Genomic DNA, 144,179 nt, shown 5'->3' with positions numbered 1-144,179 from the left:
GGAAATAAAAATAAAAATGGTTTCCCTTTAAAACATACCTGTAATGCATTTAAAAATTGTAATTTGGTAAGTAGCAATAAAATATTAGAAAATAGGGAATTGCTTCCACAAAAAGTATGAATAATACCTTTATTATTACAACTAAAACTGATAAATTGATTAACACTAATGAAATCCAATAACTTATACAAGAATATCCTAAAATCCTCCTGGTCTTGCCCTTTGAAAGCGTTTATGTTTATTTTATACATAATTTTATGTACAATATATATTTATCAAAAAAACAATTTTTATTAACTGTATTTCAGAATTCTTACGATAATAACAACTAACATTAAATTATGTCACAATCCATCTCTCATCGCAATAATAAGCCTTGGATTACTAAGCAGAATTTCTATAGTAATATCCAAAAAAGGTGCTTCCTTTAACAGATGTAAAAATTCCCCTTCAAATAATGTTTATAAAACTGACTATAATAAAAACAGGAATAGATTTACTAAAACCTTATTCCTGAAAAAAGATCGTAAAATTTACTACTTTAAAAATGAAATTAGAAAATCTAATAACGATCGCAAAAAAACTTTGTCAGTTCATTAATCTTTTAAGCGGGTAGACTAAGATTAATCTAGAATCTAGATGATAGCATGTTAAAACAAGTGCAATTTCGGAACTGAGAAAGATATCGCTAGTAGATTTGCTAAATCTTTCGCCTCAGAGATTGAAAATGTACTCGTAATTCCAAAGTGCTGAGTTAATGTTCAGAATCATGTTGATAATGAAATTAATGTAAATTTTCGTGTTCCTCTAGCAACCACTCGTTATTTTATAAACATAATACTAGACTACAGACATCAAAATCTCAAGACTTTGATAACCTTAGAGTCAGAGAACTAAAACTACTAAATAAAATACTCGATCAACCGATTGATGATTTAATAAATTTTTCCATAAAACAGATCTTTTCCTGATCTAATGAAGTTTGCTAATAGGACCCATATTTAAACAGGATGATCGAAGTTAAGTAAATAATTATTGGGCTGCAGCTACTCTCTCGATAACTGAAAACGTTTTTGAAAAATAACGATAATAATTATAAAACCATAATATATTTTGTAAAAAACAATTTGGTTTTCAGAGAAGAAAAGATGTTAGAGATTAATTTGTTGAATTGTAGACTTTATAAAAATAAATTAAATGCAAACTCACGTTCTTACGGTTTTTATACATTCCAAGCTTTTGATACTCTCAATCATGAAATCCTGTTTATTTGTTTAAAACGAATAGGAATTGTAGGCCATTTCCTTGACTGGGTTCAAAGTTATTTAAAAGATAGACAGTGTATTGTTAAAATACACTGTATCTTTTAAATAGCAGTAGTTTTAACGATCCCATGAATTGTAATTTTGGGGTCATCTACACCGGATTTTATATCTAATTTATGTTAATGAAATTTTAAACAATCTATCCCGTAGTTTAGCTTTTATGTATGCTGATGGTAGTGTACTTTTAGTTGAACACAAAGACCTTCATGCAGCAGAATCTCTACTGCAGGATAATTTTAATAAACTTTTAAAACGGTCGCGTAGTAACCAACTAGTTATAAACAAAAAAAAACTGTTTGCAAATTTTAAATCTGCTCTTATAAAACGTGTGCAATTGTCCGTTCAGATTCAGTATGAATAATAACGGACCGTGCACTTGTGATAGATTGACAGTAACCTATGAGGTTAAACACCTGGGTTAAATAGTTCCTTAGTTATTTATAGTCGACAATAAATTTAAATGGGATTGTCACTTAAAAAAATTTCTTGCAAAATTTGAGCTTGTCTGAACAGATTTTATTATCTAAAAATTGTCCTTCCACGTAAAACTCTTTTACTTATGTATAAAGCCCTAATAGAATCTTTAATAAGATTTAGTATGGAGGTGTGGGGTTTAGCAGCTGACTCGCATTTAAAAATTATAACTAAACTTCAAAAAAGAGCGCTTAAAGTGGTTTCAGACTTTTCGTCAAAGGACCGGAATTAAATCTTTATAAGTACTGTAATACGTTGACCCATCCAGGTTACCATTATTTCTCACTTTGTAAATTATTTTTCCAAAATAATAAATTAAATACTTAGTAAAACGCAATGTACAGTACCCCTTTTTTTGCGACACAAGAGAATGTACACAGTAGCAAGTAATTTTAATCTATATGGCAAGAAGATTTAAAAATCCAAATTGCATTCCTTTTTTTATAAATTGCCTTCAGATATTTTAGAAGCAGATAAAAAAATATATTTAAAAACCGAAGTGTTTAATTATTTATTAGCGGGAATTGCTTAGTAGTTTTTTTTTCCTTTTGATATAAAATACTTTTTGTACTATGTATTAATTTTCTTTTTGTATATTATAATCGTTATTTTCATTTTTAGTATAAAATGTACGATCAATTTATTATTTTATTTTTTATTATCTATTTATTTATTTAATTATTATTATTATTTTATTTATTTATTTTTTTTATTTATATTATTTTATTTTATTCTGTAATGTGTAATCTTACTGTTTAATTGAGTATTTTTAACTATTGTCTAAGTGTATAATTATATTTTTCATTGTATTTTTGTGTTATCATAATATAATATTAATACAATATTTAATTATATTAATTAATATTACATTAATATAACATAATATTATATTAATATGTTATGAAAATGTTAATATGTTTTCTGAAGGATTAATTATTTTTCCTGTGCCAAATATTATCTTGCCAAGTTTGTCCTAATAGAAATAGTATATCTGATAGTTCCAAATCAGATATTAGAATATGCCAAAATATACGTGTAACTATAAAGAAAATAAAATACGATAGATAAATTAAAGATATATATATATATACAAACGTATATTCCATACATTCCAATATATAAAAAGTATTGAAGCAGAAATCCAGAGGTATACAACAATAACTACCATCTATTCAATTTACACTTTGGATTTTCCTGTCACTCAGTCTTCAACAACAGCAACTTATTTCAAACGGCCATTAAATTGCAATAGCTGACACCATCATAACATTGCAAAATCATTCTATAAAGATACCCATGTTAAACCTATCGCTTGCTTTTTGTGGATAGATGGCTTGAAGAGTGAAGGATGAAGATTAACCCAGAAAACTGTAAATTTACTTTTACCTTGCACAGTGATATAATTCGATAATTATTTTTCATTATTTTATACAATACAGCTAATTAATCAGCTATTATTCATTATCTCGGGCTTCATCTGGATCAATGGCTTACACAAAATTACTAACACCAAATGTCTTTTGAACTCAAGTGTGAAGAAATTGTACAAATTTGCTTATTGTACTTCACCCGTTGAATTAAACAAAAACTTATTGCGATACAAATACCTATTTAAATTTATTTGGATGTATGGTTTTATACTTTGGTTGTGCTGTAAAAGATAATCTAAAATTCATAATTGTAAATAATTTTGATCTCCTGGTCAAAATTTCTCCCTATGATAATAAATTCTTCATATTACTTATCTAATAATACATTATATTCTGATAAAAAGTTCTTGTTGAAGCTCATAAAAGAATTATGCTCGACATTTTACTTCAAATTACTCATAACAATTAACTGGCATTAGACAAATTCATCAAATTTTATCAAAAGGTTGAAAAGAGACTGGAGAGATTTTTCTTTATTGACAAATAAATTCTTACATTTTCAAACGCCTTAATAAATAATTTATTTTTATTTTATTTCTTTTCAAAATCTTATCCGTACAAAAATATTTGTGAATTTTATTTTTATTATGGTCATTTGATGTTCATAAAATAAAGTGATTGGAAATAACATGATCATCACGTCCTCTGAACTACAGTACTAGAGTGATAATAAAGGCCACTAAGAAGTAGATCCTAAGTTGAGTTTGGATACTCGAGCAGTTCGGACGATGTGTTTATAGCTCCGCGTTCTACTGTGAATTTGGTTGGTTTTTACGGAATTTTTAATCGGAAAAGTACATAGGATTATAGTGGAAAAGATAACGGACAAGTGTTTAAAATTTTGTGAGATTTGGTCAACGGATTACACTTTTATTAAGATTTTTTGGTTACGAAGGCTTATAGAAGAATATAAGTACTGGAAAAGTGTTTTTTGGACAGCTAATTTTTGGTGCCAGGTTCTGGAAGTTAATAAGTTTTCAAGAGGAAGGGTTCAAGAAACGGTACGTAAAGTTTCATGAGATTTGGTAAACTGGAAAATTATGTATAAATATTTAAAATAATTTATAGGTTAAACATTGGGAGCTGTAAGATATACAGCTGAAAATTTCTAAGTCGATTGGCAGGACAATACAAGCCTGTCAATAGAAGTAAACAACGACTTAGAAAATATTTCGTTGTTTGCTGTGAGACAAGAGTGAAAAAGGTTTTGCAAGTCAAACTGCTCAGTTATTAGGGAAACTTTAAACCTTAATAACTTTTGAACGGGTGCGTTTAGAACGAAATCCTTTCAGATCTAGGCGAATGACGAGTTTGTGCATCTTTTGGCGTCCCAAAAAAATTTTCCCAAATTGGGAAATATTTTCTAAGTCAAACCACCTAGTAATTGGGGAAGTTTGATCCCCCATAACTTTTGACTGGGTGGCCCTAGAGGAAAATCCTCCCGGTTCTGGACGAACCATAAGATTGTACATCTTTTGGTGCCCCAAAAAATCTTTGCCCAATTTTGGGCCCCCAAATTTGAAACTTTTGACCCTCCCTTGTAGGGTCTTAATGTAATAGGAATTGGGCGGAAAGCCCAAATACACCAAAATAGTTGATATCCATCAACCCCATGGAGGAGGGGAAGGAGGTAAGTGCCTCAGAGTCTTCAAGGACCCAGGGAAAGAAAACTTAGAGGATTACGGAGACAAAGAGCGTTAAACGGGCCAGGGCGGGCTCATCCGAGGAGGAGGATGCCCCGCTAACCCTTAAGAATATTGCATGTAGACAGGGACACGCCCTACTACAATTACGCCAAGGCCTAAGTAAATCCAGCCCGGCTTTTATGAAAGCGCATGAGCGGGAGTTATCTGAAATTTACAAGGAGCTTCAACTGGTAGAGGAGGAAGCGGTTGGTGTTGACACAAATAGTGTTGTTGGTGTTGCAGGGGACACAAACAGATAGACCCCACAGGGAGGGCGATATTCTAGAACAAGACCTTACTGATTACCAACTATTAGAGAGACTGCCAAGCAGATGGTCAACCTGGGCGATGAACAGGCTTACCCAGGTGACCAACTTAACGCCTGGGGAGGACAGCTGCCACTATGTTAACCTGACCAAGACGAGACCTGGCAGCCAGTTTCATGGCACCAAACCAGGGGCCATGATCATCCAGGACTCCACCGTGTTGGAGGATAACTGTGTTACCACGAGGGGTGCAAGGTGCACGGTGGTGTAAAGCACCGAAGAAGGAGAAAAGACAGCCGCAGCGCAAGTGATTAAGGCTATGAGGAGGGTCATCGGTAAACGGTAAACCCGAGGTGGTATTCGTCATACCGCCTGGACCGGAGAGTATATTTATAAGGAAAATAGTTATTTACCTGTCACGGGAGAAAAAATCGCCTCCAAAAATGAGCCTTCCTAATTTGGGGGATCAAACACGAGCCATATGGCGATGGGCTTCTGTGCGTAGGGCCGCCCCACCGGTGACGGAGAGTAAGACAGTGGTGGTGATGGTGAGAGCACCTAAGAAGTCGTATGCTGACCTCTTAAAAACAGTGAAGGACAGTCTCCAGGGAGGAAGCAGGAAAAGTCCTCTCAATTAGAAAGGGCCGCAACCAGGAAATGGAGGTCCGAATCCAAGGAACCAAAAAGGCCGGCGAATTTACTAATATGTTAAGAGACCAAGAGGCAGATCTACAGGTGGATCTTCGTACGAGAGGCGACAGAAGAACCGTGGTGCATATTAAAGATCTGGAGTATGACACCACGGAAAACGAAATAAAGAGGCGCTAGACAGGGTTCTTGGCAAAGAGGAAAGCTACAGAATAACATCTCTAAGAGGTGCGTATGGAGAAACAAAAAATGCTACGGTCATCACTACTCACAGAGGGGCGACCAAGCTGGTTGCCTCTAGGCTTCAGGTGGGGTGGGTCCACTGTCGGACGTATATCAGAACAGAAAATGAGCGCTGCTATCGATGTTGGGCTACTGGGCACGGTAGCAGAAATTGCAAGGGTCCTGACCGTGTTAGCTTATGCTACAACTGTGGCGGTGCGGGGCACCTTATTCGAGAATGTCGAGAGGCCACTAGGTGCCTAGACTGTAAGAGCTCGACGCACAGGACCGGCAGCCCCGATTGTTGTAAGACATGTTAAGGATCCTGTTATCGAATCACAACCGCAGTCTCCTCGCCAATTATCTGGTAGAGAAGATTGCCAACCGTGGGTGTTTTGATTTTATTGTGGCTACCGAGCCAAATGTCCTCGCGGCCGCTCACTCGCAGTGGGTGTCTGATATGGCGGGGGACGCCGCGGTGAAGCGAGCAACAGGGAGTAGGGACTTTAATCTGTATCACAGAGCGCAGGGTGTGGTAGTCGTGGAACTGGAAGAGCATATTATGTACGGTGTCTACATTAGCCCTAATGTGTCCGTTGAAGAGTACCAACACCGGATGACACAGTTGCAACGCTTGGTTATGCAGTCCCCCAAGAACGCTATTATTTTGGAGGACTTCAACTGTAAGACTGTGGTGGCGGGCGCTGGGATCACGAATAACAGAGGACTTTCTTGCAGCTACCGGTACCACATGCCTGAACGACGGAACTCCGACTTATCGAGCGAGGGGCCATGAATCCATCCTCGATCTGGTGATCGTGGATGGGAGAATGGTCACTGATAGAACCGAATTCCGAGTTTTGGAAGAGGAGACCGGGAGTGATCACCTTGCGGTCTCCTTGATAATACACGTCTGTTCGGCGACCCCTGCTGTACGGAACCCGGCAAGAAGACTCACTAGCAGACAGGTGAACATAATTGTGGAGAGAGCGGCACGCAAAATCTCCGACGGCAGAAGGTTGGATCCGGAGCTCCTCCAAGAAATAATCTCAAACGAAATTTCCAGCATACCGGAAACGGAGCATAGATACCACCCTGTGTACTGGTGGAACCAGGAGATCGCCGAACAAAGAATCACACTTAAGCGAAATAAACGAACGGCCCAAAGATTAAGAGCTAGACAGGGTTCTGAGGCTCAGATTGAACAAACTATGGGGCCTATAGGACGGCTCGGAAAACGTTGAACTACCTAATTAAGAACGCCAAGAGATCTAAGTGGAGGGAACTGTGTGGTGAGCTCGATGCTGACCCGTGCCGGCGAGCCTTCCAAATAGTAATAAAGCGATTGGGGAGGCGAGTGCCTACGCTGAATGGGGACGAAGCGGCGCGCCAGATGTCCGTACTTTTCCCACGGGAGAAGGAGATAAGACGGGAGGCAGTCTTGTGCGAACTTGACAGGTTCGCACAGGATGGGGTGATTGCCGCAATTAACAAGTTAAATAACAAGAAGAGTCCGGGCCCAGATGGAGTCCCGGCAGCGGTCATTAAAGGCCTGGCTAGAATAAGTACCGTGGGAGATGACGGACATTTTGAGTTATGGGCTGCAACATCCCACTTTCCCTCAATGCTGTAAGGAGGCCAGAACAGTTTTTCTTCCCAAACCGAATACAAGCCCAGGCGTTTGCGAGTACCGTCCTATCAGCCTCATAAATAATATGGGTAAGGCTGCTGAGAAGCTTCTTGCTACCAGAATCCAAGAGGAGCTGGACCTAAGCGGAAGCCTACATTTGGATCAATATGGATTCCGTAAGGGCCGCTCGACGCTGGATGTGATAAACAGGGTGGTTAGCTGGGCGGCGTTGGTACGGAGTGGTACTTGGAGGACCAGAAGGATCCCATTGATGGTCCAGTTAGACATCAAAATTTGGATCGGTACCGTGGACGGCCATTGTAGCGGCGCTCAGAGAAATGAATGTTAGCGACCACGTGCTAAACCAGGTTCACTGCTACCTGTCTGATAGATTGACGGAGGTTCGCACTTTGGAGGGGGTGGTGAGATTTCCGGTCTTAGAAGGAGTTCCGCAGGGGTCTGTGTTAGGCCCCTTGCTATGAACATCTTTTACGACCGGGTGCTCCGGTTGCCTTATCCGGAAGGAGTCAGCTTAGTCACTTACGCTGACGACATTGCACTATTGGTGGAAGATAAGGAAATTGGTGATGCAAAGGATAAAACAAATCGCTCCCTCCAACTCATAGACAACTGGCTAATAAACAACACATGAAGGTGTCCCCAGCAAAAAGCAATTGTACCCTCTTCACGGGTAGGAGAAGACTGCGAGGCGTTCGGGTCGCGATCCGTAGAGAGGTTATAACTGAGGTCAAGGATACAAAATACCTAGGGGTGACAATAGATAAAAATCTCAAGTTTGGTGGGCATATAGAAAATGTGTCAAAAAAGTAGGGCTCACCATAAAAGCCATCAGGAGATTATTCGTGGAACACACAGTACCGGGGGCCTCCAAACGGAAACTGATTGCGTCGGCGGCGGTGTCTGCGGCGTTATACGCGACGCCGGTTTGAGATGATGCAATCAGGATACAAAGAAACAAGGATAAACTGCGAAGAATGCACAGAACGGCATTGTTGGGAGTGGTGGCAGGGTATCTTACCCTGTCGTATGAAGCTATATATGTGCTTGCGTCGGTCCCGCCGATAGAACTTCAGATCAAGAGCAGGAAAGCGAGAGCGGAAGGGTATAGTAGAGCTGAGACCGAGGCGATGACCCGACAGTGGTGGAAGGAAGTATGGGCAGAGACTAACGCTGCGGCCTGGACCAGAAGGTTAATAAGTAATTTGGACGCATGGCTGGATCGCCAACACGGCGAGGTGAACTTTTACATAACACAGTGATGTCGGGTCATGGATGTTTTGGTTACTATTTAAAAAGATTCGGCAAGAGAGACACACCCAACTGCGACTACTGCCAGGAGGTGGACGACGCAGACCATACGATGTTCGAATGCCGGAGATGGGCACAATACAGACAATTCATAGCAGTCAATAACCTGAACGCGAATAACATAGTAGAGTGGTCGCTAAGGAGGGAGCAGAACTGGAACGTTTTTACCAATTTCGCCGGTATAGGTCTTCGCACTAAGGAAGAGGAGGTGCGACAAAGGATAGGTTCAATCATAAATAGGGATAGGTGGACAGCTCCGTCCCTGAGAACCTGTAAGCCTGGCGTGCAGGTTTCGGTGAGAGGACGGGGACTCCCCTCACAGTGACGGGGAGATTTCGCGGGGATAAAATTAAAAGACCTAGACCCGGCCGGTGTGGCTGGTTTTGGGGGTGCGTGCACTCCTTGTGCTGGTCGCACCGGTTTGAGGCAAATGCCATAAAGACCGAGACCCGGTTTCTGTCGGCGGGGGTGGGGAACGGCATAACCAGGCTTTACCCTCGTCAGCGGGAATTAGAGGCAGGCAAGAAAAGCCTAGTACCGAGGCGGTTGACCTGCCGTGCCGGGTGTAAAACCTGGTGGGCGGGAAGACCGCCTTAGAGTCAAAAGACACGTCCCTGGCCCGAGTATACTTAATTGGATGTCCGGCCCAGGGATGTAGGGAAAACAAAAACAAAAAAAAAAAAGTAGATCCTGTAAACTGTTTAACACAGACAAATTATTTTTTTATCTTTTATTTCAGACTCACTAAAAAACTGTCAAAAACAGATTTTAATGGATAGATTGCATTACATGAAAACAGATCTAATCTACATTGTTATTTAATTTTTAGACCCACTTAAAGTTAGTTTGTGATTATTCTAAACTATTTTGTATGATATAAAACTATTCTGAATCATATCTTTTAGGGTATATAATTGTTTTTTATTATTGAATTATTATTCCAGTTAATAGAATGTAAAAATAGATACTGTCAAAACTATAGAGTGATCAGAAGGTCATACCAGAAAATTAAATCATAACAGTTTTGTTATTTATGATGAACTCAGTACCATTCAAGGTAAGAGAACAATAGCTTACTGCGCAATTTCACTGAATTCCATACACCTGTCTGAAATCCTAATGCCAACAAAACAAACACATTAACCCAATTCAATTATAACACTTGTATATGATGGACAAGTTGTTACAGAGAACCAGCTTCAATTTATCAAATGCAAGTTACATTAGCAGAAACGATTTTAGTTTATGGTCCATATTACATTGTTCAAGAGCAATTCTTGTTAAAAGAATTGCTCTTGAACAATTATATAATGTATTACAATTATATAGCAAATATATGTATTACAATTATATGTATATATGTATTACAATTATATAAAAATTATATAATGTATTTCATGAAATACATTATATAATGTATTTCATGAAAGAGAACCAAATTATTTCCAACTGAAATTCATGCTGATAAATATCTGACCAGTCAGTCATTCATTTCATTAGATTTACTGAATAAAAACATAGGATGCTATATATTTTTTTTTTGTTTTCCACTGCTTAAAAAATACGTAAGTAATTTGGAAATATTATGATACATTCACGCTGCCCTTAAAGATTAGAACATACTTAACTGAAATCAAATGTGACCTTGCCTTTTAATGATAATATCAAGAAACTACTCATTGGAAACAATTATATAAATTATAACGATAAATAAAATGTAATTTTAGAACTAGGTTGATTCTGGATTTCTAGGTTTACAAGCAAAACAAAATTCTACCAGATTTTCTTTATTTCCTTACTAATAGAAGGAAAATATGTTTGAACTAGGATTAACTGTGGATTTTGGTAGATGAAAAATGATTTTTTTTTTTAAATTAAGTTTCCTAAACTTTTTGCATTATGAGGCCAAGATCATAGAAGTTTTTCCCATTCTTACAAAATATTCAATAGTATCTATCCTGAAGGATAAGTTGTTTTTTGTTGAAAGTATCATACCTGAAAAATTCACCATGTTAATAGTTGACTTAAGTAATAGTTACTTTTCCATTATAGACTGCCCTAGCATTTACATAGTATTTTGTGTATTGTTGAATTAACAAAAGAATTAACTCTGACAACCCAGACATAAATATTTGTGGATTTGCAAAAAGAAGTGTAAAATTTTGAATCTAAAGATTATCTTTCAATATAATCAGAATGACTGACTTTTAGTTAATAAAAATATAAACACATTTGTATATTTACAAGAGTTAGTTTCTCCAAGTACCAGATCCTATCTCTTATCTGGGAGGGAATTTCGATCAAAATTCGCTGTTGAAATGTTCTACATGATAGGTTTTAATAGTTTTACTTGTCATTAATCCTTTCCATGACAGTGATAAAAAAAATCTATCCTCAGTGAATAAATTACAACAAATTTTATCAAAAGAGCAGAATGGAGAACTGTATTAAAATTACAAAAAAAAAAATTATATGATATTGTTTCAAAACCGTATTTGTTTAAATTTAATCCTTGGTTTATTTAAATTTAATCCAATGAAAACTATTTATTCAGATGCATTATTAGCATGTAAACAATCAAAGAAATTGTCAAGAGTGTAAAGTTCTCCATCAACTGTCAATAGTGTACTTGTAATAAAAGTTAAAATAAAATACCCTTAAGAAAAATATTATATATCAATCTGTTTTTTTTTTATTTTGTTAAGTGCATGCTCTGATATAATTACCAGGATTAAAAATGTTCTACTAGAACATTTTTAAAGTTTCTTTTAAAGTTCTATAAATGCATTTCCTGAAGCTATCTAATAAGCATGTGGCATAACCAGTGACTAACAATACAAATAAATAAAAAATTATGGTGGGAACTAAGATACTCTACTCAGTTATAATGATATCGCCAACTGTGCAGTTTTTAGTGATAAATATTTGCATAACTTTTAACCTAAATAACAAAAAACAACAATTTTTTTGAAAAGTATTTTAAAGTTTTCCACAAAAGAAACAGCAGTAATAGCTCTACTAGAGAATTTAAAACAGTTTGATTTTATGAATTACAATTGCTTCTTATGAAAAAAAATTGTCCTCACCTAGCTTGAAAAATGAAACAATAAAATTTTTTAACAAATGACATCACAAAAACAGATTCCTCAATTCAGATACATAATACAATAAAAAGAAAATTAAATTTATTTCCTACTTTTACTCACCTTAATCACCTTATTGTCTCCAGCACAGTATGATTTCATAGTATAAAATATTACTACATGAAAAACAACCTATGAAATACAATTTGCTCTGTCATTACTGAACTACTCAACAAGTAATGTAATTATGTAAGTAAAACTACCCTAATAAAGTTAAACTTGTACATTGATAGAAGAATTTTATTTATACAAAGATATATATTACAGTTGTATGATTAACAGCAAGAAAATATAACTATTGTTTAAAAACCTACCCGATATACTATATTTTTCAACATTTTGAGTTCCTCTGAGGCCATAAGTGCTGTAACTTAGATTACAGAATTTTTAATATAATCATTGAATTTTAAGTATTGTCATCTAGCAGAACTTTAATCTTAGTAATATTTTAAACTGCAATCAACAGTAGAATCTGGAATCATTGAAAGCTGATTTAGTAGCTTTGAATGATAGCAGATTATGGAATCATTCCCTTATCATTAGGGAATGATTCCATAATCTTCTATCTATGTTTTATCTGTAACCTGTTAGCCGTATTAGGAGGTATGAGATAAGTTTTTCAGTGGACTACCCCAAATATTAAAGGAGTATATGTGAAAGGGCTTTATGGAAATTTTATTATTAAATTTGTTTTTAGTTTATAAAGAAATAAACTACTGAAAATAATTTTTTTAAGTAATAATAATTAAGATACCTCATCTCTAAAAATGTTAATTCCACATTAATGTGAAGTATTTGGACACTATACTCTCTTTCGATCTCTTACCTTGAAGGTTTTACATTAATTTTCCTTACATGAGGTGCTGTCAGGGTGGAAAGTTTTTCAAATGTTACCAGGTCATTAAAGAGTAATATACTGCATCATTAAAAATTTGTGAATAATAAATTTCGCTATCTTTTTGCTGTTTCAACTTATTGATTTAAATATCTCTCTTTGTTTTTATTAAATGAGGTTTGTCAAATTAAGAATAGTTATCAGTTTTTACCTTCGGAAAAGGGGATGAAATTAAAATTTCACACAGTTTTATTTAAAATTTTTTCCATCTAATCTAAATTATCAGACAAAACCATTTTTCTTGGATGGGAGTTTGAGAAATACTGTTACTGAGTGAATACTATTTCATGATTATAATTGCATAAATTTGTTATCAGCTTTTATGTAACTCTTAATGGTTATTAGGTAATGAAAGTACCAAACTAATGATTTTAACAGGGACGATCTAAGTATGTCAAATTTTAACATTCAAAAACTTCAGAAATTACAAAAGAAGATTTTATTTGGTGATTAACACTTAAACCCATTTTTCCTTCAACTTACTTAGAATTTATTATAAAATGTTCATCAAAATGAATAATAGCTGAGAATGCAGCTATTCATTCTCAAATTTATGATTTGAAAATGGCAGAATGAACATTATGCTGACAATCTCTTCAACCCTTTATTTTACTATTCAGGGATTGGATTAAAATAAAAATTTTTTAACGGTTATTGAAGGCCTAACTAGTACCATCTGAAAATCTCGGTTTCGAGCTACAAAGAGTTCGAATGATAAAATGGGAATGAGTGAATGATGTTTCACTTTAATCTGACTAAATGTAGTAGTAATTGTGCGGTTTGATATTGCTGTTTGTTAACTCATTAACTATTTTATTAATTACATTTTCAATACATCATATATATTAGATGATAGTATTTCATAAATATTTGACGTGCCAACAATTTTATCCTTCGCAAAGAGGCATGAAAATTAAATTTAACGAGGAAAGAAAAATGCAGGAAACGATGGAACATAATGCTACTTTTAAAATAAATTGTGCTGTTCTTTAAGGTTCGATGAAACTCCGTTAGAATGCAGCACAGATCTTCAAAGAGTATTATGCTTCTTTGAAGTGTCAAATCTTTTCACTCTGTTGTATGTCGTATTCATTCTTTCGAACACAAAGCGTTTCTGCTATCCGATCGCAAAGAATTTCTTACCATGACTGTGTAACGTAAGGAAAGGCGCATGCACCTTCTTTCTTTTTCTTTTTAACCTCCGGAACCACCGTTAGGTATTACTTCAGAGGATGAATGACAATGATATGTATGAATGTATATATATAAATACAGTATAGTCTTCTTCAGCCTCAGTTCGACCATTCCTGAGATGTGTGATTAATTAAAACTAACCACCAAAGAATACCGGTATCCAGGATCTAGTATTCAAATCCGTATAAAACTAACTGCCTTTACTAGGATTTGAACCTTAGAACTCTCGACTTTGAAGTCAGCTGATTTGCGATGACGAGTTAAACACTAGACCAGCCCGGCGGGTTACTATCTAGTATCCTAACTCCTCTTACCTCCATGCGATCACCTCTGAACAAGATTAGTTACCTATGTTATAGTGTCGTATTATTCTTTAAACACAAAAGCGTTTAAAATATGTTTACCTTTGACACTAAATTTTATTTTTTTGGAAAATAGTTTTCTAAAGTAATCTGTTTATATAGAATATCAATACATATTTCTTGTGTTTTTTCTGCGATATTACATTTCATTAAGCATATAATATAAGCTCAAAGCAGAAATATTTAAGATATCAATATTCTGAAAATAAGATTTTATTTCCGGGAAAAAAAATAGCTTCAGTGATTCAGCTTGATTTTAATCGCGGTTTTGACCTGGTTTAAATAATATGATATTAATAGTGCTGGTACTTTCCTTTCTAGCCCAAAATAATCCATTTTATGATGCCTTTCTTTTCTGTGTACTGAAAGAATGGACGTGGTTGTTAAACTCAAGATAAAATTTCAATTTACAAATCTTAAGATGGATAATTTCCATCTAACACAATATCCATATGTTACGCTAAGACCACGTGAAAGAAAGAAATACCTGTTTTCCATGTGATGATTTTTTAAATTCCCTTCATCGTATGGAAACAATAAGTGAATGGTCCCTTTCTTCCACATAATTTTAACGATCTCTTTTCATTTTATTAATATTTCTTCAGGAAGAACTGACGATTTGGATTTCCTTAGAGTTGAGTACTTCTTTTTATTTTTCTACAATTTGTAATGACTTTGGTTATTCTCTTTTGTTCTCTTATTTTTTATAACTATTCTGTTTTTTCGGTACCTTTTTTCTCAGTAATGTTTTTTAAATAAGCTACTTTTAAGAAATATTGAATGAAAAATGGAAAATGCTTTATAACTAAAAAAAAGGAAGACTTAAAAAATATAATAATTTTGGCTGTTCATAGTTACACATTTATTGATAGGCGTACACGATTATATAGTCTGTTTATACCAGAAACGATAAACTGAATGCACACTATAACGTACCAGGTCATTAAAAAGAAAGAACAAAAAGCAAACAAACATTAAATTGTTTGTTTAATTTCCTTCCCCCTGTATCAGGTTGCTCTTTAAACGTGTTTGTAAAAGTATATGAGGTGATGGCACATTCTCTGCGAAAACAAATTAATTAAATGTAACAGCCGGTCAAGCATCGCCGAGTGACAACTCCCGGTTAAAAAAATTATATTTTTTCACTCCTTATACCCATAATATATTTCTTACACTTTAGAATTTAGAGTTACGCTTCCTTTTACCTCTGCGAAATGTAGATTTTTTTAAAAAAATCATTTGTATAAGATTTATCTCAACACAAAATCTTAAATCATTATACAACATTTAAACATTATCTAAAAAATTATGCTTTATTTCAGGTAAAGATTACTTTAAATAGGAAAAGATAATCAATTTGTGTATCTGTATGATTGCTTACAATATATGATAAGATATATGATCATATATGATATGCTTACAATATATGATCAAATTTTAATCCTACGAGTATAACAAATCTAATCTCTTAATCTAAAAAATCTAAATCTTATTCTAATCTCTTTTAATCTTAAAAGGTTTTATAAACCTTTATATTTATAGATTCTGTCCTATATTTACTTTTAGAAAAAGTTAAGTAATTTAATTACAGCTTTGGCATATTACCATATCCATACCTGCTCAAACTTACATCGGCTCTAGTGACCAAAAAAATCTAATATTAAAGGTACACCTTAGTCTTTCAACCAGCGAAAATAAATATGAATCAGAAAATAACAAATAGATATTTACAGCATCTAAATAAACATTAATAAATAAATAATATGTAACAATAATAATTTATAATAATATAAATTAATAAATAAAGATTAATTACTGTAATTAATTTAAAATCGTACTTCCAAACGAAAAAGAAGAATTATATTTTATGAGAAAGTTTAAGAAGAATCAATTATTTTATTTTATAAGAATTTATAATGTAATAAAAATATAGAATACTCCTATCATAACCATCAATATGACATATTGATGGTGGAATTTATCAGTAGTTTGGATAATTGAAAATAAGCGAAGAATAAATTTTATTTTACTCAATATTGAATATTGAATATTTTATTCAAAATTTCTAGTAATAAATGCTCCGTACTTATATTATAATTTCTAAGTATTTTATAATGAGTATGTTAGAACTCGCTTACTAGTCGTGTAACGAAAGACGATATAATTGTTGCTTTAGTTTCTGTTTGTAAGCCCTAGGAAAATCCAAGATTGAACAGCGTTTTGAGGCAGGCTTGTTTTTGTATATTGTGATACGTGTATAAAAGGGAAAGGGCGAAAGAGAAGGGGGTCTCTAGAACAAGAACATTGACAAATAGGGCGCACAGTATGAGACAAGAACATGGCTCAACATGTCACTAATTGCTAACCACCACTTCCCCCTAAAAACCACACCTCTCTTCCAGACTTCTATTCAACCCAATAGTTCACAAACACATCTCAAAACCTTTAATGTAATATAACAATAAAATACACACAATGAGAAACACTTATTTTGATGACAAAGTTTTACTTTTTTTTATCCCTTAGAAATTTGTTAGCCTATACCAGTTTGTAACAAGTACAGCAATTTGAATTAAAATCATAAATTGTATAGATATGTACATTATAATTTATAAATAAAATAATGAAAATTAATTTTATTTAGTAATTATATTTCAATAGAGATCATTAAACTTATCTTAAAAAAATTATACATCAGTTTTTCTTTCTCCTTTTTATAGAAAAAAAAATCGTTAAGTATCTGTATGATGCTAATGACTTCGTTTGACACATTGTTAATGAGCAAGCAAAGAACAACCGAAAGCTATTTCCAGTCATGAAACACTTCATTCTAAAAAGTTTCTTACAGTAAATTTTATAAAAAGACTGTGTCGACTAAAACCTACTTATCAGGTAAGAAAAATTGTAATTATTGAGTTTGCTGTTCTTTCTCCTAAAATTTCATACGAGTATAGATGTTGTATTATTAAGTAACGGTGCTAATCCATGTATGTATTCAAATAAATATTGTTTTATAGGCAGTATTTATTTACTTATATAACTAAACAAAGAGATACATTAAAACACAGCAAAAAAATCATTAGTTATGACTGAATTAACAAAATGAGGTTTGTATGATCTAATTTAAATAAAAAACACAGTAAATAGAAATCAAAACTAAGCTCTATAAATAATCAATAAGTAAATCGAATTTTTATATAGGCAGCTTTTTAGATAAAATTACCTATATTAATAGAACCGATTTAAAAATAAAACCTAAAACGTTAAAACAATACTTGGTAAATTTTTATGTTATGAATTTACATACCGATGAAGGGTTTATAAATTAGTTGTTTTCTAATACACGGCTTCAAAGTAAAAATTCAAAGAATTATAATTTATTTTTTTTACTCTTTAGAGTGCTATTTTTTAAGTCGGTATTATTTTATCAACTCATTTTTTAATGTATCTTTTTAATTACCAGACACGTTTTTAAGATATATGATAGGTACAAGGATACGAGTACAATAAACAATGTCGAATATTAGTTATTAAAAAAAAATTTCAGTTATTGAAAGGTTTTCAACATTGAAAAAGTTTTCATTGTCTAAGAAACTATTTAACTCGTTTTGGTTACCAATTTTTAAAAGCACATACATAAGTAGAAAAAAAATATTTTGAAAGGAAACCAAAACACAGATTTTTTCAGATGCCCTTAATATAGATTAATATTTTATTAATTATAAATCTAATTTATTATGCGAGTATAAGTACATCCTTAAATGAAATTAACCATTTCAATTACGAAAGAATCTTGTCTTTAAATATTTAAAACGTGTGTACAAATTTCATTTACACCAAATTGGTAGTACTGAAGTTTTGCAGGAACGAGAACATAAGTTTATCCACGTACATAGACTTCATGTAAACTAGTCTGAAATGAATGAGAAATGAGTAAAATCATATAAATTAATTAAAATATGCTACTGAGTTAAAAATTAAGTTTCCTCCCAAAAAACATGTGAGTACTTCTCCAATTATCTATAGCTACAAATATTTTTACTATTTACTTCTTTTTTTTAATTTTATTTTTATCCTCTGCTTTGTTTGTATCTTTCACACTATTTTTATATCACTCTCAACAAATAAAGAATTTCCATCTTATTACAGGATTTTTTTTTTGAGAGTTTATCTCAAATAAATAACCCTTTTTTCTAAGAATTACGATCACTTACCAGAAAAGAATGGCAATTTTAAGCTTTATCGAAATGAGTCTTGTTTCATAAATTTATTGTGTACAAACTTCATTCAAACCAAATTGGTAGTTCTGAAGCTTTACAGAAACGAAAACATTCTTTTATCCACTTAACAGACTTCATGTAAAGTAAGCTGAGATGAATGAAAAATTAGTAAAATCATTGAAATGAATGAAAATAAGCTACTGAGTTAAAAGTTAACTTTCCTCTTAGAAAAACATGTGAATTAAACAAATAAAAGAGTTGATGTTGATAACAAAATTAAATTTTAATTTACAAAAAATCTTATTCATTGTCATTACAGCCAAAACATCTTTGGAACTAAAAAAAAAAAAAAACCACAATTAATCTAAAAAAAAATGTATCGTTAATACAATAATAAGCTGCTATAACTGTACGAAATTAAAACAACAAAAAACATAAATACAACCACTTAACCCTAATACAAAACATTAAAAGTAATTTATTTTTTAGCCGCTCTTACAAGGACATGAAGACAACCCAATAACTCACTTATTTTCTGTTTAACTAATTTTAAATTAGAATAAATAGTTTTTCAAATTTTGGCTGAGTACATTTTTCAAATCCATTTCGCATCATTCTTTTTTTTGTTTAATATAGGCTTTAAAATATATTCCTAATGCTCTACGTTTAAATTTAAAACAGTTTAGCAACATTTCCTCCAACAACCCCCCCAAAAAACTTGGACGTACGATTTTGGATAGAAAAATAATTTCTAAAATTATTTAAAAAAAACTACTGCAAGAAAAATTATTATTTAGCTTAATAATGATTGGGATATTAAAAATTTTTAATCTTTATTACCCTTACAAAGTTAAGCCATCTTAACTTTGTAACTTAAAGGGACTTATTGACCACACAGTACAATGAAATTTGTAGTGTGCAATATGAAAACAGATAACATAAACTTCAGGATAATCTACAAAATGGAGTTACATGAAGGAATAAACAGTGTCTTGTGATATCAATATTACTTGAATTAAGTTAAGAATGCGTAATTAGGCATCAGATTTAAAGAAAATTAACATAATTTTACAAAAAAAGAAAATGTAATTACTTGATTACAGGTGTTATATGATTTTGCATTTTCCATAACGAGCAAAAAAAAAATTCCAAGCTGTTCTGTGATGAAAACCTCATTATACTTTTCTGCAGTTTTCGTGTTTTTGCTAATTTACACCAGTGATGGTTTACGAGTTCGTCGTCTAATAAAACCTAAAATAAGAAACAACAACAAATTTTTCGTAAGTAGCTACTTTAAGCTTTAATACTTTAGATTTTCCTAAAAGAAAAAAGGGTACCTTAGAGTTCAGTACATATATTAATCAATGTTCTCTCTTAAAACTTGAAACGTTAATTAAGAAACATTTTTTATTAGATATACAATTTAATAACGTTTATTACACAAAAATATGCTTTGAAAAGTGATAAAAAGGGAGGTGCATGAAATCTAACATAATTAACCAAAAATTATCACTAAAAATTTAATTGCAATTAATTATATTTATTTTATGAAGCTTTTTTCCGCTGTAAACTAAAATGTTCTGTGTTTTTTTTTTTTTTTTATATTACTATTCTTTTTTTTCATATGCTTATATTTACCACTAGGATAAATTGCAGTTAATTAGTATTAGCATACCTAAAATTGTTCGCAACACTACGAAGAGATATATACATATTATTAACCATTGTCAAGATAGTTTAATTCTTAATAAGAAGGCAGGATGTTTCGAGTATTAACAGAGATTTTGGAGTTTTAATCAGCAAATTTGGTTAGAGTTTTACCCAAATTTGTTGATGAAAGAAGTGGAGAGGCTTCAAATTATTCGACTGTAAGTTTATTAATTTATTTTAATGCTTACAAAATAAGGGGAGGTACTACATAGGTGTTGGGTTCAATTTTTAATCAATGTTTGTCTTAATCTTTTTTCCTAGTCTGAGTTAACTATCTATTAAACACATACATATATACCATATATACTCACTCGTGTGTATATATATATATATGAGTGTGTGTATAATACTTACGTGTATATATACACACAATTATTGTGTGTGAGTGTGTGTGTGTGTGTGTGTGTGTGTGTGTGTGTGTGTGTGTGTGTGTGTGTGTGTGTGTGTGTGTGTGTGTGTGTGTGTGTGTGTGTGTGTGTGTGTGTGTGTGTGTGTGTGTGTGTGAGTGGGGGGGAGGTGTTGTGCATTATGTATACATTTATACATACGAATGGTATTACCTGGAAATTAGATTATGGTATGTGTTTCTAGAAGTTGTTTGTGGTTTTCAGAAAAATCGGTATGAATCTTTTTGGCTTTATCTGAATCCCCCTTTGACCCCCTGCTAACTGCGATGGTTTTTGATCAATGATGTATTTTTATCTTTTAAAATCAAGAAAAGCATATTGAAGTCAATATAATTATTCATAGAATGTATCAAAATAAAAATTAGCTTTTTTTAATTTTTTCCTTTTAATTAAAACGTATGTCTCTACCTCTTAAGATGAACTAGAGACATTTTAAATGAGCATTACATGCTCTTTGCATGTAGGACTAGTTGGTCGAATAATTTTAGAAAGTGAAAATAATTACAACTAAAACTTTGACTATTAAAAATATGAAGTAAACTTTATCTGAGACATAATTTACATAAGCGATTAATGTATGACGATAAAAACTGTTGAAACGGGGTTTATTTTTGAGGAGCAGTTATTCCCCAGTATCGCAGTGCGATACACGGTACATGTAACACATGCCTAACCGTGGATGGATTTACGAGGTTATGCGCCACCCGTAAGTCCTGATTGAAATACCACAATCATCAGCCTAATTTTTTGATCACTCGCACCCTAAACAGTAACAAACCTGACTTATGCATTGTAAGCTGTCATATTGGTAGGCCACAGACTACCCATCTACTACTCATGTATTCCATAGCTCCTTGCCACAAAAAAAGACAGCGCAGCGCTGTCCACTTGTCATTTGAGCTACAAAACAGAGTTCAGCACGCATTCAGTGAGCAGAAACTACTACTGACGTCCCATTGTTACAGGTAAAGTAAGAAAATGATTTTTTTTGGACACAAATATCTTAACTCATAAAAAGTTAAAACTTTTTTATTTTGAAAAAATGCACAATTTAAGGTGAACTTCTATTTAAATAAACCTTTTAACATATATCTTGCATCAAAAAAAAAAATGTATATCTTTCCAGTTATTACATGCAATGTAGGATCATATGAAATGAAGAGAACCAGTTTTCAGATTAATCCGGATCAACATTTTAATTCAGAGCTTTACAATTACTGATACATACAATTATTTGCCTGACTTGGAAGTATTTTGATTGAAAATAAAAGGGTTTATCATTAGTTTGGCACATAAAAGCAATTCGTTTTTTAAAACAACAGTTGTTTAAATACATTATTTTCTTAACTCAAGGTTAGTTGTTTATCTTTATTGTTTATTTAGGTATTTCGTTATTATATTTTTTTAAGAAATAAATCAACAGCTATGTACCAATAATAAATGAGATGGTGTTAATAATGTAGATGTTTAAACCATCATTCAAATGTTCATAACGGCTAATTCTGAATTACTCATTTATTACAACTATAAAGAATACTTTGTTGTTAACAATTCTTCTTCTCGTATTAGTCTTTTTTTTTATAGTACAATTTACAAATGAAATCCCATTTTTAAAAATACTTCGGAACACTACAAATACTTTGGTATTTTGTTTCAAATCGAATAAATCGGGAATTTTGTGACTGATGAGACTGATGGAAATATTTCTTAGCCAGTATACAAAGCAAAAATAGTCATGTATTTTATTACATATATTTTTAGATTAATTATCTCTTCCGTTCATGACCTACCTTATTTTGTTTATCCTCCAGAACCATCGTACTTCAGAGGATGAATGAGGATGGCATGTATAAATATAAATGAATTGTAGTCTTGTGTAGTCTCAGGTCGACCAATCCTGAGATGTGTGTGATTAATTGAAACCCAACCAACAAAGAACAACGGTATCCACGATCTAGTATTCAAATCCGTATAAAATTAACTGCCTACTAGGATTTGAACCTTAGAACTCTCGAGTTCGAAATCAGCTGATTTGTTATGACGAGTTCACCACTAGACCAAGCCGATGGGTTTTCGTATATGCCTTTTCTAAAGCCTCTTTCACTTTCGCCTATTTGCCGTTCTAGTTGTTTCCCCAACCGGTTAAGGATCATTTTGAATAAGAGCTTGTACGTCAATGATAATATATAAATACTTTTGTAGTTATTGGCGTCTCTTTTGCCACCTTTTTCAAGTAGTGGCTGTATTAGGACTAGTTTCTACTCTTCTAGGAGTTTTTCTTTTTCTCATATCTTCTGATTTCCCGTAGTTCTTGAATTGCGGTACCGTCTGCAGCTTTCCACATTTCTGCCACTATCGAGTCTTCCCCGCATGCTTATGTTTTTGAATTATCCAGTTTCACTTTGATCTCTTCTAGGTTTGGTGTATCCAAGTTAGATTTGTGTTTGTTATTATTGATTTCAAGGAATCTTTCTTTGAGTTCTTCAATTTGAGCAGGTTTTCAGAAAACATGTCTAAGCCCCAAATTCTGTTTGCTGATGGTTATTATATCCCCAATTTCTCATTTAAACCATAAGCTCGGTGTGATATATTTGATTAATTTCTGTTTAAATACTCGCTAGTATTCTCTAGAGTTGTTCTTTTGAAATTATGAAGTTATCTGATCTAGAAGATTGTTTTCAAGATTTACTGTTTCTTGAGTATTTTGTGAGGTTGCTATCTTTGTATGTTGAATTTTTTTGTGTTAAATATCTAAGATTACGAGATCAACAGAGACTTGTACACAGATATGAGTCACTAAATAGTTTGATATTTGTAATCAAACAGTGATAAGACCTGCTCCAAGATTTTTGACAACTCTGTTTACAATAACTCATAATTTATAAATATAAATCATATACAAAATATATTTGTATATTTTATTATTTAAAAAATATATTTATTACTCATATTTTATAAATGTTCGTAGACCGTTACCATTCATTTGGCCTGATTTATTTATAACAAATATCCGTCACAGTTAAAAACTTTTCAATTACCCATGTTTCGGTTAAAATCTTTTATCCCATGTGCCACACGCACCCATGTAAGACGTTCATCCAGATCTGGAAAATTGAAAAAAGTAAAAAGAATATTGTTACTTTTTATTAAATTTTGTTAATTTTTTATATTGAATATTCTCCTTAATTACTATCATCGGTGATCTAGTTTCCGTCATCCATAGAATTGTTATTATCTTCGTAATCACTTAACCAATAATCGTTTTCAGTACCTTCGAGAGCATTCGTAATACAACATTTCTTGAACGATTTTTAATCAAAAAATCCTGTCCAAGCCGCAATAATCCATTCTTAAATTTGTATCAAAGATTATTAATTTTACCATATGACGTAATCTCGTGTGTATTGTTGGAATATCCAGTTTGTGTAGTGTTAAAAATTGTGAATTTAAATGATCGGTTTATACAGATATCTAGAGGTTGAAAAAATATGCCTGATCACACTTTCCAGCAATTAGTCTCCGCTTTACATTATTCGTCATACATGACCCCTAAAACGTTTCATTAGAAGTATGGAAAGTTTTCATAATAAAGCACTTGGTCGAATTTCTCACACATTTAATCCAGTCCACTACTAATTCATAATCCATCCATCCCTTTGCAACAACAATATCAGGGGGAAATTTTTCCCCTTTCGGTAGATATTTTCATTTAAAAATGACATACGAGGTAGTTTTTTCCCTCCAAAAGTACTGTCAGTATCATTCAGCAATGTTATTTTTCGTAACTGGCAGGTGGGTCTGAACACTCTATACATCTAAACAAACAACTGTTGTTGCCAAAGGCATTTGGATAGTCACCGGGTGTCTGGTTGCACTCTCAACTTGATCTAAAGAATAATTGTTCCTTTTTCATAGATTTATGACATATCTTTGAAACGTTGTCAATTTATCTTCATATGCTTCTGGTAGGCATTCTGCTATTGCTCTTCTTCGAATAGAAAAAAATTGTTGACAAAGAAATCGGCTTACCCAGTCAAGACTAGTTTTACATTCATCCTTACCGCTTATCAAATCATCGGCGATTTGTGGAAGGGTTTTCATACGATACATTGCTATAGAAATTGCGGGTCTAAACTAACGTACATTCCGTATATTCATTGCAAGTTTCTTTTCTATTTCCGGATATTTTGTGAGCTTCGGATTAAATCCTCTTTTGTATTTACTGACTACGAAAAATTCGTTTCCTTTCTTTGCCACTCACGATTGCAGGACTCTGCTTATCAGATTTTCTTCCTTAGCAGGATCTCCATGCTCCTTTGTGTAAATTCTTCAGATTTCCAGTCTTTGTTCTGTTTTATTTAACCTTTACATCAATGATATTGATCGTAATATTAGCTGAAACAATTATTATTTTCTAATTTATTAAACCTGGCCATAATCATTAGCTTATGGCCAGTTTAATAAATTTTATGAATAAGAAAAATTTGAAAAACAGTAATTGTATGATATTCTAGAAAAAAACCCTGATAATGAAATATATATGCAGATTTGGTACAAACTCCATCCAAGATGATGTATGTACTTCTGAGCTAGGAGTTATTTTCGATTTAAAATTTTTTTTAATGAACCGATTTCTGAGATAGTCTAAAAAAGCATAAGACCTATTTGTTTTTATCATTGATAAATTTTTTGATACGTTCACCTTTTAGGTACGTTAATTCTTATTGTTTAGTTATTATTTTTTAATGATTTATTTAATTTGTTAAATATTAGCTTTGAATTAGTTTAATAGTTTTTATATATTATGTAATGTAGCTTTATGTATTAGTCTACGGCAGTACTGTTTTAGGTTTTTATGTATCGTAAATTTATAGTTTTCATAACGATCCCGCTCTCATGTAGTTAACGCTTAATATATAAAGAGAGGTTATATTGTTCTATGAATGTGCTTCATATTCTTAGCGGGAGCGGATCTTTCCGCTTCCCTGATTAGAGAGGTATATTCACGGAGGTGAGGATGACTGAAAAGGGTGATCTGGATGATATAAAAAAGTATATTATTGCTACAAGCAACAAGCAAGTTGCCATAAGCATTTTACTTTGATATCAATCTCATGGGAGTTTTTTAAGAGATCTGTATGATTTTTTTTTACTTCGAAAATTCATCCGTCATTTACATCAATATCGTTGTAAGCGTTTTAAAACCGTATTGTATAGATGGACTATAAATGCAGTGAGAAATATCTTTTGTTAAGATCATAATTTTTACTTATTGTTACAGGTGAGACTGACATTAAAAAATAATATATTCCCTACATCCATATTACTTGCCTACGGGGCCGGATATAGAATCAACTGGGACACGGCTCCTATGTTCAAGGAAAGGTCATCCACCAGTCGACAACAATTTCACAGCTTAATACAATACATCATGCAACGGTTGGCTTACTTTTCCTTTTATTTTTGTCTTTCGAGAATATTTTGCATCATAATGACAAAAAAATGTTTATATTGCATTCGTTAATTGTATTCTTTTAAATATTAACGATTCCTTCAACAAAAGATTTGCCATCATCCATGTTTCCCAAAGTGTTGGTTTGGTCTCTTGTAGGAGATGACTGAAGACCTTATTTAATTTAGAATAAATACACAAACAAATTAAAGATAGTTGTCGGTGAATAAAGAGTTTATAATTACAATTAAATTTTATAATTAAATTTGCCTTAAAATATTTTGAACCAAATAAATCATAGTACTAATAAATATTCAAACTTTACCGCTTAAAAAAGTACGATATTAGTTAAAACGTAAACACGTACGAGTAAGGAAAATATATACCATAAAATAACCCACAAGCTAATACCAAAATAGCTAAAATATTTAGCTATTACCATTATCATTTATTTACCTTACCATTAACTACTACCATTTAGCTAATAGCCAAAATACCATAAGCTACTACTAACCCACCATTTTTGTTTTTAGGTTGGCCGACTTATAATGAATGAAGGAATTAAAGAATTTTCTTAACATGATATTCTGATATTTGTTCCTAACGCTCTAAACATTTTCCAGAACCATTAGAAGCACTAAGAATAAAATTTTTACAGTACATTAAGAAGGTTAATTAACCTTCGCCTCAGCTTTTCACACAGAAATGTAACCCAGTATGTTTGGATATGACATTGTGGGATTCTCTTATTAACAATAACAATAATTAGACTAAACCACAAATTGGAAAACAATTTTCGGAACAGAACACCAATAAGTGAATTTTAGTCTTGTTTGTGCGCTAATCTGGAAATGAAGTCAGTTTTTCTTTATCACCCATTAAATTTTTGTTATACTAAATTGCTAAATAACATGAAATTTTGAAAGTATTCTTTTTTATGGGTAAAATAATTTTTTTTATGTATTATACGTATTTTCGTTACTCATATTTTATTTTGCTTATTAAATTTAAAAAAAAAATTATAGAATTTAATCATAACAGATAAAACTTATCTAAACCTTTTGATAACAGGAGTCGTTGAAATAACAAACTACGTCTTCCTTTTGTACATGGTACGTTCACTTTTTGTAGAAACCAACAGTAGTCACTCATCATCGATTCGTTCCATCTTCCTTCGTAAGGCTGTTTCAGTTGCAATATATCCTGGTGGAAGCGTTCTTACCTGCCTATCACTTACAACAGCGTAATTTGGTGGGAAAAGGTCAAAATGCGAATGCAGAAAATGAATTTTTAATGACATCCGCCAACCTAAATTTTTATATTTTAACGAAGAAATATTTTGAACTAAAATATCAGTAATCTCTGCTTTGTTATTTCTAAAAACAACCACGGTCTATATCCTAAAAAACTTTCTTGCCGCTAGCTCTATGTCATTCAGCTTTATGTTAAAAATTTTATTATCGAGTAATTTTTTAATTTAATTTTTAATTTGACTTCACTTATCTTAGGAAACACTTGTCTTAAATATTTAAATCCGTCTTTTTCTTTATACTCCTTTACAAAAATTCTTCATCAATTCAAATTTTATACTTTCATATCTCTCTTTCATTCCAACAGAATGCAAGAGCTTGTAGTGAACTAACCAAAGACCTAACAAAAAATATCTGGAGAATTTTTACACGAACGCATTTGCCAGCTCATTATGTAAATATAAACTGACATGAAATTAAAGTAAGACGATTAATACGTAAGACACTATTTCGACATTGATTAATTTATGAAAATAAACTGAAATTGATTGACTGAGAAAACGTACGGACACCTAATTCAACAGGCAAATCTTAATACGAATTACCGCACGCAGGTTTAACCACCAGTGGATTTAGCTGCACTCAAAAATTGAATGTTTTCAAAGAGCTCTATCTTTGTTATTATTATTTCAGATATTATTCCAGAATGACAAGAATATCAAACATTATTCCAGGTGACTCGTATGTTCCGAAAATGATGAAGATCAATGTTTGTAATTAATCCGCAATTCAAAGTTAATAAGAAATTTTATTCGAAACACACATCATACCTACTTTATGGAAATTCTAGTTGAAATGTGCGAAATATAAAAATAGGGGTTGTGAACTCATAAAATTAGCTGTTTTTATATAAAAATTCAGATTTTTACAAGCTGACAAAACGAGTTTCGCTAGTAAAACTTTGTGAATATTATTTTTATATCTTCTAAATCCTACTCATAAAACATCCTACATTTTCTAAACTCCTCTCGTAAATTTATAATAAAATTATTTTTATTATATATAGATTATTTTTGTAGATCGCAGCCACAAAATAACCTCTGATCACAAAAAAATTACAGTATAGTCAGATTAGTGTATCAGTACTGGCTTATCTTATCCTATGAGTTATTTCTGAAGTTATCTGAGAGACATCAAAATCAACAAGTTCACCGTTCAGAGTCAATTTTGTAGTTCGGTGGCTAGTCTTACTCTTTTACCCAGATGGGTACTACTCGATCGATCGGCAACAATACCAGGTTCTCAATTCATAAATTTCTGAAAGGTTAAGTCTCGTATCCTTACAATATCCATTGGCATAAATTACATTACTGACATTTTTTTAAACTTCCGCTTTAAAAATTATTACAATAATAATGTAGACAACGCATGCTGTGAACAGACAAATTAATAGTTTCTCGACATGCATGCACATCTGGAGATATAAATTGGATGAGCGACAACAGATAGACCAGTTTTCAAGGTGAAACAACTTCCTTCTTGCACTTAACGTTACAAAAATATTCGCAAAACAAAACAAAGGCTTGGTCTAAAAAAACGTGTTTATTCATATATCTACGGTATGTACAGAATTACCTAATGAATGTTATATAACTAATGTCACATAAAAGTACGAATTAATTCGTTTTGTAAGGTTTTACTTTCGAATAAATTAAAAAATTCAACAATCAAAAATAAATTATAAATTGTAATACGACAAAGATTAAGATCTCATTGTTCGTGCAGAATTCTTTCCAACAAATTACGCCAAATACTAAAACCAAAAATATTGGGATTTCAGTTTTAGGGAGAAAGGGGATTGTGTTCCTTTGGGATGTACTAAAACACTAATATATTTTGAGTACAAGATGTAAAACATAAATATATTTAATAACTACCTCTATTGAATGGCACTGTGCAGAATGAGTTTTTCTCAGAGAAATGAATACGTTCTTTTTTTCTATACACAATCTGCCATAATCTTTCTCATGGCTGTGATATATATAAATGGATGTATTAAATGAATTTTCATCAACTTAAGTCTATTTACTAATACGAGTACATCCACAAAATACATAAATCACACCTTACTAATCATGAAACATCTTCTAACTAATTCCATTACATTACTAACCGCGGAATACTTTGCAAACTAAAGCCAATAATTAACTACGTTTTCTTTCATTTTTATTTATCCCTGAAGTTCTAAATTTTAGCGTAATATTTAGTTATCAGATTTACGTTTTCTTTTGTTGTCGTTAGCATGGTAAAGAAAAATACTTAGGCCGACCATTAAACGTAAAACCAGATAAACGGTTATCCGGTTTTTCTACTGTCAAGTTCAAAAATATTATTAATTTTTATTCTCAGCATGTTCCACCTTACTGTATGAATAACAGTAAAAAAAAAAAAAACTGTAGATTATAGCCTTATAATGTGTTTTAATATTTTTAAATACCTAACTATTAATGTTTTTGCAGTATTACACAAAATGAAAACGAGATTAATAATACTGTAATAATTATTATCTTTGTAATAGTATAAAATTTTTAAAAAATCAATAATTATAATTTAAAATAGTTAATTTCAATTTTTCTCAGACAACAGCTAGAGAATTACAAACTGGTGAATTAGGATTAATTAAATTTTCAATTTGCATAAATTATTGAACTCCAAATTTAATCAATAATTTAACTTATAAGAAAAAGGATAATTTGTCCTTTCTAATCTACCAACTGGATCAACCAAAAATTTATTTTATCACTACGCAGTTTATTTTCAAATATGTGTAATGTAATTTTAATAAATTCTTTTTAAATGATTGTGATAATTGAACAACAGTTAGTTGAATGTTTTAACAAATCAACGTAATCTTATGTAAGATAGATGTTAAATACCACTGATATTGAATTTGCATAATACGTTACATTTGAAATATCTTATCTATGTAATTCTACTACAGCTAACTAATTTAATAAAAATAATAATTTCCCACTCTATTCAAGGTTATTTCCAAGTGGTTTTTATTTTTTATTTTATTTAATTTAATTTTTGTCTCATTATTAGTGTAACTTGAATTTAAAATGTATTTTAACGAAAAGTTTTTTTGTAAGCTCTTTGCTTACTAAATTACTACTTATACTTTAAAGGTCGACAAGTTTTTATTTTTCATAAATTTTCAATCTTAATTAAAAACGTATAACTCTATGTTAACAAAGCTATAATTTTTATTCCAAATAATTATTTATTATTCCTGACAAAATGTTGGATGTATCAATTTGTTCTTAAACGTTACAACGAAATTTTAAACGAATGAAAGAATCAGGGTGCTTTTGTTAAAATTAAATTAAATTTATTATAATAAAGTGACTTTTATCACTGTCAAACAATATCCGCCTTGGTGCAGTACCTGGTTAGGAATAATTATTCTTGTATATATCACTGCTTTACATACACTAAATAAATATTAACATTGTTCACTTTGTATTTATATATGATCCTTTAATGTTTTAATGAATGATACAAACGATTATGTCAGTATACATGACTATATAAATGCTTTATTTGTATATTACATTGTTGAATAATATATATGATTTACTGTATGTATATATTAAAATAATGAAGTGTGTCCTTTTACTAAACAATATAACAATTAGTGATTCTCTAATTTCAGCTGGTTAATTAGGCCAACTGAATTGTAAAAACCTTATACATTACGTGAATAAGCAGGAGAGACAGTTAGTTTTTTATTTATAATTAATGAGGAGGAAATTATATATGAGTCTGAACATACTGCCCGCCAAAAATCATATGATGATTTTTCCGTTGTTAATATTGCAATGACACGTTAGAGTTATTATATGGAAGTAATATCAACAATGCTTGATTTGTAATCTTAATAAGTTATATAACAATATAATTATAAATGAATGTATGATACAAGGTAGACAACAAATAAATTATGTAATATTGTATACAAAGCTGCATATATTACGCCATATTACAGAGCAAGAAACAAAGTTTAAATGTGCATATTTATTAAATATATATATATATATATATATATATACTTATGACTAATATACTTATTTATAATACTTATGTCTATATACTTACATAATGCTAATGCTTACATATATATACATATATATACTAAAATGCTTAAAATGTTAAAAGTATTAAAAGTATAACGTATAAAAGTAAAATGTATTAAAAGTATTAAAATGTTTAAAGACTAATTACTATTAATTAGTTTTTAACAGTCTAATAGTGAAAGAGTAACATGAATGTGAAAACAAATTAACATAATATAAATACACAAATTAAGTTATAAACATTGATACAATATTCATGAACAAAATAAGAATCACATTTTTGAAAAAAAAAATCAATGAAATTACAATAACAATAAGTAAATAAATACCTACTCAATCATATTATGAAATACAAATTAAATGTAATTGTAATAACAATAAAGTACGCAAATAATAAACTCAAATTAAATGATTTTAGTAACAAAAAAGGATGCAAGTAATAAACTCAATCATTACAAACTGGTAATATGCATAATTTATGCACACGTCTTCGTAACTGACGATTAGCTGCATTTAGATCAAAAAACCTAACTAGGAAGGTGCATTGGAAGCACGAAAAATCCATGCTTCCAATGCATGGTGCGGAACTTTCGTTGGTAATTAATACTTTTTTTTGTAGAGGTGGGGAATCCATTTTACAGACGCCGAAGCAGTGTCGGGGTCGCTATCAGGTCCCACTAGGTTTTAGGAAGAGCGTATATATACCTGCTCACTACGGATTAAACCTCCACCCCTAGCTATTCGCCCTCCATGGCATAGCTAATAACGCATTCCATGACGTATGGGTATACGGAAGATGTCATACCAGAAGCGCAACCCACAGAAGCTGTACACAGCTGTTACTTGTTTCACAGGTACAGTACACACCTAAAATACCAAGCCACCCAGGCTGCTATCCAACACCTGTGCGAAGTGCCCGCAGCTTCATTGCGCCAAGGCGATCCTCACGCGCCCGGGGGGCCCCCTAGGCGCTCGGCCGAGGGCCTGTCTGCCCACGTGTCCTCCGATGCTTAGCTCTTATGTGGGTCTCCTCCCAGATAATCAGGTCCCGCAAGACTATCCTGGTGTAGTCAGTAACAGCCTTCCAGTTCGTCTCTGAGTGCAATAATACATCTTGCACTTCTTCTGATGTGAACATATCCTCTTTATGTAAAACATCTAATAGATCTTTTCTGTCACGATCGTATTTTGCGCACATAAAAAAACACATGGCGGTTTCCTCCTCGTGGCAGACAAGGCATTCATCAGACTGGTCCAGGCAGAACCTGAACAAGTAGGAACTAAACCTTCCATGGCCCGTCAGGAAATGCGTTATGTAATACCCTAGCGAGCCGTGGTGTCTGCCGCTCCATCGCTTGACATCAACAAGCATTCGATGTGTCCACCGTCCCTTCTCGTACCGGTCCCATCTCCGCTGCCATATGTTTTTCATCTCGACCGTTATTATATTATTTTACTGCCTTCTCTCTGCTGGTGGGAGAGCCCTAATCTCCCACATCCTTCTCCGTTGTTCAACCACCAGATTGATAGGAAGAAGTCCCGCTGGAACCTCTGCAGCCGTTCCTGAGACAGTCCGGTATCCGGATATGACCCGTAGACAACACCTTCTGTGATATGTCACCAATATTCCCCTGTATTTGGCGTATACCATGGCTCCCGCCCACACTTCTGCACTGTACAGTAGTGTGGAAGTGGCCCATTCCACTTCTTAGGATTTTTCTTCGGTGTTGCTTTGGTCCGTTGCAGTTAGGCAGCAGGGAGGTAACTAGCCCCATGACCCTGTCCGCCTTCTTGCTTGCCTCTACCGCATGCGTCCCCAATCGCAGCCCGGTATCAATCCAGATGCCTAAATATTTTACGGCCAGCCTGGATGTGATGCGTTGTCCTTCGATGGTGATTTTTAGCTGCTGTCCTGGGTCACTTTTTAGCTGCTGATATCATAACCGCCTCTGTTTTCTCGGGTGCCATTTGCAATCCGACTCCTTGCATCCATTCTTTAATGCTTTCATAGCCGTTATGTATCTTCCCCACCGCCTCTCTTTTGGTAACTGCATCAACCACCATGACGAGGTCATCCGCATACCTCGTTAGAGCAACTCCCGGGGACAGCTGCAGGCGGAAGACTCCGTTATATGCAAGGTTCCAGAGGGTTGGTCCAAGGACCGCTCCCTGCGGTACTCCCCTATCCATTGCAAGTTCCACTACGCCATTCTCCACTTCGCAGATTAATTTACGCCCAGTTAAATATGTAATTATTATCCTGGTAATGTATCAAGGTATCCCACAGGATATTAAGGAATACCTAATAGCTGCGCGAGTGATGCTATTAAAAGCATTCCTAACATCTACGGTGACCAGTATACACATCCTGCCTGTGGGCCGGCCTCCGTCATCGCGTGTAATTCTGCGAGCCATCTCGCATACTGCAGTTACCGATTTGATAGCGGACCTACCTCTCCGGAAACCATATAGTTTCGACGAGAGTCCGCCCATCCCTTCAACAGCCTCAATAAGCCTGTGCTGTATCATTCTCTCTAAGAAGAGAATGGATGCAATTTGACAATTGCATCCATCTATCATTGCGAGTGGCCTGTACGAAGTGGGAAGCTCCGGATCTTTTCCTGGTTTGTGCACTAGTACGAGCCTTTGTCTCTTCCATAATTCCGGAACACTCCTTCTACCAGACTGGTGTTAAACACGTCCAGGAACGTTTCCGGTTCGGCGCCAGCCACCACTTTAATAACTAAGTTAGGCAGGAGGTCTGGCCCAGGTGACTTATCTGCTGGCATCCGTACTACAGCAGCAGCCAGCTCCTCTTTGGTGAAGGGCGGTGGGGCGTCATCGTCGCCTTGTTCTTCCATAGTGATCATATCCCCACGGGGAAATAGATCTTCGATGATATGTGTGATGTTGTTACGTTCCCTTGTAATGGGTTTCCTGGGTCTCAGAGCCCTTTTTACTATCAGTCTATGTCTATTTCCGCCAGTAGTCGCCGCCAGGACGATTTCTGGGAGTCTCTAATCATCGCTCTCAGTTGCCTCCTGTGTTCTTTAAGTTGGGCCTTGTATAATTCTCTCAGCGAATCCAGGTGCGTCCGCGTTGTCAGCCTCAGCCTTCTGTATTTCTGGCACTCTTTTCTTTTCTCTCCTATTTCTGGAGTCCACCAGTGCAAGGTGGATGGCCCCTGCAAGGATATCTTCTTGGAAGTGTGTTATTACACACTTCTCTGAGTGAATTGATCAGGTGTCTTGCTTTCCTTTAACATACGGTAATGTCCCGTATGTTAAGTATCCCAGTAAATGCCCCCTTGTCCAGCGACCTGGTACTCCAGCCAGTTGTCGTTGTCCTACCTTGCCTACGTCTGTCACCGTCAGTGACCGTCATGATTATAGGCTGGTGGTCACCGGCGGAGTACCCCTCCCATACTCTCAAACCATGAACCCGAGCGGGGTGGTAAATGTACGTCGACTATAGAAACCGTCGACAATCTTCTGAATGTCTATGCAGCACCATTATTGAGGCATACCAAATCCAGGGACACGACAGTCTCCATCATGATTCTTCCTCTAGAATCAGTCCTTGTAGACCCCCATGCCGTGGACCAGGTGTTAAAGTCACCGGCCATCATTGCAGTTGGTATGCCTGAAGGTCTCTCGTGATCGTTGTCAATATCAATGTATACCTCTCATCACTTACGTTGGGTGAGATGTAACAAGCACAGTAGTAGTCCTACTCTTGCCCTGACGAATCCCATTCCTTGGTATATGTTTCTAACAGATATTAGTCTGTTCATCCATATAGCCGCCGTTCTACCTTCAGACATTATCCACCCCGTGCGGGGACGAGTGACATACGGCTCGGAGATGAGTTCTATATCTACGCCCATCTGCGATGCGTATCTGATCATCATGTCATTGGCGCGTTCCGCATGATTCAGGTTGGCTTGTATTATCTGAACGTTCATTTCTTTTCCGTAGTTTGTCCGGTCCTCCCTCGGTTAATACTAGTGTTCATCTTGCCAGCCCCCTGGGACACAAGAAGAAGCCGGTGCAGTGCCCCTCCGTGTCAGAAGTTAAGCATTTTGATATCGCAGCGCAATCCGCCACTCTGTTGTCTACGCTACCACAATTAAAACAGGCTCTAGACCTGTCAGCGCCGCTACAGTTCCTGGCGGTGTGGCCCGTCTCGTGTGGCAGCGGAAGCACCGCAGAGGCTGCTCTCTAATGTCCACCCTGCATGATACCAGGCTAATTCTCACTCTGCCTTTCCTCACGATTAACTCTGCCATTGGCGCTGGTAGCCGATAGAAGGCAACTTATTCTCGCCATAGCTAGTTCTTATTGTATAGTGTACATTACCGGGGAGCTCAGAGCCTCCCTCAGACCATCTGTTATGTCTACGCCTTGTGTGCCACATACAAGGTCCCGTATGCGCATTGCAGTAGTTCTGATTTTTGCCGTCACCTTCCCATTCTTTATTGTATTAGTGACCGTTTGTTTAAACTCTCCGGTATTTTTTCGATCTTCTCTGACTTTTATTTCCATACGGTCTCCGGTCCTCCGTATGGAAAGGATCTCCGTGGTTGGGGACACCGTGACCGTGCTCCGTACTATTTTCAATAGATCCACGTACGTCGCGGTAGGCTTTACGACAAGTGTTTCAACCATGTGCGTGGACTCGGCCAGTATTTCATCGTTTCGTGCGTAGGGAAGTTTGCCTCCTTGGTTTTTGCAAAAAATCCAAAATATTTTGCTAATTAATACTAAACATCCAACACTAAGTAATTAGGGAAGGAAAGCACAATTTATTGCGTTGTTGGAAGTTATGTAGGTAGTCTTTAAACCATCGTAAATGGATTGCATAAATTTTTTGAGTACTTTCTAGCGGCCTAAGCGATCAATTTCAATCTTTTGGTAGTTGTATTCAGGCAAAGAGCTGAGTGTGCAACCAGTAAGAAAGTGTAATTGAGTACTGGATTTCCATGATCTGTTGAAATAGCAAAAATAGGATCAGAGTTGAGGCAAGCTTCAATTTGAGTTAAAACTGTACATAACTCTTCAACGTTAAGGATTGTCGTATTACTCGACGCATATGGTATTTGACGCTCTTGATTATCTTCTCCATAAGGCGCCATAATGGGGAGAAGAGGGAGGAATAAATGACCAATTTATTCCTTGTGTGATTGAAAATTCATGAATCTTTGATTTTAATCTGATTTAAAAAATTGTTACAAATGATAAAGAATATTTTAGCGCAACGAAATCTGGAACAGTTGTCAGACAAGACTTGAGTAGGGATACTCCTACGTGATATAAATCTTTTCAAAGCTATAATAAATGATTGTGAAGTCAGGTCTCATACTAATTCTAAATGTATAGCTTTTGTAGCATGACAGATGAAAAGCGCAATATATTCTTTACTTAAGGACTTGGATCTCTTCCCGACATGACGTATTATAATTGGACCGCCGTAATCTACCGCGCAAGTAGAGAATGGTCGGGATGGAATTACTGTGGAAGATGGTAGCTGACCAAGCTGTTGAAGTTGGATTTTTGCGATAAATCGAAAGCATGTTATACTTACGAATGATAGAAAAAATAATTTTCTTTCAGTTTATGATCCAATATTTCTGACGTAATGAATGATGGGTTGATTGAACAACAGTATGTAAAGTCACAAGTCTTTAGCATTAGTGATTTGTTTCGATGTGAAATAATAGGAGGTTTAACATGGTAATGTTATCATGCTATTAGTACTCAGCTTTCGTTTTTCTTGATAAAATTAAAGTCACGTAATAGTTTTTCTGAAAATAACAATATATATGATTTTGTCTGTTATATTAGCAAACGACTTCTACTGAATACATTTCTGTATATTACAAATAAAACTTAATCCCCAAAAAGTAATTAAGTTTTATTATAAAATGAAGGATCGCTTCATCGTTAGAATTAAATTAACTAGGAGGTAATGGGAACCCACCGGGTTGGTCTAGTGGTTAACGCGTCTTCTCAAATCAGCTGATTTGGAAGTCGAGAGTTACAGCGTTCAAGTCCTAGTAAACCCAGTTATTTTTACACGGATTTGAATACTAGATCGTGGATACCGGTGTTCTTTGGTGGTTGAGTTTCAATTAACCACACATCTCAGGAATGGTCGAACTGAGAATGTACAAGACTACACTTCATTTACACTCATACATATCATCCTCATTCATCCTCTGAAGAATTATCTAAACGGTAGTTACCGGAGGCTAAACAGGAAAAAGAAAGGAGGTAATGAGAAACTACAAACGTTCTAGAACTAGGAAGTAACAGATTAAACAGTGTGGTTAGATACACAGTAGAATTGTCTATACAAAGCATATCATTCACTCGCTATCACCCGACAAATGCTGCTGCACGAGTTCTGCACTGCCTGACTTTAATACACGGTACAACATAAATAAGTTAAAGAATAAACCGGTTTAATTAATAAGTTAAACCGTAAACAGTTTTAATTACTGTTACGATATAAATTAATGATTTTCTTTTAAGTGGATCTTTTATTTTTAAGGCTATTCTTTCATGCGGAAAATGTCATGTAATATGATAATTTAAAACTCAGAATATTTTACAATATCAGAAAGATGTTTCTGAATTTTATGTTATTAAAATTGGATATTTATGAAAAAACGATTACTAGTATAGACAAATAAAATTTAATAAAATTTTTAGGTACGGTTTGGATGGCGAAGCTTGTTTGAGGAGAGCGGCGTGTGAATTAACGAAGAAGATTCATACAGACACACTAGATAAAATTATTCATATCTTATTCAGGTAAATAAAAATAAAGAAATGTATGATGAAAATTATTTCTAACAGAAGTCAATTGACTATTGCTAAAATGTGTAAAAGAACTAAGAATATATACAGTAATATTATAGTATGCTGAATTTCTGTATACCATAGAATAAGCATATCAACAGCGGAATGGTTTTCTTTCATTCAGAAAATTTTCTCCTCCCGAGTAACGTTGTCTTCCTAGGGATAATTATAAAGAAATCTTTTTCAAGGAACATAAGTATCAAATAGTTTCGTAAAAAACTCAGTAGAACTACATTCATATTGACGAAAAATTAAACAAAATAACTAATCTGAATATCGTCTTGAATGTATATCATTTTTATTATTATCATCTGTGCTAAATGCAACACAGTAATTTGTCAAGCCAATTAAAAACATGTCCAAACTGATTCATTTTTTAAAAAACTGCGATTTTAAGTAGAAATTTCATATTTCGTGCCGATGTTACTTTCGTCAACGTAACCTTATGACTGTAGCAGTCTTTTATATTTCTTAGAATTATTATAAAATAGTTCAACCATATTTAACGAAAAGTTATACAATTTTTTATTCATGCTTGGATCCGTGAATTAGAAATGTATCACTCACAAAGACTAAACCTGTATCAAAATAGACAATAGCCTACTGTACGCGTGCTACTGTAATTCGTGCTTCCAATTCACATTCTTTTGAACTAAGACTTGAACTGACAGTAAATTATTTGAAAAATATTTCTAAGACAAAAATTAATACCCGAATTCCCTTAAAGCCTCGAAGAGCATTTCAGTATTTAGGTAAATATAGGAGTTTTGCCCTTGATCTATAATTTAAATATCTTACTGACCGCTATTTTTTTCTTATTTTTTTACTGTCTTTTTAATTTATAAACAATTTGTTTAATTTGTTTATTATTTTTTAATTGCTCTGATTTCTGTACCATAAACATTGTTGCCACGCACTGTTTTATTGACTTTATGCGTAATACACAATTGACTTAGTAACAGTACATTAGAACCGTATTTTTAAGTTGTTTGTATTATTACTTTGACTTTCATGCGTTACCAAATTGCGTATTTCTGACACCTGCACCGTAAATTTGGCAATAAATTATTATTATTATTTTTTTTTTGAGGTTTTTAGGGGAATCGACTACTTTGGTCATTAGCCCATCCCACGTCAAAAAAAAATAAATAAAAAGTTCGATAATTCATATTTTCATGGAAAAATGTTCATAATTTCACATTCTTCTAATTTCAAATCCAGCAAATTACCGCCTGGGCTTTCCTTTCGGCCATCCTTTCTTGCGTTTTTCCATTCTACGAACGGCCTCAACTTCCGATGACAGTGTGTCTGAGGGTTCGGACATGGCATCTTCTTCTCTTTCTGATGCCAATGACGTTCGCCGGCTTACATGAGGTGATGAAAGCTTCAATGGTGCTGTGAGCATCGTTGCAATTGAATCTAAACTCGCAAGCGATGCACTTTCGGCGGCTGATGAACTTGATTCAATGTCTAAGGCTTTAACTTCCTGAATGGCTGTTTCTAATTTGTATACTGGGCAGTTTCTAGATCGACAGTTGTGGTGCCCTTTACAATTAATGCAGACTGGAGGGTCTTTACATGGATCACCCTCATGTATCTTCAATCCGCAAATTTCCTGCGCTTCACATCTAGCTGCAGTGTGTCCGAAACGTTGACACTTAAAACATCTCATCGGCTGCGGAATAAATGCCCGTACATCAAGCCGATGGATGCCAGCTCGCACCTTTTTAGGAAGATTTGGCGTATTGAATGTCAAAACATGCGAGGTCGAAGGAAGAATCTCACCATTTCGTCTCATAGTAAGTCTGCGACAATGTGTCACTCCCTGACTAGACATTTCCTGCACTATTTCTTCTTCAGTACAGTTAAGAAGATCACGGCAAACAACAACTCCTCTAGATGTATCAAGTGTACTATGCGATTGGACAGTAACCGCAAATTCACCGATCTTCTTCAGCGCCTGGACTTTCTAGCTTTGCATGTCGTTGATAATTTCGACATGTAATCCATTAAACGTCTTACGGATTTCCTTGACAGGACGACCAGCACAATTAGTAATCTCTCTAGCAATTAAGAATGGACTTACCTTTTGGAAGTTACCATTCTCTTTCGTAATGACCAAAAATCTTGGTTTGGGAACATTGTTTCCAAACGAAGCTCTTCTTAAATCCTTACTGATTTTATCAGCATCTTTTCTCATCTTATCACTCTCCTTACTTTTTTCGCTTTGGCGAATCGGGGGTTTCTAAACGAGGGTGTTTACGTGCACCCTCTGCCACGTTAGTTTGTTCAGGAATATTCATGAACATTTATCCCTTCTGTAGCAAGGCTAGCCGCCGGGGTACACCCCCACTCCGGACTACTAACCTTGGAGGTCCGATCTGGTACTCCCGTGGAATCGGCATATGTCCTGGCAGAGAGCGGATGCACAGTCTCTGCACTGACTCCAGGCTCCTACTCACCGAAGCTTTCAGAGCTCCCATGCACCGACATACATGGGCACCATTGCTACATGCTTGCCATCGCAGGGGGCATGTGGACAACGGAAGGGTCTCCGTTACACCTGCTGCCATTGACCCTGGCCGCCACATCGCCAACTCTAAATTTGGTATGTGTCCGCCTCCTAATCATTTAATTGTTCATATCCTGCAGGTAGCCAAAGAGCCCCATACATCCGGTAACCTGAAGATGGAAACAGCGCAAAAGAGCAATATATCCGAAGAATTTACTCAGAGCCCCGTTAGCCAGCTATAAGTATTGTACATAAGTACAGCTGTTACCGCCCTGGACGTGGAACATAGATGTTGTGTTCCGGACGTGGGGATTACCTACCTCAGGGCATTATTATTATTGTTATTATTTTATTTTTAATTTTTACGGGCATCGACTACTAAGGTCATTAGCCCTCGTCATATTCTTTAAAAGAGATTAGTATCACCATCAGGATCGTCATATGTAAGGGTGTAAAGGGCCCTTACATTTTATTTAAAATCACAAACTACACAAAACATTAAGACACAAAAGACAAGTACAACACACAACACTTACGGGGTGTAAAGGGCCCCGATATTAAAATTTGAGATAAGGTTCTCAAAAGACCATGAAATTAAAAATTCAACTTATCAATACCATATCTTTCTTTCTTTCTTCTACGAGTCTCGTTTATAGTTTGTTTAAGCACCCTCGGGGCGACCAGAACCGCCGTTGAGCAATATATCAGTCGCGCCAGGGTGCCGTGGCAGTTTACTCCTTCTTATAAACAGGCTACAGGCATGCACCACGCACACCCATAGCCTCGCGCCATCAATCCACCCTTGAGGGTCCCCCATGCCATCATCCGACACACCCCGACTCACTGCTCTTGAATGCAGGTGAGCCAAAATGGCCTAGATTATTATTATTATTATTATTATTAAAAGGAATAAATTTGTTTCCTGTTGTTACGCAAATTTTTTCCATGTTATAGTAATATTTTATATCATGTCACTAATATACAAGACTTAATTCTTTTTTTTTTCTATATAGAAAATATTTTTCAGATTGTTGGCTTGCCAGTTGGCATCTTGTTCATTCATTATTAGTTACTGATTTTTTTATAGAAACTGATCAGTTAACTGCTAACAGCCCATTTATAAAAATTAAAAAAAATTTGGAGCTTTGTAAAAAGTTGGAGTGTAAGAGATAAAATTGTGTAGGAATGAAATTTTCTTTTCCGCTATAGCGATATATGCTGTTGTAGAGCCTGTGTATGCGAAATATGCGTTGTGTATAGAGCCCTTGGACATAAGCTCAGGAAAGATGTCCTCTTGTCAGCCTTGTCAATCCGTAAGGGTGTGGGAATTGATAAGAACCGTATCCTTAACATTTTGCTGAATTGTTTGCTCCCGGATGACACTATGGTGGGTGAGATTTCATACAACCGGCGTGTCAGGCGGGAAGTCGCGATTTTCGAGACCGACTTACAATCTTCTGAGATCACTGAGGCGGAAATGCGCCAGGTAATCTGTAGTATGGCGCGGCACAAGGCCCATGGATATGATTGTATTACAGTGGAGCTTCTCGTCCTAGCGCTTCCAGTAGTCCTTGGTCCTCTAACTAGAATGTATAAAAGGTTGCTCTTCGCTGGCTACTTTCCGGCGTGTTGGAAGCATGAAGACTTCGTGTTGTTTTTCAAAGGTGGCGACAAAGATCCTACTGTTAGTTCTTCTTACCGTCCACTAACGCTCTTGACAATGATTGGCAAGGTTTTTGAGAAGGTCCTATATTTGGGTATTAATGTTAGATTGACCACTGATCATTTGCTAATGGACAACCAGTATGGTTTCCAACCGGGCAAGAGCACTGAGGATGTCATATAAACGTGATAGATATAGCTTCCTCTAGTCCATATAAATATGTATAAGGGATTTTTCTGGATATATCCGGGGCATTTAACAACTTATGGTGGCCCTCTACGCTGTTTCAGATGCACAAGCGTAAATGTACGCGAAATTAATTAGCAGTGCTCTGAAGTTATTTCAGCCATCGAACCGTATCCCTGCGTGACGGCGGCTCGGAGATTTGTAAGACCTTAACTAAAGGATGCCCTCAGGGCAGTGTTCTGAGTCCTCTTCTTTGGATCATAGAATTCGATTCCATGTTGCGTTTAAGGTTGCCATGTGATTATCATGTCGTCGCTTATGCTGACGACGCGTTGCTACTGATTGAAGGGTATTCGCGTAAAGAGGTAGAGTTCCAAGCTGCTGGTGCTTGTGAGACACTCCGACTGTGGAGTTTCCAATATCAGATGATTTTCAGCCCACAGAAACGACAATGACGTTGCCTAAGGGCCGATTGGCTGCTACCCGACGAATCCGGATTCGGATGCCTGGTCTCCCGATTCGGTACGTTACCATCAAAATTACCTGTGTATTATTCTTGATGAGAATTTTAGGTTCAAGGAACATTTACAGTATGTAGCAAAAAAGGTCGTTGATGCTTTTTATGGAATCCGTAGAGTCATTCAACCCGATTGAGGGGTTGAATTACCGTACCATGCGTATTCTTTACTAAGGTGTCAGCGAAGCTATTATGCTGTATGCCGTGCCTGTCTGGGCTCACCGCATGGCTTTTAGGTATTGCGCGAACATTTTGCTGCGGGACCAGCGACTCCTCTTGCTGGCTGTTGTATGCGGTTATAGAACAGTCTCGCGGGAAGCAGTCTTAGTTATAGCCTTGGTCAAACCAATAGCTATCTTGGCTAATGAGTGTAAAGAACGCTACATTTCCAAGGTAAATAACCTATTGACGTCGGAACGAAAGCAGGAGATTGAAGACCGGGGCCATGCGTCTTGGCAGGTCAGGTGGGACGAATCCCCCACAGGTCGTTACAAGCATGGTATATTTCCTATAATGTATAATTTAGGTGCGATTAGACGGGTTTCCCCCAATCGGTATATCACACAGTTTCTGTCCGGGCATGGTGCCTTTCGGAAGAGTTTGGCTAGGTTTTGTTTGGTGAATTCGAATCAATGCCCGGATTGCGGGACTGATGATACAATGGACCACGTCCTCTACGTCTATCCCCGACACGAGGTCGAACGTTCACGAGCTGTAAGGGAACTTGAGAGGATACATTCCTTTATGGATCTCCGTATTAACTGGATGATCCACGAAGAGTGGTCTATATTGGCTGGTTTCCTTCGCGCCCTTGCGGTGTGTAGGTCTGCAGAGGGAGTTTAATCGTGGTAGGACCCCAGATGGCTAAGTTTCCGACTTAGGCATTGGATTGGTTGGAGGTAGGCGCACTGGCATCGTGCCACGGTTATATTGGTATTATTTGTGATTCGATTTGGGGCTCCCGCTGGTGAAGGTGGCCGCGCCGCCGTGGTATGTTAACCCGTGCAACCGGGGGTGTGGCTTCCTTCCACACCCCCGGTGGCGGTCCTGATCGTGACTTGGTAATGCCACGCGAGACACCATGATGGGACCGGGTAGGGGTACGTGGTGTTTCCCCGGCTCCTGCGCGGACCGGAATGAGGTTGCGTTCCCTTGTTAGATGACCTAAATTGTTCAACTTAAATAAGTCGACCAATTTAGACCTACACCCAAAAAAAAAGGGAATTCAAACCTACAACCAACTAGTTGTAGGTCTGAATTTCTATGTTGTATAAGACATAATTCTGATTGTTATGAGTATGTACTGATTTTACTTTAAACTCGTTCGTTTTCTGAGGCATTCACAGTCAAGAACGGGGCCGTCAAATCTGGACTAGGCACGGGGTTCGTGCTTCCGCAGTTTCGGTCAATTAGTTTGAGGGAATCATGTTAGGTCGGATGTGAAGATGTCCGTTTGAGGGCTACGTGAAGGCGAAATTTGATATGTATTTTACTGATGCAAATATCTGCCGAGGCATTTACATCGGTGGCATCCCGACCGAGGCCTGGCTGATTAATGTGAGATGTAATCAATTAGAGGGTCTAAAGACGACCTCCGGTAAAGCCCCTCAGGGCTTGGAACGGAGGGGGTGGTGTGGCGACCGGTAAAGTCACAAGGTGGGTGTCTTCCCCCTATGGGGTTGGGATACTATAGAAGTTATAGCTATAACGGGAAAATACGTGATTTGTAAAAAAAATAATCGTTTTTTAAGTTTTGTGCCTTAAAAGTAAAGTTTCAAATTTTCACAACTCACTTCAGCAAAAACTCTTTTTACAAAATAGCAAAAAATGTTATTAATATTCACCTCCTTCCCACAAATAACATATATAATTTTTTTTAGCTAAATCTTGCTTTAGAGAAAGAATTAAAGGAATTTTCTGCATCTATCTTTTCTAAACCCGAAGGTCGTCAAACCATTATATTTTTTTCTCATTCCACTCCAGTATCCTGCGTAACAAAAAATATTTAATTTAAAAAAATGTGTTTTTTTTTAATTACTCAAATTAAATCCATCTTCCAAGTTCCCCATTACATTTAGAATATAAATTATTAATCTTATGATAGCTCTTACTCTTAGTATTTCTTAAAAAACATGAGCCAAAACTTTTCAGCCCCTTTCTAGAACATTACAACTTTATTTAGAATTATGTCTGTATTTACCTCTGTATTTTTTAAAAATCAAAAATTCTTCTTTAGATTTATTACCATGATTTAGAGACTATTTTCTAAAAAAATAATTTTATCCGAATGCTTTCCCTTCAGTATGAGAACCCCCAAAATGTAAAATAAGATTCATGCAATTTTAAATTTTTAATGCTCAAAATGTATTTTGTTAAACAATAGTCACTAAAACAACTTAATACTTCCTCCTGATGGAGGAGCTTCCAAATGAAAAATTTTTTTTTTTTTTAAATCTCAATTTAAATTTAATTAAAATCAATTTTAGTGAATATTTTAATAATTACAAAAAGCTCTCTGTTGCATGAGCCCCAAATTTTCAAAAAGTCGAAATCATATTTGCAGAAATTGTGTTGCTAATATACAAATAATACAAATTGTGTATATTGCTTTACGTTGTTAAGCATGTTGGCTTCAAAAATTAAAAGATTTAAATATAATCAAACATGTAATTTTTATTTAATTTTTAAAAAAGATTAATTAATAATATGAAAACTGACAAATATTTTCTTTTAATAATATATCGTTGAAGAAATAAGAGAAGTTAATAATTGAACATTTTATATATATATATAAATATATTTTTACGTTTTTCGTATTTTTATTTTTTTTTTATTTTTCGTAATTTCTTCTTCTCCCGGGTAATGAAGTTTATATATTCTTGAGCGTTTTGGATATTGAACTTTGTGTCGAATATTTTTCAAGAATTTTCAAAACGAATGTTGTTTTTCTGATTCTTCATAACGTTACTCTTTCGGTTTTTTCCAAAACACGTAGACCTCATAAAAACCTAAACATGTATCGAAAATAAGCATTATAGTTACATGTTAAACATTGTAGATACAATAAGCATTGTAAGCATTGGTTTAACTTTGAACTTTGTGAAATGTTGTTTTCATATGTCTCCTTAAAATTCGGATAAAAATTTTAAATCAGTTAGTTTTCTTAAGGCAAAATTGATTCTGTCAAATGCATGAAGTATTTCATCAACATAATATGAATAAAAATAACAGATTCACAAAAATTAAAATTAATAAACGTTTTTCGAAATGAACTGCATAACTTGAAGTAAAGCCAGAAAAGTTGTTCAATTCGTTGCCGGCTTTGCGTTATGTTTATTGTTTGCTCAAAACTATTGCAAAAATCTATTACAGCTAACTAATCGTTTAATGATTGCTAATATATGAGGAATTTTCAAATCTAAATCATAGTTTGGTACCAATCTAAAATAATTTGGTAATTTGGTACCAATCTAAAACAATAAAATAAAAGACAAAGTTGGTCGTACTTTCTGATGGGCGGAAAAAAACACTAGACTAGATTCAAGCAGCACGCGGCTGTTATATGCAATTTATTTACCAGTATGGGTAAAAAATATGTGTGTCCCAGCGTGGAACACGTATTATTATAAAATTCCTTACGAAAGAAAATGTGAAACTGTCAGAAATTCGTGAAAGACTTAAAGACAGTTTGGTGAGGAAACGTCGACAAACATAAGCATCTATAAAAGGATTAAATCTTTTAAAGGCAGTTGAGAACGTGTAGAAAATGAATCGCACTCCCGCCGTGCGAAATGCGAACTGCGAATTTCAAAATTATCGTCAAATTACAATACAAAATTTTGTTTCTACACTTAATCACAGTGTCGACAGTAGTTTCTGTATTAGAAATCAACATAATTACAGAAAAGTATGCAAACGTTGGATTTCACGAATACTAACGAAAGAATACAATTCTAGACACGTCATTGTTAGCACAATATGACAAAAAGGATGATGAGTTACACTCTTCTGTCACTACTGATGAAACTTGAGTACTTCGTTTTACCTTAAAAAGCAAAATAGCATTGTTGCAATGGTCACATCCTTCATCTCCAGAACCGAAAAAAGCAAAAAGCTTATTCAGCAGGAAAAATTGTGTTTTTGTTCTTTTGGGATATGCAAGGTATTCTATTCGTCGATTTCCTAACAGAGTAGCGCCCTACAATCGAGGAGTATCACTCAAATTTATTGAAGCATCTAGTAAAACAACGACCCGAAACTAAAGGGAAAAAGTTAACATTTTGTCTGTGTTTTACAGATAATGCACATGAGGCTCACGTGACCGCTCATTCGATGACTACAATCCGTGACTAAAATGAACTGCTCTATAGCATTTAACTATATCTGTACTTATATGTGCTTCAACGTGTTCGAACTTTTAACAGAAGCTCTAGGCAGTAAAAAGTATTTTTTCAATAAAGAATTCATTGAAAGAGAATGGGTCCTAAACAGCTTCAGGAACTTTTTTCTGAAAGAAAACGGAAGATATCTGAAAGATAGCGCCTGTGCACTGTAAAGGATGGGGACTGCGTTGAAAATTAGTGTGTAATTTACTTATTTTATGTTTACGTTTTGTAGAAAAAATAAATTGTAATTTAAATTTGAACGCTCCTGTTAGTTACTTAGAATAGAAAGGTATAATAAAAATGATACAAAGGAATAGGAAGTTGCTTAGAATAGAAAGGAACAAATAAATCTGAATTTATTTTTAAAATCGGATTCTAAAAGAAAGCGACACTGATTGATACCTCTCGTTGCTCGGAGGATTTACATGCCTCACAGCATTAAAAAACCGTTGGATAAATAGAGAAAAGCAAAAATTAACTTACTTTTTATCGTGAAAAAAAAATTACATATAGACTATTCAGTAAATTTATTCAAAATTCCTAACCTTTTATAACAAAATATTGCAACTTTATTTTTAATGTTATTAAATTTACAATTATTTATTTAATTTATATTTCAGGGATGATGTTGAAGAAAGAAACTGTTATAAAGGAAATTCATCATCGGATTACAACTGTTCTTTCTCACTAGTGGGATTAACTTCGTACATTCTAGAGAAAATCTTTTTTACAACATAACATTTAATGAAAGCTTTAAAATAGTTTTACCCATAGTACTGTTATAGGTTTAAATATTATCAGAGTATACTTTCTACAACAAATCAAAATTTAATGTTTACACTAATAATGAGTTGTGTAAAATTCAATATGCATGACAAATAATAAAAAAAGACATCTTTTTTTTATGCGTGAAATCTAATGTAGAATTGTCTAATTACAGTACATATATTTTTTTTAAATTTTCGTTGACTACTCTACGAAAAATCCTAGGTAGCATTTTGCAACACATTCTTATTGGAAGGAGATAATCTACACAGTTACTCCGAAATTATTGTATAAAATTATTTCATTATCTTAATAAAATATTCAATAACTTATTTCATTATCGAAATAAATTTTTTTTTAATAAAAAATTTAAGTTTATAACAAGTAACCTTAAATTCAGTTTTCCTTCGATTTTATGTAGTTCCCAAAAAAGGGGATAAACCATCATAAAATTCCTCTGATAAAATCTAACTCGAAAAATTTAAGATTTCTTGAAACCAAGGCTATAATAAATTGATTTCTAAATTTCATGAAATTGAAATTTGGTTTTAATTGATTTTTTTAATGCTAGCGAGGCCAAATAAGTTCACTGACTTACATATATAAATAAGTTGATTTACACCAAGTTATAATAAATACCGTATAATAACTATGCAAATTAAAGTAATTAAATGTGTAAACCCATCATACACAAATATGCGCGCGTGCACACACACACACACACACACACACGTTAGTTTTTAAATGATTAGTAGCAATTAGCCTTTTGTAGGTTTTGTATTTGCTCATAGACTGGCCTTTTTTAGATAAAATATAAATTTATTTTTCATCAACACCTGTTAAATAATGTTTTAATAAATTACTACAGCAACACTGTGAATGTCACTTCATATTCAATCATTTTGAAATCAATATTTTAATTGTTTTATCAACCGCAGTATGAATTATGATTTAAACTCTTTCAGATACAAATTACTGAACACAATAATTTGGGGTCCTATATTCTACCATCCCTTTGTTTGTTAAAAGGTGTTAAACCTTTTAACATTTTATATGAGTAAAACGTTTAATCAAATTTAATTTGCGAATACTACCTCTTTTATAACAGTTATACCTGTTTTTCATTACTGAAAAAATGTTCCTTTACAGCTTTAAACAGAATGAACATAGTAGAATTTTTCTAAACGTTTCTCGCTGAAATAGCCCTAACATGAAAAAGGACAACATTTATTCAAATAAAAACCGCCTAGCTGCAGTACCTCAGTTATGTGTATTTATTCTATATATTAACTTTATATTAACCGGTTCATAATTCTGATAAATAAAAGTCATTGTTCAATTGATGATTAAATGTGTATTTTAATAATTCATAATGATCATTATATGTCTAAGATTTAATTTAATTTTTATATTTTTGAAAAAGATATACGTTAATGAACGTATATGCTGACAGAACGATAAGTAAATTTAGACTGAACAAGAACTTAATAATAAGAAATTAATTATAAAATATCAGCTGATAAAACAGGTTAGCTGAATATACAAATTTATTTACTTTTACCAAAGAGTAAGAAGAACGGAGACAATTTATGTATTTATAAATTAATAAGAAGAAAAGAGAGTGAGTCTTAGCATAACTGTCCACCAAATATATCAGATTATGTTTTTTTTTTTTGCTCATATACAAACAAGGAGAATAATAATAATAATAATCATTGATTTTTAATCACAATAAGTTATATAAATGATCATGTAATTAACAATATAATTATAAATAAATCATAAAAATAATATAACCTACAATGTATCAACACATAATAATAAACCATTATGCAAATCACTTAAATAATTGAATTGAGTACTCAATTATACCATCATTTATTCAAATATTATATTATATTACATAAAATTATAAAAGTGTTATTTAATTATACAAGTATTACATAATAATTTGAAACTCTATTCACATTTATTTTTCACATAATGATCATACAATTATGTAATGAACAATAGTCACAAAGCTCATAGTCATCTTATCTTGGTTTACCATGCATATTTTATATGTATATTTATAAGTGAATGTATAAATTGATCAAAATCAATGATCTGAATTGTACCTACAATCATGTAAATTAGGACTTCTTCTAATGTGTTTTTCGTGCGTCTACCGCGTAGATGTATCCAGTGGCAGGTATATAATTCATGCCACTGACAATTTACGTTACGTGTACTTAATTTTTTTTCCGTTGGAGAAGGGAAAATCTACTGTCAGATGCCCAGCAGCCCGTACAGTGGGTGTGTGAAGTTTCCCGCCAAAAATTCACTAATCGGAGACTCACTAAAAAAAGTCTCCCCTTAAAAAACAATACTCCCCGTTACTCGCCATAAAGGAATTATCTGAGACATGCTTCCGAGAATGAAAGTACCGAATGAACGACAACCCCCAAGTGTGGACTGCCACCGGCTCCGCGGTCGAGCGGTCCACCAACTTACGCCCTGACGCCTTGCGACTGATAATTTTTCTCAGAAGGCGAGAGATGATATTCCATGTCCGCTCATCCCCTACGATCCTCGAAATGGCGTTCTCAGGAGTCAAGAAACCGAACCAAGCGTAGTACCTCCGCATGTCTTCTCATCTATGGCAGTGGAACACCACATGCTCTGCATCATCCAGTTCCAAGTATCATCCATAATGGGCACACGCAGTCGTCTGCTTTTTTGCAGAGAAACAAGTACTCCCGGAAGCAGCCATGGCCCGTCAACTTCGTAGTTGAGCTCGCCTGGCCTTCTGGTGATCAAGGGCCTACTCCCGGAATCGATTGTTGAGTCCAACTGCCCGTCGAGCTGTGTTCCATCGTGCCTGCCACCTTTCCAATAGGACATCATATGCAGACTGCCTGTCTGTTCCTGCGTATATTTTACACCTCATCTGCACTAGCAACCCAATAGTTGGCGTCCCACCGACAACGAAGGCCGCTTCAGCGGAGACGGTCCTGTACGCAGCGCAGATCCTTAACGCCATCTGCCTCTTTAGCAGCCGCCGATTTTTTGTTGTATTTATGGCCTTGCACCGTACCGGCAATCCATACAGTAGAACAGTGGACACGACGTGGGAGTATATCCTATGCTTGGAGGATCTGGGGCCTGCGACATTGCCAAGCAGTCTGCTCGGACTCCTAACAGTCCTCTCAGCCCGCTGTGCAAGAGATACCCCTTTCATCGAGTGCTCTAAGTATAGATGTCCAATTCACAGTGTTAAATGAGTTTTTAACATCAAACAGTACCACAGCAGGGATACTCCTGGAACGCCAAGTGCCGTTACCTGCTCTTTCCGTCAAACGTATCACATAGTCGACTGCGTTAATCGTAGAGTGACCCTTCAAAGCCCAAACTGTCGGTGACTCATGCCAGCCCCAGCATCCAACTCACGTTGTAGTTGATGCACCAGTAGCCTTTCGAATAACTTGCAAAAGTTATTTGACAGACACAGTAGGCGGTATGCAGAAGCATCTCCAGGGGCTCCAGGCTTCTGGATGAAAACAAGCCGGAAAATCTTCCAGTCTGCAGGGATCTAATCATGCGAGCTTGACGACAATCTTGACAACCTCAACCGGGATCCCATCCGGTCTAGAGCATTTGTGTGGTGTCATCCGACGCACCGCTGCATGTAGTTCACCTTTCTTTCTTTTTCCTGTTTAGCCTCCGGTAACTACCGCGTAGATAATACTTCAGAGGATGAATGACAATGATATGTATGAGTGTAAATGAAATGTAGTCTTGTACATTCTCAGTTCGACCAATCCTGAGGTGTGTGGTTAATTGAAACCCAAACACCAAAGAACACCGGTATCCACGATCTAGCATTCAAATCCGTGTAAAAATAACTGGCTTTACTAGGACTTGAACGCTGGAACTCTCGGCTTACATGTAGTTCACCTATCTCAAAGAAATGAAGGTCGTCCGCAACAATTTCCATACCCGGTGGGGGGTTTCAGCTCCCCTTGGCATCAGATTAGTGACGAGATCCTCGACTTCAGCGGCGGTAAGAGCGGGGAGACGACACCCAAAACGCCCCATAACAATCTAGAAGCCGTTACCACACATCTCGGTCAATCTCTTCGCAGAGCAACCTCCAAGATTGCCTCTTAATCACTTGTTTAATGGCAAATTATAATCACGACGGCATGATAGATACTCCCCTTGTGCGAGGTCGCGCTGGGATCGATCATCAAGACTGGCAGCTCGATGTAGCTGTGGCGGCCACCAGTATGTGCACTGCCGTGTAGAGTCAAAAGAGAACATGACACCTGCTCTCTTGCAATCTTGTGTCAGAACGTCCATAAGAGCCAACGGAGTAGAGACCTGACCAAGGCTTTCCGCCACGACCCTTCAAGCCTGGCACAACCAGCTGTAAAGACTCTCTTCAGATGTTGTTGGCGCCTAACCGCGCTAGCTATCTCAAGTAGGATAAGTAGGTGGTCGCTTAAACTCTCAATATCCAGGACCCGCCACGAGACAACAGAATCCACGTAGGGAGAACTCACAAAACTCACGTCGATGCAAGATGTCGAGTCAACGTTATAGAAGGTTTGTACATGATCACTGACACACACCAAGTCAGTCGTGTCGACGAAGTCGCCCAGAAAAAATCCGCGAGCCTTCCGTTGCAGTCCTGCAAAATCGGGAGACTTGGCATTGAAGTCGCTCAGAACGAAAAGCTTCCGTTTAGGAAACCTAGCGACATCACCGAAGAGACAATCCAAGAAGACGATTTAGGTGTGTCCAGATCAGTGTTTGGAGAGTGATAGTAAGCCATTGGCGAGTATATACCTCACACTAATGAAAAATTACTTGTGCCTAAAATCATATAGATCTAGGATTTCTTCTGTGTTGTTCGTTGTTCTACTGGTAAGATGTATCCAATGGTTGGTATACAACTCATTTCATTGACAATTTATGTGTACTTAATCCATTGGCGAGTATATAACTCACACCAATGACAAATTACTTGTACCTACAATCATATAGATCTAAGATGTCCTTTGTGTTGTTTGTAGTTTTATAGATCAACTGGTAAATTGTATCCAATAGCGAGCAACTCATTCCATTGGCATTTAACTTGTTTATAAATCTCACATCAAAATATTCAATAATAAATAAATCTTGAATAATCTATGCCTCAAATAAACCATTGATAAATAATCTTTTGTGTCTTATTGCATCTTAATAATAAATCAATAAATAAAACTTATAATGTACATTTATGTGTTGTATGTATATGTTGTATGCATGTGTGTGTGTGTGTGTGTGTATGCATGTGTGTGTGTGTGTGTGTGTGTGTGTGTGTGTGTGTGTGTGTGTGTGTGTGTGTGTGTGTGTGTGTGTGTGTGTTTATGTATGAAGTATAGTAATTAGTCTATATATATTAGGAGTGAAAGAGTAATATGAAGGACGTCACAAATAAATTAAAATAGATATGCATATTAGATTATAAATAATAAAAATACAATATTTATGTGCATAATAAAAATCATACTATGTGAAAACAAATCAAATGAAATTATAATGATAAAAATAATAAAGTTTATAAACAATTAACTCATTGGAAATGAGTAAACTCATCATTGGAAATTTTTAATAGGCATAATTTTTGCATAGGTCTTATTAATTGACCATTAACTGAATGTACATCAATAACCGTACTAGGTTGTCAGAACCCGGATAAACCTGGATGACAATTCCATGTTTCCAATGCATAGGTGCAGAAGTTTCTTTGATAATTAATACTAAGTCTCCAACACAAAGGTTACGAGAAGGAAAACACCATTTATTACGTTGCTGAAGATAATGTAAATAGTCCTTTGACCATAGTTTCCGAATAGATTGTACAAATTTTTGGAAAAGTGGCCAGCAGCCTAAGCGGGTAATTTCAATTTTTGGTAATTGGGTTCAGGCACAGAAGTGAGTGGGCATCTAATGAGAAAGTGTCCCAATGATAGAGATTCTGGATATCTATGGTCTGTAGAAATAGCAAAAATAGAACGGGAATTGTGAGCAGCTTCAAATTGGGTTAAAATCGTATATAATTCTTCATAAAGGATATTTTTGATGCAACATAAGCTGGAACGGTTGTTGGAAAAGATTTAAGAAGAGACACCTCTACTCAATATGACTTTTGAAGGTTGCGATGAACGACTATGAAGTCAGGTCAGAAAATAATTCTTCTAAGAGAATAACCTTAAAGTGAGACATATAAAGAAAGAGTGCTATATAAGATTTAGTCAAGGGTTTAGACCTCTGCCCACCATGACGAATCATAATTGGACTGCTGTAGTCTACTGGGCAGGCAGAGAATGGTCAGGAAGGAATTATTCTAGAAGGTGCCAGCATAAGTAAAGACTTGTTAGTCTTGATTGTATGGGCACAAGAATTAAAGGCAGGAATTCTTCTCTTTCTTCCAGCAGGAATTCAAAATGTAATACTAATAATGATTATACCACTATGACAATGCATCAGAAGTAATACATTTTAGAAAAACCTCTCCACATTAGAATTCAAATGGAAATGAAAACTTCTCAGTATAGATTGTTAAATTTATAGTGAAAGATGTAATAGAAAGGGGGTTCAAATATACATAAATTACAATAATCTAAAATTTCCACCTAAGTATTAAGCAGATCTACTTAAGAGTACTAATTAAACAATCACAAAAAAACAAAACAGTAACAAGAATTACACAATTCAGTTAAAATATAATAAATTAATTCCATAATTGCATATTTAATGCATTTCTTAGATATTCCGTAAATTTCAGATTTTTTAATGCAAGTTTAAAGAACTTCAAGAAACCCAGTGAGAATTATTTAATATTTTTTAATAACTTTGCATTATTGATATAGTAGAATTTTAACAAAGTAAAATTTTAGGTACTTATAAATTATTAACTATTAAAATATTGATCATTCATATTAATATTATTTTTTTATTTTTTTTTGTTTTTGGTAGTAACGCATTAAAAATTACTGCAGTTTTGATACAATGAATTTAAAGACTGTAGCAACTAACATTAAATTGTTATATAAGTTGCTAAGTTATTCAGACCAGCTTACAATGAATGACATTCAGCCAGAGACCCTTTGACACAACAAGCATCCAAAGATGATGGCATTAAAAATCTTTCCTAGAAAGATATTTTACTTCTTATATTCAATGGAGCTTTATGAGGCTTGCAATTACAAACTCGCTCCAAAAGTATTCTCTTCATACATGTATAAACCAATAATGAAAAGAGTTTTATTAATTTATACCTAATCTTTGAAGAAAACACTTATTTTTAAGAATCTTGACAACACTACTTTATTTTGTGGCTTATTTTATGTTCCTTTGTGTCTTTTTGTTTATCATTTGAAATATGCTACTAAAATGTTCATAGCCTTAAACATTTTTCACTTTCATTAAAATGAAGCCTGATATATTAATGATTGCTTTTCCATCAACTTACTTTAGAATAAATTAATTTGCATGAATTTAACAAAGGTGCAACATGAGGAACTGGTGATATTTTCACATTTGACCAGTTTTGGTATCTTTCCTCACCACTTGGGTTTATGGACTTTCGTTTTACACGTTCTTTCACCACCTTCCATTTTTACAGATATTCTTCTGCTGACTCAAATGAATCAGCCTTATTCTGTGTCTTAGTGAGGGAAATTCTAATTTTCTTTTATGGTTCAGAAAAGTTATCTTGAAGTGGATCAGAAATTTTAGAGTTTACCTTTGAATGTTTTATGGTTATACGCCACCAAGGAGTGCTGCAGCAGGTGTGTTTCTCTAAAACGGCTAGGCCGATTTTGATGTAGTTTTTTGCATTACATAGGTATCAGCTCAAGCAGCTTCTTAGATTAGTTTTACAATTATAAACCGCCAGGGGGCGCTGCCATAGATATATTTATACGGCTTTTGAATATTTCAAGTCTTTCAATTAATATTTTTTTGCTTAAAATTTATTTCGTTGTGGGTTTTTAAACATTTTTAATTTTATTTTACTTGTTCATTATAATTTGTTCCTCCTTTCTCACAAGTATAAATTCGAGCTAGATTAAAAATTATTTTACAATTTGTGCTCTGTTTAGCTTTTCTTCAGGTTTTGAAGAGAAAAAAAACATGAAATCTTATTTCATAGATTAAGAGAAAAGATAGAGGGGAATAAAATACGGTACAAATAATTGCGACTCGTTTTATTAACCTAACTCATCGGTGCAAATAATTAATTGGTTTTCTACTTTGGACTTCATTGCGCTTGTTGAGATTATTTATTTGTTTATTTTAATTTTTTTTTAATTTAAAGTTATCATAATTTATAATTTTAGTTCATATCTTAATTATTTTTTTCATACTTCAAAACCAAAAAAGAAAAAATACAATACAAAAATTAGTGAAGGTTAAATAAATTGAGGTACTTGACTTAAAAAAAGGCATCAGAATTATAATTAAAAAAATCTTACTTCGCCAGTCTAATCCGTTTCATTATGTTAAGTGTATAATTATGCCGAATAATATGCATAAAAGAGTTGTAAATGAAACTTAAACCGGATTTAATTTTTTCTGTTTACGGGTTTGAAAGTATTTATTTAATTTTGTTACGTGATGTTTTATTTTTGCTTTTATAACAAAAACCTGCTTTGTATATTCTAATTAAAAATTTTATAAGATTAACTACGCGTAAAATATTTTTTTCAGATGTAGCTTTAAGGAAATCATTTAATCATTTCCTTTAATATTTTATAATTATATAATATATTGAAGAGATATCTTATTCGAGTATCTTATGATTTTTTTTTAATCATGATGAATGTATTTACAAAAGTTACTTGTCTACTGCTGTGAATGGCTGATGAATTCATCTGAGAAAAACAAGATTTAATTACACATTTTCGTGCTTATAGCAGGGAATTGCAGCACATCGCATTCCATAAGGAGTTCGCAAAAGTGAATTTTTGACGCTGAAACATTTACTTGTTTTAGAGCATCAAAGTTTGTCGGATATAATGAGGACCTGCTACGTTTGGTAATGTTCCGTGTTTGAGGAAAATTTTCCTAAAATTTGGCATTTGAAATAAGATTTATGATTTCTTTTGATAATTTGTCACTAAGAAAATGAAAATAGTTCATTTTTATTTAACTGAGGTATTTTTATACTTAAATAGAATTTTGTAACCATTAATTAATGATTTAAAAGGATGAAAAGAAATGTCTTACGTTATTATTGTTTCGTGACAAAATAATTTTCGGATGAAAGTTTGGGAATTTTACTTTCCAAAGATATGTAAAAAAAGTAACAAAGTTTTACGTAATTCAGTCTGCTTTAAGATTAACGAATGATTTATAACGAATGATTAACGAATGCTTTAGCGAGTGATTTCGTATGAAGTCGAGTTTTAACAGCTCGTAGATTTGATGCCACCCATTCAGAAGCTGAAATTGCATAATCAAAAAATGAACTGTGAAAAATAAATCCTGCTGTATACAGAAATATCATCTTTTGCATTCATAATAATCTAAATATTAACAGAAAGTAGTTGGGACAGAAGGATTAACAAACTCTGATTTTCTATTGTTACTTTTTTTTGCGTCGGAGGAGGGAAAATCTGCAACCAGACTCCCAGCAAGCAGCCCTTACTGCTGTGTGTGTGCGGTTTTCTGCACAAGGTTGGATCCCACTAAAAACCCTCCCTGTCACACAACGCGGTGATTGAACCACCAATAAGGTAAAATCTCATCACCGCGTGTGTCGACGGGTACTCCAGTGCCGCCTTCGGGTAACAACCTCCAGCGTCGCCGACGGCACCCAGCAACGACAATCCTGTTGGACCCCCGAGGGCTGGCCTTCCTCCATCACCCTCAGATCGAACACTCTCACCACGTATTGCTCCTCTTCAATCATCTTCGTACGCAAAATACTCCGAAACCACTGTACACATCGACTCCAGTCCTCCCTGGAGGCGAGCATAATGCCCATAATCTTCTCAGGGGAGATTCCTCCCCCGAACGGCCCATCTTAGCCTACCTAGGGCATTGCAGAAAGATATTTTCAGCATAGTCTCTCAGACCACAATACTGGCCTGCCGGAGTCTTTGCCATGAATCTACAAACTGACGAGGTCACCCTCTGCGCCTTCTTGACTATTTCTTCCAAATGTCTCGTGATTTGCCTCGAATTATCCTGCCAGATACCAAGATATCTTCCTCTCCTTGAGGGGGCCACCACGGTGCCCTCCAGGCTTACAGAGAATTGCAGTCGTGACCATCCGGCCCCGGACTTTTATGATGCCTGAGTTTTGAGATAGCAAACCCAAGCTCCTCCTCCGTAAATCTGGGATCTCCTTTATTACCAGTTCTCGGCGTCGCCAATTCTCCCCAGGTGGAAAAAGCTCCTTCAAGGTTTCAAACTGCTTGCTCTATAATTATTTTTAGCACATTTACTTCAATTTAGAGATTAAACTTGAACAAAAATTCTTGTATTATATATAAATTTCAAAATATTATATTTCATGTAATTTTATGGATAAAACATTAATTGATATTATGAAATATTATATTTCATGTAATTGTATGGATAAAACATTAATTGATATTATGAAATATTTTTTAATTATATATTTGTATTTATCCACAAATTAATAATTATACAGTCACTAACAGGTAGAAGGGAAAAATTGTGTAGGCAGGCCACGTTTGGAATATGTAAAACAAATTGTTAGGGATGTAGGAAGTAGAGGGTATACTGAAATGAAACGACTAGCACTAGATAGGGAATCTTGGAGAGCTGCATCAAACCAGTCAAATGACTGAAGACAAAAAAAAAACAAAAAAAAAACAGTCACTAAATTAATACCGATATCTGTTGATCATTCAATTTAAAACAGAACGGTAAAATTGCAATATTCTAAGATTTTTATAAATGTATAATTTGTTCAAAAAATAAAGCTCTTAAGACGAAAATAAAGATTTTTTTTTTAAATAACCAAATGCCATACCTCAAAACAGTGAGGCAAGTCCATAATACCGGTCTCAGGTAGCCAATGAAAGGATCATCTTTTACTTAATTAAATTTTAGTCGTGAAGAAGACTCACATTAAAGACATGATGTTAGTATTTAATATGCCAGTATTTAATATGGAACGAAAAATGTAAATAACTGTTTAATCTTAAGAATAGTATCATTATAAAGAAATAGTTTACTTCCAGTTGTCCACTGCCATTGACGTGATGGTAAAATAATGGACAAATAAAATACAAATGTACCGATTGAACGGATACTGGTAGAATTATCATGAACTTCCTAATTATAATATTATAAAGAAATATCTTGACTGTTGAAACAATTATTTTTTCAATATGCCACAGAAATCTGAAGTAATATACATAGACAAGTTGGTAGAACACTGTCATATTAAGATGTGTCATATATATATATATACAAAATAGTGATAAATATTTCACTGAAATACATCAAAGCTGCAAAATAAGTTTAATATACTTTAATTAAAAAAGTTTTTCGTTGTATTACTTAAGACTCGGAACTCAAAACCAGTAAATCAATTTTATTATATTAGTTTACACGCAATAATTACCAAATCTTGATGGTTTTTACAGGTTAATGGTAGTAAATAGTTAGGTTAAGGTAATATAGCAAATGAATAAAAAATAAATAATATTTTTAAATTATTAAGTTGACCAAGGTTACTTGCTATATGAAACCTTATTACAAAACACACCTTAATTTAAATACAATATTTGATTTTAAGAATCAAATTCCTGTTTAATAAAAGTGTATCAGAAGATGCAATGATAAAGCAGTGTCATTGAAATTATTTGTATCATTAAAACAAGTTTTAGTAACACATCCCAATAAGTTGCTCAGACAATAAAACATGTACGTACTAACTAAACCATAGTTTAATACAAATAAAATATTTACTTTACTTCATTATCATTTTTATAAACATTGAAATTCATTGCTATAAATGAAAAACAATCCGTTACACAATATACATAAATATGTGCAAACATCAAAGTATTTCAGCGAATCAATAAGCCTTATATGAGAGAAATATTTACATTTTTCATTATCATCTCTTTGAACATTGAAATTCATTGTTACACATGAAAAACTATTCGTTACATAATATAAATATGTGCAAGCATCAGATATTGTGTAGTTGACAAAAAAAAAAAAAATGTTAAGAGTGACTTTAATTCTTGCCCAGAAAGACAAAGCAGGGTAAACGCGATGATCTCAATTACCATTTAATGCGATTGTCCTACAAACAAAAATGTGTTGACTTTTGTGTGCTATCGAAAATAATTGATAGAAATTATTTGGATCAACTGAAATATTTTTATCATATTAATTAAAGTAAAATATTTTTCAAGAACTATTCTGGAAACGTTAAACGGAGTTGGTTTCATGGAAAACACCGTAGCAAATCACTTCGACCAGAAGTCTTTCACTAATTATAATTACGCGTACAAATTTTACTCTTTGTGTTTTCAGGTTATTGAGATAATAAATTATTAAAAATTTAATTTGTACTATCGTATAAAAAGTTAGAATTTTTTGTTAGAGGGCCTACAAACATAGTAGAGGATGGGACCCTGTACGCTCCGAGAATTTACGACGAGAGTATCTAACGGCCAGGGCGGCTCTCAGATATGCCATTAAACAGGCAAAGAGGAGGTGTTGGAGGGAACTTTGAAACAGTGTAGACGGAGACCCGTGAGGCCGAGGATACCGGGTTGCGACTGGGAAGGTCTGGCGAATCGCTGCCGGTTCTGACGGAGGAGCAGGTGCGGGCCAGTGTGAGAGCGCTGTTCTTGAATGGTGAAGACCTCCTGCGGAAAGAGATAGTGGTTGACGACATTCCGTCCTTTCGGGTCGAGGAGCTAGTCTGGGCCAGTAGACCATGAGCTGCACAAGAGTTCTGGCAAGGACGGCATACCGGTCGAAGTAGTCCGCATCTTAGTGAAGGAGGCACTGGCGGAGGTCCTCCGAGTATTTAATAACATGCTGTGCCGTGGTTCCTTTCCGGAAGATTGAAAGAGGTCGAGGTTGATCTTGGTGAAGAAACCTGGTACGGTGGAGGCGCCCACGTCGTATAGGCTCATCTGCCTTATTAATAATCTCACGTAGCTTATCGAGAGGATGCTCGATGCCAGGCTACATGAGGAGATTATGGTAAACGTATGGCTGCATGTAAGGCAATATGGCTTTCCATCAGGATGGTCGACGGTCGATGTAGTTGACGCGGTGATGAAGATTGTGGACATAGCAGCGGTAGGCACTTGGAGGACACGCAGGATTTCGGTGGTGATACTCCTTGACGTCGAAACTCCCTCAGCTGGGACTCCATCTTCCTGGCGCTGAGGGGGTGGGGTGTGAGCGGCTATCTTAGGAGAATATTGGAAGACGACTATCTTAACAATAGGAAGCTGGTATACACGCTTGGTGACGCTGATCTCTGATTCCGGTCCATGTATGGGGTGCCCCAGGACTCTGTTTTGGGTCCCCACCTATGGAATATCGTGTACGATTAAGTCCTCCGGTTGCGATACCCGTGGGGTGTTACCCCTATCGCCTACGCAGATGATTTGGTCCTAATGGTGGTGGCAAAGACCGAAGAGGAGGTGACAGGTGCTGCAAATTCCGCTATCGGGATGGTCGGTGAGTGGATGGCCGTGTAGAACTCCATCTGTGCTGCGATAAATCTCTGTTTGTCCCAGTGGCGGGAAGGCGGTAATTGGTGCCTTTCCCGATTTCGATGGAGGGAGGGATGGTCCAATCACTAGAGGCCACCAAGTATCTTGGAGTGTAGTTGGAACATAGGCGGTTATTCACTCGTCACGTTCAGGTGGTAAGCAAGAAAGCTGGGCAGACTGTCAAGAACTTGGTTAAGTTACGAACGTTGGAGAGCCTCGTCGGTTGAAGAGGAGGCTGTATGCGCATGCGGCGACCTCAAATCTTCTTTATGGCGCCTCAGTATAGAAGAGAGCTATGGCGGTAGAGAGTAGCAGAAGACTGTTGGAGGGAGTACAGCGCCGTATGTCTCTTAAGGTGGCATCGGAATACGCCTCTGTCTCGACTGAGGCGGTGCTGATGGTCATTGGGATACCGCCACTTCAGCAGCTGGTGGCGGCTCGTGCGCAAGTTTATCTGTGTGTGATGCCAACGCAACTGTCTACAGCGATTGGAAAGCCAGGTGAGATGCATCCACGAAAGGGAGGTGGACGCATCGTTTGATCGCGCACATTGAGCCGTGGGCCAGGAGGAAGTTTGGTGAACTGGGATTCTGGCTGACACAATTCCTGACCGGTCATGGGGTCTTTCGTTCATACATATCTGGACGAAGAAGAGCTGAAGACCCCTTCTGCTCCTACTTTCAGTAGTTAAACACGCCAGAACACGTGATATTCCAGTGGCCGCGGTGGGACGAGGAACGCCGCGACTGTACTGTCATAACTGGGCATCTCGAGGTGGGGACCATGGTTAGAACGATGTTACGCAGTTCGGTGGACTTCGACACTGTGACGGGGTTTGTGTCGGGAGTATTGCAAATGAAATATCGGGAAGCGAGGTGGTGAGGGACTGCTCGGTACGGAGCTGTCGTTCGCCCGTGCTTGCACGCTTCGTGATGAAGTGCGAAGACTCTCGAGCCCCTGAGATAAAAGACTGAGTCCCGGCGGGGCCGGCCCTCCAGGGGTGCCCCCGTTAGAGGCGAAGCACAAAGGACCGGTTGCTGAGTGATGGTGACCGGGAACGGCATAGTTGGGCCTGGCGTTTCCTTCGTCTGGCAACTAAAGGCAAAGGCACCTCCCGGAACCGTGTTCATGCTTAATTGGAGGTCTGGTTCCGGGAGGCAGGAGAAAAAAAATTTCATTCTTTTACCACATGTTGACGCGCTTCGGAACCACTCTACCGTAAAAACTTATTGTACTGTACGGAGTAAAATATGAGTACCGAGTATAATACTGGTAATGAGTACGAGTACAATAAGTTTTGATAATGGAGTGGTTCCGAAACTCAATATGTGATAAAATAATGAAGCTAAGAAAGATAATCAGTACCAAATTTAGTAATTATGAAGCATTAATTGATTACTTTAATGAAGATAAAGATGATGTAATTTTAAAATTCTGTTTAAAGGAATTATAAAATATTTAATTTCAGAGTAATCTATAATTTTTAAACACAATTTTAGAAGAACTAAATACATATGTCAAATTTTTCAGCGCCCAGAACTAAAGCCACTCGATGCTTTTCAATTTGCTCGTGCAAAAATAAGTAAAATAAAAGAAATATATCTTATTGGCAACATTACCTGGAGCTGCAAAATGAGAACGTTTTTCCAAATAGTATCTGACCAGAATATTGTAGTAAATTCAAGTGATATGTTAAAATTTATTAATTTACTATTCGAAAATCTATAAGAATGATTTCAAAAAAATGAGGTAATGGATTGGATATCCTTTGATGTAACAGCTCCATCATCATGCGATTTTGGTTATAGATTATCAGGCATTGAAAACCTGTATTTATAATATAAGACTTTTGTTGTAGATAATTTGTAATATCAGAACAAATAAAGACTTTAAAAATATGTTGTGCGCGAAAAAGTTAAATTGAGACAAATAATATTCTGCGCACTCGGTAATGTTTTTTTTAAAAATAATAATGAACAATTTAACGAATTGTCAAAATTATTAGATATGGGAGGAATTTTATGGTCAGTAGTGCAGATTGCAAGCAGGGCTTTATGTTTCGTTTTAATGAAATCAGTCTCTATGTTTCGTTTTAATGAAATCAGTCTCTATGTTTCGTTTTAATGAAACTCATTAAAACTAGAGACTGATTAAAAGAATTTCATTTAGATATGTTGATAAGAGTAAAATTTTATGTAAATGATGAAAATAATATTAGTTTACAGCATTGATTCCCAAAGTGATCCAGGTGGACCCTCAGGAGTCCACGGGAGACTCGATGGGGGTCTACGTTGGCGTGACAAAAAAATGGGGGTTCACAATTCGTAAGCGGGGGTCCACGAAAATTCATCTGGTTTCGATGGTGAAGAACTAAAATGTTGGCTTGACTTTGAATCAATCTAGGCAGATAATGTTTTGAGAAGTTCAGCGACTGTTACTTGTAAAAACTTGCATATTCAATATTCAGTACAACGAACGTGTCGAGACTTGCAAAGCGCCACCGCCGCCGTCCGCAACGCTTGTTCAGACGTGCAAAGGGACGAAATACGACTTGTGGTGAGTGTGCTAGCAATCTTGCATGAACTTGTTTGATTCTTCACTAATATAAATACGATTGCCAAGGATAAACGTTACTCATTTGTTTCCGGAATTTCGAAAAGAAAAGTAAAGTGAGTAGATGTTAGCGTTTGCCAGTGTCGGAAAAAGTAGTAAGTACTTACCTTCTTTTTTTGTTATACTTACTTTTATTTTATTTATTGTTTATTTATTTATTTGACAATTTATTGCACACGTCAGTAAACAAAAAATGCACAAATTACAAAAAATACGTAGGTACAAAAGGCGAGGCTTATTCCTAAAAGAAATCTCTTCCGTTTAAGGATTTATTAATTTTTGGTCTAAATTTTTTTTCAGATATATAAAAAAAAACTATTGGAATCGACTTAAAAACTGATCCTGAACATTCCATTTCCCGGTTGTAACCCTTATTCTGTAACACGTTGTATATTTTCATAAATTGTACCTGTCTTTACATACTCGTAACGTGCATCAAATTAATAAATAAATGATTAAAATCACAGAGTTGTGATATCAAAATATTGGTTATTTAAAAGTATTTTCTATAGAATTTACAGAAATATAAAAAAAATATAATTAATGAAAAAATGTTTACATCACATTAAAATCGGTTCAGACATTTTCATAAAACTTTATTATGGATCTTACCGATTTATTGCTTTTAATAATTAGAATCAGTTTGCCGCTGGTACTTTATTTCATTGCAATAATTAATTAATCCTATTCTATTAAAATAGTCTTATCCTGTTAAGTAAGACCGCCTTGAGATTACTAAAACAAAGTTTTTTTTTTATGTACCGGTAGGTAACTGATACGAAACATGGCTGAATCTAAGAAGAAATGTCGACTGTACAGTGTTGATTATTTAAAATGTGGATTTCTTCCATCAAACGCAGACAAGTGATTGCCTATATGCCTTTTGTGCAGCAAAATTTTGAGTAGTGACTCTATGAAACCATCGAAGCACGAAGATCATCTAAGAAGGTGTCATCCTGATAAAATAGGTAAAGATTTGAAATATTTTCAAACATTGAAGGAAAAATATGAAAAGAGACCTACCGTGCACAGTATGTTCGCTTCAACGTCTGAAAGTAACGATGATGGCTTGCGGGCATCGTACAATATTTCATTACTTATAGCGAAATCTGCAAAACCGCACACCATTGGAGAACAGTTAATTTTACCCGCTGTTGAAGAGATTTTAAGAACTGTTCTGCACAAATCTCCATTTGACATACTCAAAAGAATTCCTTTGAGTAACAACACTGTACAAAGACGTATTGATGAAATGAGCTCTGATATTGAAAGTTTCTTGTGTAATTCTCTGCAAAAAACTCATTTTTCTATTCAACTGGACGAGTCAACTTTACCTGGTAATGAAGCATTATTATTGGCATATGTTCGATTTGTTATGGACGAAGAAATTCATGAAGAGCTACTATTCGCGAAAACTTTGGAGACGGACACTAAAGGTGAATCAATATTTAATGTCCTGAGTGATTTTTTTAACGAAAAATCAATTCCATTCACAAACGTCATTTCGGTGGCAACAGATGGAGCTCCTGCCATGATCGGGCGATATCGTGGGTTTATAAGCCATCTTAAAAGATTATACCAGAGGTAACTGCAATTCACTGTGTCATCCACCGACAAAACCTAGTAGCGAAAAATCTGAGTGATAGATTGCACCAATCGCTTCAACTTGTAATTAATGCTGTTAACAAGATAAACGCGTATTCAATGCATTGAATACGCGTTTATTTGCCCAATTGTGCGATGAAAATGATGAAGACTTCCAACGATTGCTCTTACATACTGAAATACGCTAGTTGTCGAAAGGTGCATGTTTAACAAGATTTTACTCACTTTTTGAATCAGTTTTAGAGTTTCTGGAAGGTAAAGATATGATTTAAAAGAAAACCTGATCACTTTGAAAGCTAACATCGCGTATTTGACAAATTTGTTCAAAAATTTAATGACATTAACTTACAATTACAAGGGGACAGTCTCAATAATAAAAACAAAGGGTGTAATTTCAACTTTTCTTGGAAAATTGAAATTTATGAAGCAAAATATTAGTCAGCGCGTATTTTCCCAGTTTTCAAACTTGTCACAGACAGAATGCCTTGATGAGGATATTCAAACATAGGTTCAACATTTAATTGCCCTGCATGATGACTTCAAAATCAGATTTGAAGATATTCTGACGATGGAAATACCACCATGGATCATAAATCCATTTGATGAAACGGAAGTGGAGAATGTGATATTACAAGAGGAGCTACTCGAGTTTAGCACTAATGAGGAGCTGAAGGTGAAATTTAAAAGAGGGTATCAAACATTTTGGCTGCAGGCAGAAATATCAGAAAAATATCCTGGACTGTGGGGAATTGCAAGAAAGCTTTTGATAGCGTTTCCCTCGTCATATCTTGTCGAAAAAAGTTTTAGTGTCGTTACAAACCTTTTATCAAAAAAAAAGGAGCAGATTCAATATCACAGAACGGGGAGATTTGCGCTTATTCCTAACAAAACTGAAGCCAAATATTGATAATTTGCTGCCAATCCATCAAGTACATCCCTCCCATTAAAATTGTAACTATTTTGTGATTGTCATTGTAGAAGCTACATTACGTTATTAATGTTTAATTTTAATTATATTACGACAATTTTATTATATTACATTGCAATATGATAACAATAATAATTAATAGTGTAATGATTACATATTTGAATAAATGCAACATAAAAAAATATACTATTTTTCTTTTGCTTTTTACCACTCTGAATGAGAAATTTTCTAAATAAAATAAGTGAGAATTGATTGTTTTCTTGTGCTGTGAGTAGATGTCAAAAATGTAAAGTTGGATGGAAGCAGTTTTTTTTTTTTGGCCAACTTTACTTTTTTGACATCCACTCACAGCACAGTCAATCAAAAATTAACCAATCAATTCTCACTTTTTTTCGGAAGCTGTTAGTTCGTGGAACTCAGCCATAACGCAAATTTTCATAGTTAGATCTAATCTTCACATTTTCCGTCGACTGGAAATATGGTAGAAATGTAGCTGCAGGGGGTCCACCGGAACCAGCTAAATTTTGAAAGTGGTCTATGAGAAAAATAAGTTTGGGAACCTCTGGTTTAGATCAAGTTTATTCAGAATGGTTAAAAATAAAAGACAAAAAGACAGGAGAGAAAAGTTGTAAAATTAATAGCCTTCAATAGAGTGTTTAAAACTTATATTAAATATCTTTATTTATCTAATTATTCACGGGATTTTTATTTTCAAAAATTGTAGAATAATATTAATAATAAACAATTGTGAGTTAAGTACCTGAAGTCGAAAAAAGTTAGTACCAGTTTTATGTTTTTACAAGGTAAGTTATTAAAATTTTCCTATTTTTTTCATTCGAATGTCTTAACCACTTGCTTAATACTGATTCTAAATGTAATTGTAATTTCATCTAATTTACCTGTGGACGCCACAGAGCTGTGCTTTAAGTGATTAATTACGTTGGTATTTATTGCTTAGTAGTATTAGACTAGAATTGTTATATCTTTTTTTTATGTCGTATGCAAAAACATTTTTAATTGCTGCACAAAGATTTTTTTTTATTTTTGTAAAACTGCACACACAAAAAAAAATGTGCCAAAAATTAGAGGGAACACTGCAGATAAGTATACTAATATATACCAAATATGTACCCAATAAAAAAATAAATTGAATTTCATAAATAAATTATTATACAATAGCAAACGCATGCTATCGAAGTCATAGGAATTAAAATTTAAAAAGTGGATGGGCGATGGAGTAATCTACCAATTCTAACAGGCACATTTTCATCACTCTCTAAATCTCTCTCACCCTCTCCCTTTCACTCCCTCTCTCTAACTCAGATCTCCCTTTATCTTTTTTCTCAAGTTGCATGAATGGACAGAACTCGAGTCCCTTTACAAATATATATGTGCATTTACTATTCCTATACGCATTTTCGGTGTTAAATAATACGCCGTTTTAAACTTCGACTCCCTATGGAGGGCACCCTGTAGTTTTAATCAAAATTTCCCAAAAGACGTCCCTCCCTAATATTTCTTGGAGTACCCGAATCAAGTCTCAAAACCAGGACAGCGAATAGTCTAGTTTCACTAGAACTGAATTGGTAAATTTACTGGCATTAAACATGTTTTTGTCAATATCGAAATTATCCTAAAATGCACCATGTCGCACGTCTACAAATCTTGTCAAAATAATTAACTTAATTTAAGGAAGATTAGTGTGATTATGATTTCCATTCTAACATTGACGAGCTTTTACTTCTTACAACATAAAATATGTCAGTTAATCTGATGCCCTAGTTAACCTAAGTAGTTGTAGATGAGTCGAAGATTTTTAGACGAGAATATTTGAAATATTCTTAATTCGTTCTGCAATAAAAACAAAATGCAGCTAAGTTTATTATCCTACCACATGATTTGGATTAGATGCTTTTCTGAGAATTAAATTGATAAAATTTACCCACATAACTTGTAACATGATTCTGAATACAGCACAGACTTAATCCTTCTTTACTAACTACTTACCCTAGAATATATCTCCTTGAAATCTTTATTGCTTATCCGATACTGGCGTAACAAAAGAATCTTTTTTAATAATTTGAAAGCTGTGCTATAGAAAACATATTTTAAAACCTGCATCAAAAATTAGATTTACTGACCTGAAATGTCTGTTCAAGACACATGCCTCACCCACGTTTAAAAAGAAAATATTATCTCTAATGAAAGTAGCTAACTATACATCAGCTTAAATATTCTGATTATGGAAAGTAAAGTTAATCTTAGTTCATACAATTGGTTTCAAAATTATTGTATTTGTTTACGCTAATGCGTAAAGCAGTTATAAGTTGATTCAACTTGTTTGGTATTTAACAGTATTTCGATATAATTAATATTTTAATTATAAATAAGAAATTTTTCATACACTGAAATTTATGCGTTCCATTCAACATACATATAAATATATGCTCAGCTGATTTTTATTTATGCCTTTTGTATTGATTATTTATTAAGATTTAACTCTGTATTATTTCATGTTTATAATGTTTAAAAAATAAATAAATAAAATAATAATAATAAATAAACATACGTAAACATGTTGCGTGAACTCGGCTCCTGGTGGTTCACTCGGCTCCATCTACACTATATAAGCCGGCTCCCCACTAGATTCAGTCAGTAGGTTACTCAAGAGAAGAGTTAGCCAAGGTCTACGGCTTCGCAGTGAGGTCCCACCAAAGGAAGACAGGCGGACACACTACCAAAATTCCGCTCCCACTTCCATATTTTTCCGGCAGCACGACTGCCGTAACCCGTCACCACCACATTCCACGGTGATGAAAGAGCAATCTTTCTCACCCCTTCAACAGTTCAATCCTCTGTGCGCTTGGGCTTTTTCTTTTTCAGGTGAAACTCCAAGTACTACTAGGACAGCTAGAAGAAAGCGTGTTTGGCCACACACCACCAGACCTCCCAAACCCTCCGCGGACCATTATATTTTGTAGGGCTAGACCAGCAGCTGCATCAAGTCCAAATTTATATATAATAGGGGGGCGTCTTATTAAAAATTGTCACCACCCCGGCGCACGGGCGCTCGAAAAACAACCTGCGTTATGTATATCTCTCCTGCCTGCCCTTACGGCGGGCAGACATCTAACACTTAATAGAGGTATACCGCGCTCAGACTAGTAAATCCCAATCTATTTTCTACTAACTGAGATAGCTCTGGGACGCAACGCCCTATAGCAATCCATCCAACCACATTTCCTTAATTCAAACCAAGTTAAATTGAGGTGAATTAAGTAAATGACAAAGTGTTTGCCCAAAAATCGCCTCCGACGTACTCTCCTAAAGAGAGGACGCCCACCTAAATAAAGGATTTCAGCCCATTCTAGGCTGAAATGGAGTGCGTCATGGAAGATAAGCTTATTAGCACATCGTTCCATCGGGCCCCTACCGACAAACCCTCCATTGGATCGGAACGCAATCCAAACTTCACAAACGAATAAACGCCAACCATTATTAATAACCGCCAGTCCATTAGAATCACCCAGCAGCAAAGGACGTAAGTTCGTATACTGCGAAAAGTAGGAGGGTATTGCACCCTCCGACATCCTTGCGTTCAGTTCCGTTCCATTCAGTCAGTCTGTCTCTGACCAGTCTCTCTCAGCCTCTCTCTGATCACAGTCACTCTCGTCTCGTCTAGTCTATTCTCAATCTATCATTTGAAGACTTTTATTGTTCAGTCAAGATTTACACATCATACAGTATACAAGTACATACATTAAATTATATATAATTTTCAACAATTTGTTAAGCTGCCTTTGTGAACATTTCGTTTGTAAGGTACATTTCATGTTTTTGTTTCGTACGTTTTAAAGATTTTATAAGTTTTCTTGTTAAAAGGTGTATGTTTCAATTAACTCTGAAAGTATCTTTTGTTATGTTATAATACCTATGAATCTTTGTTGTGTGAACTCGGCGAACATTCTTTATGTTTAATACTTATGAATCTAAGTTGTATGTCAAAAATCCTTTAAACATTATGTTTGTGATTCTTCTTCTCTATAATTGTATGATAAAATATTAAACTCAAAGGAATTTATGTAGACATATATAAAATCCACGATTGTAAGATTATATTTTGTGCTAGTGAATATCAACATGTCAATGTTTTTCACTCTACAGTAATCGTCTGTTAAACTTTCTATTATGATGGTCCAGATTACTTTTTGTGCAAGTGAATATCAAGATGTCAATGTTTTTCATTCTACAGTAATCGTCCGTTAAACTCTCTGTTATGATAATCCAGATTACATCCTGCGTAAGTGAGTATCAATATACTAATGTTTTTCATCTTACAGTAATCGTCTGTTAAACTTTCTATTATGATAATCCAGATTACATTCTGTGCCAGTGAGTATCAAGATATTGTTTTTCATTAACAAAAAACAGTAATCGTCTACTAAATAATAAAGTAATCGTCTGTTAAATAATAAGATATTATTATTATACTTTGTATTGTTATTATATTCTATCTGTAAGTAAAATAAATATTTAAGGTATCAAGTTTACCTATACTTTACTTAACGATTGTTGTATTTAAATATCGCATAAGGAGATTTTGTGCAAAACATTTGTCTTTAACAAAACAATTATGTAATAATGTATTTATGCATTTTTTTTGTTTTTATGAATATGGTTATATAATTCTGTTTTTCATTCTGTTAAAAATAAAGTCCAATTTTCTTTTGGAAAAAACGAGCTGTGTGTAATTTTATTTTTGTAACTTTCCCCAACAGTAATAAAAAAAAAAGTTTCATTAACTGAAGTAGGAAATGATATTTGTTGCATTTCTTAGTGCAAAGCAGCCAGCCAACTTACTGAATTATCTGGAATCAACGTTGTTCAGGCATTCAACTCCATTTTATAGCTTCAAATTACGTTCATTAAGGATAATTGTAAGGTTTATTCTTAAGTAAGATAATTGTGACAAAAGCAAAAAGTGCAGACAATAAATTAATTTCTTCCAATTTTTTATTCGAAAGTTTTTTTGATTTTTTTAAGATCTGATCAAGCGTGATCTTATTAGCACTAATTAAAGAAATTGAGAATTCAAATCAAGATGTCGCAAGGAATAAGTCCATAAAATTTGAAAAAAGTTGATTTTTTTTTAAATCTTAAATGAAAAGTTTAATGGAAATATTGTATCAGTTTTCCTAAAAATAATAATTTTTTTTAACTTGTGAGTGTGTGTGTGTGTGGGGGGGGGGGGATGCGCGTGGAATTCTGTATGTATCTGAATCTGACAGGGTTTATTGGTGTTATTAATGACATAACAGTTGATACGCCAGGTTTAGCAAGAATAAGAATACCATACCTATATTAAAATGTCTTGTAAGAAATAATATATTTTTTTCTAATTAACAGAATGGTTTGTATGTTACTAAAGAGCGATGACTTATTTCCTTAAATTATTCCTCACTTTTGTAGGCTGTTAAGTGTTAATTGTTACGTTGAACTTGTTTTACTGTGATGTGAAAAACAGTAACTTCAACATGTTCTCATTTATCAGTCTTAACTTCTGATTATCTAATTGTAACGTACAGATATCTTATTTCAGTAATAATAATTTTATTAAGTTTTTGTGAAATTTTCTTATGAAAATACGTTTCCTATATTTAAAATAATTTCTTATTGGATATTGTGATTAAATTACATATTTTAAATAAATTTAAAAAAAACACAAATTCTAGAAAAATGTTAAGAATAATTTGATTTTAGAACATATCTTTCTTCTTTATAATGGAAGAAAATAAGGTAATTAACTAATTATTATTTCACAATGAAAGAATATTGTTTTTAAAGAGTAAAACAGTTACATTTAGAAAATATTTATATATATATATATATATATATATAATTACATATAATAATTTCTTAATTATGTGTATAATTAATTAATAAAACGTAGTAAATTTCATTTAAAAAAATAACTTAAAAAATGTTTCCTTTATAAACATTATGAGGTTTAATAAAAATTTTCTGATCAATTTTTTCCAGAACACTTATACTTTTGTATTAATGGGTTTCCATAGAATTTACTCTACTTTTTAATTAAAAAACTTTCTGTTTCACAGATCCCTTCAAGTTTGTTTTCTATCTGTTAACATTTCACAATCGGCAACTCATAGGAAACCATAGGTAAATTAGATTAATGATAATCACGTTAAAAGAAGTCCTCGATGATATCCCCCTTTAAAGCATACATAGGTTCAACACCTCTTGTATAGAAAAAGCACTTGTATTAATTAATCCAAGTATAAGCGGTCCCTACAATGTAATTTTTTTTTAATTCAAATTTACAAACAGATAACTTATTTTTTACTGTGGAAACTGTTTTTGTTTGGTGTTTTACGTCCAAATCACTGTGGATTAACAAACTTAACACCATTCAGCCGTCGATATTTAAAATAAAATAATTAGTTTTCAGTCAGTAATTTTATTGCTAAAAGTTATAATAACATTCCAAAATTGTATAATTAAAATTCAGTTCTAGAATTAGTAAATGTACATTGAATAATTAATTACGTGGTTATCCTTTTTCCATCTCAGTAGTTAGGATTGTTGAATTTTTCCGAAAGAACAGTAATAGTTTACTGAAGATTAACACAACCTTTAGATTAATATATTAGTGGTGCTAGTCTTTAGAAAATTATGCGTCAGTGTCTAAATCAAAAACTTCAGTTGCTTACTTTTCTATTTTTTAAATATGTCGTCATAAGAATGCTGTCCACCTAGTGAAATTTTAGTAAGCTGAGAAAGAACTAAAACAATTATTTTTTACAATAGTAATCTACGTAGTAAAGTCCTGATATTTAAAATTTATTGTTTTAATTATTCAATTATATTTCAATGTTCTGAATTGCTTGCAGTATTATAGATATTATTTTAAGCGGAATTACTTTCCTGGAGTGTATTTCTTTCACTGACTTTCAGGTAACTATAGCTACTTTTAGATGACAAAAATCTCTGTTTTGGAATGTTTTGTTACGTAAGAAATGAAACTATTAAAATTACTATGTCTCTTCCTTGGAGTAACTGCTGCTTTGATGGCATCCCCCATTACAGAGCATCAAGAACAACTACCAGTATTACACAGAAAAAAAAGAAATCTAGTATTTCCAAAAGGAAGTTCGTTACAGGTGAGAGAAAAAATAATTAAATTATTACTTCTTTATATAATTCAATGAATAATTTAAATTCATAATTATTAATATATTTACGGTATTGAAAATAATAATGACAAAATGATTTTATAACTGCAAAAGTTTTTTTAAATAAAGTCTTACCGCTTTTTTAAAAAATATTTGAAAGTGTATAAAATGAAACGTTATTTTATATATGTATATAAATATTCAAACGTAATTATAACAAATTTATTTTTTTTCAGTTCGTTATCAAATATTTTCCAAAATTGTTAACACACGCTAATACTTCAATTTAAAAAAAAAATTCAACTTTAATTCTTGTACATATTGTAATCACGGAGGCCGGTATGTTCCGGAATCCACGGGCTCTGATCCCGTCGACACCCGGGGCCTTGTCGGGGCTTGTGGCCTTAATGGCTGCGGAAACTTCCGCTTCAGTGACTTGGTCAATCTCTAGAGGGGCGTCCTCCACCTGTGCGAAATAATCTACAAGAAAGGACTCCACCTCGGTTGTGTCCTCTTCGTTCGTGGTGGGATGGGGGTTTGGAGTAAATTGCTCCTCCAAGGTGTCGGCGAAAACCTCGGCCCTCTCCGCCTCCGAATCTGCAAGAAAACCTCGCTGCCCCACAACCGGATGGCGAGGCTTCTTCCCTTCTCGTAGTCTCCTGTTCAACCTGAACACCGAAGAGATCGAGGCGAGGTATTCGTTCCACGAATCCTCTCGATGTCTTGTCAGCAGTTGTTTCACCCTGTCCGTTTGATTATAAAATGCCTCTTTATCAAAGGGGGGCAGGGTGATTCGATATCTCCTCCTCAATAGTCGTTTCTCCGCTATGGCGTCGGAGATATGAGGAGGGAGGTCGTTTCGAACAACTGTGAGCGCTTTCGCCGTTGAGCTGCCTTACAGGACCTCGGTCATTGACGATGTGACGCGTTCGACAGTGCCGTCGATTTCCTCCTGGGTGTTCAGGAGCTCAGGATTCACCGGCCTGTACTCCCGTTGGAGGGTCTCGCAGAACCTTTTCCAGTTAACTGACCTTCGGGGTAAAGGTGGGGGATCTTGGCCGCCCCCTGCCTGTCCCAGTTCCAACAAGACAGAGGAATGGTCCGAGCTGAGGTCTTTTATCGTTTCAATCATGAACGGGAGAGTTACCCCATTCATGATTGCGATATCCAACACATCAGGCCTATGTCTGCCTGTGCTGTGTTCGAATGTGGGCACCTCAGGGCCTACGACAACCAAACGGTGGGCTCGCGCCCTTTCGTACAGCAATCTGCCATTCGCGTTTGTCAGGTTGCCGTTCCATGACACGTGTTTGGCATTGAGGTCACCCATGAGTATCATGGGCGCATCCCAATTTTCCAGCACGGCATCCAGATCTGCGCCGGCTACCGCGTCGTTCGGCTTGCTATAAGCCGAAACAAGACGATACACCGTGCCTAGATGCTCCACATGCACACACGTTTGTTCCATCACGTTTGTATGAAGATCAACGCGCGTATGCATGTGGCGTCTATGGACTAAAACCGCGGTTCCACCGGAGGTGGGGTATCCAGGTCGTACTGGCCTATCCGTCCTATATGTGAAATAGTTCCGAAGGGTCAGTTGCTTGTTTGGGTTCAAGCGCGTCTCAGACAACAGTATCACGTCTACCAGTAGATCCTCGGCCAGACGGCATAGTTCCTCCGTCCGGCCTACTACTGAGTTGGCGTTCCACTGCAAGAGTCTGAGTGTGGACCTAACCATACCTAGACAGTATAGCCATGAGGCACTCTATTAAGGACTGAATACAGTCCTTGAAAGGTTTTGCCTGGAGCATAATGTCTGGCAGGACATCCCTCACTGTCATTTGTGACAGGAAATCCATGCCGGTACTCTCCTTTGGGTTGGCCGGTTTTGTTTTGTCACTGGAGGCGCCTTTTGCTGCGGCCGCCCTTTTGGTGGGGTGCGGGGCCTCAGGGGCCGCGGTTTCCTTAACTGCCGGCTTGGCCTTTCCAGCCGGAGCAGGCTTTGCCTTCCCCGTCGGAGAATGCTTGGCCTTCCCCGCCGGGGCCGGCTTGGCCGCAGCCTTTCGTTTTACCACCTTTTTGGTGGTAGCCGCCGGTTTTGGCTTGGCGGGTGTTGGAGAGGGTTCCTCCCTTTTTCCACTACCGCTGCCACAGGTGCCGGCACCACCGGTTTGGGGTTTGGTTTTCCCCCACCGGCAACACGGGCCCAGCTGCGGCCGTCAACTGTCGCGGGCTTTTTAATTCCCTTGACCTTATTGACTTGCTCCTTATAATTGGGGCAGCCCCTGTAATTTGCCGGATGCGGCCCCTTACAGTTTACACATGAGGCTGGTTCCTCACGTGGCTTGACACAAGTGGCAGTGTCGTGGTCCCCCACCACACTTAACACATTGCTGGGCTCTCCGTCAGTAATTCGACGAGTGCCCAAATTGTTGGCATCTGTGGCACTGGGGCAACCCCCCTCGTGACACAAAAGCAGTCACTCCGACCTTGCAGTAAAAAATACTGCTAAGGTCATAAATTATTCGGGCATTAGGGGTCCTTTTCAGGGCCACTAGGCAGGTTGGGGTTTCCCGACCGGCCCTGGTGAGGAGCTTTTTCACCGAAGTCACCTCAAATCCAAGGGAGGTCAGTTCCTCCCTTACTTCCTCCGGGGTAGCCCCATAGGGGATTCCCCGTATTACTACTTTCAGCTCCCTGTCCTTCGGGAGCTGAAAGGAGTGGAAGGCAACTCCTTTTGAGTGCAAAAAGCTTTGTACCGCCCGGTAGTCTGCCTCGCTGCAGCCTGATGGACAACCCGGTGCTTTTGGCAACCAGGCGCTCCCCAATCCTCGACTTTATGTCTCTGGACAGTGCTCGCCAGTTCTTTGGACACTCCAGCATTATCGGCGGAATTTTCTCCCGCCTGACGGTAGCAGGCTGTGATGGGCCACCATCATCAGCCTGCGGGTTGGCGGCTGCAGCCCGCTACGGGCTCCGTCTCCATAGGAGGCGCGGAGTCCCGGCACGTTCACTCTCGTGGTGAACGCTCTTTTATTGGTGCCTGAGAGCGGTGGGGCTGCAGCGCCGCTATGGTGGGAGAACTGCGTGGTTATCTACGCGGTGGGAGTGATGCTTGTATAAACGCGTCCGTATACTGTGCGCCCCGTTCACATCGTTACTACCGTTATCTCCCGCCGATATTTAATTAAGCATATATATATAGCAACAATATATATAAAATTTATTTATTTATCTATCTACTTCGTACATTAATTTATTTTTGTAATTATCAAATTATCGGTCTATATGTACGGAACTGTATTAAACTTTGCGCTTACCAAACTAGTAAAAATGAATTTGTCAAAAAAAATTTTTTACGATAGATAACAAAATCATTCACTTAAATATCAATAAATACTGATACTAATTGATATTTGAAATCATTAAAAATAGCTCTTTGTAAACAAAATCAATGATTAATTTTTCAATGATTTTTTTAAAGAATCTATCTGACCTGACACAACGGAAGATGTAAATTTGGTAAAGATTCTACTTAGAAATGTTGACTAATAATATAAATTTCCGTTTACTTCCATTAGTAATTTTCATTGATCTTATGATCTTGAATGATTCATTTTCTTAATAGAAGCCACTCAGAAACAAGAACATCAGTCAAATCCTTCTCTAATACTTTTGTTAGGAAAGACTCTTTTAAAGATTTCCCTAAAATCTACTGATTCACAGTAATTTAACTACATTATAATGTAATATTTATCCTTTTGCTTGTTTCAGCTGGTTTATTGTTTTCTTGTGGCTGCACTTGGAACAGAAAATATATTTACTATAGGTATAACCTTAGGATTAGCCTGGGAAATACCAACAGATATAAGGAACGTATTAAAACACAAATCACCTCACGCTATCAGAAGACATGATGCTAGAAAATTATACCCATCAATAGAAGGTTTTCTGCAAAGGTAATGTTAATACCTAAAATTTAAATAAAATAATTCAATTATTTATCTGAAATAATTCTCTCATTTTTCAATTAAAAAAATGAAGGTATTAAATATAACAGATCCTGATTATTGATTAATTTTAGGTACATTCAGTTAAAGCAACGTTTTTCTGTTCGTTAAAATATTGATCAAATGATGATTTATTATTATTATTTGATAATAATAATATCCTGAGCTAGATGATCCCCACGTCCAGAAAATACCATCTCCCAGTTGTTCTTCAGAAATGTGATCGTTTTTACCTGATTTCCATCTTCAGGTTTCTACGTAGAGTGCAAAGATCCTCAGTTTGTAGTAACTGTAAAGGGCAACACAACTACCCTTCTAGAAACTGTACAGTTTACAAATTGAAAACTGCGATTTAGGAAGAAAAACCCTGCAAGAGGTCATTTTCCTGAAGCAACGAAAATCATGAGCAGCCAAACACCTCGACCTACATCGAGTTACGCAGAAGTAACCGCTACCCCTTCTTCGCCAAACGTTAATGCAGAACATTTTAAACTTACGCAAAGCCGTGTAGCTATGATGAGAGAATCATCGATAGTAGGATAAAATCTTTTTTTCGAAAGTACCTGTAAGACTACCAAGACACAGCCACAGTGGATGTTGTGCAAAAGAAAGTCAAGGAAACATCTAAAAAGGCCAAAAACACCAGTCCTTTGACCAATCATAAGGTGAAGGAAGATATGATAAGGAAACAGAAGAAGTCTGGTGCGATACAAGTCCAAGTTACGAGAAAGAAGGCCCTGGATAAAGACTTTTCAAGGTGCAGCTACGGAACATCAAAAAGCACAGAGGACTCCAACAGAGAGAGCTAGTATTTCAGCCCCCGCCAAAAAATTCAGCAGGGAGTGCATCCAACCTAATACTGGATGCAATATTCTCCGCTCCACTTGAGCCAGAGACATCCGGTACCGGTCATGAAGCTTCCTCGCCTCCACCTTAAGTAGAATCGGAGTTGGAAGAAGATTCCACCTCCCAAGTTTCTGATACACGTTTCTCAGAGGTAGAGGCCGTAAGCAGGTTGGAGAAAAGAGGTAAAAAAAGGTAACCTAAGAGTAAACTTGACGATAAACTAATGAGATATGTTTAATAAAAAGACATTCTTTTTCTTTATTTCTGTACGGTTTTTAAAATTTAAGTTAGGATTGCATTTATAAGAATGGTTTTTTTTTTAAATACTGCCAGCTTTTTATAAAGATGGTAAAGTTTTTACTTCTTTATTTGGCATAAGGGCTAACGACCATAGCAGTGGATACTACAAATGTCAAAGAAAAACTTTATTAAATACAGAATTTTGAAATTATTTTAATTAATTTTTATACATTTTTTCATAGTACTTCATTAAATACCTCATAATTTTAAATAATATTTCATTAAGATTTGATTTAAGTTTATATCACTAATCATGCGATTTTATAGTAACAGTCAATAAAAGAATTCTTACATTAAGTTGGTAAATTTTTTAATCTTCTCATTGCTGCATTAATATAAGCTTCCTTCTTCCTTTTTTTAGTCAAGACAGAAACTTTAGATACCATACTTCTATGATTTCGTTTCACTTGAGTTTAAAATTTTTTTTTTAAATAAGCAAGAATAATTTGTATTCCTGATTTTACTGAAATCTGCTGAGAATAATCTTAAATTATGGTAATCTGTATTAAAAAAAAAGTAAAGAATTATTTTAGTTGCTTCAATTATCAAGTAAAGAATTATTTTAAAAATGTATCCATTATAAAAGAAAGATTATGAGATGAAATTGCTAGCAAGTTGTATTAAAATGGGATTATATTCAAATATAGGATGTTGAATATTTGCAAAGTTTACCTTTCGCTCTACTGCGTATCACAAACATCGAAACCATTGATTCCTTCTACCTAGATATGTAGTTATAAATCCTAGATGTAGAAGCTTATTAGAGTAATAATCAGTAAGTTTTCTTCATTTGGACCGGCCAAATGGTGTAATGCTAAGTGTTATACCTTCAGATTGAGCATTACGGTTTGATTCCTGGTTAAGTAGCCTTCTTATCCAATGTCATTTCATTATTAATAACTTTCACAACTTCAGTGAGGATCATATTCAACTAAAGAAAAGGCGTTTAACAGTTATTTAAAAATATTTAATCTTGGTAATTTACCTTTATGTAATCATAGACAGTAATTAAAACTACAATTTGATTTATTCTAATCTCTTTTCTCTTAAAAAATGTACACGCCCACAGATTAGGTATGGATGGAAGGTCTTGTATACTTCGTGCAATTTGTGAAGCTACTTATAAAGCCAAAGGAAATGGATCATTTATCGAAGAAATGATGCATGCCATATTCACGTAAGTTAAAAAATTCTCTATTTCACTAGGTAACTGTTTATAATGATTTGCTTACTATAAGCATATCCATAATTTTTATTTTAATCAAAATTAAAATGCTAATTTAATATTTATTTAATACAATTCAATAATTTACCAATCTAAATAGAACTTATTTGTTAAACTATAGTAATGAATAAGCATAAATAAACTTATTTTCATGTTTCTTTCATGGATAACTTATCAGACGTAAAGTAAATGTCAAAAATTTTATTTAAGTTTTACCACATAACATTTAGCAGAATAATTACTCATGGTGAGAGGAAAGAAAGAACTTCATAATCAAAGCTTTGTTACCATTTTACCTAATATGTTTTTTTAATACTTATTTTCTAAGTTTTTCAAAATCGCCTTAATATTCATAAATCTAAAGAAAAAAATATCACTCAAATTTTTTAATCAGGAAATTTTCTAATTAAATCTACCTTCTAATATATGTTTGGAAATGAATTAAAAATTTAATTTTGTTAGAACGTATACAATATACACATTTTTTTAACTGTGATCACTAATAAACTTTGTCAGAAATGGGTGAAATTTCGTGTGCGTGTTCGCATAGGTAAAATTTCGTATGCGTGTGTTTCGTATAAGAATGCTTATATATTGAATAATAAGTGCTATGTATATTAATATATATATTATATATATATATATATATATATATATATATTATATTATTATATATTAACAGAATTAGTGCTATGTATTTTTGTTTAAATTTCTAATTGTATTTTTAATTTGGTTTACATTTTTAATATTTATTTAATACAATACAATTCAATAATCTAAAATAGGATGAAAAAAATACTTCTTATTTTAGGATAATTTAAATTTAGGTATTTAGATTACTTAATTTAGATATTTTTATTTTATTTTAAGATAAAATAGTTAATCCCGGTAATTTTCCTTTATGTAATGACTGATAGTAATTAAAACTACAATTCGATTTATTCTGATCTTTTTTTGATGACTGGTTTTGATTCGACTGAATTGATTCGTTGATGACTGTTTTTATTCCCTTATATTACGTGGTATTTTATAACCTGAATGTTTTATATTTACCAACAGTTTTTACATTACTCAATCTGCTCAAAGAACACTTCCTGTTTACAGAGAAATTCTGCTGAAAATTGACTTTTTCACCATGTTTTACTTACTTTGTATTTTATCAAATGTAATTAATTATATTAACTATAACTAATAAAATATTTTCACAATTTCCCTCACATCATGTTTCAAAGGCCATTTTTAATTTTTACCAGATTTTCTTGTATGCTGTGATAGTAATACTATTACTTATAAAACATGCTAAATTTTCTAGTGCTGTGGAGAATTTTATTGAAAATAAGAATTTTCTTCCTGGATTTTACACTATTTGATGTAATCTTTACCAAATATAGAGTTTACTAAGTATCAGTAATTTAGATTTCTATTTTATTAATATCAACTACGAAACCTGGCTTGTCTGATTACTTTAGAAACTAAACAGTAAGATTTAGAAGGTAGAATATATTTTAAGCGTTAATTTCAAAAAAGGTACACGATGTTAAAAATTGATTAAAAGGAAAATTGCATTAGTCTTACAGAAAACAGTTCAGTGGATTTTTTTTACCAATATTCTCAGTTTCCCTGCATAACTTCAATGCAATTTTGAGGTTTAAATTGTTTGGATTTTAAGGTAATGTAGAAAAAGAAAAGTATTGACGGCTATCTTGGAGCTAATATCATAATGAATGAAAAACAAGAAAACGCATAATGTCATAAGGTCATTGTTTATATACTACATCATATAAAAGTATGTTATTTTTTAATGAAATTATTGACTGCGAAACTAATTAAAATTTTTATAAGATTTTGGATATTCTTTATATTATTAAATATTATACATTTTTATGTGTTTTATTTTAAAAATATTAAAGTATACATGTATCTGTTCATTTAGACAAAATTACAATGACACATAATTATGAATCGTTTAGGATAAATCTATATAGGATATAAAAACACCAATCAAAATGAAAAAATAGAAACAAAGTGGCAAATACATACCGTTTTAGTCATTCCTATGGCTTGACTTAATGTGATAAAGAAAAAATATGGCTTCTCATTTGAGAAAATTATTCAAAAGGAAACATTAAACGGTTTTCAAATAAAATTTAAATATCTATTTTTTTTTTTTATATGCACAAGTATAACAAAGTATGTACGTAACAGCTATCTAATCGTTTTTTCTTTGTTTCCTAAGGTATCCTGAAATCGATAAATATGACAGTGATGATGAAAAAGAAATTTTCACAAGCAGTATCTACGAAGCTCCCACAAAAAACTCTACGTTGTGTTTACAATACTTGGTTGAATGTCCTATTTCAATTTTGGATATGGTGTTGGTTTAATGATAGAACAATAGAAAAAAAAGAAGTGCTTTAATTTACTGTTTGTAAGGAAATGATACATTTTGGCATTATGACTTGGTTTAAATCTTTCAAGTATTAATTATTATTAGAAGACTATTTGAATACTTCTGTAGTTTGATTTTAGAGATAAAAATTTACCGATGATAAAACTTAATTTATTTAATAGTAATACTGTAAATATAACTTAATAATATTACATGAGTTCATCAATTCTTTGCGTTAACACTTATATTAAGCTTAATGAATTAAAGTTAAAAGTGTTTATAATTTAACAATCGGAGGACTGGATATTTACCATGATAAAGTAAAGAAAATTGTTTATAAGAAATTATCGTTACTGAAAGGTACCTTAATGTGGGACTGAACTGTCCACCAATCTTATTTAAAGTAAATTGTTATTGTATTGAAAAACAATGTTAATTTATACACAAAAATTAATAATAAAAACTTTTAAAATAGTACGACTGTAATTTAAAATATTCCATCACCTATTATTATTTAATTCACTTATTATTCGTTAACCACTAATCAGTTAAGTCTCTGAAACTAACGGTAAAATTAATTATCTTAATTCACAACAAATCATAACTGTAATTTGTTTAAAGAACTTTTATGTAAATAAGGTAAGTAAACTGTGTCTACAGAAAATAACTGTAGACACGAAATACTAGTTCATACGTTCATCAAATTACAGTTTAAAATGTATACAGTAGTTCTTAATAGACGATTAAGTGAGCATTTAATGATTTACTGGGTCATAATTAGTTTCATTATAACTAATGTTGTATCTTGTGACGACTTCAAACAGAAACACAACATTACAAACAGACACAAGAGACATCTCGTCTTTCCTAAGAAGTCTAATTTTATAGTAAGTAGTATTCTATTAAGTAAAGTACTCACTTAAAAATACTAAGTTTATTTAGCCTTATTACTGACAACCTAGTAACTAGAATAAATAAACAATGAAATAACTATATTATAAAAGTAAAATTATGTATCAAATATTTTTTAACTACGTGAAAGAAATATTTGTAAGTTTACAAACCCGCTTCTTTCATCAAACATTAATTAAGCATAATTAATTTTACCTGAGTAAACCGATAGAAGCAATTGTTTGTCAAGCACTTTTATTTTTATCATAAAATGAACAGTAGTATATATATAAAATTATTAAAAATTTGTGATATATAAAAGATTTATATATATTTAATGCACACGCTTATGTTTGAGTTCAACACTATTTCTTGCACATGAAATTATTTTTAAATTGTCAAGATTACAATTTTATTGTACTCATTACAACTAATTATTTTTAAATAACTTGTCTAGTTCATATTTTCCTTCTTCTTACTGTAGCGCTTTCGTTAGAACAAAAATATTATCAACTATTTCCTTTCTTATTTTTAAAAAAATGTAATAAGTATATAAAACGAAACTTAAAATATTAAAAGTAATTAGTGGAATCTATACGGAATAAAATTAACAGAAATTTAAAATTATATTTTCAGTTAAATACACTATAAACATAATTTTTGTTTCCTAATATGCAATACGTGATTTTAATCTGTTTTTGATGCTGAAAACGAATATGAATTCAGAATATTTCTATTGCCCACCATTTTTGAATAATGTTTAAATTTTAATTAAAGGAATTTTTTTTCTTTTTTCAACGTATAGTTAGCATTTTAAGCTCTTATATTGTATTTTTTTAGTTCATTTTTTATTGTTTAACTTTGTTAACATAATTTGTAAGCTATAAATAAACAATAAGAGACAATGAATTAAATCATATCACAGTCACATATTATGACATCATATCTAATACTGAAGAGTGAGCCTTCATGACAAGATTAATCAAATTTGTGCAGGTCAAAACATATAGCTGAAAACACAGCTGTATTGTTTGTATTAAGCACTGGATTTACTAATGAATTAATTTTATTCAGTCTTATTGCTGTCTTAACTTTGTTAGCAGTGTAGTGTCGTAATGCTTTCAAATTGTGTAAATGTCGTGGATACCGTAAAATCAAATAGAAAAAACATTAACCTTTAATTAAAAAAGCTACGTTTGTATTTTCAGTGTAAAAATGGTGATCAGGATAAGACTTCTTCTCATATAATATGCACTAATTGTTCTGTATATTTAAGATGATGACTTTGTCATTTGGTGTACCTGTGGTTTGGCTGAACCAAACGATCGTGTAACCGACTTTACTTTTGTTTAACAAGTATGTTTGGAATCTCTAAAAAATCGAAACATACTGTAAAATATCCTTCATTGCAATCTGTAATCAGGCCTGTAACTCACAGTGAAATTATTCCAGTTCCTAAGCCACCTGTGAATGTATGTTTCAAAAGTAGCGATGAAGAATCAGGCAGTACTGAAGAAGACAACAATGATTCTGATTTTGAATTATCTTCCAATAATCCACATCTTATATCACAAGGTGTATTAAATGACTTGGTTAGGGATTTAAATTTATCAAAAAAATCAAGCTAAACTGTTATCATCAAGACTTCAAGATTGGAATTTACTTCAAAAATTTCGGGCTTTCAAAGCCGGCAAAAAGAACTTTCTCAGTATTCTATTGATGAAAATAGTTTGGTTTATTGCACAAATATTGGTGAGCTTATGTTGCCGTTAGGGGAAGTTCATAAACGTGAGGACTAGTGCATTTTCATAGATTCGTCTAAGTATAGTTTAAAAGTGGTTCTACTGCACAACGGTAACAAATATCCTTCGATACCAATCGCTTATGGTATTAATTTGAAAGAGACATACGATGTGATGAAAGACGTTCTTGAAAAAATAAATTATAAAAAACATATGTGGTGATTTGAGAGTTATAGCTATTTTGTTAGGCATGCAGATAGACTACATTAAGTACATGTGTTTTCTTTGCGAATGGAACAGCCGAGCTAGGAATAAACATTGTTACCAAAGAGTGGAAGAAACGAGACAACTTAACCCTAAATGAGAAAAATATTATTCATGAGCCCTTAGTTGAACCCAAAAAAATATTTTTACCTCCTCTCAATATCAAGCTAGAACTAATGAAAAATTTTGCAAAATCAATGAAGAAGGATTTTGTACATCAAGCAGAAGTTTCCAAATGTAAGTGAAGGAAAAATTAAAGAAGAAATATCTGTTGATCCTCAAATAAGAGAGTTAGTTAAATATGATGTATTTAACTGTATGAATGTAGTTGCGCAGCTTGGACTTCGTTTAAAGACGTGTGCAAACATTTTCTCGGCAAACAAAAATCCGACAATTACCACTACATCGTTAATCAACTTCTTACTTCATACAGAGCTATGGGATATAATATTTATTTGAAAACACATTTCTTCCACTCACATCAGGATTTTTCCCGGACAACCTAGGACACGTAAGTAACGAACACAGTGAACGTTTCCACCAAGACATTTCGGTGATGAAAAGCCGCTATAAAGGGAAATGGAATACTAACATGCTAGCCGATTACCGTTGGACATTAATTTGGGATGTGCCTAAGGCTATTTTTAAAAGAAAAGCATCAGCGAAATCATTCTAACACAGGTATGCCTGTGCAAAATTATAAATTTTACAGATTGTAACTATATTTTCCCTTAATATTTTTTGAAGCGTAATTTATTTAAAACTAGGGTTGGTAGAAAAATTGTATTTACAGATCTGAAATATTCGCAAAAAATCAATTCAAGAAATTGTATCACACTTAGAGAAACATTAAAAAAAATGATTTTTTGTCTATCAGTGATATCATTGGAAAATTTGTCTTGCTTCTGCTCGTTAATTAATCTTCCTATTTAATAATTCATACTGAAAGATATTTATTTATGCTATTACTTTCTTATTATTCCTTCATCAACTATTAATTTCATTTCTGTTTTTGCAGGAAATTTTTATTTACGATTATAATAATATATACGAAATAGATTTATATAACATCACTAATTATTCCATCACTAGTTATTTGACATCATCATAATTTATTTTTTCATACACTTATTATTTTGTTGTTAGGATTTCATAAAAATTTATATTGACATATATATATATTGTCGCCGAATGGCTTCGGCGGCACGTGACACTTACTAACCTCATGGTGGCCCTGAAAAGGGCCGTTTTAGTCGTCGAATGGCTTCGACGGTTCGTATTTCATAACCTTGCGGTGGCCCTGGTCGATTGTTGAGAAGATGCGGGCGCTTCACAAGTCTTTAATTGTCTCATAGATCAGTGGCGAGTCTACATCTTTCGGGATGTCGTTCAGGCGCCGCAAGTCTACGCAAAACCGTGGTCCTTCTTCATGTTGTTCTTCACGTTGACTACTGGAGAGTTGCAGGGTGATTTTGACGGCTCTATCACCTCTTGTCTCAGCATCTCTTCCACTTGTTCTCTTATAGTCCGTTTCTTTTCTTCGCTGTACCGGTACATCGGTAAGCAAAACGGCCGGTTTCCTTCCCAAAGTCGGATACCATGTACTACTGACCGAGTTGGTTGCAAGAGAGTACTGGGAATAACTCCCTGGTGTCGCTTCAACATCGTCTTCAATCCTGTATTTACCTCGGGGGTTGCTGTACTTTTCATTGCCGACCAGTCCAGTTTCGAAGTCGCAGGTTCGGGTCGATCGTGGAAAAAGACGGTTTTTCGGGTTTCCCTACCCAGATGGAGACGCCACGACTGTAGTCCAACACGGCCTGTTGCTCCTTCAGCCAGTCGTGTCCCAAGATGATTTCTTCCTGAAGCTCCGGAACTAGCAGAAGCGTTATGGGAATTTTCGTGTCGCCGCAGAGAAGCTCTATTTACACCACTCCCGTGGCACGGCAGTAGGTAGAATTCAACACCAGATCTATCTTGATTTCTGTGTTGGAATTGGCTTGCCACGGTAACACCTCAGCTCTTCCAAAGCTGAAGTTGGCTGCAGAATCTAAGGCCGCTTTCGTGAGTCGTCCTGCTACTTCGACGGTGATTCTAGGGATAGCTGAGCCTAGTTGATTGAAGGTCCCGGTTGGCTCCACAGCCGGAACCCTTACTCGTTTCCCTGCTGCGACTTCCTTATTGGGCAGTCCCTGTGGAAATGACGCTCGGGGCAGTAATGACACCACGGAACTAAACCGTTTCTACGTCGAGTTGCCTTGTCATTTGTTCTAGCCATGGAAGTATCCGGTTGAAGCTCACCTACTCTAGCCAGCCAGCGAACTCCGCCCAGGAGTAACGCGGATTTCGTGAGTACTTTTTAACACTGTAGCTTGGATCTCTTGTTCGTCTGCTTCAATGATGCAGCATGTCGTCACTATCATGGATGGTTACCGCTCGCAGCGAAAATCGAATGTGGGGTCTGAGCTCCTCCAGCAATATTGGTAGGAAGGCAACTTCACTACCGGGAACTAATCGATGAATGAGTTTCCTCTTCTGCAAGAGGAAAAGTTCAGCCGATTCATTAGCTCCTTGTGTTTGTCTGTAAAGTTGAGACCAGAGCTTGGCAGTAGTCTGCGGGCGGCGATATTGATGCCGAAATCGGTCGATGAACTCGGACCAATCGAGTTGTAGGTCTTTATATTCCCTGGCCCAGGACAGAGCATCTCCTTTCAGCAGCCGTTCGGTGTACTCGGCCCATTGCTCAACAGGCACTCTCTGTTCTTGTAGCTGTGTTTGTAGACGAGAGAGGAACAGTTTTGGATCCTCATGTGGTAGACCGCTGAAGGTTGCCGTTTCACCGGCCAGGGCGATTGAAGCCCAGCGAGCTGTAGCTGGAGCGGGAAGGTAGCGTCCGCATCCAGCACCTCCCTAGGCGGGCCGGCCAGGCCTGCTGCTCCGGCGGGGATGTATCATTATATCCTCTGCTAATATTGGATGCACGACATCAAACTTTTTTAGCCAAAAATTATGCACTTAATCCGATCATGGTGACTTCCAATTCTGAACGTTCTTAACTGCTTCCCTCACATCATTGAGCGTGATCTTACTGTAATTCATTTTTAAGATATTTCTCCATTTTCCATCCTCAGCTTTTATTCAGGCGGCATTTTTATTATGTTTTGTGCTATTCGACCAGATGTTCTTCCAAAATTCTTCCTGTTGTTCTTGGGAGTTCAGAGTTGCTGTTTTTCTCCTCTGACAATTTTCGATAAAATAATCTCTCATTCTGCTAAAAGTTTTTATTTTCTTCCCTTCTTCTGTTTCACTTCTTATGTCGTCTTAATCGTGTTGTGAGAGCAGCTAGTTTTTGCTTTTTCATTTTAATGCATAATCTGCACTTTTAAGTTCGTACGTGCTAAGCATTTTTTCTACCTATTGTTTATCCTTAATCTGACTTTTCCTTGCCTGTATGCTTCTAATTTTCCGATTTCTTTTCGTATCTTTTCTATTTTATTTTCAACTCTTTGCTGCCAAAGTGGGTTAACACTTTTGATCCCTAACTTTGGGGTTGTTAATATTTTTTGCGAGTTGCTTCTTACAACAGCTACCGCCCCACAGTAGTTTAAGTCATTTATTTCTTCTAAACTTATTTTATTAGATTCTGCCGCTTCTGTTATTTCTGATATTTTGTGTTCAATTTCTTTATTTATCATGTGTATTAGTGTTGAGGTTCATTCGATACACCAATTTAGGTAGTCGTGGTCATTGAGGAGGTACCAGGTCACCGTATTCCATTAGGGATTTTTGGAATTCTCTTACTTCTTCCACCGAGTCATTTTGATTTATATTTCTCAGTATATTCTCCTGACTAGCGTTTGTGGCGCGATCACTTATTGCATTCTCATTATCGCTGATGTTGTCGTCGACAATATTTGGTGTTAGCCTTCCCGGTTCTTGTGCTATTGATTGATCTTGCTCACTTCTTTGGTCCAATGTTTCTCTGACTTCATACATTATTTTCTCTAGCGTGTGCGTTGGGATCCGGTTGTTTTTCTCAATGACCCGCTTTTGGTCTGAAATTCGTTAATCTGTCAGGTTTGAGCACTGCGGGAATTTATGTATGAACTGCTGATACAATGACACCCTGTACTCTGTCATGTCATTTTCCAATCTAGTTATTGTATAGTAACAGCGCACAATGTCCTCGTTCATTTCGTCTGACCATTTTAAGCGCTGTCTCGGTTTTCCAGCAGCAGTGGTCACAGGCATTGTCTGCGAAGCACTAGCAGTGGGCTCGGCATGACGATGTTCGGCACCGTTTTCTTCAAATGGTGCAGCAGAAGTCGCTCTATCTGACTCGATGCTACTCACTCATCAGAGGCCACGGGGGGCTGTCGCATACAGAAAGAACGGGGACCTGTCCACATCCTTGTTCATCCATATTATCCAAGGCTTTATTATTACTCTCCATTTACATGGATTTACTGTGCATTTTATACCTACTGCCAGGTAGTGATACCAGCCGATCCTGACATGGATTGCAGACGCTGACCAGACACCCGCTCTTTCTGAGACAGGCGCTGCCTGGATTTTATTCCTGTTTTGGTCCGCGGGGGGTATTTTATTTCCCCCCTACCCGATATATCTGCCAACTTTGGACGTGCCCGATGGGGGACAGGAAACCTCACACGGATTATTATTATTATTATTATTATTATTATTTTTTTTTTTTTTTTTTTTTTTTTTGAGGTTTTTAGGGGCATCGACTACTTTGGTCATTAGCCCCATCCCACTTCAACAAAAAATAAAAAAAAAGGTTCTTTAATTCATATTTCCATGAAGAAAATAAGTGAGCAAAATTTCAATCTTCTAATTTAAAATCCACAAATTACCGCCTAGGCTTTCCTTTCGGCCAACCTTTTTTACACCGCTTTTCCATTCTGCGAACGGCCTCAACTTCCAACGACAGAGTGTCTGAGGCTTCGGACATGGCATCGTCTTCTCTTTCTGACGCCAATGACGTTCGCCGGCTTACATCAGGTGATGAAAGCTTCAATGGTGCTGTGAGCATCGTTGCAATTGAGTCTAAACTTGCAACCGATGCACTTTCGGCGGCTGATGAACTCGATTCAATGTCTAAGGCTGTGCTTGGGCCGGCTGATACAGATGCTCTCGCCACAGTTGTTCTCTGAGCTTTTGGGGCCTCTGTAGGTACGGTTTTAATATCGTCTGTGTCTGGTGCTTTTTCGATAGTTACTTGCACCTCCATTTTGGTTGACGCAGATTTTTCCTGTACTCTTGTCACAGTATCCTTAGCTATATGACTCGTCGTCGGGGTGATCTTTAGATCTTTGTCGAATAAATCAAGATTTTTCTTCATTACGTCTATTGCTGGAGTTATAATCGAGGATTTTGCCGGTTTTTTAAACTGCGCTGGTACGGGTCTTCTGTCGGCGACGTCAGTCCGGGATTGAGCCTTCTCATGTTTACTTTGTTGTATCTGATGAGTCGACTCGATCTTGGAATCAATGATTCTTTCTATTATTGTCGCGAGACTTGGCGCCATCGTATTAAGCAACTGCTCCACGTTGATTTTAGGTGTGGGGGGAGCAGCAGCTGCTTCTGCGTATGAAGTCGATGGTCTAGGTGTACGTAGGTTTACAATCTTCCTCGCTTCAGGGTAGCTGACTTTTTGAAGCGTTTTAACCTCCTGAATGGCTGTTTCTGATTTGTATACTGGGCAGTTCCTGGATCGACAGTTATGGTGCCCTTTACAATTAATGCAGACTGGAGGGTCTTTACATGGATCACCCTCATGTGTCTTCATTCCGGATATACAAATTTCCTGCGCTTCACACCTAGCGGCAGTGTGTCCGAAACGTTGACATCTAAAACATCTCATCGGCTGCGGAATAAATGCCCGTACATCAAGCCGATGGATGCCAGCTCGTACCTTTTCAGGAAGACTTGGCCTATTGAATGTCAAAACATGAGAGGCCGAAGGAAGAATCTCACCATTTCGTCTCATAGAAAGTCTGCGACAATGTGTCACTCCCTGACTAGACATTTCCTGCACTATTTCTTCTTCAGTACAGTTAAGAAGATCACGGCAAACAACAACTCCTCTAGATGAATTAAGTGTACTATGCGGTTGGACCGAAACCGCAAATTCACCGATCTTCTTCAACGCCAAAACTTTCTGGCTTTGCATGTCGTTGATGGTTTCGACATGCAATCCATTAAAAGTTTTACGAATATCCTTGACAGGACCACCAGCACAATTTGTAATCTCTCTGGCAATTAAGAATGGACTTACCTTTTGGAAGTTACCATTCTCTTTTGTAATGACCAAAAATCTTGGTTTGGGAACATTATTTCCAAACAAAGCTTTTCTCAAATCTTTACTAATTTTATCAGCATCTTTTCTAATCTTATCACTCTCCTTACTTTTTTCCGCTTCGCTTGTGGCGAATCGGCGGTTTCTAAACGAGGGTGTTTACGTGCACCCTCTGCCACGTTTGAATGTTCAATGTTCATGAACAGTGGATCCCTTCTGTAGCAAGGCTAGCCGCCGGGGTACACCCCCACTCCAGGGCTACTAACCTTGGAGGTCCTATCCGGTACTCCGGTGGAACCGGCATATGTCCTGGCAGAGAGCGGATGTGCAGTCTCTGCACTGACTCCAGGCCCCTACACACCGAAGCTTTCAGGGCTCCCATGCTCCGAACATGGGCACCTTAACTACATGCTTGCCATCGCAGGGGGCATGTGGACAACGGAAGGGTCTCCGTTAAACCTGCAATAACATTGACCCTGGCCGCCACATCGCCAGCTCTAAGAATGGTATGAATCCATTTCCAAAATCATATGTTACTCCATTTCCTGCAGGTAGCCAAAAATCCAGTCCGTTTAGTGACCCGAAGTTGGAACCAGGTCAAACTTAACAATGCATAACCGAGGAATTTACTCGGAACCCCGTTAGCCAGCTATATGTGATGTACAAAGGTACAGCTGTTGCCGCCCTGGACGTGGAACATAGATGTTGTGTTCCGGACGTGGGGATTATCTACCTCAGGGCATTATTATTATTATTATTATTATTATTATTATTATTATTATTATTATTATTATTATTATTATTATTATTATTATTATTATTATTATTATTATTATAATTATTATAATTATTATAATTATTATTATTATTATTATTATTATTATTTTTTTTTTTTTTTTTTTTTTTTTTTTTTTTTTTTTTTTTTTTTTGAGGTTTTTAGGGGCATCGACTACTTTGGTCATTAGCCCCATCCCACTTCAAAAAAAAACAAAAAAAAAGTTTCAAAATTAAACATTTTCATGTTCAAAAGATGATCAAAATTGTACTCTTTCTTATAATTTCTGATCCACTTATATCACTTTCTAGGCTTTCCTTTCGGCCAACCTTTTTTACACCGCTTTTCCATTCTGCGAACGGCCTCAACTTCCGACGACAGAGTGTCTGAGGCTTCAGACATGGCATCGTCTTCTCTTTCTGATGCCAATGACGTTCGCCGGCTTACATCTGGTGATGAAAGCTTCAATGGTGCTGTAAGCATCGTTGCAATTGAGTCTAAACTTGCAACCGATGCACTTTCGGCGGCTGATGAACTCGATTCAATGTCTAAGGCTGTGCTTGGGCCAGCTGATACAGATGCTCTCGCCACAGTTGTTCTCTGAGCTTTTGGGGCCTCTGTAGGTACGGTTTTAATATCGTCTGTGTCTGGTGCTTTCTCGATAGTTACTTGCACCTCCATTTTGGTTGACGCAGATTTTTCCTGTACTCTTGTCACAGTATCCTTAGCTATATGACTCGTCGTCGGGGTGATCTTTAGATCTTTGTCGGATAAATCAAGATTTTTCTTCATTACGTCTATTGCTGGAGTTATAATCGAGGATTTTGCCGGTTTTTTAAACTGCGCTGGTACGGGTCTTCTGTCGGCGACGTCAGTCCGGGATTGAGCCTTCTCATGTTTACTTTGTTGTATCTGATGAGTCGACTCGATCTTGGAATCAATGATTCTTTCTATTATTGTCGCGAGACTTGGCGCCATCGTATTAAGCAACTGCTCCACGTTGATTTTAGGTGTGGGGGGAGCAGCAGCTGCTTCTGCGTATGAAGTCGATGGTCTAGGTGTACGTAGGTTTACAATCTTCCTCGCTTCAGGGTAGCTGACTTTTTGAAGCGTTTTAACCTCCTGAATGGCTGTTTCTGATTTGTATACTGGGCAGTTCCTGGATCGACAGTTATGGTGCCCTTTACAATTAATGCAGACTGGAGGGTCTTTACATGGATCACCCTCATGTGTCTTCATTCCACATATACAAATTTCCTGCGCTTCACACCTAGCGGCAGTGTGTCCGAAACGTTGACATCTAAAACATCTCATCGGCTGCGGAATAAATGCCCGTACATCAAGCCGATGGATGCCAGCTCGTACCTTTTCAGGAAGACTTGGCCTATTGAATGTCAAAACATGAGAGGCCGAAGGAAGAATCTCACCATTTCGTCTCATAGAATGTCTGCAACAATGTGTCACTCCCTGACTAGACATTTCCTGCACTATTTCTTCTTCAGTACAGTTAAGAAGATCGCGGCAAACAACAACTCCTCTAGATGAATTAAGTGTACTATGCGGTTGAACCGAAACCGCAAATTCACCGATCTTCTTCAACGCCAAAACTTTCTGGCTTTGCATGTCGTTGATGGTTTCGACATGCAATCCATTAAAAGTTTTACGAATATCCTTGACAGGACCACCAGCACAATTTGTAATCTCTCTAGCAATTAAGAATGGACTTACCTTTTGGAAGTTACCATTCTCTTTTGTAATGACCAAAAATCTTGGTTTGGGAACATTATTACCAAACAAAGCTTTTCTCAAATCTTTACTGATTTTATCAGCATCTTTTCTAATTCTATCACTCTCCTTACTTTTTTTCCGCTTCGCTTGTGGCGAATCGGCGGTTTCTAAACGAGGGTGTTTACGTGCACCCTCTGCCACGTTTGAATGTTCAATGTTCATGAACAATGGATCCCTTCTGTAGCAAGGCTAGCCGCCGGGGTACACCCCCACTCCAGGGCTACTAACCTTGGAGGTCCTATCCGGTACTCCGGTGGAACCGGCATATGTCCTGGCAGAGAGCGGATGCGCAGTCTCTGCACTGACTCCAGGCCCCTACACACCGAAGCTTTCAGGGCTCCCATGCTCCGAACATGGGCACCTTAACTACATGCTTGCCATCGCAGGGGGCATGTGGACAACGGAAGGGTCTCCGTTACACCTGCAATAACATTGACCCTGGCCGCCACATCGCCAGCTCTAAGAATGGTATGAATCCATTTCCAAAATCATATGTTACTCCATTTCCTGCAGGTAGCCAAAAATCCAGTCCGTTTAGTGACCTGAAGTTGGAACCAGGTCAAACATAACAATGCATAACCGAGGAATTTACTCGGAACCCCGTTAGCCAGCTATATGTGATGTACAAACGTACAGCTGTTGCCGCCCTGGACGTGGAACATAGATGTTGTGTTCCGGACGTGGGGATTATCTACCTCAGGGCATTATTATTATTATTATTATTATTATTATTATTATTATTATTATTATTATTATTATTATTATTATTATTATTTTATTATTATTATTATTATTATTATTATTATTATTTTTTTTTTTTTTTTTTTTTTTTTTTTTTTTTTGAGGTTTTTAGGGGCATCGACTACTTTGGTCATTAGCCCCATCCCACTTCAAAAAAAAAACAAAAAAAAAAGGTTCAATTATTCACATTTCTATGAAACAAAAATGTTCAAAAAATTTATGTTCTCCTAACTTCGAATCCAAAATATTACCGCCTAGGCTTTCCTTTCGGCCAACCTTTTTTACACCGCTTTTCCATCCTGCGAACGGCCTCAACTTCCGACGACAGAGTGTCTGAGGCTTCGGACATGGCTTCGTCTTCTCTTTCTGACGCCAATGACGTTCGCCGGCTTACATCGGGTGAGGAAAGCTTCAATGGTGCTGTGAGCATCGTTGCAATTGAGTCTAAACTTGCAACCGATGCACTTTCGGCGGCTGATGAACTCGATTCGATATCTAAGGCTGTGCTTGGGCCGGCTGATACAGATGCTCTCGCCACGGTTGTTCTCTGAGCTTTTGGGGCCTCTGTAGGTACGGTTTTAATATCGTCTGTGTCTGGTGCTTTTTCGATAGTTACTTGCACCTCCATTTTGGTTGACGCAGATTTTTCCTGTACTCTTGTCACAGTATCCTTAGCTATATGACTCGTCGTCGGGGTGATCTTTAGATCTTTGTTGGATAGATCAAGATTTTTCTTCATTACGTCTATTGCTGGAGTTATAATCGAGGATTTTGCCGGTTTTTTAAACTGCGCTGGTACGGGTCTTCTGTCGGCGACGTCAGTCCGGGATTGAGCCTTCTCATGTTTACATTGTTGCATCTGATGAGTCGACTCGATCTTGGAATCAATGATTCTCTCTATCACTGTTGCGAGACTTGGTGCCATCGTATTAAGCAACTGCTCCACGTTGATTTTAGGTGTGGGGGGAGCAGCAGCTGCTTCTGCGTATGAAGTCGATGGTCTAGGTGTACGTAGGTTTACAATCTTCTTCGCTTCAGGGTAGCTGACTTTTTGAAGCGTTTTAACCTCCTGAATGGCTGTTTCTGATTTGTATACTGGGCAGTTCCTGGATCGACAGTTATGGTGCCCTTTACAATTAATGCAGACTGGAGGGTCTTTACATGGATCACCCTCATGTATCTTCGATCCGCATATACAAATTTCCTGCGCTTCACATCTAGCGGCAGTGTGTCCGAAACGTTGACATCTAAAACATCTCATCGGCTGCGGAATAAATGCCCGTACATCAAGCCGATGGATGCCAGCTCGTACCTTTTCAGGAAGACTTGGCCTATTGAATGTCAATACATGAGAGGCCGAAGGAAGAATCTCACCGTTTCGTCTCATAGAAAGTCTGCGACAATGTGTCACTCCCTGACTAGACATTTCCTGCACTATTTCTTCTTCAGTACAGTTCAGAAGATCACGGCAAACAACAACTCCTCTAGATGAATTAAGTGTACTATGCGGTTGGACAGTAACCGCAAATTCACCGATCTTCTTCAACGCCTGGACTTTCTGACTTTGCATGTCGTTTATAGTTTCGACATGTAACCCGTTAAACGTCTTACGGATATCCTTGACAGGACCACCAGCACAATTTGTAATCTCTCTAGCAATTAAGAATGGACTTACCTTTTGGAAGTTTCCATTCTCTTTTGTAATGACCAAAAATCTTGGTTTGGGAACATTATTACCAAACAAAGCTTTTCTCAAATCTTTACTGATTTTATCAGCATCTTTTCTAATTCTATCACTCTCTTTACTTTTTTTCCGCTTCGCTTGTGGCGAATCGGCGGTTTCTAAACGAGGGTGTTTACGTGCACCCTCTGCCACGTGAGTTTGTTCAGGAAAATTCATGAACATTGATCCCTTCTGTAGCAAGGCTAGCCGCCGGGGTACACCCCCACTCCAGGGCTACTAACCTTGGAGGTCCTATCCGGTACTCCGGTGGAACCGGCATATGTCCTGGCAGAGAGCGGATGCGCAGTCTCTGCACTGACTCCAGGCCCCTACACACCGAAGCTTTCAGGGCTCCCATGCTCCGAACATGGGCACCTTAACTACATGCTTGCCATCGCAGGGGGCATGTGGACAACGGAAGGGTCTCCGTTACACCTGCAATAACATTGACCCTGGCCGCCACATCGCCAGCTCTAAGAATGGTATGAATCCATTTCCAAAATCATATGTTACTCCATTTCCTGCAGGTAGCCAAAAATCCAGTCCGTTTAGTGACCTGAAGTTGGAACCAGGTCAAACTCAACAATGCATAACCGAGGAATTTACTCGGAACCCCGTTAGCCAGCTATATGTGATGTACAAAGGTACAGCTGTTGCCGCCCTGGACGTGGAACATAGATGTTGTGTTCCGGACGTGGGGATTATCTACCTCAGGGCATTATTATTATTATTATTATTATTATTATTATTATTATTATTATTATTATTATTATTATTATTATTATTATTATTATTATTATTATTATTATTATTATTATTATTATTACTATTATTATTATTATTATTATTATTATCATTATTATTATTATTATTATTATTATTATTATCATTATTATTATTATTATTATTATTATTATCATTATTATTATTATTATTATTATTATCATTATTATTATTATTATTATTATTATTATTATTATTATTATTATTATTATTATTTTATTTTTTTTTTTATTTTTTTTTTTTTTGAGGTTTTTAGGGGCATCGACTACTTTGGTCATTAGCCCCATCCCACTTCAAAAAAAAATAAAAAAAAAGGTTCTTTAATTCATATTTCCATGAAGAAAATAAGTGAGCAAAATTTCAATCTTCTAATTTAAAATCCACAAATTACCGCCTAGGCTTTCCTTTCGGCCAACCTTTTTTACACCGCTTTTCCATCCTGCGAACGGCCTCAACTTCCGACGACAGAGTGTCTGAGGCTTCGGACATGGCTTCGTCTTCTCTTTCTGACGCCAATGACGTTCGCCGGCTTACATCAGGTGATGAAAGCTTCAATGGTGCTGTGAGCATCGTTGCAATTGAGTCTAAACTTGCAACCGATGCACTTTCGGCGGCTGATGAACTCGATTCTATGTCTAAGGCTGTGCTTGGGCCGGCTGATACAGATGCTCTCGCCACAGTTGTTCTCTGAGCTTTTGGGGCCTCTGTAGGTACGGTTTTAATATCGTCTGTGTCTGGTGCTTTCTCGATAGTTACTTGCACCTCCATTTTGGTTGACGCAGATTTTTCCTGTACTCTTGTCACAGTATCCTTAACTATATGACTCATCGTCGGGGTGATCTTTAGATCTTTGTTGGATAGATCAAGATTTTTCTTCATTACGTCTATTGCTGGAGTTATAATCGAGGATTTTGCCGGTTTTTTAAACTGCGCTGGTGCGGGTCTTCTGTCGGCGACGTCAGTCCGGGATTGAGCCTTCTCATGTTTACTTTGTTGTATCTGATGAGTCGACTCGATCTTGGAATCAATGATTCTTTCTATCACTGTCGCGAGACTTGGTGCCATCGCATTAAGCAACTGCTCCACGTTGATTTTAGGTGTGGGGGGAGCAGCAGCTGCTTCCGCGTATGACGTCGATGGTCTAGGTGTACGCAGGTTTACAATCTTCTTTGCTTCAGGGTAGCTGACTTTTTGAAGCGTTTTAACCTCCTGAATGGCTGTTTCTGATTTGTATACTGGGCAGTTCCTGGATCGACAGTTATGGTGCCCTTTACAGTTAATGCAGACTGGAGGGTCTTTACATGGATCACCCTCATGAATCTTCATTCCGCATATACAAATTTCCTGCGCTTCACATCTAGCGGCAGTGTGTCCGAAACGTTGACATCTAAAACATCTCATCGGCTGCGGAATAAATGCCCGTACATCAAGCCGATGGATGCCAGCTCGTACCTTTTCAGGAAGACTTGAACATTATTACCAAACAAAGCTTTTCTCAAATCTTTACTGATTTTATCAGCATCTTTTCTAATTCTATCACTCTCCTTACTTTTTTCCGCTTCGCTTGTGGCGAATCGGCGGTTTCTAAACGAGGGTGTTTTCGTGCACCCTCTGCCACGTTTGAATGTTCAATGTTCATGAACAATGGATCCCTTCTGTAGCAAGGCTAGCCGCCGGGGTACACCCCCACTCCAGGGCTACTAACCTTGGAGGTCCTATCCGGTACTCCGGTGGAACCGGCATATGTCCTGGCAGAGAGCGGATGCGCAGTCTCTGCACTGACTCCAGGCCCCTACACACCGAAGCTTTCAGGGCTCCCATGCTCCGAACATGGGCACCTTAACTACATGCTTGCCATCGCAGGGGGCATGTGGACAACGGAAGGGTCTCCGTTACACCTGCAATAACATTGACCCTGGCCGCCACATCGCCAGCTCTAAGAATGGTATGAATCCATTTCCAAAATCATATGTTACTCCATTTCCTGCAGGTAGCCAAAAATCCAGTCCGTTTAGTGACCTGAGGTTGGAACCAGGTCAAACTCAACAATGCATAACCGAGGAATTTACTCGGAACCCCGTTAGCCAGCTATATGTGATGTACAAAGGTACAGCTGTTATTATTATTATTATTATTATTATTATCATTATTATTATTATTATTATTATTATTATTATTATTATTATTATTATTATTATTATTATTATTATTATTATTATTATTATTATTATTATTATTATTATTATTATTATTATTATTATTATTATTATTATTATTATTATTATTATTATTATTATTATTATTATTATTATTATTATTATTATTATTATTATTATTATTATTATTATTATTATTATTATTATTATTATTATTATTATTATTATTATTATTATTATTATTATTATTATTATTATTATTATTATTATTATTATTATTATTATTATTATTATTATTATTATTATTATTATTATTATTATTATTATTATTATTATTATTATTATTATTATTATTATTATTATTATTATTATTATTATTATTATTATTATTATTATTATTATTATTATTATTATTATTATTATTATTATTATTATTATTATTATTATTATTATTATTATTATTATTATTATTATTATTATTATTATTATTATTATTATTATTATTATTATTATTATTATTATTATTATTATTATTATTATTATTATTATTATTATTATTATTATTATTATTATTATTATTATTATTATTATTATTATTATTATTATTATTATTATTATTATTTTATTATTATTATTATTATTTTATTATTATTATTATTATTTTATTATTATTATTATTATTATTATTATTATTATTATTATTATTATTATTATTATTATTATTATTATTATTATTATTATTATTTTTTTTTTTTTTTTTTTTTTGAGGTTTTTAGGGGCATCGACTACTTTGGTCATTAGCCCCATCCCACTTCAAAAAAAAATAAAAAAAGGTTCAATTATTCACATTTCTATGAATCAAAAATGTTCAAAAATTTATGTTCTCCTAACTTCGAATCCACAAATTACCGCCTAGGCTTTCCTTTCGGCCAACCTTTTTTACATCGCTTTTCCATCCTGCGAACGGCCTCAACTTCCGACGACAGAGTGTCTGAGGCTTCGGACATGGCTTCGTCTTCTCTTTCTGACGCCAATGACGTTCGCCGGCTTACATCAGGTGATGAAAGCTTCAATGGTGCTGTGAGCATCGTTGCAATTGAGTCTAAACTTGCAACCGATGCACTTTCGGCGGCTGATGAACTCGATTCGATATCTAAGGCTGTGCTTGGGCCGGCTGATACAGATGCTCTCGCCACAGTTGTTCTCTGAGCTTTTGGGGCCTCTGTAGGTACGGTTTTAATATCGTCTGTGTCTGGTGCTTTTTCGATAGTTACTTGCACCTCCATTTTGGTTGACGCAGATTTTTCCTGTACTCTTGTCACAGTATCCTTAGCTATATGACTCGTCATCGGGGTGATCTTTAGATCTTTGTTGGATAGATCAAGATTTTTCTTCATTACGTCTATTGCTGGAGTTATAATCGAGGATTTTGCCGGTTTTTTAAACTGCGCTGGTGCGGGTCTTCTGTCGGCGACGTCAGTCCGGGATTGAGCCTTCTCATGTTTACTTTGTTGTATCTGTTGAGTAGACTCGATCTTGGAATCAATGATTCTTTCTATTATTGTCGCGAGACTTGGCGCCATCGTATTAAGCAACTGCTCCACGTTGATTTTAGGTGTGGGGGGAGCAGCAGCTGCTTCTGCGTATGAAGTCGATGGTCTAGGTGTACGTAGGTTAACAATCTTCTTCGCTTCAGGGTAGCTGACTTTTTGAAGCGTTTTAACCTCCTGAATGGCTGTTTCTGATTTGTATACTGGGCAGTTCCTGGATCGACAGTTATGGTGCCCTTTACAGTTAATGCAGACTGGAGGGTCTTTACATGGATCACCCTCATGAATCTTCATTCCGCATATACAAATTTCCTGCGCTTCACATCTAGCGGCAGTGTGTCCGAAACGTTGACATCTAAAACATCTCATCGGCTGCGGAATAAATGCCCGTACATCAAGCCGATGGATGCCAGCTCGTACCTTTTCAGGAAGACTTGGCCTATTGAATGTCAATACATGAGAGGCCGAAGGAAGAATCTCACCGTTTCGTCTCATAGAAAGTCTGCGACAATGTGTCACTCCCTGACTAGACATTTCCTGCACTATTTCTTCTTCAGTACAGTTAAGAAGATCACGGCAAACAACAACTCCTCTAGATGAATTAAGTGTACTATGCGGTTGGACAGTAACCGCAAATTCACCGATCTTCTTCAACGCCTGGACTTTCTGACTTTGCATGTCGTTTATAGTTTCGACATGTAATCCGTTAAACGTCTTACGGATATCCTTGACAGGACCACCAGCACAATTTGTAATCTCTCTAGCAATTAAGAATGGACTTACCTTTTGGAAGTTACCATTCTCTTTTGTAATGACCAAAAATCTTGGTTTGGGAACATTATTACCAAACAAAGCTCTGATTTTATCAGCATCTTTTCTAATTCTATCACTCTCCTTACTTTTTTTCCGCTTCGCTTGTGGCGAATCGGCGGTTTCTAAACGAGGGTGTTTACGTGCACCCTCTGCCACGTTAGTTTGTTCAGAAAAATTCATGAACAGTGGATCCCTTCTGTAGCAAGGCTAGCCGCCGGGGTACACCCCCACTCCAGGGCTACTAACCTTGGAGGTCCTATCCGGTACTCCGGTGGAACCGGCATATGTCCTGGCAGAGAGCGGATGCGCAGTCTCTGCACTGACTCCAGGCCCCTACACACCGAAGCTTTCGGGGCTCCCATGCTCCGAACATGGGCACCTTAACTACATGCTTGCCATCGCAGGGGGCATGTGGACAACGGAAGGGTCTCCGTTACACCTGCAATAACATTGACCCTGGCCGCCACATCGCCAGCTCTAAGAATGGTATGAATCCATTTCCAAAATCATATGTTACTCCATTTCCTGCAGGTAGCCAAAAATCCAGTCCGTTTAGTGACCCGAAGTTGGAACCAGGTCAAACTTAACAATGCATAACCGAGGAATTTACTCGGAACCCCGTTAGCCAGCTATATGTGATGTACAAAGGTACAGCTGTTGCCGCCCTGGACGTGGAACATAGATGTTGTGTTCCGGACGTGGGGATTATCTACCTCAGGGCATTATTATTATTATTATTATTATTATTACTATTATTATTATTATTATTATTATTATCATTATTATTATTATTATTATTATTATTATTATTATTATTATTATTATTATTATTATTATTATTGTTGTTATTATTATTATTATTATTATTATTATTTTATTTTTTTTTTTTTTTTTTTTTTTTTTGAGGTTTTTAGGGGCATCGACTACTTTGGTCATTAGCCCCATCCCACTTCAAAAAAAAATAAAAAAAAAGGTTCTTTAATTCATATTTCCATGAAGAAAATAAGTGAGCAAAATTTCAATCTTCTAATTTAAAATCCACAAATTACCGCCTAGGCTTTCCTTTCGGCCAACCTTTTTTACACCGCTTTTCCATCCTGCGAACGGCCTCAACTTCCGACGACAGAGTGTCTGAGGCTTCGGACATGGCTTCGTCTTCTCTTTCTGACGCCAATGACGTTCGCCGGCTTACATCAGGTGATGAAAGCTTCAATGGTGCTGTGAGCATCGTTGCAATTGAGTCTAAACTTGCAACCGATGCACTTTCGGCGGCTGATGAACTCGATTCTATGTCTAAGGCTGTGCTTGGGCCGGCTGATACAGATGCTCTCGCCACAGTTGTTCTCTGAGCTTTTGGGGCCTCTGTAGGTACGGTTTTAATATCGTCTGTGTCTGGTGCTTTCTCGATAGTTACTTGCACCTCCATTTTGGTTGACGCAGATTTTTCCTGTACTCTTGTCACAGTATCCTTAACTATATGACTCATCGTCGGGGTGATCTTTAGATCTTTGTTGGATAGATCAAGATTTTTCTTCATTACGTCTATTGCTGGAGTTATAATCGAGGATTTTGCCGGTTTTTTAAACTGCGCTGGTGCGGGTCTTCTGTCGGCGACGTCAGTCCGGGATTGAGCCTTCTCATGTTTACTTTGTTGTATCTGATGAGTCGACTCGATCTTGGAATCAATGATTCTTTCTATCACTGTCGCGAGACTTGGTGCCATCGCATTAAGCAACTGCTCCACGTTGATTTTAGGTGTGGGGGGAGCAGCAGCTGCTTCCGCGTATGACGTCGATGGTCTAGGTGTACGCAGGTTTACAATCTTCTTCGCTTCAGGGTACCTGACTTTTTGAAGCGTTTTAACCTCCTGAATGGCTGTTTCTGATTTGTATACTGGGCAGTTCCTGGATCGACAGTTATGGTGCCCTTTACAGTTAATGCAGACTGGAGGGTCTTTACATGGATCACCCTCATGAATCTTCATTCCGCATATACAAATTTCCTGCGCTTCACATCTAGCGGCAGTGTGTCCGAAACGTTGACATCTAAAACATCTCATCGGCTGCGGAATAAATGCCCGTACATCAAGCCGATGGATGCCAGCTCGTACCTTTTCAGGAAGACTTGAACATTATTACCAAACAAAGCTTTTCTCAAATCTTTACTGATTTTATCAGCATCTTTTCTAATTCTATCACTCTCCTTACTTTTTTTCCGCTTCGCTTGTGGCGAATCGGCGGTTTCTAAACGAGGGTGTTTTCGTGCACCCTCTGCCACGTTTGAATGTTCAATGTTCATGAACAATGGATCCCTTCTGTAGCAAGGCTAGCCGCCGGGGTACACCCCCACTCCAGGGCTACTAACCTTGGAGGTCCTATCCGGTACTCCGGTGGAACCGGCATATGTCCTGGCAGAGAGCGGATGCGCAGTCTCTGCACTGACTCCAGGCCCCTACACACCGAAGCTTTCAGGGCTCCCATGCTCCGAACATGGGCACCTTAACTACATGCTTGCCATCGCAGGGGGCATGTGGACAACGGAAGGGTCTCCGTTACACCTGCAATAACATTGACCCTGGCCGCCACATCGCCAGCTCTAAGAATGGTATGAATCCATTTCCAAAATCATATGTTACTCCATTTCCTGCAGGTAGCCAAAAATCCAGTCCGTTTAGTGACCTGAGGTTGGAACCAGGTCAAACTCAACAATGCATAACCGAGGAATTTACTCGGAACCCCGTTCGCCAGCTATATGTGATGTACAGAGGTACAGCTGTTATTATTATTATTATTATTATTATTATTATTATTATTATTATTATTATTATTATTATTATTATTATTATGATTATTATTATTATTATTATTATTATTATTATTATTTTTTTTTTTTTTTTTTTTTTTTTTGAGGTTTTTAGGGGCATCGACTACTTTGGTCATTAGCCCCGTCCCACTTCAAAAAAAAATAAAAAAAAAGGTTCAAAATTTCACAAAATGATCAAAATTTTGCTTTTCCTTATAATTTCTGGTCCAATTATATCACTTTCTAGGCTTTCCTTTCGGCCAACCCTTTTTACACCGCTTTTCCATTCTGCGAACGGCCTCAACTTCCGACGACAGAGTGTCTGAGGCTTCGGACATGGCATCGTCTTCTCTTTCTGACGCCAATGACGTTCGCCGGCTTACATCAGGTGATGAAAGCTTCAATGGTGCTGTGAGCATCGTTGCAATTGAGTCTAAACTTGCAACCGATGCACTTTCGGCGGCTGATGAACTCGATTCTATGTCTAAGGCTGTGCTTGGACCGGCTGATACAGATGACCTCGCCACAGTTGTTCTCTGAGCTTTTGGGGCCTCTGTAGGTACAGTTTTAATATCGTCTGTGTCCGGTGCTTTTTGGATAGTTACTTGCACCTCCATTTTGGTTGACGCAGATTTTTCCTGTACTCTTGTCACAGTATCCTTAGCTATATGACTCGTCGTCGGGATGATCTTTAGATCTTTGTCGGGTAAATCAAGATTTTTCTTCATTACGTCTATTGCTGGAGTTATAATCGAAGATTTTGCCGGTTTTTTAAACTGAGCTGGTACGGGTCTTCTGTCGGCGACGTCAGTCCGGGATTGAGCCTTCTCATGTTTACTTTGTTGTATCTGATGAGTCGACTCGATCTTGGAATCTATGATTCTTTCTATTATTGTCGCGAGACTTGGCGCCATCGTATTAAGCAACTGCTCCACGTTGATTTTAGGTGTGGGGGGAGCAGCAGCTGCTTCTGCGTATGAAGTCGATGGTCTAGGTGTACGTAGGTTTACAATCTTCCTCGCTTCAGGGTAGCTGACTTTTTGAAGCGTTTTAACCTCCTGAATGGCTGTTTCTGTTTTGTATACTGGGCAGTTCCTGGATCGACAGTTATGGTGCCCTTTACAATTAATGCAGACTGGAGGGTCTTTACATGGATCACCCTCATGTACCTTCATTCCGCATATACAAATTTCCTGCGCTTCACACCTAGCGGCAGTGTGTCCGAAACGTTGACATCTAAAACATCTCATCGGCTGCGGAATAAAAGCCCGTACATCAAGCCGATGGATGCCAGCTCGTACCTTTTCAGGAAGACTTGGCCTATTGAATGTCAATACATGAGAGGCCGAAGGAAGAATCTCACCATTTCGTCTCATAGAAAGTCTGCGACAATGTGTCACTCCCTGACTAGACATTTCCTGCACTATTTCTTCTTCAGTACAGTTAAGAAGATCACGGCAAACAACAACTCCTCTAGATGAATTAAGTGTACTATGCGGTTGGACAGTAACCGCAAATTCACCGATCTTCTTCAACGCCTGGACTTTCTGACTTTGCATGTCGTTTATAGTTTCGACATGTAATCCGTTAAACGTCTTACGGATATCCTTGACAGGACCACCAGCACAATTTGTAATCTCTCTAGCAATTAGGAATGGACTTACCTTTTGGAAGTTACCATTCTCTTTTGTAATGACCAAAAATCTTGGTTTGGGAACATTATTACCAAACAAAGCTTTTCTCAAATCTTTACTGATTTTATCAGCATCTTTTCTAATTCTATCACTCTCCTTACTTTTTTTCCGCTTCGCTTGTGGCGAATCGGCGGTTTCTAAACGAGGGTGTTTACGTGCACCCTCTGCCACGTTAGTTTGTTCAGAAAAATTCATGAACAGTGGATCCCTTCTGTAGCAAGGCTAGCCGCCGGGGTACACCCCCACTCCAGGGCTACTAACCTTGGAGGTCCTATCCGGTACTCCGGTGGAACCGGCATATGTCCTGGCAGAGAGCGGATGCGCAGTCTCTGCACTGACTCCAGGCCCCTACACACCGAAGCTTTCAGGGCTCCCATGCTCCGAACATGGGCACCTTAACTACATGCTTGCCATCGCAGGGGGCATGTGGACAACGGAAGGGTCTCCGTTACACCTGCAATAACATTGACCCTGGCCGCCACATCGCCAGCTCTAAGAATGGTATGAATCCATTTCCAAAATCATATGTTACTCCATTTCCTGCAGGTAGCCAAAAATCCAGTCCGTTTAGTGACCTGAGGTTGGAACCAGGTCAAACTTAACAATGCATAACCGAGGAATTTACTCGGAACCCCGTTAGCCAGCTATATGTGATGTACAAAGGTACAGCTGTTGCCGCCCTGGACGTAGAACATAGATGTTGTGTTCCGGACGTGGGGATTATCTACCTCAGGGCATTATTATTATTATTATTATTATTATTATTATTATTATTATTATTACTATTATTATTATTATTATTATTATTATTATTATTATTATTATTATTATTATTATTATTATTATTATTATTATTATTTTTTTTTTTTTTTTTTTTTTTTTTAACTGAATTTTTACGGGCATCGACTGCTAAGGTCATTAGCCCTCGTCACATTCTTTAAAAGAAATTATTATCTCCATCAGGATCGTCATATGTAAGGGTGTAAAGGGCCCTTACATTTTATTTAAAAAACACAAACTTCACAATAAACATTAAAACATGAAAGACAAGGACAATCACAAACACTTACGGGGTGTAAAGGGCCCCAATATTAAAATTTGAGATAGGTTCTCAAAAGACCATGAACTTAAAATTATAATTAATCTTCTCAATACCATATCTTTCCTCTTTCTTCTATATGTATATATATATATAACTACCACTTAGAGTATCTTTTTCCACAGCTTTAAACTTCCATTTTACAGACTTTTAAGAAGTCCACTGGCGTGTAAAAATGCAACTATATTTTCTTCATTTCCATTATCCAGATCAGCACTAATATTATTTGTAAAACAGAACCTCTTTCTGAGGTCCTCATATATGGTACACTCTTCTATTAGATGCTTGATTGTCAGTGTTTTATTGCAAACACCGCACATTGGTCTCACTTCGCCGGTTAACAAATATAAATTTGTTAATCGCGTGTGACCGATTCTAAGTCTGGTCACCGCTAGTTGTTCACGGCGAGTCAATTTAAAGTCGCTTTTCCATTTGTAAGGAGAAGTTTTAACTGAGTTTAATTTTGTATTTAAACTCCTCCATTCAGCGTTCCACTTGTTTCTTACTATATTTGTTAGACGGTTTTTAATATCTGCCACTCTTACAGGAAATGCATCCAAATCATCGCAGACTGTTGCCTTTCTGGCAGCTTCGTCTGCGATTTCATTACCTGTAATACCAGCATGCCCCGGAGTCCATACAAATACGCATCGCTGTCCTCGTTGTTTTAGAACGTATAAAATGGACAGGATGTTTGCAATTAGGACATCCTTAATGTTCTTGTTCCGAATTGCGACAAGTGCACTTAATGAGTCGGAACATATTAGCACTCTCTCTTCGCAATAGTGTTCAGTGTAACGAAGAGCTTGCTGAATTGCAGTGAGCTCTGCCGTGTAGACACTGGCCACATCTGGCAGTCTCCAAGAGTGGGCTTCTTCATTAACATATATCGAGCATCCAACACCATGTTCAGTTTTAGAACCGTCAGTATAAATTCTAATATGTTCTTCGTAACTACTGACGGTTGCTAAAAAATCTTGCTGGATGATCACTGCTGGTTTCTTTTTTATTTCTCCTTGAGAGAGATCCAAACTTGTATTTACCGCTGGCAAGAGCCATGGCGGTATTTCTCTAGTAGAAATTGCTAGTGTCTCTGGTATAGCAATTTCATATTTCCTTCTTAATTCGTGGTACCTAATTCCGGCTGGTCTGGAATAGGTAGCACGACGTTCGTATAATGCAGCCATGGGATGATTCATAAACTTTATATGGGCAGGGAAAGCCCATATATTTGCTGCATATCTTAACAAGAGGATCTCTCTTCTATAATGTAGTGGCATTATTCCGGCTTCAGACATCAGACTAGCCGCCGGACTTGTGCGGAAAGCACCTGTTGCGTATCTTATTCCGCTATTATGAACTACGTCTAACTTTCTTAAGTGCGACTTTCTAGCGGATGAATATACGATACATCCGTAGTCTAGTTTAGATTGAACCAATGCTTTATACAATCTCAATAATGTCTCTTTTTCTGAGCCCCAATTTAGGTTCGATAAACATTTTATAATGTTTAGGGCTCTTTTGCATCTATCACTCAAGTCCTGTATATGTAATCCCCATGTGAGGGATTTATCCAATACTAGTCCTAAATACCTTACGCTGTCTTTATATTGTATTGGATTATCATCAATTGTCAGAGCAGGACTTTGATGAGGAATTCTCTTCCTACAAAAGTGTACACAGCACGTTTTTTCTGGTGAGAATTGGAATCCTGTATTCCTTGCAACTTCATTTAGAGCATTGATCGCTCGTTGCAATTTGTACCTCACTATAGCAGTCTTGTTGCTGGCATATATGATTGCCAGATCATCAACATAGACGCTTTTGCTGATTTCTACTGGAATGGCTAATATCAATTTATTAATGGCAATGGTAAACAAGGTACCGCTCAACGGCGAACCTTGCGGTATGCCATTTTCCATGATTCTTTCACGTGAATATTCGTTGTTGACGCGTACTTGGAAGGTACGGTCATTCATGTAGTTGCTGAGCAGTATAGGCAAATTGCCACGAATGCCCCATTCATGTAACTGGAGCATTATACCATGACGCCAGGTCATATCGAAAGCCTTCTGAAGATCAAAGAAGACTCCGACACAATGTTTCCTAGTAATAAAGCTGTTATATATAATGTCCTCTAAGCTGATCATTTGATCAGTGGTAGAATGGTATTGTCGAAAACCTGCTTGATACGGAGATATCAGGTTTTCTTTTTCCAAAACCCAGACGAGTCGATTATTAATCATTTTTTCCAATATTTTTCCCATAGCACACGTCAAAGAAATAGGACGGTAGCTATTGGGGTCTGTTAAATTTTTATTTTTCTTGGGTACTGGAACAACATAAGCTTTTTTCCACTGCTGCGGGTACGTTCCATCCCGCCATATTTTATTATAAAATTCTAATAATCTACACTTTGCAGTGGTATTCAGCTGCCTGATCATATTGTAGTGGATTTCATCCGGACCAGCAGCTGTGTTACCTGATTTTTCCAACGCTTTCGTGAATTCTTCCATTTTAAATGGTACATTATATGAGTAATTATACTCAGTTCCAAAATTTAGTAGACCGTCGTGTTCTTCTTTTTTGGTTCGAAAACCTTCCTCGTAGTTGGCCGTTTTGCTGGCCTTTTCGAAATGATTGGATAAGAGCTCTGCAATTTCATATGGAGTATCTTTTATTTCATCTTCATCTTGAAGGCTAGTTATGGGAGCAAAATCATTACGCCCACAAATCGCCTTCACTTTCCTCCAAACATCTGCTGCAGTAGTGGTTTTGTCGATGGATGACACGTATTGCTGCCAGGATCGTTTCTTTGAATCTATCATAAGACGTTTTGCATACGCCCTGTATTTCTTAAAGGCAACAAGATTTTCTATACTAGGACGCTTCTTAAAGGCATTATACGCCCTTTTCTTTCTTTTTATAGCTTCACTTATTTCATCGTTCCACCATGGAACGGGTTTCTTTGTAAGTTTCCCAGATGTTTTGGGAATATATCTCGATGCCGACTCAATTATTGCATTTGTTATGGCGTCGACATCTTCTCCGATAACTCCAGTTGTTTTCGGGAGCATCGTTCTAGCTGTGAAGCTCGTCCAGTCTGCCTTTTCAAATAACCATCTTTTAGGGATGGGATATATTGTTCTAGTAACATCAGTTACAATTTGCACCGGGAAATGATCGCTTCCATGCAGATCGTCTATAACATGGAAGCTGTACCTCGGTGCTATCGATCCGCTTATAAGTGCAAGATCTATACAGGACGTCGATCCATCTCTGGCATTGAAAAAGGTTCCTGATCCGTCATTTAAAATAATAAGTTCAGAATTCATCAGGAACCCTTCCAGTTCTCTTCCACGGGGATCTACTCGATCCGATCCCCAGAGAGAATTATGAGCGTTAAAATCACCCACCAGTAAAACAGGTGGGGGAAGCTCGGAAATTAATCTTTCTATGTCATCCTTAATCCAATCGTAATTCGGTAAGTATATGCTGCACACAGTGATCTTAAGCGGTCGCTTCATTCTGACGGCGACCGCTTGTAGGTTGGTGTTTAGAACAACCGCTTCGGTGGTAGCTCTAGTCGATGTTAATATAGCTACTCCACCTCTAACTCTTACATTTGGCGGTTGATCTCGCCGAAATATATCGAATCCTTTTATTTTAAAATATTCATTTCGGCGGAAATGCGTTTCTTGCAGACATATACAAATCGGGTCTACGTCATGTACCAAGCGTTGGAGCTCATGGATGTTTGAAAAACATCCATTGATGTTCCATTGTACAATCGACTCGCTAATTTTTAATTTTTAATTAAATTATTGCCTGGGTTTTCCTTTCGGCCATCCCTTTTTCCTTTTCTTCTCCATCCTACGAACAGCATCGTGTTCGCGGAGAAGGTCGTCGCCTGTAAGGCTTCCGGTCTCCGTATCGGAGACCACCGAAGCCGCCGACGACGACGGGCATGGATCGGCGCCAGTTTCAGGCGCCGATTGAGAGGCGGCAACCTGGCCGCTCCCCAACACGGGGGTCGCACCGGTCACCGCCTGTGGGAGGGGGGACACTCGCCCCCCCTGTGTGATTTTTTGTGGCCTCTGAGGCTTAGAGGCCACTTCAGTTACAGGAGGCTTGGGAGCCTCCATAACAGACTCTATAGGTATCACCTTTTTCTTTTCATCGAGGATCTCGCTGAGACGGACTTGACAGTCTGGTTTGGTGTCCGTTTTCTTTTCTGGAGGAGCAACTTTCACTTTTATCGTCTTATCTTCAGCAGGCTGTACCACTATCTTTGGCTTAACAAGTTCTTTATTACCAAAAGGTTTCATCTTATTTTCGATGATCCTCTCAATCATGTTAGCCTAAGTGGGAGCAAGTTTATTTATGATTTGTGCCTCATCTACAGCAATCGGAGCAGGAGCAGGAACAGTAGCCGCAGCCTGAGCATAAGATGTTGCTGCTCTAGGCTTACGGGCGTTAACTATTTTTTTTGCATCGAAGTAGCTGACCTTTTGCAGGGTTTTTACTTCCTGCACAGCTACCTCATCTTTGTAGACAGGACAATTCCTTGATCTACAAGAATGCGCTCCTTTGCAGTTTATGCATGTAGGAGGCTCTTTACATGGCTCTCCCTCATGCACCTCTTCACCGCACACGCATATTTGCGGTCTTTCGCATCTAAGAGCGGTGTGGCCAAAGCGTTGGCACTTGAAGCACCTCATCGGCTGTGGGACAAATGCCCGCACATCCAAACGGTGAATCCCCGCTCTTATCTTTTCTGGCAAAGTAGGCCGGTTGAAAGTGAGGACATGAGAAGCTGAGGGTAAGACCTCACCGTTCCTTCTCATGTTCAATCGACGGCACTCTATTACTCCTTGTGCTGCCAGCTCCTCTACAATCTCTTGCTCCGAACAATTCAAAAGATCCCGACAGACCACAACACCCCTTGAGGTGTTGAGCGTGCCGTGGGGATCTACACGTACCGCTAGCTCTCCAATTTTCTTCAGCCCTAAAATCTTCTGAGACTGTATATCATTAACAGTCTCTACATGGAGTCCCGTAAAGGTTTTCCTGATTTCTTTAACAGGGCCTCCAGCACATTTGTTTATTTCTCGAGCGATGAGAAAAGGACTCACCCTCGAGAAATTTCCATCCTCCTTTGTAATGACCAAATATTTGGGTTTCGGTACATTACTACTTTTAAAAAAAGCCTTTTGTAAGCTTTTTCTAGCCTCAATTTCTATCTTCTTACTCTCCGTACTCTTTCGGCGTTTCGCTTCAGGCGAAACAGCCGGCTCTAAACGAGGGTGTTTACGTGCACCCTCTGCCACGTTGGTTTGTTCAGGAAAATTCATGAACAAGTAATCCCTTCTGTAGTAAGGCTAGCCGCCGGGGTACACCCCCACTCCAGGGCTACCAACCCTGGAGGTCCGTTCCGGTACTCCGGTGGAACCGGCATATGTCCTGGCAGAGAGCGGATGCGCAGTCTCTGCACTGACTCCAGGCCCCTACACACCGAAGCTTTCAGGGCTCCCATGCTCCGAACATGGGCACCTTAACTACATGCTTGCCATCGCAGGGGGCATGTGGACGACGAAAGGTCTCCGTTACACCTGCAAATAACTTTGACCGTGGCCGCCACATCGCCAGCTCTAACGGCGGTATTAATCCATTTCCGTAATCGTTAATAATGTCATATCTGCAGGTGGCCGTAAAGTCCAGTCCTGTAATTCGGCCTATAGATGTAGGTCGACCGAAAAAAGTATATCCGAGAACAACACTCGGAACCCCGTTAGCCAGCTATATGTAATGTACTTGAGTACAGCTGTTACCGCCCTGGACGTGGAACGTAGATGTTGTGTTCCGGACGTGGGGAATATCTACCTCAGGGCGTTATTATTATTATTATTATTATTATTATTATTATTATTATTATTATTATTATTATTATTATTATTATTATTATTATTATTATTATTATTATTATTATTATTATTATTATTATTATTATTATTATTATTATTATTATTATTATTATTATTATTATTATTATTATTATTATTATTATTATTATTATTATTATTATTATTATTATTATTATTATTATTATTATTATTATTATTATTATTATTATTATTATTATTATTATTATTATTATTATTATTATTATTATTATTATTATTATTATTATTATTATTATTATTATTATTATTATTATTATTATTATTATTATTATTATTATTATTATTATTATTATTATTATTATTATTATTATTATTATTATTATTATTATTATTATTATTATTATTATTATTATTATTATTATTATTATTATTATTATTATTATTATTATTATTATTATTATTATTATTATTATTATTATTATTATTATTATTATTATTATTATTATTATTATTATTATTATTATTATTATTATTATTATTATTATTATTATTATTATTATTATTATTATTATTATTATTATTATTATTATTATTATTATTATTATTATTATTATTATTATTATTATTATTATTATTATTATTATTATTATTATTATTATTATTATTATTATTATTATTATTATTATTATTATTATTATTATTATTATTATTATTATTATTATTATTATTATTATTATTATTATTATTATTATTATTATTATTATTATTATTATTATTATTATTATTATTATTATTATTATTATTATTATTATTATTATTATTATTATTATTATTATTATTATTATTATTATTATTATTATTATTATTATTATTATTATTATTATTATTATTATTATTATTATTATTATTATTATTATTATTATTATTATTATTATTATTATTATTATTATTATTATTATTTATTATTATTATTATTATTATTATTATTATTTATTATTATTTATTATTATTATTATTATTATTATTATTATTATTATTATTATTATTATTATTATTATTATTATTATTATTATTATTATTTATTATTATTATTATTATTATTATTATTATTTATTATTATTTATTATTATTATTATTATTATTATTATTATTATTATTATTATTATTATTATTATTATTATTATTATTGTATTTAAATATTACCATGATTATCTAAGCATTTATTTCACAATCTTTATTTTTTTTTACATTTGATACATGTAATTCATTTGTATGGGTAGAATTTAGAAGTTTAAGTCCAGCAGTATTACGTAATGTTGAACAATAATTGAGGTGATATTACTGAGTTAAAAAAAAATTAACTTAATCTACCATTAATACCCTTCCGATTCGATGACAGCTTCCTAAGCGCTGTATAATGTACAGATTTTAGTCCTTATCTTGGTAATTTTCGAGCTTTGTTACATTTATCCGAGTAAATAAAACTTAATTTATTCTTTCAATAGATTACTTACCTATGACTGGTATGCACTTAACTGCTTCAATATTTATTGTTTAGTATTAAAACTTTTCTGCATCAATGAAAACGTCCTCAGGGGCACAAATTTATTAATCTGGAAAGAACTCTATGAAATATAAAATGGGGCAAAAAAAACGAAGCAAAATAATAATTATTTTTACGTGTCAGTATTAAATCTATCAAAGATTAATATCGAAAGACATTGCTGTTCCATAAAATCTTCCATCGCTTATATTCCTGATTGTAGAATTTTATTAGTGAATGTTGTTTAGCATTTACAACTTACCCCAACCATACATTTTTTACTTGCTTATGTTTACTGGAATTAATTATTTTTTCTCCAATCCGTAAAGAAATTTGTCAGCCGGCATCTACTTCTCCTATTTTCTATCAGATGATGGACATATTTACAAAATTTAGATTTAAACATTTCATACAGCTTATTTTTTTAATACCTAAAAAATAACAATCAAATTTGTTTTCAAATAAATCTTTCGCAAAATGGCAAGCTTATCGCTGATAAATTCCATTACACAATTATGGAAGTAGATGGCCTGAAGGGTTGTTATAAATGAACTACATAAATAAAATTAAACTTTCTACATATTTTCGTTACGCGTTTTCGTCTATCTAACATTAAATTAAAACTGATCCCTATCAAGAATGTTATTAAAAGATTCGCTATAATTTTTATAATTCATCGATATGAACAACGAATAAAAATATATTAATTAAGAAAATTATTGAAATTTTGTAACATTAGAAAAAAAATATAATCCTAAAATCTTCGATTATTTATATACTGTTCAGGTTCATGACCTCCACATCAATGATAAATAAACTATGTAAATCTTTTCTTCTTACTTATGAAAAGGACATAAATCTGTTAATCTAGTTGAGTTTAACAGCTGTTTTATATTACATATATTATTTTCTTTATAATAGTATTTTTAGTGTAAATCAAGCAGTGAAAGATGTAACTTAAAATGTGAAACTACAAGAATACATTAATTATAATACTCTTAATTACACCATTTTTAAAATGGTGTAATTAATCATTAATGGTGTCATTTTTAAAATGGTGTACACATAATAAATAAAATAAGTTAAAATGTATTTAAATGTGTTATAAATTAAATATTTAAAAAAATATATATTGATCAGAGTAACAAGGACTTTAAAGATATTAATGATCCAACGATGTAAATCCTAAGTAATGCAAGGTGCACTTAGGCACAGTTATTTAAATGCAACAGTATTTCTCATATATGAGTTCATAATATAGAGGGATATGAAGTAGAATTGATTGATTTTTTTTTTCGGAGTGTTTCTTGGGTGAAAAGAGAAACAACATTAGCATTAGTGTTGTTATAAAATTATTGTGTATGCACAATAATTTTTTAAAACTGAGAATTATTACATTTTAAAATGCATATACCCAATGACTAAATAAACATTAGGTTGCATTATAACTATCGCTTTGTCATTAAGACTATAGTATAATGCAGGAAACATAGAAAATTCATACTCAATTAAATTAATTTCAATACAAAACATTCAATTTTAATTGAATCAACAAAGACTGGTTGGTCCACTGAAACCAGCAAAGAAAGCACTAAATTTTGACGTGGTTGAAGAAAGATATCTGATGTATTTGTTGCAATAATTTTACAGAAAAATAGAGAAGCAAGTATCCAAACTTGTTGCTTTACACTGGAAGCTAAGGTACAAGTACATTTTGCATTGTCTACATGGTTTTGTTATATTTTTTTTACGGGTTTAATTGTCCTTTTATAAAGAAAGACTACTACCATTCTTACATACATCTGCATAACGGAGCTTAAGCAATGTGTTGAACAAATGCAGATATGAATTGTTGTACACATTTGCACAAGGGATGAGGTTTTCTTTTCAGTTTGTTACTCAACTTTTGATAAAAAAAGTAAAACTAATTTACTTAAAACTACACTAATGCTCTACTTTAAGGAACGTTCTTAAGTTATAAAGAAGGATGGATGGTGTAGATATTTACTTTGAACAGTTTCTGCATTATTTTCATTTTACATATTTTTTAATATTACTGTTTTCCTCCAGTAATATTTTTACTGTAATTCTTATTATAATTTAATGTATTCAGACAAATCACACACACTGTAAATAAACACTCACTCTCTCATTCACCAAAGAAACACTTTATTCGTACCAATGTTGTTTACCTAACATTTTAACCTAAGATTAATTAACCTGGTTTAAATGTATACTGCTAGTAACCACAGTTTAGATAATATTGATATCAGTGTTTTTGGCTGATATCAAATCTACTTGAGAAATTTCTTTATAATTTGGTTAAAAACGCTGAGATTTGATGAAATTTTGTTAATTACAGTTCTGTTTGGATTGTACTGAAATCTATAAAAATATTAGAATGGAAGTTAATAGCATTTATGAAATTGATGATAAATCTTATATTTCCCTAAGATGCAAGTCTGTAATTGATTTCAGAATTCTAACTCATGTTTGACAGAGATTGCCATTCTTACTTTAGTAGATACAAGAACATAATACTGGTTTGCCTTGCTGAAGAAAGGTTAAGGCCACCTTAACCTTGTCAACAGCATGTAGCTGATGACAAACTACTTGCTACTTCTTGTCACCTGTTTTTAGCTCATAGCAAGAGTTAACGGTTATATATTATCTGTAATGGAACAGATTAATGAAGATGTAAGAGCTTCCATGTACAAAATAACAATAAAAACAGTAATAATAATATTACATTAAGCTTGAACTTTGTTTCCCACTCCACATTATCTTTGGCTAGCTGCTAGAATCAGATGTTAGATATCTTACAACTATTTTCTCCCATTAATCTGAGTGATGATCCCTTCTTGAGCGAGTTTGTACAATTATCATGCTTATTCACCAGCACATTGTCAATATTATTGATATTTAATTTACAATCTTCAAATTCAGAAATTAAACAGCAGATTCTAACATAATAACAAAAGGCTTTTTTTTTCAACACTTTAAAAACTTACTAAGTTTGTCACGTTTTTATACTATTTAGCTGAACTATAATCAAAATTATATACCATAATTCAACATTATAAAATTGGTGGAAGAAAATGTTTATTTATTACTTGTATGTAAACAAACATAGAAAATGATATTGATTTAAGATGAATGATATGATTAAAGTAATCATAGTAATCATAGAGTTATCTCTCTGGTAAGACTTACAGACATAATAACTATTTACTGAATTGAAATTAATTTTATATGAAATAACTTTATGTATTATTTATGTTTAATAAAATTCCCAAATTCATCCTCTTATTTTTCCCAGTTATTACACATGAAAAAAGGCCAATATTCACTAATTCACTTTAACTTCATTAAAAAAGGCAAAAGCCATTATTATCAAGAAAAAATATTTTATAATGCACTTGAAAAGTATGAAAATATAATAAAACAAGCTCATTCTTCACTAATTATTAACAAGAACTCTTTATATAATATGAACGAAGTGATTGTAAACTTGTTTAAACTTTAGGGAAAAAAGATTATATGGAAGATAATTCTTAACTCAATTTGACTCCAGCAAGTTGTTTAATTGCAAAAAAATAAATTGAGTGAAAAAAGATAACACTTAAATTTAGTTATTCAAAAGCAAATGGAAGGAATTGTAGATTTAATGAAAGATAATGTAAATATGGATGTGAAGAAAAATATTGCTTCCTGTAGCTAGATAAAATTTATAAACTTAAATCACTGGGTTGATAAACATAAACAAAGAACTGCTAACTAATCTCTACCAGGTATTTGATTACAAAATCTAGAAAGTCATAAAAATTGGTAACATAATAGACAAAATGGAAATGGTACGACCTAATAAAAGAATTTTATTTCTTTTTCACTGTTACTTCAAAAAAAGTGCAGTTACTGAGTGATCGGAAACTTAATTATACTTGATACACTAGATTGAGAACCAAATATGATATTTTAATTCTTTCCATGTCAAAGTTTAGGACCATGACTTAACCTGAAAAATTACTTTTACATGTAGCTGGAGGCACGTTAAGAGGATATCTCTTTTTCAAACATTTTAGAGATAACTTAGTTTATAAAAATAGTAAACTACAGAAGGATGTTTCACTAGAATCTAATGGAATCTAGAGGATTAAGAAAAAAGTCTGTTGAAATTTATTCTTCACTGATACACTCACTTTATGATGTAGTGCCTTTACACAAGGTTGGTTAGGTAATCAACAAATACTCAGCGCATTTTGTTTTCTGGATTAATGCTGAATTTTACTTTGATATATATATTGATTTACAGATTTAATAATTATCAGTATGATATCACAATGTTAAGAGACTTCAATATTTCAAATGTAACTTGGAATAGCAGATTGCTTGCTGTCAAAATTGGCTACTACACCAAACATAAAGATATGTTGATTTGAAATCTGTTGACAGTTTAGATTTTAATATTTTTAATGGACAAACTGGTAATATGTTTTTGGACCCAGCTTTGTATCTTGTCATTACAAATTGTGATCTGGATATCAATAAAAATGTTGAAGATTTAGTGCATACAGACAAAAATTATCCACCTTTTGACCTAACAATTTTTAACAAGAAATTTATTTCTCAGAGGATATGCACTCTTGAAACACTGATAGTTCTGTGATAAATCTTCATAAGATAATTAATATACACACACACACACACACACACACACACACACACACATATATATATATATATATATATATATATATATAGATTTAGTTTTTTTATATATTTTTTAATTTTATTTCTCTTTTTGAATTTGGTTGTATAAAGCCCTAATACAAAATGATGTGACTCTATGATTGCTGATTCGTAGGTAGATAAACTGCTTTCCTGCTCCGTAGGTAGATGGTTAGGTAACTGATCCGGTAATGTTATCTGTGGAGTTTGGGAGGATCTTTTCCTCTATTAACCATTAAGATCTTGCAGTAAATCAGAAAAATTTATTTATATATGAATGTTTTATTCCATGATCTTAATATTGATACTATTGATTAATTTGAAAATGTAAGATAATTAAGAAACTTAAGTCGAAACGGCTTCATTAACTTTCTTTTAATATTTTCGTTAAATTTTTTGTTAAAATGAATGTGTTGCGATTGTTGAATAAAAAAGGTAAAGTGTGGTCTAGTTCCTGAGTAATTAAAGAACCAGAAATTCATTCTGATTGACTTGATTTGGCATTATGAATAAATCTGAAACAAAAACTAAAACTATGAATTAAAGTTAGTGATGAAAATCGTTATGTGTAAACGAGTACAACAGTAGATACAAATGATATTACAATGTGCTTGTGTTTTTCTGCTGGACATTCAGCACTTATATAATAGTTATTAAAGATAATATTAATATATTTCGGCCAATGAGCAGAAGTTTGTGATAACACAAGGTTGGCCTTGTGATAACACAAGGTTGGTGAAAACACAAGGTTGTGATAACACAACATTGGTGGCATGGCTCTTTGGAGAGCCATGCCACCAAAGTAACATGTCAACCAATTTACTTGGTGAGCAACCTCTATACAATAAGTCTGCGGGATTATCAGAGAATTTGACGTAATGACAGTTGGCATTTGTGGTAATTTGTTGAATCTCAGAAATTCTATTGTGAAAAATTTTTAATGATAGCTAAAGCTTCATCCTTCAAATAAGAGTGTAGGTGGGGTCGGTGCCGCCGGTTTGAGGCGTGGCATGAAGACCGAGACCCGGTTCCCTGCTGAGGAGGTGGGGGGCGGCGTAGCCAGACCTCATCTCTGAGGCGGGGAATTTGAGGCAGGCAAACAAAGAAGTAAAGATCCGAGACCGGGGAGGCTAACCTGCCGTGCCGGGCGTACTACCGTAGGGCGGGGGACGCCACCTTTGAGTAAATGGACACTCTCCCCAACTGAGTTATACTTAATTGGATATCCGGTTGGGGGGAGAAGGAAAAAAAAAGGTATATTAATTGGCTGTAGTTATGTTTGTTTAATTGATAAAATTGAGCTAACTTCTTGATTAGATTTTTTTGCTTCTATCTATAAAATTTTATAATTTGGATTCTATAGTTCACAAATCTTCTTCGACCTGTACACGATCAGATTCTAAAACCTCATCATCCTATTCCAATAAAAGTTCTGATTAAATGGTGTTATATTTGTCTTGCAAATTAAAGATTCCTTAACTTAATTAGTAAGGTGGCAGTAACACCTTGTGTAGGATCATAAATGTGAGTAAATGTTCTAATCCTAGTTATTCAGGCCTTTACTAAACATCTTTGTTTAATTAATTGCTCCATTTCCAAAATAGTATTAAATTAATGTAAATTATTGATAATGTGAATTATATGTGAAATAATTAAATACTACAATAATTATGAAACAATGTAAATTAAATGTAATAATAAATTAAAAGATATTACAATAAATAATGTTCTAGATATAATTGTTGCGATTCCTGGTTGTATGAAATTTGTTGCATGTGAAGATTCTTGAAAGGTTGTAGATTATATCCGCCATGCCGGAAGACCAAAGTTGGTGATTCTTGAATGATGTTTTTGAAATTGTCCGCAGTTCTGGTAGATTAAAAAATGTAGAATTCTTAAAATGTTGATTATGACGTATATCCGCGATCGGAGAACCAAAAAATGATACATGTTGAAAGTTGGTGCTGATTATTTTTATCATTAAATCTTGATTTCTTGTTATTATAAATATTTTATTTTGATTGAAATATTATTTATATATATAAAACATTAATTGTTTGAATATGATTGAAATATAACATTAATTATAACTGTTTCATTGTAATTGTAAATATTTCTGTAAGTAAAATGAACTGAATTGGAACTGAACTGCCGTAAGACTGGACTGCAGTAGGACTAGACACTTACATAGTGAAGAGCTTGCTTATATAATGTTGGTGGAGCCGCTGATTCGTCAGAAGGCGAGTGCATCCGAAAGGAGCCGTGTGAACTGTAAAGAGACGAGTGATGCCGTCAGTAGCCGAGTGCATCCGAAAGGAGACGAATGAAGTGTAAAGAACCGAGTGAATCAGACCGAAGCCGCAGATCTTTAAATTTAAAAGTTCTATGTTAAATAAAAATTTAAGTTTCAACATTTAAACAGGAGCAACAAAATTGAACATTTATAAGAGTGTTTAAAAATTAAATAACTCATTTAAAAAACTCTGCGTCTTAACACTGCGATCGTTTACAACTTAGACAAGCGATGTTACGAGCCTTTTCCCCTACCATTACTCCACCGCCACAAACATTCTTTTCTTTAATTTCACCTAAAAAATAAAAATACATAATATATATTTTTATTGTGATTAAATATTTTTAATTTTCAAATCTTAATTCTGATGCAGCTTCTTTTACGCATGATGCGTGTTGAAGTTTTTATTGTGTTGTTTTATTTAACATTTAACAATTTAGATTATTTGTTAATTTTTAACATAAATTAGTTAATTGGAACATACACAAAAAGCCCTCGAAAATCCATGAAACAATAATCAATAATCTATTGAAAACAATAATAAAAAAAAATTGAAATGTAGGTTTTAAAATTCAGAAAAATTAATGAAATATATGACTACTAATGATTTAACCATCAGGTTTAAAGTTAAAAAAGTTGTCGTAAGTTAACTCGTTAAACCTTACATAATTATAAGTTTGGTTTACGACTGCATGACATTAATCAAAATAAGGAAAACTAGGAGTACTAAAAAATATTATTCCCTAACAATTCGATAATGTTATTCTTATTGATAGTAACAAGTAATAATCAGTAATATTCATATTATTGCTGTTTTATTTCGATAACCTCAACAAAAATCCCATTAGTCTCCTTAACGCTATCACCCCACATACAAGACATATTCAATATCTGTCCCAAATATTTAACTGTTTCTTAATATATTTTATTTATTATTTATTTAAATTGATAATAATTCAATTGTTAATCCAACGTTTTTGCAAGTATCATATAGGCCAACTTTTCTCAATCTGGGGTTGCGATGATATAAAAGAGGGGTCGCGAAGTTAGCCAATAACATTGCACATAAACAATAACGAAATAATTGTATGAGAAAAAATCATTAATTTTAAATATTGTACTTAAAATTATAAAAACCCATATAAACTTAGAAAATAAGTTAATGAGATGGTTGCGTTTGTTTTTCATTTAAAAGTTTCTCCATACGTGGATCTATGTTAGAAACACACAAAAGCAAATTGTTTTCAAGTAATAAAAGACGATTCCTGTACGTATTTTTCAGCGTAACCCTTAGCGTTCCCTAGACGAAAACCCCTTTCCACAAAGGTAAGACTTGACGAAAGGGATTAATATTTTTCAATGCTTCTGTAACTAAATTTCCATCACTTTTAGGAGGAAGCCAAAACGTATTTAAATCTTCAAATTTGAAGTGTAGTTGCAACGTTTTATCGGCCGAAATTTCGATGAGCTGATCGTGACCCTCAACTGGGTACTTAGCAGCTGCAACAACCTTTTCACTAAATGGAATCAGTAGCCATTCCTTCGAGAAATCATTTTTATCTTTCGGAAATACACCGCCAACTGAATTTTTAACTGACACAAATGCATCTTCATGCTATCCAAACTGTACTGAATAGTAATGTCTTCCTCATCCAAATTTTTCTCAGGATAATCGGAACTGAGTATAAACATATCAGAAATTTTGCCTTGAAGGGAAATAATCCAGATATCAATCTTCTTAATGAAAGCACGAACATTAATAAAATGTTTTATTTTGTAATTATAAATTCACATTCAAGTAGTTTAAATGTGAAAATACATCAGCTAAGTAAGCCAACAGCAACATATACTCATTATTCTATATAAAAAATTGAGAATGGCGTTTGTTTATCCTGGAAAAATATTATTAATGCTTCTCGCTATTCCGATAACCAGTTTTTTCCCGCGATAACCATCTGACCCCTGCATGGAAAAGAAGAGATTTTTTTTCTTTTCTCCCATTTCATCGCATAGTTTAGCAAACAGCCTATTCTGTAATAGTTGATTCTTAATGAAATTAACCATTTTTACAACTTTACAAAGAATTTGTTTGAGATTTTCCGGCATTTCTATTATGGCAAGAGCATGTCTGTGAAGGATGCAGTGCGTCCATTCCGCCCGTGGTATAAGACGATCTTTTAATTTTATCAGAAATTCACTGTTCTTTCCTGTTTTACCTTGACATCATCACTACATACTACAACTCATTTTGTCCAATTAATGTTATAGTTTTTAGTAGCTGCATAAAAAACACCAAAAAGACATTGTCCTGCTGCGTGACCAGGATAATACTGATTTGCAAAATAACATATTTCCTTTGATTGATCTGTCCCTTTGCAATCATATCTCATAAAACATAAGAACTGAGAAAAATTATCCACATCTGTTGGTTCATCAAACTGATTACTAAAAAATTATCTTGCTGAATTATCTTATCGAGAAAATTGGCAACCATATCATCGATTCGCCTTGATACTGTATCGTTAGAAATCGAAAAAATTTCAATTTTGTTTCTTCTTCTACGCCTAATAAAACACTGACAATATCAATCGCAGAAGGCCGTTATGAGATTTTCTGGCTTGGATATCGTAGCTACTCTTAATACTACGAGGTAAGATGCTTCAAATATACTTTTATCAGTATGACTTGATTTAAAATAGAAGCTTTGCTGATTTCCCAAAGTACATAATTTTCTTTCAAAAAATTACAAGGGTTTACTTTTATCATTCGGATGTTTAGTTTCCAAGTGTCGAATTAGTTTTAATGGCTCCTGCTATCATCGGAGAAAACTTGAAAGCAAACAACAACGAACTTCGTCTTTTCCTCCAATGAGATAAAAACAATAATTTAAATAACTGACATTGTACAATCTTGTCTTTTTATCAATTGATTCACTGAATGTAGAAGGCTCACTTCGTTTTTTCACAAATTTATCCATTTTTCATAAGAATCTAATTGAAAAAAAAAACAGTTACACCGTTTTAACGCACACTAAAAAACTAAAACCTCAATTGTTCTTATTGTCAGTGAAACTATGCTTTTAAAAACTTAAACAAAGGCACCAGAGCACACTCCGCATTCAAAATTAAACTGACGTTCTGCAATTTCTTACTTTTCTTTTATACTGCTGTAAGCAAAACTTGTTCAAACGTATCACATGCATGTTTATAACGTTCTCACATACAATATTATGCAAGCAGACCAAATTACAAGCATCACATACATATCAAGTTGCAACCTGTAAATTGCTCTTGTTTGTCACTTAATATATGCATGTTCATACCCATCAATATCAACACAGCTAAACGGTTTTAACTAGGTTTCAATGGGGAGAGAGTAGCGAAATGTATTATATAATCTTTTACTTTTTTGTGGATCGTGGAGCTAAAAAGATTGAGAATCACTGGTCTAGGCAATATTTTTTTTTCTCATGCACTAGAGTGATTTCATCCATTCTTCTTTTGTTTTAAAATTCACAAAACAAAAAGTTCACGTTTTAGATTAATAATATTTTTATAAATTTATTCCTTGTTTTAAACTACAAAGATGTTTGGTTGATATATATTAATAAATTTGTACTACAGAAAGAATTAAGGTAAAAAAATTTCAAGTCCAACCTATTCATTTCTCCAGCACACAGGATAGCGTTATTTATTTACTAATTTTATTCACATTACGTGGGTGCGCTAAATTATGTAGAAGATTTTTATGATGCTGAGAATGAAATGATGAAGAGAATGCACATTTTTGCCAGTAATCGAGGCCATGACCAGTCGAATAACAAAGTATCATTTTCTGCTTTCTACTTATTCTTTAGCCCTATTTAATTTTTTTTTATTTTTTTATTTTAAACAATTCATGTTCTCAAAGTATATTTTTGTAAATTCATATCAAAAAACACATTCCAGAACTTTTTTAAAAGTTTATTTTTTCTATTACTATTTCTTTTGTATAAAGTTAATGTATATTGGTTAGTCAGGGAAGTTTCTATTTCAGACATCTAAAGAATTTTTACTTTTTTTTTTCTTTCCTGTTTAGCCTCCGGTAACTACCTTTTAGATAATACTTCAGAGGATGAATGAGGATGATATGTATGAGTGTGAATGAAGTGTAGTCTTGTACATTCTCAGTTCGACCATACCTGAGATGTGTGGTTAATTGAAACCCAACCACCAAAGAACACCGGTATCCACGATCTAGTATTCAAGTCCGTGTAAAAATAGATGGCTTTACTAGGACTTGAACGCTGGAACTCTCGACTTCCAAATCAGCTGATTTGGGAAGACGCGTTCACCACTAGACCAACCCGGTGGGTTAAAGAATTTTTACTGCATGTATTAAATATAACTATTATTTTTAAAAATACAGATAAGTAATCCGATGATTTTTTTTCTATTTAGGTGTCATTGGTTCTCTTAAAATCAACTAACGTTCATCGAACTTTAAATACTTTGCACGAGATTGACTTTCCTTTTCCTCTCCCTCAAACGTTTAGGTTTGCTCACAGAGACCGCAGAACTGTAAACAGACATCTGGAAACTGCACTTCATCTGTAAGTTTTTTTTTTTAAAAGAATGCAATTCATTAATTTATTGGAGCAATAACACAGCTCTACTGAAATAAAAATATACGAATAAAATCAATCTTTTTTTGCAATTTCTTAGCAATGAAGAAAATTCGCTAAATATAAATAAATTTTCATTGTAAATAACTATAGCAGTACCTACCTGTTAGCTTATAACCTCACAATTTGCAATTAAAAAACTAAATTTTCCAGCATTTTGAAATTTTATTTTAAAATTTTTCATTTAATTAGACATATAAAATTTATTATTTTAGAAAAATGTAATTGTTTTTAGAATATTTTGTATTTTCATTGACTATTTTCTTTAACTTAAGAACAATTTAAAAAGAAAAAAAGAATTCTGCGTTAAAATGTTTGTGCGAGTGGACGCTTTATGAAATGATTAGCTACGAAACACGTAAGGTTACGTTAACCTTGGCCAGAAGTTATAAAAACATCACTCACATTTAAAAATGATTATCTGTTTCTTCGATTTCGTCAAAACATTTGATGAACTAAAGCATATAATTTCTTTTTATTATTTTCTAAAACTTCTTTCAAAATCCCAGACTGGAGCACCGCATCTCTCTTGGTGGAACAGGTTTTCTTATACTTTCTAATTCAACCAAAACATGTCAAGAACGAAGATAAAAAAAATACATTCATTGATTTTAGCACTTATTATAATTTTGGATGTAGAATCCATTGGGCTCTTGGTAAAATTTGTAATCTTCTTGCTACTTTTTGATTCTTGAGAACGTTAAGTCTTGAACAAGATTAGTTCCCTTTCAATTATCAAAAGACTTTTGTCTAAAACAACGGAATTTTCGACCGTTATTAAAAAAATTACAGGAAATATATTTCAGAAAATATCAACCAATTTTCAGTATTAAACTTATTATTTTTCATAAATAGAAGAGACTTGACTTTCGTTAAAATAAAATTTAATTTTCGGATATAGTCAAAAACCGTTTCTTTGAATCAACTCATCGCATAGTTTAATAAGTAACGGGAACAGTTAGTTTTAAAAAAATGCATCTGTATGTTGATTGAGTGACACCGAACAATAAATAAAAACTCTTATCATAAATATTATCCTTTTGATATATTTCTTCTTTTCAAATAAGTAAAGTTAAATATTTCTTTTTTGAATAAATTAAGCAATAAAAACATTTACATGTTGTATTGTGTAGAATTTTATTATTTTTTCAAATTTGAATTTAAAGTATAAGGAAGTAATTATATAAAATAATTAATAAAACGATCCTTTGTGTAACATGTTTCTTAGGTAGTGACGGACATTAAAACCAAACCATGAGAATTTTCTCATATTTCTTATGTCAAATGTGAAGTATTACTTTGAGAATTTTCATACTGAAATCTAAAAAAATCTCCGATTGTTTACACTGATATATTGCAGTTAAATTGTTGTTAAAGCTTATAAAATATTTTAACAAAGTACTATTGTAAGAATATAAAACTTTCTATTAATTTTGTTAGTATTTACCATAAGTGTTTTCAATAATTTGGGTATTTTCTAAAATAGTATATACAGCGTAAATGTTGTTCTAAAACCTAGTTAGACCAATAGTGAATAAAAGCAAACATACTACACGTAGCGTTATTAATGTATCACTTTCAAGTCGTCTTATCAGTCTCCAGATCGTTGTGACTTCATTATAATAACAAAATGTAAACTAGCTAATTTAAATTCATCGTATTGATCACGACGTATTAATTTCGTTAGTAAAACTTACAAGATTATCTCACAATTTAACATGTTTTTAAAAGCGTTTGTAATAATAGAAGACTATGTTGACTTCTGTAGACAGAATTTGCTGATTTATTCCACTGTTCACATTTTAAAAATGATATGTAAACTTATCGAGCTAATGAAGGCAAAAACTCACTTTCTTAACAACTACTTTGTTTAAAAGTACTCGGTAAACAATAAGCTTTTTTAAGGATTATATTATGTTGATATATCACGTAATACTTGATGCAGTAAGATTAACTATTATAGATGATGTTATTATTTTATTTTCTAGGTTTGGTCTGAACGGAATGAAATGCATACAAAGAGCAATATGTGAAATAAAAGAAAGAGAAAAAATTGGCCAACTTCCTTACGAAGACGTAACGCACGAATTACTATCCGCTATATTTAAACCAGAGTAATTCTTATTATGATTTTATTATTTTCTGTTCTAATTTTTTTAATGAATAAGTACGATTTTTTCAGATATCGATCAATTAACATGAAGGAATTTAAATCTTATTCCTTTTATTCATACTAAAAATAATTTGTTTATTGCTTTTATAAACAAAAGCAAATTCAAAATAAATAGCGTAATATTATTTAACGTGTAGTATTATTTTCAATAATTAAATTATTGTGTCTGGCGGAAACCAAAGCCTGAGCATTAGTGGTCGTTTTACTGAAATCGTACCTAAATGATTATCATTATATGTATCTGAACTCACACACACATTACTGTACTGGTATCTGCGATAAATCGGATTGTACATGATGTGTATATTGTGATATAATAGTGATATACACTGCATCAGAAAACTACGTCTGTAATTTTGTAATATTGCTGAACTAAAATCGTTCGATAATAAATTATTTCCCCTCAACAAGGGTAGAGGACTGGAATATGTTCTCGGGCCTCCTAAGGACTAGCCGTTCAAGATCGGCATCAGGGACCCCATTTCCGACCGTCCACCGCAGCTGCTCAAGCGACCAAGTCGTAGCTCGTCCCAATCCCCCATCTTTTTTTTAGGCGGCCACATCAGAGATGATTTGGAAAGTCTGCGTGGCTTCGTCTTTCGCACTTGCCGAACATGTTGTCGCCTCTGAAGTTCGTCTTCTTGCCGGCCTAAAACTTCCTCAATTGACTCCAACATACGAACGCTGCTGTCCATGTCTCCAGAGCATTCCTTAATGTCGATCTTAGTTGTCGAGTGTTGTCGGACCAACACATTCAGCTCCCTCACACTACGAAAGAGAAGTCTCATATTGTGAGCAAAACACTTTTTCTGTTTTACTTACTACACGCCGTTGTCCTGCAGATCCTTCTTCTCCCACAACGGAAACGTCCATCAACGACTCGCATCTCTCCAAGTCAGAGACCTCCTCCGTCGAATATAGGAAACTCCAACCGGCCTGAGACTGTCGTGCATCAGCAAACAGCTGCGTGGCGGAATGTCCTGCAAGTGTGTTGTCAGCTTTTTTAATTTTAAAGATATTCTTGGTGTTTAACATTTTGTCGTATGGTGAGAATATTTAAAAATAATTTTTGCGTATGCACAGTTTGAATATGAAATTTTCGTCTCCGTACAGGAACCGTTTATGATAACCCTGAACTACATATTGTGAATTTTAATTACCTTAGGAATATCGATTTCAAAAGTAAAATTCATCCTATTCCTTTCTTAACACAATAGATCGTAAAAAAATATAAAACAGAACACACTATAGCACTTAATGAAAGTAAAATAACCAAAATAAACATAAAATGAGGGGAACTAGCGCAAGGCAAACGTAAAACTAACAAAATAAATAAAATAAAACATAAAAGAAAATTAATATGACACAGCTTTAAACCAACTTAATATGAATAACAAAATAACATATTACCATGAAATAAGCCCCAACTAACGTGAAAAAATAATAAACGGATATAAATACAACATGAAAAATGAAAACAGAAAGTGAAATAAAGTTATAAAAAAGTAACAGAAAAATATCGGTCATTTAGAAAATAAGTCAATAAGTCATGGTTTTGCAAATTAATACCTAAATAAACACTTCTCAAGCAAGCGGAAAATCGACCTATTATATATGGAAAATGAAAACTGAATCAATGGTGCAGAAGGATCTCTAATTCCATTAGCTAACTTAATCACAACTTAACTAAAATTAGCGATACAGGTAGTAAAATAAAATAAATACAACCTAATTAAAATAAGAATGCAAAAGGAGATCCTTTACTCTTCTCCTAATATCGAGGTTTTGTATTTGTATGATGGATTAAATTTCTCTTTTTCAATACGAATTGCTCTAATAAAAAGTGAGTCTTACACTCGATTTGCTACTAAGCGTTCAGTTCACTACTTTTAGTGATAGGGCCTCCATCAATTTTGTGGCCTGCTGGTCATTCATTATCTCTAGATTGGTTCCATGATCCCTCGTTTTCATAAAAAAATGTTGAGATGTTGAAAAGATGATGGAAAGCTTCGAATCCTTTCTCTCTTTAACCTAGGTTTTTCTGTAGGGTCAGTATTGTAGGCTCACCAGAGAATCCCAGACCATTTTTCATGAGGTAGACCCATCTGTCATCTTCTTTGGGTCAGTTGGGATTACAACCAGTTGAGGTGGAGGCGTTGTGTCCCTTTCCAGTAAAAACGTAATTACTACGAAAAAGGGAGCTTCCCTTTCTTCCATAGATTAGCCGGCAAGTCACCGTACGCCCTATAGTCAGAAATAAAAATTTGTAATGAATTATAAAAGAATAATATTATATAAAAATGATTTATTTTATTTACTCATTTGACACATAGTATTAATTTTAATGGTCCAGTGGGTCTGTGTGTTTGTCCTCATGTTGCAAGGCACAATTTTATACGTCGCCACATCTATGTGACATGTAACGGAGCATTTATGGTGTTACTTTACGGAAGGCGTTCCTCACAGCGTCACGCAAATCTTCATTTGTGGTGTAGCGACGTGCAGATACGTGTACTTTTTTTGGTTTGCATGGCATTTCTCCTGCCATCACCCCATTCGGTCGCCCTAAAGTACAAGACCGAATATCTGTGCCACAAACGGCTACTGAGCCTCGAAACAGTTTAGTGACGAGCGTTCTAAACAGCTCCTAGAGCTTACCTAACAGCGTGAGCGGACAAAGCACGGTGCGGTACACCACCGGCTTACGCGTCTCAACCGCTTCCTTGTCATACATTTACTAAAATGCGTAGGCGCACACCGTCAAATACCAAAAATATATATGACATCCATAAATTAAAATTTACTTCGTCTAGACAGCGATTCGCTGCCACGCCTAGGTTGCTGAATGCCAGCAAGTACCTGTCGAACATATTAAAGTGCTTGAAGCCTTAATTGGCTGATGATCAGTCATATATATCTCTAGGTTAGCTTCCGACAGCAGTACGGTAGGAGTCTTTCCCTTAAGTAAACTACTGATGTCGGTTGAACACAGCAACCGCACTCTCGCCACATTGACTCGCCGTTTGTGAGTGGCCAATTTTCCCCTTGACCTCTATGTTCCAGGGTGGCCCGGTCCCTGTCTCCCACAAGAGCAGGGCTGTTAAACATCAGGTGTTCATTTGACTGAACCTCTCCGCAGACACACAGCTCATCAGCTGCCAGGCGGAACGAAAACAGATATTGGTTCAAATTAACATGGTTAGTGAGCACCTGGACACCCGTTTCCCTTAAAAAAGAACTCGAGGCATACCACCCCACCATATCCCGTATAAACTTGTACAGGGATCTTCCCTGTACAAGTTCGCTGGGCAATCCCCGGTGCCTTTTTCAGTGCCATTCGAGAAACCACTCGGTCGAAATACATATCGGTAAAACATATATATGTGTGCCTTGATAATTCTCCAAAATGATTTGTCTGGTGTGGTGAGATCAGGACTTCGTGGTGGCCATGATAGGCTGGTAATCACCAGCTGGAATACCGCAGCCAACAAAAGTGCTGGAAATTTTTTGTCAGTAAAAAGCATCTTTCCACGGTGCACTGCAGCGGGGAAGGTTTCTAATAAATCCCAACAGGATGCATCGCGATGTTCCTTGTCTGCATCTGACAGTTCATTGATGAACATCGGACGAAATGGCCTAACTTTTTAGTCCCTTTTCATATGGCACCGCAGTACACGAAGGTCAGCTGACGGTTTACGAGTCGATTTCAATGGGTATTGTTGAATGGAAACTTCAACAGCAGCACATGTTTCTAACCGCGTAAACGTTTCGTCCACACCGCGGCCTGTCTTTAACACTGCCTAATTCAGCGCATTTGTTTCCCAAGCCAATATTGTTGCTTTTCGTGGTGGCGGCTATTAAAGTGTTGCCGAAACATATCACTAATTAGCTTCATTTTTTGATTCGTATGTTGTCATTCATGAACCCATATCATATACTTGTCACTAACCGCTCCACAATGCTGTAACTACTGGTATCAGCCATTTTAGCACAACGTTCTTTTATTCAGTGTCTGACGTTGTAAAAAGCTGTTGCCAACCGACCCCAACGAAACTATCGTATGTTTTAAGCACATATTCTAACTTGTATTTTCCGTTAACTTTAGGGGTACGGTGACTTCCCGGCCAATCTGTACATCCGTTTAAAACTTGACTTCAGGTCCTATGAATTATCCGTAACTAGCTCTATCACCTGGATTTTCTCAGACTTGGTCATCTTGCTGACCAGGTGAGCATTACTCATCTTGTTGGGTCATCAAGCTGATCCACTACATCCTTATAAACTTATTTGGCACCAGAGAGGTTAATAATCTCTAAAATCATTAGTTCCCTTCACTGTCAAATGTCTAAGATGGGTTCTGGGCTGGAAATATTGTCCGTCTGGTTACCAGATTTCAGCAAGTTACGCTTTAAGAATTGTAATAACTCTTGCACAAGGCCAGAGCGTGAAGATTGCTCTCAAAACTAATAGAAGAATAATAAATATAATTTAGTGGAGAGTACTGGACTTACAAGATAATCCCACTGGTACTAATCTTTGCTATAAGCAAAAGGAAATAAGAAGTATTAAAAATCAATTGATACCACCCACTCTTACTGGTATTTATAGACAGAATTCGGCGCATTGGTAAAACTAGAAAGTCATCTCTATAAATTATAAGGTTGATGACTATGTGATATTATATCAGCAGATTAGGTTCCAAAATTGCATATTTGTAGAAAAATCCAAACTTCGTGCATAAATAAAAAAGTAATATTCTTGTGGCTGTTGATGCAGTCATTTCTAGCTGGATCAGTCTCATTGGTAAATCTGTCAGACTGTAAAAGTAATCAGTATGTTCCTTATAACCTCTCAAGAAGTTATCATTATCGTGAAACAATTGAAGCTTCAAATGGATGTATGACTTGATGGTGAGTCAAATATTGCTGTATACAGTGATACTGAATTTGTTGATATCATTGGAGAATATTTATCTTATCTCGCATTAGAAGATTTTCTGCAAAGCTGGAAAGTGGCTAGAGTTACACCCATCCTTAAAAAAGTGATAATACTTTTCATGCCTTGTAACCACGGTTATTCTATGTATTTTTTAGTGTTCAACTTCATTTTACATACTACTACATATCAGGATAAGTTTGCGAGTAAAACAATGAAATTTGTCTTTATGTCTTTATTGTTTTTGTTTTTTTTGTCAACTAGGACAAAATAGAGCTAAGGGTAAGTGATTTATCTACTTAGATCTATCAATCAAATCTCGGGTCATCTTCTGCTAAAGAAACGACCATTATTTAATCTTCATCAGTAATGGTAAAGTTGATCTAAAAGTTGTTTGAAATTATTTTCTTTTATAAGAATGAGTGATGCAATCTTTGATGTATTATTAATTAAATATTCCATGTAATGTAAGTAAAGCTATCACTGAAAATCCACACCTCTAGCTCACTGATTATTCCATTTCTATGTTAATGCATATCTTTATATAACCAGAAACAGGTCAGGTCAGTTTTTCTATATGCATTTCTATATGCTGCGGCGATTTGCCGCAATCCTCTGTCCCCTTCTTTCCGCAAGACAAACAGTCTATCCACGTTTGCTCACATATACATCATTCCATTCACCGTGAGTAATTTCCTCGTTCTATGACCTACGAGTAATTCGCCTGTCTCCGCTTCTGTCCATTCCACCATGCTGAAGCTGTATTTCAACATATGTACGGCAAAGTTTTTTATCAACGTGATTTTGTTCTTCGAGGTCAGCCTTTTTCCTTGGATGGATGTTACTCTCCTAAAGTATTCTTTAATCAGCTTTTCCTTGACATCTACATTCTTGATTTAAGGATATTTTTATACTTCTCCGTGCTGTAATTGTCTTATGATCGTACTCATCTCGCCCATTCTCCTTGGAAATTTCAGCCCCCATTCCTCTTCTAAGAACGACCTTCCCGCTCTTATCCAATCCGAATTCGTTCCGATATCGCTGCTGAATTCTTCGACTGTCAGTAATATCCTATCAAGTTCTTTCAAACTTTTCGCTATTAGTTTTAGATCACCCATATACAGTATGTACAAAATTGGCTCCACGTTGCTAAGCATTTCATACCTCAATTTATTGGTTCACAGTCGATGCGTGAGAGATACCAGCGCTAAGCAGAAAAGTAACGGTGACAGTAAATTCCCTGAAATATGCTTCTTGGTATGCAGATTGTTCCCGTTCTCGTGTTCCGATTCCCTTATTGATCAGTAGTCGGGTTCTCCATTCCTCATATCTTCTGCTATACTCTGATGATCATGGATGGACCTTCGTCATCATCAAAATTCTTAATATCAAACCGTAAGACACATTATTGAAGGCTTTCTAGTAATTGATCCAGATCAACCCCAAATTCTTTTTTTTTCTTCTAACGCAGTTAGTATTATTTTTGTCCAGATGAAGCATTTCCTTATCATATGGACGATATGATCATATCATGCACCCCTTTCTGTTCTGAAAAAACAAAACATACTCGTTTTTCCTTATCTATTATTATTATTATTATCATCATTCTCTTGGGCAAGCCCAGTAAAAAAGCATCCTGGCCGGCCCATAGGCAAGGCGCAGGAGCTATAACTATTGTTCTGACGTGCATTTTATATGGTAGCATGAACTATTGAAAAAAAAAAAAAACTATGGGTAAAATGTAAGAATGAAAGATAAAATACCAGACATAACAACTTATGAACTGCCAGATGTTAACGGCCATTGTCCCCCGTTTGCAGTTCCATCTGATGACGATCAGGTGGCCCCTCAAGAACAGGCGTTATCTTATCGCTCGAGCTTGTGATGTACCGACGGACCAAGCGGCATGTGTCCAGCAACACAGCCTTCTGCATTGGTCGGAACAGATTTGCTGGTGCTCCAACGGATCTTAATGAACCATGCAGAGAACGTGGAATCTCTCCCATCGCGCCCAAAACCACCGGGACCACTGTTACGCTCTCCTGGTCCCAAATCTCCCTGACTTGTTCTGCAAGATCCCTATACTTCACTAGTTTTTCCGTGTACTTCTTCACTATGTTGGTGGACAATGGAATTGTGACATCAATCAGGAAGGTGATTTTTTCCTGCTTCTTGGTCAGAACGATGTCTGGCCTATTATGCTCCACTGTCCTGTCCGTCAGAACAGTACGATCGTAGTACAGTTTATACTGATCGTCCTCTAATACAGACTGAGGAGCATACTTAAAATACGGGACTGAAACGGAGAGAAGACCCAGGTCCAAAGCCAGTCTCTGATGAAGTATCTTCGCCACGTTGTTATGTCGGACTGTATATTCCCTTGGAGCTAAAAACTGACACCCGCCAACGACATGTTCGATGGACTCGTTGGTCGATCCACAGAGACGGCACAGGTCAATGGTTACAGCAGGATCCTTGACGACATGCTTTCTGTAGCTGAGTGTGCTGATGACCCTGTCCTGTATAGCAAATACAAGGCCCTCCGTCTCAGCAAACAACTCGGCATACTTCAGCCAGGCCACAGACGCATCTCGATCAACCGCTTCATCCATAAGCGCCGCATAGTACCTCCCATGCAACTCCCTCGAACGCCACCTATCCATCACACTGATCTCGGAGAAGGTATCCTCAAGGGGCTGAAATTTCTCATCCCCGAGGCGCAATGGGGTTAGATTACTGTCACTTTTTACTATAACCCCGTGGAGCAAGCTGGATTGGCTCTTCTCTAGGAAGTATTTCCGGAGATTCAGCAGTTGTTTTGCATGAACCTCCCGCAAATCCACAACGCCTCTTCCTCCTCTATTCCTGGACAGGTGAAACCGCTCGACAGAGCTGAGCGGGTGATGGGAGCGGTGTCGCGTGAACGATACACGAATCATTCTATTAAGCCCTTCAAGGTCTGTCCGGGTCCAATTTATCACGCCAAAGCTATAGGAAATCAACGGAACGGCAAACATGTTATTATTATTATTATTATTATTATTATTATTATTATTATTATTATTATTATTATTATTATTATTATTATTATTATTATTATTATTATTATTATTATTATTATTATTATTATTATTATTATTATTATTATTATTATTATTATTATTATTATTATTATTATTATTATTATTATTATTATTATTATTATTATTATTATTATTATTATTATTATTATTATTATTATTATTATTATTATTATTATTATTATTATTATTATTATTATTATTATTATTAAAGTTTTATCCTACCAATTTCATTATTTTATTTATTATGATCAACAAAAACTACAAAATAATCCATTAAATTTGACCGTGATTTTTAAAATAAATTTTATGATTATCAATTCCACATTGCTATTTGTTTCTTTACAGTTTTAGGATGCTGTTGAAAAATAATATTTATAATACCTACAAAAAATTAATTTAAAAAATTCTACTAAGAGAAAGAAAACATAAATTTTAATTCTGAAGGCAAAGTTATCCTCCTACAAATATTAATAGTAAATTTGAAATGATTTTCTCTATCAAAAAGAAATACTATTTTAATAAATGTCTGGCACTTGAAGGTGTCTTTAGTTTATTAATGCATTAAGAAAACCGTTAATTTTCATAATGTTTTAAATTAATTTTGTTGAAACTTTTATAATCCAGTTTAGATTTATTAATATTACCTAACGGTTAGAGAATGCATTCCATAGTTATCTTCGTATTATTATTATATATATTCTTACATTAATTAGAATATTCACTTTCATTTATTAATACTCGTATAAATTAGTAAAATAAAAGGTTTATCGTTTATAAACCTTGCTTGTATATACTACAAGATAGAAACAGACTTTCGATGATATAATACTCTCAGGGTAAAGTTCAAATACGTTAGTGATTTAACCTTGAATCACTTAAATATAAGGTTATTGTGGGTAATAGTAATAACTATGGCTCCACCAACAGCCTAATTTATTAATTCCTCTCGAACTACCGAAAGGTCGCACACAAAGCAATAAAATCACAGATAACAAGTACGTTTCATTAAACGTATATCTCCACGTGATCGTGCATGATAATGATCATGCACGATCACGGTACATATAAGACCGAACAAAATATATTCAATTACTAAATAACTTTACGTTGTCAACTGCAAAACCAATTTATGAATATTCAGAAGAAGTAAGAAATATTTCCGTACTTATTCGAGTACAGAATTCAATAAGATAGAATGCAAGACCGTGTCATCGGAAAAAATAGTTTTTTTCTTTCGATTCTTCTTCGTCTCGAGTATATTTTATGGTAAAGAAAGAGATAATGTAATCGTTATTTTCATATCTACATATTATGAATATTCGTTTTAATTTTTTTCATACGTAATTTTGATGTTACCAGTAACTGCCATTGAGGTAATTAAAACTGTTATAATTTAAGTTTATTCAACCATACCATTATAATTCCTCATTAGCTCTCTCTCTAATTTCTTTTTTGTTTTTTTCTTGTCAGTCCATTTGTAGTATATTATTAAAACTCGAATGTAAAATTACATATAAGTTAGTAGATAATGATGTTTTACCACCTTCGTTTGGACAAAATTCTTTATTTTCTGTTTATTTTCTGTATCTTTTGCTCAGTTTCGCTCAAGATTAGATGATTTCGCCCAAGGTTTAGACTTATTGGTCTTCTTTCTTTAGGTGTCTTTCTAAAGCTGACTAACATACTGACATATGTAATCATCTACAATCGTTTTTTGGGAAACAGATTTTTAAAACATTACTGTTTAAAAAAGTAGGTACATTTTATATCCTAATCCTTCATCAAGTATTGCACATATAACTAAATAAGCAGATACTATCAAATTTTATTAAAAAATAGACTGTGCTTGATATTACGCTTAAAGATAAGTATTGTTTCCATATATTTTTAATTTATATTTATTATTAATAATAAAACGAGAAGAACGATTAGGAATGTTTCAGTTATCTCATTCTTTTTCATGAAATTAAATTTTATGTATGGTTCTTTCTAAAATAGAGATGCAGAAAATAATCTGATAATAAAATTAAAAAAAAAAAAAAAAACACAAAAATCTGTTCTACAATTGATTTATTTCTGTATAATGAAATATTAATAGAAATATTATTCTTTTGTAAATATTTTTTTATCAGAGATACATTTATGAACTGCTTTCTTTACAAATACCCCTAATTGTTTCACTTTAAAGAAATAGAAAATGTTTTCTTGAATTAATCTTCTTGTGAAAAGTGAAAAATTAACACAAGCTAAATCAATTTTTGTAAATAATTAAAATAAATAAGTAAAATAAATAATTGTCATTATTTTACAAAGAATATGAGAAAGTCCTCTAGATTGAGTTATATCTGAATGAAAACTAAATAAAGCAGAATACTTTCTCCAGGACATAGTGATATGTTTAATGCGGCTAGAGGTAAAACATTCTGTAATATAAATATATACTGTATATATAAAAAGATATATGACTATAGTATGATAACCATACAGAATGAATTATACATCTATATATATGATAACCAAATGAGTTATTTTCCATATTTTTGCTTAGTGTATCACAAAGAGTAGTGGAAGAATAAAATGAAAAACAAATAATTTTTTTTTATGTGAAACATAATAAAGAAACAAACATAATGCAGCTTTGTATGAAGGATTAAAGTAATTCAAGTGCCTGATGAGTTAGTAAATCTGACTGGCCGGCTTCTTTTTATGATGGTAGTATGTTCAGTTCTTCTGGAAAACTTATGAATGTCCATCTTCCGGACGAATTGTTCTTTATGTTGATAAGCTGTATGTGAAACTTGTTTCTGGATACATTTTTTTCACTCTGTTTTTCTATTTATAAATACTTTCCTTTTATAGATTATTTGCTGGTAAATCTAGCTATGCTAGACTGTACCCGAGTGAATGAATTCTGGTAGTTCCAAATGCGAATTCAAATTCAACCTTTCTGTGGATCTGTACTCACAAACCATAGAGATTTATATCCATCCGTCGCCAGGTTCTACATTCTTTGATAAATAGAAGCGTAATTTAGCGCATGTACTCCTGAAGCTGTCATGCCCATCCAAACGTAGACTTTCAAAATTAACGCAAAATAAATGAAATGTAACTTAGGAACTTGGCATTTTTGTCTTAGCCTGCTGTTAACAAGAATTAGAGAACCGGGAAGAGATATAAAGATGCTTTATCTATAAATTTTATCTTTTAATTTGTTTATTATTTACACACCATCCGTGGTTTCATGTCAGCAAAAGAACTAATCTGTTTACAGAAAAACAATACTATTTTCTGTTTACACAAAAACGGGGAAAAATATATTCATTCTTCTGACGTATTACTTATTTAATAAAAATTAAATTTTTTTTTATTTTTTATCTCTACTCCCCTGGGCCGGACCGACTTGATGGTATTACGCCACCCAGGGGAGTGTCCGTTACTCTAATAGGCCCTCCCCACCTACCGGCTATATATCGGCATGGCAGGTCAGGCCTACCGGTGGCTCTTTTGAGATTTTTTATTCACTATTTTGTCCTATACGGAACCATATACCTATAAGTCGTGATGTGGCCCCAGGATTTTTGTAATACTCTCTTATCCTAACAACATACCCGATGGAGTCCTCAGCGGATCATCGAAACCAGCACACCTAAGCATGCTGGCTCTCACCGCTGAGGCTGTCCACCCAACCTAACATACTAATAACCCAACCTTTTTTCATCTACATTCTTTTGTGGTAACACTGTCTTTATGTATTCAGCAACCTTCCTCCAGTTTTCCTCACTGCTAAGCATGAAGTCCATAGTCTCTTTCGGTGTTTTTCCATGAATACCCACGTCAAAAAATAAGATTGTTTTTAATTCTTCTTTCTTTTCAGTATCTACAGTAGACCACAAAGATTTAGATTCAAATTTATATATGGTATACATTGTTTTGATATATTTTTATTGGTATTATAGAAACAAAATACTTAGCTGAAAATAATTGAATGAATGTATTTAATTATTGAAAGTATTTAATTATTGAAACTATTTTTAAAATGTTGCTGTTTTCTGTTAACCAAAAGTTTTAAGTACACAAAAACAAGAAAAGTAAAATAGTTTACATTTTATTGTTACGCTAGTAAACAATTAAGTTTTTTTATAAACATTAATTAAATGTAATTTTTGCCAACAGGAGCACTGAACTTGACTTAGACTGTTTGCACGTGAAAATAGACTGTCCAATATCAGTGGTAGATATGACGTATTACTGGTTTCAGTCGATACTCGATGATATACAGCGAGGAACTGAGGCGTCAAGAAAATAACGATTTTTTTGATTTTTTTATTCTAATATTGTAGTGCAGTAAATATTTAACAGAATATATAATTGAAATTACAGAAATTAATTCATTATGACCTGTCAGTCTACAAGTGACTTCATTATAGTTGTAGTTAAATTTTGTTTTGCTGCATTTTCCTTATTTAATAAAAACAAAATTGTTTTTAATTATTCTTTTTATCCAGTACCTACAGTAGACTACCGAACAGACATATAAATTAAAATTTATGGACTTTGTTTTTTTACTGTGATACAATTTTTTCGGCTATTCTGTCATTCCGCGATCTGGTGGCTCGCGAGGTGTGACCTCATATCCACGTGGTGATTCTTTGGTCCCGTTTGGGATATCGGGTAGGAAGGCATCCAGAGAGACTATACGAAGTACCCGGCGTGGGGTAGTCACAGCCGAATGTAAGTCTGACAGTTCTTCGGGAGAAGATAGTCACGGGGAGTAGTATGAAGGGAACTTCCTGCCCTTGTCCGAGCCCTAGAGGAAGGTCTCTGGAGCGTCTGAGGACTTTGAACAGCTGGTTGACGAGCCTTTGGCTAAACGGAGGTTAAGTGTATCTCCTATTAAATGCGAAGACATGAAGAATTTACGTACGGCGGGAGAACTCTGATGACGAAGACCAAATGAAGGAAGGAGTAAAGGGGAGCGGGCAGAAGTATGAGCTGCCCATACAGGGGGAAGAATTTCTTGTCAAACTGAAGTATCTACTGGTTAAGATTGGGTGCTTTAACTCTACTGGTGAAATTTGCACGGTACTTAACACATTTTAAAGTTTTCAGGGAACATTCGGATGTAGCCTGTGAAGGTCGCAGGCTTTACAGACAGCGGGTCCCGCCACTGGGCCCACGATTAATCTAGAACTGCTGCAGAGACTTCCATAATCGGGCTCACTAGAGAAGCTTCTCATAGCGATAGACAAGAGATGGCCCAGCTCGTTGTATGAAAAGATATGGGAGGAATCTGGCTTGTGCTGGAGGAAGAAGAGAGAGCCGAGATCTTTATCCTAAACTCCAAGGTTGATAAGAGGAGTGTGTGTAGACACACACACACACATACCGTACATATGTGTGCTGTGGCACCTTGAGCGAGGAGGAAACTGAATGATGGCAAGCTGGGTGCAGCTATCAGGGGGGCTCTTAGTAGCCATCCTTGGGGAAGAGGACGATCTTATTAGTAGAGGAGACAATTATGTGATTGTTGTGGAGGGTGAAGGCAGTGAAGTGGTTACTAACCAAGTGAAGGGCCTAGTTGAGGTATATGATACGGTTTTGCGACCACCAATGGCAAGTTGGGGCTGACAGTTAGACAGACTCTGGAGTACTGGCTCAGGAGGCGAAACAGCAGCCTCACTCTTCCTAGCGGATGAGGGACCGGAATAGATCCCAAGGTGGGTTCAGAGGACGGCAACAATGGTGGTGCGCCAACAGGATGCCACCTACAGCGACCTTCTTAGGAATGTTAACACGTCGGTTGGATAGGCCTTAGCTCAGGATATCCTGTCCGTTAGAGAGGGCAAAGGGAAGACCTAGAAGTTAGGCTAAAGGATGGAGGAAGAGCTCCTCAGGATTTAAAAGACAAAATCCTGGCTTCTGGTCCTAGTGCGACGGTGGCTAAAGGAGTAGCTTTAAGGACAGCTATAGTGCATATTAAAGACCTGGATGCCCAGGTGAGGGAAGAGATTATGGCCACGGTCAAGTGATCAGTGAATGAATGACACCACCTCAGCCAAGGTTACGTCGTTAAGGCCGGTGTTCGGTTGCACTCAAAACGCCACGGTGGTTCTGTCGCCAGGTGAAGCTCGGCGGCTGACGGTCAGAGGGAGAATGCTCTTTGTTTGCCAATCGTGCCGA

The 144,179-nt window shown here is 35.2% G+C and overlaps 1 protein-coding gene across 1 annotated transcript; it reads left to right on the top strand.

Annotated features, from left to right (window-relative positions):
- The first annotated feature begins 74,609 nt into the window (after positions 1–74,609).
- Positions 74,610–142,305, top strand: LOC142317781 (uncharacterized). The gene is made up of 4 exons (XM_075354330.1): positions 74,610–74,753; positions 78,543–78,727; positions 80,994–81,101; positions 142,173–142,305. The coding sequence occupies exons 1-4, from the start codon at positions 74,610–74,612 to the stop codon at positions 142,303–142,305; spliced, it is 570 nt and encodes a 189-aa protein (XP_075210445.1).
- Positions 142,306–144,179: the final 1,874 nt, after the last annotated feature.

Source organism: Lycorma delicatula, chromosome 1 (genome assembly GCF_047948215.1).
Source record: "Lycorma delicatula isolate Av1 chromosome 1, ASM4794821v1, whole genome shotgun sequence".
Taxonomy (NCBI): Eukaryota; Metazoa; Arthropoda; class Insecta; order Hemiptera; family Fulgoridae; genus Lycorma; species Lycorma delicatula.
Note: the sequence above shows the minus strand (reverse complement) of the source record. Positions and strands in the feature narration are given on the sequence as shown.

Bases quoted from the DNA above. Each gene is read 5' to 3' on its own strand.
- LOC142317781 (XM_075354330.1), top strand. From the start codon at position 74,610: ATGAAACTATTAAAATTACTATGTCTCTTCCTTGGAGTAACTGCTGCT. The intron at 78,728-80,993 runs GTAATGTTAATA...ACACGCCCACAG, and splicing joins ATAGAAGGTTTTCTGCAAAG to ATTAGGTATGGATGGAAGGT. The intron at 81,102-142,172 runs GTAAGTTAAAAA...TTTTGCCAACAG, and splicing joins ATGATGCATGCCATATTCAC to GAGCACTGAACTTGACTTAG.